At 42.0% G+C, this 144,179-nt stretch overlaps 2 protein-coding genes across 6 annotated transcripts; both read right to left on the reverse strand.

Annotated features, from left to right (window-relative positions):
* Positions 1 to 4,523: 4,523 nt before the first annotated feature.
* Positions 4,524 to 59,064, reverse strand: LOC137623254 (uncharacterized). 5 transcript variants are annotated; one of them, XM_068354001.1, is made up of 9 exons: positions 58,802 to 59,064; positions 54,333 to 54,484; positions 53,788 to 53,934; positions 39,851 to 42,447; positions 38,851 to 39,047; positions 22,297 to 22,412; positions 20,771 to 20,898; positions 12,451 to 12,656; positions 4,524 to 12,335 (listed from the first exon to the last, which is right to left on the reverse strand). In XM_068354001.1, exons 3-9 carry the CDS (start codon positions 53,924 to 53,926, stop codon positions 8,744 to 8,746), a joined length of 6,975 nt encoding a protein of 2,324 aa, XP_068210102.1. In that variant the 5' UTR covers positions 53,927 to 53,934; positions 54,333 to 54,484; positions 58,802 to 59,064; the 3' UTR covers positions 4,524 to 8,743. The 5 variants fall into 5 exon arrangements, with proteins under 5 accessions (XP_068210102.1, XP_068210103.1, XP_068210105.1 ...); XM_068354002.1 differs by having other exon boundaries at positions 58,772 to 59,064; XM_068354004.1 differs by lacking the exon at positions 58,802 to 59,064 and adding an exon at positions 58,234 to 58,404.
* A 5,900-nt stretch (positions 59,065 to 64,964) lies between these two features.
* LOC137623255 (uncharacterized) lies at positions 64,965 to 92,229 on the reverse strand. Its single transcript, XM_068354007.1, has 2 exons — positions 92,026 to 92,229; positions 64,965 to 66,685 (listed from the first exon to the last, which is right to left on the reverse strand). The coding sequence occupies exon 2, from the start codon at positions 66,662 to 66,664 to the stop codon at positions 66,230 to 66,232; it is 435 nt and encodes a 144-aa protein (XP_068210108.1). The 5' UTR covers positions 66,665 to 66,685; positions 92,026 to 92,229; the 3' UTR covers positions 64,965 to 66,229.
* Positions 92,230 to 144,179: the final 51,950 nt, after the last annotated feature.

The following is a 144,179-nucleotide window of genomic DNA, read 5'->3' on the forward strand; positions in this document are numbered from 1 at the left end:
TGACAGACCCAGTGCTAAGAGCACAGCTGAAAGATGCATCAGGAGTCTGGAGAAGATACGCATCAAACGCTCGAAGAGATCTAAAATGACCGATATCGGTCTAACTTTGATCGCTTCTCAACCCATGGTCGAAGGCCAAAAGCCTAATGAGGACTGTGCCCTTGCAACTACCTCGACTATCGAAGATCATCCGCATGGATGCCTCGACGGAAGAATGGGGAGTTCACTCCCTTCAGAGGAAAGCCCAAGGGACTTGGTCCTCTCTACTCAAGGCCCTTCTCATCTACTTTTTGGAAGCCATGGCAGTCCCGTTGATGTTGGGGAAACTCTCTCCACGCAGATCAGCCCTCCTCAGGCGGATCTGGGACAGCGAAGTGATAGTGAGATGTCTGAACTGACAAGTCTCGAGATCGTCCCATATAATCTAGGTGATGTTAGCCATCCCTTACCTAAAGAGATGGCATCTATCAGCAGTTCACGTACAAAAGATCCGCAATGTGACAGCGGATGTCTTACTCAAGCTCAAGCCGATAGGGTCAGAATGGTCCACAGACGCAGACCCATTCTCTTCCAGATTGGAACAAGTCCCGGAACTGCAGATTGACCTCTTTGTGATGAGCGTCATCAAGAAACTACCTCGATATGTAGCCCCATACGAGGGCCTTTTAGAGGAGATAACGGACGCCATGTCTCTAAGTGTGGAACGGATGGACCCGGAAATTCCTGTTCCTTCCATCCCATCTCCTGCGGAAGGTCCTCAACACGCTGAGATCCTTCCAAGGAAAGGCAGCTCTGGTGGCTCCCAAATAGTCAAGAGCAACTGGTTCCCTCTAGTGAGGGAACTGAGGCTGAGGCTGGCCCTTGTACTGAACCCAGCACTATCTCAGAGGGTTCAGAAGTTAATTGTCTTCGATTCAACACAGAAAACCCAAAGCCTTCATCTCATGATTTGCTCTCCTTGGCAGTTAAGAAAAGATTTGGGATCTCAGAAGGCAATATAGACTTCCTCTTGGCAGTTAAGAAAAGATTTGGGATCTCAGAAGGCAATATAGACTTCCTAGAAGAATACAAGTCTAAGTCAACGAGAAGACATTATGAATCGTCTTGGAAAAAGTGGGTTGCTTTTGTTAAAGCAAAAGGACCAAAAGAAATTTCAATGAACTTCTTTCAGTCCTTCTTTATCCACCTTCATAATCAAGGTCTGGCAGCTAACACGATAACTACGTGCAAGTCAGCCTTGAATAGACCTCTTCTATATGCCTTTCAAGTGGATCTGACAAATGAAATCTTTAATAAGATTCCAAAGGCATGCGCTAGGCTTAGGCCTGCAGCTCCTCCGAAGCCCATCTCATGGTCTTTGGACAAGGTCCTACATTATGCCTCATCTATGAACAATGAAGATTGTTCTCTCAAGGATCTAACCCAGAAGGTTATTTTCCTGTTCGCTATAGCCTCAGGGGCTAGAGTAAGTGAAATGGTAGTCCTATCAAGAAATGAGGGCCACATTCAGTTCACAGAAGTGGGAGAACTGAATCTCTTTCCTGATCCAACCTTTCTCGCCAAGAACAAGCTACCCACTAAAAGATGGGGTCCCTGGAGAATCTGCCCTCTGAAGGAAGATGTCTCTCTATGTCCAGTAGTGTCTAAAGGTCTATCTTCGTAGAACTTCAGACTTCAGGGGAGGACAGCTCTTTAAAGGAGAAACCTCAGGATCAAACGTCCCTAAAACAACTGAGGGCGAAGCTCACCTACTTTATTCGCAGAGCAGATCATGACAGTACACCCGCAGGTCATGATCCGAGGAAAATTGCTTCATCACTTAACTTTTTTCAGTATATGGACTTTGAGCGTCTTCGCTCATATACTGGATGGAAATCATCCAGTGTTCTACAAACACTACGCTAAGCAAGTCCATGACCTGAAGCATTATGTGGTGGCGGCAGGTAGTGTATTAAAACCTGCCGTCTAGTACTGCGATGAACAGTTAATTGATTGGAACTATCAATTAGGGTGAAAAGGTATTGACACTTCCAGTGTGATACCTTTTAAGTGAGTGTCACTATGGTGACACTAAGTCTGTTAAAAATCTCAGGTGTGGAATTATACAGATAACACTTGTGCCGTGTTACGTAGTACAGTGTTGATAGTATACAACATTTACAGAATTTTATTTGTAAAAATTTATCAAAATTTTTCCGTTTTAGAGTGGCACTTATCAATTCTTCCCTTTCAGGGAGGGAAAGATATTTTCTGTATACGTTGCACATATAATTCCTTTAACATGTTACATTCGTTTCACTCATTATTCCATTTAGTCATTTATTCGAAATGAATGTCTATTAGAATGTAACTGCGTCCTTTCTCACCCTGCAATTTGCACATTAAAGATGCCAGAGTTCTCTTACTTAATTATTTAAGTAAACCTTGTATCATTGTAGGCTTATTAGCAATGGATATAGTTGACACTGATAGTTCCGACAATATATACAAACCGTGAGACCGTTTGTATATCTGGTGGATACTTATGTTTGTTTATACAATATATGCTAACCTTGAGGACCCTTTTTTACTGTCTAGTATGACTCTTCCCTGTAGAGGGCAGGAAGCACTAACATTGTCTATGATTAGTGGTAATGACGGATAACAGTAACGTCATTTGTCTCAATGGTCCAGATGACCATGGAAAAATTGTCCCAAGGTTAAGGCACCGATGAAAATCCACAGATACAGTACTTTCTAGTAATTCTCTGGTGAACTTCCATCAGGATGACATGGCTTGAGCCCAAAAAACGGATTTTGAGCGAAGCGAAAAATCTAATCTTGGGTGAGATAGCCATGTCGTCCTGATGGACCCACTCTCCTTTTCTATAGAAAAGGCCTTATCCCTCTCGAAACTACTATATCTGTAGCACCATGCTCAATGCTACAAGGAATGACTGCCATCTTGATACTCAATAGTAGTATGGGAAATAGGGCAACCTTGATAACGGCTCCCCTTCCAAAATTGCCACTCTTCCCCCTCGAAGGGAAAACGCTATTCGGGGTGAAGAACGCTATGTGTCGTATCAAGATATACGTCCCAGATTTATGCGATATCTTTAAGAGAAATTTTAAGGCTATTCGCGCCAGGAGTTAGAATTCTGGAGACCTAAAGGTAAATTCTCTGGGAATATCACTGTAGTTCATATATCCCTTGGAAGCTACTATTAGGAACCTTCCATCAGGACGACATGGCTATCTCGCCCAAAAATAGATTTTTCGCTTCGCTCAAAATCCGTTTTATAAACCAAATATTTCTGAGACAGATTTTCTTTTAGTTAATTTTTTCTAATTTTTTTTTTATTTAGATGCAAAATAAGGAAAATAAAAATTCTGTCCCCAAAATCATGGGATTTCAATTCCTCTTTTCAATTATATCTCTATTCTAAACAAAAAATTAGTGAGAAAAATGTACCAAATTGTGAAAGTGTTTCCAAGTTATGAGCTCCCAAAGATTTGCTATAATTTTTTCCTTTCATAGAAAAAACAAAACATTATGATAACATTACTTTGTGCTTTTATCATTTATTCCTACATGAAGGCTCCCTAAACGAGGTATTAAACAATAAGTTTAATAATACACTTGGTGTGAGGGTGTTAAAGAGTTGCTAGCAGCCTCTCGTTGTTGCCAAAGTTTTCGTTAAAAATGTTCCAGCTTTGTACTCTTCATGTTTCCCTCTCTTCTCGGTTCTTTTGTTGTTACTCTGTGCTCACTTTTCGTTCTTTCTTTGACTCTAGGTAACATTGGCCTTGCTATAAAGTTCACGAGGACGACGTGTAAACACAATGTACATATGAACTGCAAGTAAACAAACACATGCAGCATAACTTTAATAAGTTTTTTGAAACTCAGATGGGTCTTCTCATAGACTGTAGTTTGCGTTCATCTACCCTCTACCAAAGCCTTCTATCTCTGCCAGGTGTAAGAGATTTCAAAACATAAGTGAAAAAATTGCTAAATATATATGCAAAAATAAACACGCAAAAACGATTCTGTCAAACTCAGCCATGCAGACGACGCAATAAGGATGACTTCTTCATTTAAAGACTGCTTCATCTTCAATATTTGTAAAAATAATTGTCTGAACCTTCTAGAGCATGTAGGACATGTTTCTGCATACATAGAAACTATAAATTAAAGTTATGTCAAACACTATAGCAGACAGTCCCCTTCATCCAAATTCCAAAATTTAGTAAACTGAAAAAGAATATCTCAAATCAAAAATATTTGAAGGGATTAAATAAAAACTTTAACTGGATTATTTTTGTATAGCTTGAATAAAAAACTTTCAACATATCAACAATATAGCTAGGATTTCTGTAGAATATTGCACCTAAAATTTTTTAATAAAATCTTTTAATATAATCTACAAATTACACAGTTGTAAAAAAATATTGTAGAATATGTATGGAAAGATATTTAGCTCAGGCAACTTGCTCTAGTAGAAATTTTTGCACCTTAAATAAACAGCCACTTCAGGATGTTTTGTTTGTAAAATGTCAAACAATGTAGAAAACATCCTGAACATGAAGCTACAGTAGGTTAGCAAATCCAAACAGCTGATATAATGCTTACAAGAAAGCAAGCCCAACTCCATGCAAATAATTTCCATCTTGTCAGAAAAGCATCAGAGATCATTTTTGGTAGGAATGTAGACATAAAAATGTGGGGGGATTAAAAAATGCATATCGAGTCATTCACCTTCAGAACAGAGTAAACAAGCAATTTCTAAAACTAAAATGACAAAATGCATAGTAATTCCTAAAAGAATAAATATCCAGGTTATCAAAAATTTCTCTTGCCCAAAAAGGGAAACTTCTAAATACAATGTACATACAAAACCTCAACAGATTATTTTTTTAAAAATAGCACAAGAGCACATTATACATCTCTTGAGTCTCACAAAAAACTGTTAACATGAGAGTGTGACATTTGTTTGAAATTATTACATTACAAAAAACCATATATAGTCGTTATAATCTTGGTTGTGAATATGAATTTGATCATTACTAATTCTGTGCCCATGTATATGATACGATTTCCTGAATTTAAATCTAAAATATTTTACATGCTGCATATAAACAAATGGTTGGACTCCCTAAAAATACTCAAAATCTTTTAGGAGATCAGACAGTATCACAAAAACCTAAATGAACGCTTCAAGAATTTACAATTGGGTGCATTTCAATACTTTCCATAAGGCAGGCCTAGAACATTTTATACTTAAAGAGAAATAAAATGATAACAGTTGGAAAATAATTAAAACTAGGTGGTACAAAAAAGGTAACACAAATAAAGATTGAAAGGAATGTAACTTGGAGCCAAGGGATACTTCTGCAAAGGAAACCCCCGACACTTTTACCAATGTGCTGCACACACACAAAATGTTATAAAAACTATGCAAGGTATGAAATTTGTTGGGTACTACTATTTTGTACATTATATATCTTTACAAGTGAAAATAACAACTGCAGTGTGGCAGACATTTTCTCTGAGGTGAAGGCTTTAAAAAATCTAAGTTTCTAATAATATTAAACAAGCATTCCAAGGTTATGCAGCACAAATTATTTATAACTATTTGAGGAGGAAATCTAGCTTTTCAGCACCTTGAAACTAGTGACATATGTTTTGGGCCTGGGGTGTGAATGGGATATCAAGCAAATTGTATTTTTTTCAGCTCAAAGTTTATATAGTCCAAATCCATTGGAATCGGACAGATCATATCTTGACATGAAACCTTATCTCAAACAAGTGCCAAAACAACACTGTAAAATCTTGAAATCACCACATGGCCAGAACATATACTTTTTTCAATCGGAGATCATTCACACTCGGTCACTACACAGTCACTACACATTTGGATAAACCTCTAATACCATACTGTACAGCATAGGCTAAATATGATACAAAAAGGTTTACAATGAGTTAATTCAAAAGGATTAAAAAATATTTATAATTTTACACAAAAAAATTTAGAAAATTGGCTACACTTGCTCTAACTAAGCCATTAATTAAGTTTTAGGCAACTATCCTAATGTCAATAAGCCGATAGCAAATTTTGCTAATTTAAAATTTGATAATCCATTGTTTTTAAATAAATTTATTGATGAATAAAACTTTTGCCAATATACAGAACAAGCAAACTATTTATTCCAACTCAATGGAAGTAAAGAATTTCATCTGTTGTCTTGTTGAATGATGCTTGATAAAAAAAAGAGAAAGTAGTTAAGTGGATTTAGCATGGTAAGGGTTGATATGATTAATCAAAATTGTCCTATGACCTACAGTTGGAGCCAGGGAGGCATTCAGCACAGAGGTGCAACAGGGGAGAGAATTGCAGTTGCACTATGCAAAACTTAGGAGGATGGACAACATAATGGAAGGAAGGGGGGGGGGGGGGACATAACACCAACCTAGAAATGGGATTTACGGGCTAAAATAAGAATTATTAATCATACTTGCAGTTTGGTAAAAGGTAAAAAAATTAAGAGCTGATGGGTTTAGATGCAACTTCTAGTTTTTCCTCCACCAAAAATATAGTTACTGGCTAGACCTATGATAATTATTTTAATTCAGGGGTCTGGATAAGCTACCTACCAATAAAAATAAGGTCTTGGTAGAGATGCTTACTGCCTAATATAAGCAATAACTGGTAATACTTTGCAATTACCGTATTTCCCGTGTCATAAGACACACCTTTTTTTTCAGAAAAATGCCCCCTAAAATCACCCTGCGTCTTAACACTTAAGAAAAAGTTGTATAGGGGCATTTGACACCCTTCAAACACCCATCTATTGACATACAAGCACCCAAACTCACGAGAGATAGAATATAAACCTACAATTATCATTCCTATGTAATAAATTCATTTATTTTTATATTGCACCTAATTTAATGAAGTACAGTAGCATTTTTTTTCTAATCAGCTGATGACTCACTAACCCCCTTCTACAAGATAACATGCCACCTAATGGTCCCATAGCAGACGACACTATGACATATTAGTTGTTTATGCAGTATATATCTATTTTCTCATTTGTGTTGATGTTTTGTAATAAAACAATATATTGATAATGACTTTGTTGCCTGAGTTACAAAATAATACAAACAGATGTTTGCTGAATATGACCTTGGAAAAAAACTTGATTGCAGTATTGCCAATTTTCAGAAAAGTAATGACCTAGAATCACATGAACAGTAGCAAAATTATTCCACCTAAAAGAATGTCTAGATTTCTTTAATCAATAATTACATTTTGTGTGAAAATTTATGGGCTATATGAGGGATTTTGGAAATAGTACTAGAATTTTACCTCTTTAACAAAATTTCATGCACCTTTGGCAACGCTGCTTTCATGTAAACTTCACTTGAAACACCAAACATTCTGACTAAAAGTGTAGTTGTGGTGGAAATTAAGACTGATTTAGTGGTCTCTTAAATGAATATGTAATAATATTGGGATCATCAGCATATAGCCAATTAATATTAACTTAAACATTTCATAATTCAGCCGAAATAAGAAAAGTTACTATGCAAGACAATAATAACGCTCGAGTCGGTGACTAGGGATTTGTGCTAATAAGTTTTTAAAATCCTCATTTTTTTTTTTTTTTTTCTAAAACTGCCTTGCTATTTTAAGGGTGCTTCTTACCACTTGCAGTGTCTTATGACATGGGAAATACGGTATATATGACACTACTTCACCAAAAATTATTTTAAGAAGTTATCTAAACTGATGGCCACACGACAATTCTTATGAGCAAATAGTTTTATCCTAATTAGGATGGTAAAATGTCAAGAGAAGAAATATATGATCAAGTCTTGGAAACTGCTAAAAATCTGTAATAAAAGGAAATTTTCCCTATATTACAGTAAATTAGGATTTAATTTCACTCCAGACAAAATAGGAATAACAAAGTGGGTCAGTATTGTAGATCTGAAATGCCTATGACTATGAAATGATTACATACAAGACAACCGACTTCAAAACGTGCAGATAAAGCAATCGAAGCTGTACCCACTGGACTACAGTATACAACTCTTCTTTTAAAAGAAATAGTTGATGCAAATGCATGAGATAAAATATTTTCTTCAATATTAGGTAAATAACTTAAATAAAATGGCCAAGAAATAATGCATGTACATTATTAACAGCCTTTTTTTATCAAACACAAGGCATAAAAAAACAAGAGAAATCTGAAAAAATAAAATGTGTTAATAAACTTTAAATCCTTAAAAATATTTAGATGCCTGAAAAGGTTATTGCAATGGGAAATTATATCAGTACTATGCATTAGGTACCGTGTACACTTTTTGCTTAGTGGATGGTTATCAAGATCTTAAGGTTCTATATGGAGGGTTAAGATGATCTGTTTGGGTTTTAATGGATGGTTAATAAGAGCTTTACAGGTCAACCTACAATGTTATGAATTAGAATAAATGGCTATAAAAGTACAGAAACTGAACTAGTGCTTACCCACTGCATAGAAAAAAAACCTATACATAAAAGTACTGTATCTGTATTCAAAAATTTTATTCAGAAAAACAAATAAATAAAAAATTTAAATATTCTTTCAACACCATTGTATAGAATATTTTGCAGGTCTATAAATTTAACATTAATATATTTTATACACATAAAAAGTTTTTCATAGAATTATGAAGAGCTAAGAAATTTAAAATAAAAATCCTAATATTTATATTCTAATTATCTACAGGCTTTTCCATTCCTAAGGGGCGAGCTTTACGACCAAGCTTTAAAAAAGCCATACCATGTGTTCTTAAATGACTATATAACTCCACAGGATTTGTAAATCTTTCTTTGCAAACTACACACCGGTCATCAAATACAACCTCTCCCATTTCCTCACCAGCCTTTGCAAGGCCAAATTCCTTTCCAATTTTCCTCTTTGCAGATACTTTCAATGTTTTTCTTTTCAAGTCTTTCACTTTACGTTTTGTACTGGTATCTTTAACAAGTTTTTTTGCCCCTCCTTTCAAGCTATTTTTCTTTACCGAACCATCCACTAACCGCCTTTTGTTTGCTTCCTTCGCCATCTCTTTGGCTCCTCTTTTCTTAGAATTATCTTTTTCCACTTTAACCTTTGCTACTTCTTTTTCCACTTTAAACACTTCTTTCTTTGCTTTTTTCTGGGTAGTTATTCTAGCAGCTTTTCTCTTTGCTATGGTATCTTTCACCTCTCCCTCATTCACTATTCTGCTCACTTTTTCATCTTTAATGCCACTATCCCCATTTTCAATTTCATGCTTCACAATGGGAAGTTCACTTTCCTCTCTCTCTTCTTTAACCTTAACTTCTTCCTTAACGTCAAGAATTTCATCCACAGGAGAAACTTTCCTCTTTTTAGAATCACTTCCAATCTTATTGGAATCAGGTTTAATCCCATATTTCCCTTCTTTTTTACGCTTACTGTCTAGTTTAGGTTTCACAATATTTGCATTCACTTCTACCTGATTTAATGTATCACTTAGTTTATCTGAGCTATTTTCTGGCTGTTCCTTTTTGATAGCTTTATTAGTTGCTGGTGAGACTCCACTATCAATAATACTAGGAGCTTTCATAGAAATTACATCTTTATTGGGACTGGCATTAATGGCTGGAATGTTTCCATCTATAGGATTGACTACAACTTTGTTTTCATCCACACTTGTTACAGGTAGTTTAACCTTGTGTGCAAAGAACATGTGACGGGCGAGAGAAGGCTCTACCACAAAGGAAGCCCCACACTCTGTACATACATATCCATCAGGTTCAACCTCTTTAAGAGCTTCACTGTGTTTTAATATATGATTGTCATGTTTTTCTTTGCTGTTGGTACCAAAACCACAAGTACTACATTTATATACTTTTAGTTTCTTTTTGCTCTTAATCTTTTTTATCTGTCTCCTTTCATCAAAGGGAAGTTTTCTTTTCTTGCATCTTGACTGATTGTCTAGGATAGAATCGGGCAATCTTTTTATCAACACTTTAGTCTTATCTTTCAACTTTACATCATCTTTCTTTCTTATCTTATTACCAGGACTAGAAGGAACACCTCCAGATACTTTGATAGGGGAGGCTTGCAATGATTTGCTTTGTTGAGATTTGCCTTGTGGATGAGAGGCAGTTTCTGACAGGACAGCAGACTTGCTCGGAGATACTTTTGACTTCTCTTTTTGAGGTTTAGTCACCCTTAAATCTCCATCTGTCTTGTTTGGTGAAACAGAGCCCGGAATTTCCTTACTCCCAAGGGGCTTTGTTGGTATAAACTGAGACGTTGGCATGGTACCCTGACCACGTGTCCTAATCATGACTTTTTCATCAACCTGTTCCCGGTCAAGTAAATGCACAGTACGGAAATGATTCATCAAGGTCTCTTTCTTTACATGGTCATATGCACGACAGATCCAGCAAATGTAACGCCGCTTTGCATATAAACAAATTTTATGAACAATGTCTGTGTGACGTTGCAGTTGATATGTGAAATTATAATGCATGTCACAATCTGCACAGAGTAAGTTACCAAAACCATGTTCTTCTTTCAAGTGTGTCAAAGCAGATGTTTTGTCATTCATTGCAAAGTTACACATGGGACATAAGCTAGGATATGCCAAAGCAGCAGCATGTTCTTCCAAGTGGTGTAAAAGAGCCATGCTAGACGGAAGTGTTCGTCCATCACAAAGACTGCACACAAGAAGTCCTTCCTCAAGGTGAGAGACCATGTGACGACCAAACATTTCTGATGTGAGACCTTTGGTGCAAACCTGACACTGACGACAACCTGTAGCTGATGGAGTGGGAGTGGCTGTGCCGAGAGTGCAGCGACCTAGATGGACACTCAATCCCCTTTCTCCATGGAAGCGTCTTCCACATCTGTTGCACTCAAATTCTGAGGAGTCAAACTGTACAAAGTAAGGATCATGCTCTTCGTGGAGATGTATCAAAGCTGTGGAAACATCAGGTAAAGCACAACAACAGAATGAACAGACAGTAGGGTACAAAAACTGCTCATGAACATGGAGCTCAAAGTGTTGTTCTAAGTCAGAATTATTACTAAACTGTGTACCATTACAGTAAATACAAATGATTGAGTTTTCCTGAATATGACCACGACAGTGACGAGCAAAATCTTCACCTATACCAGTAAACCCACAAACCTGACACCGACGCTCATTATTCTCCCCATCACAAGCTTTTTTATGGCGTCTAAAATCCTTGCTATCATTTAACATGAACCCACATTGATAACATACATTTGGTCTTAATTTATCTAATTGGTCAATATCTTTTTTAATTGTACTGTCTTTCAGAGACAATTCTCTTAATTCAACCTCTTTACCAGAAGCTTTTCCAGATTTAACTTTACCATGTTTTTCCATTTTACCAAATTTGACATTTTCAAGTGATGGTACATCAGGGAATAGGGTCTTATCAATCACACTACTAACAGTCGGTACATCTCTTATACGTGCTTCATGTAACTCTTCTGCACTCAAAGCTACTGGTAATGTAACGAAGGCATTTCGTGGCTCCTGACCATTAAAATACTGATGTTGGTATCCTAACACTTCGTGATGCAATGTACAAGTTTTGGTACGGTAATGATTATCTCGACGGTGTTCTCGGTCATGGTGAGCTCGTAACTCGTCTTTTGAGCGGAATGCATTAGTGCAAAATTTTGATTTATATACATAATGAACTCTAGTTATAATGGACGGGTGGCAATCAGCCAGGTGGGATTGAATTTTGACATTGGCATCACTTTCCTCTTGTGCGTGTAACTGTACAGACTGGGAACAGAGTGGGCAGGTCAGGAGACATCGGAATGTTGCTAAGACCTGTTGCCCGGGAGACTGGCAATTGTGAAACACAAGGCTTTCAAAGGTATTTTGACAAACCACACATTCATATGACTTCCCACAATGCTCTAATATCCAATGAGTTAGAAAATCATCTTGCGATTTGAAGAAACAAACTTGACAGACTGTGCACACAATACCTGAGCGACGAAACTGATGTCCACATGTATTTAAATGATGCACAAAATCTCTTGGCCCATCACACCTGCTACCGCATTCAGGACACACTGAAACATTAGATGTGTTGGCTGGTGGATGGGTGAGAATATGAGCCTTTGCAGCACAAACACTGGGTAGAACTAGCTGACACTTTCTGCATTCTACACGCTGATCAGAATAGGGCTGGTCTGTCCGCATGTGAGCCATCAGCTCCCGAACACTGTGAAACATCCTCTCACATAAGTAGCATCTAACAGTTCGCCTTCTTGGTGACAACCTGTGGAAGGACATTGGTGGTAGCCACAGTTAATAAGAATGCATAGTAATGGAATTCAATGAGGGTTAAGTTAAATTTCTTACCAAAAGAAAACTCAAATGATTGATTTACTTGCCTCTTCATTCCCACAGGTATCTTCTCAGGAGAAGAAATCATTTCATCATCATCAAAATATTCATCACTAGCATATTTGTCTTCAAAGGACCCATTAGGCAATTTTTCATTTAGAAGTCTTGTTGCACTTTTCCCAATAGGCTTCAACGTTGGTAATTTTGTCACACACCCATGACTTTTGGATGAGGTGCATCGTGTGTTCGCAACCTGTAAACAAATGGTAATTACTGTACATATTTTTAATTCAGAATTTGAAGCATAAAATGCTCTCTAAGCTCATATTTATCAAATAACACATGCTTTACCATTCCTTCCTATATTTTATACTACAGTAAACATGATAAAAGCTGGATGAAAATAATTTTAATGATAAAATTTATTTTTATACTCTACTGATGTTCATATTGCTATTACTCAAAGCTGTTGACATCTCAACGATAAAAATTTCCCATTCTCTCTACTTACAAAAAAAATGTCTCCCCCTCTCAGAAACACCCCACCTTCTGGCAGATGATAGCTACTAACTAGTCGATGATATGACATATCTCCTACTCTTCATGACTCCAAGTTGAAAACACAGTCATTAAGCTCATGACATCACTTATCAGTGAGAAGAACGGGGGCACATATGTGATCATCAGAAGAGTTTAAAAATGATAAATTTTACAGTTAAAATTGTTTAACACGAAACTCTCCTGTTTTTCATATTGCGGATTCACATCCTCTGATGGAGGTGGGATAAGATGGGAAAGTAACAATCTAGATTAATAAATTTATCAACCAGTTGAAACTAGTTCAAAAGGTAACCAATCCTAACCCCAAGTAAACTCCTAATCACTCCAGTTTCCTATTTGGGATTTAATCCTATACTCGGCATTCACCTTTCAATATTGGAGTCTTATATAGTACAGTATTATAAATAAAACCTTGAATTTTCTCATAAGAAAAATAAAGGTACACTTAACTTAAAATAAGTTTAAATAAATGAAAAGTAAGTTCTTACACCATAACACTCCCAGTTAACACAACACTTACATGCCCCGTAAATCTATAATACAAAAAATGTTCTATAAATCCTTGCAAAACCAGACTATGTAAACCACTGAGTCTGTCAACACCTTTCCAAACAAAATGAGCAGCTGAAATGACAAATTGGGAGGTAATTTGTATTTTTCCTAATGATACAAACCTTAGCTATTTATAGGGGTATTAAAGAAGCCTAGCTACACCCCTCATCGCATACCTGTGACTGCGCTTCACTTTGCCTTCAGGACTCCGACAAGGGACAGGGTTGGCAGGCAAGTATGTATAAATAGCTAAGGTTAATATCGTTAGGAAAAATACCAATTACCTCTGGATTTGTCATTTGTTCTGTAACTGGAATACAAACCAACGCTATTTACAGGGGTGACTCACCCATTAGGAGGGTGGATGTCCCTGCCAATCTGGCTTTTTGGCCTCACCCGGAACACTCCCTATTGTGCAGAGTTTCGTGCAAAAATAAGAAGACCCTAACACCTCGCTAAACCTGATAAGCATGGTCTGCGGCCTACACAAGCTGTGTGTGGTGAAATACTAGCAATGTGACTGTCAAGGTAAAGGTTATTCAGTCTTGTAGGAAATAACTGAAGAGACCGAGACATTCCTAATACCACCTTGCCAGGGTATGGGGACACAACAGTATTGGAACAATACTAGGTTACACAAGGGAGCAATGGCTTTCCTGCCGAGGTTTGAGGTCAGCTTGTGCAGAGGATCCAGGATGCTGATTTCCCAAGAGATGGGAGGATGAAGAAAGGAAAAGAGCCAGACATTCCTTTTCATTCACTCAAACTAAAACCCAGGTAATCAATGCCCTAAACCTTCTGCTACTTGTCCAAAAAGGAGTTTGAGGTAATAAACCAGCCGTTTTGCATCCACCACAGAATCAATAGAAAACGTATTAAGGTTCCTGTGTTACGTCTTGCAGGAAGTGGGCAGTGGATGTAGTTTGCCGTTTCCAAACGCGCACTTGCAATACCTGCGTCACAGAGTAGTTTTTTTGAAGGTCAAAGATGTAGCTACGCCCTTGACATCGTGGGCTCTGGGACGACGTGCTGGAGGGGGATCGGGATTCACGGCAAGGTCAATGACTCTGCGAATCCATGCAGAGATTGTGTTCTTTGTGATCCTCCTCTTGTTTTTACCCGTGCTGATGAACAGCGAGGGCACTCGGGGCTGAGCTGCTGCTGTTCTCTTGAGGTAGCACCTCAAACATCTTACTAGGTATAGTAACAGATGATTTGGATCGTCAGTTACAGAGCGGAGACTCATTATCCGGAAGGAGTCGAACCTAGGATCCGAAACCCCCGGATTCTGAGTCTTGGCAACAAACTCAGGGACGAAGCTGAAGCTTACCTTTCCCCATCCCCTTGAATGAAAGACATCATATGACAGACCATGAAGTTCACAGACTCGTTTGGCTGAGGCCAAAACGAGCAGGAACACCTTCTTCGAAGTTAGGTGGCAACCTGTTGCCTGTCGTAATGGTTCGTACGGGGATCCTTTTGGGGACTGAAGAACTCAAACCACATTCCATGAGGGAGATTTCACTTCTAACTGAGAATAATTGAGGAGTTCGGTCGACTAGTGCTGTTTTTTAATGACAGGATTTTGACACTCATACCAGTTAATAAGGTGACTTAGGACATCTCCCAACTGCATAGGATTTTTGCCTCTGACCTCCGGTTTTGAGATGCCAGGGTGATTTATCCTGAAAATTAGTGCTTTTCTAAATTATACCTCCTCCCTTGATAATTATTACTAAGATCTGGGATTACTACCCTATATAGACCTGATATCGACCTCCAATAATGTGAAGTTTTTTTCTAAAAGTAATTTTTCTGCCAGATATGAATTTTTTCATTATGGTAAAAATAAACCCTAATAATCAGGGAAAATTTTTTTTTAAAAATTGAAAAAAAAATTGGAAGAAAGGGCTTCATTTCATTGTTTTATATTGTATTCCTAAGTTATATACCAAATTTCAATGCTAGATCTTTAATACCCTGTACTAAGGGAGACTATTGAATCTGAAGGTTAATAAGTATAGTTTTGAAATGCGGGCGTTCAAAGTTTTTCTTTGTATTCTTACAGACAATATCAATAAATCATGATTATCATAGGTACTAATAAAAGAAAACAAAGTTATTTATCATAATTTAATCCCAAATAAAGATCCTTTTGCTCAATTTCTTGCTTCTTTTTTCTCCTGTGAGGCAAGGCAGCCGCTCCTCTATTCACAATCACAACTCTCTCTCTGCACTAACGATATTACCTTCTGAACTCTTAATAGAGAGAATTTTCTTCTTCCTCAAGTTAGCATGATGTTGAAATTGTCTTTTCCCCTTTGAAATGATAAAATTCTTGCCGAAAACGAGAAAAACAAACGTAAAATTGAGTAAATGTCAAGAGGGCTTTCAAGGTTTTTCTTTGAATTTTTACAAAGACAATATTACTAAATCCTAATTATTATGAATTTTATGTTCTTTTTAGGATATTGATAAATGAAAAAGTTATTTATCATAACTTACACAAAGATATCGCTCTCTCTCTCTCTCTCTCTCTCTCTCTCTCTCTCTCTCTCTCTTTTAATAGAGTAAATTTTCTTCTTCATTATGTTAGCAAGATGTTGAAATTGTCTTTTCTTCTTTAAAATGATAAAATTCTTGCCGAAAACAAGAAAAACAAAAGTAAAAATGAGTAAATGTCAGAGGGAGTTCAAAGTTCTTTTTTGAATTTTCACAAAGGCAATATTACTAAATCCTAATTATTATGAATTTTATGTTCTTTTTTGAATATTGGTAAGTTCATGATCATAATACATACACACACACACACACACACACACACACACTCTCTCTCTCTCTCTCTCTCTCTCTCTCTCTCTCTCTCGTGTTTCCTTATGTTAGCAAGATATTGGAATTGTCTTTTCCTCTTTGAAATGGTAAAATTCTTCCCGAAAACCAGAAAAAACAAAGTAAAAATGAGTGAATGTCTGAGGTACAACTCAAACCTGTACTCTATGATGTTTGTGACTCATGGATGCTATACAGATGCCATTGTTGTCAATTTCTTTTACATAAAAATGTATATTAAAATGAAATAATTATAAAAAAAAATTTCTTGTAGGGAACAATGTTTATGGTTTAAGTTACTTTCACTAATTACCCTGTAATATGAAAGTAAGACGAATTTCGAGAAAATACTTTGTATACGCATTCTCCATTGCCATATTAAGCTCTGTAAATGTTTTCAGGATTTTGTGTTTTACTTCCTATACCCCCATATTTTGGCATTCTAGCCTACCCCCTTAATATCATAACTTTATACATACATACATATACCAAAGGCACTTCCCCCAATTTTGGGGGGTAGCCGACATCAACAAAGAAACCAAACAAAAAGGGGACCTCTACTCTCTACGTTCCTTCAGCCTAACCAGGGACTCAACCGAGTTCAGCTGGTACTGCTAGGACGCCACAGCCCAACCTCCCACATTATCCACCACAGATGAAGCTTCATAATGCTGAATCCCCTACTGCTGCTACCTTCGCGGTCATCTAAGCACTGGAGGAAGCAGCAGGGCCTACCGGAACTGCGTCACAATCGCTCGCCATTCATTCCTATTTCTAGCACGCTCTCTTGCCTCTCTCACATCTATCCTCCTATCACCCAGAGCTTTCTTCACACCATCCGTCCACCCAAACCTTGGCCTTCCTCTTGTACTTCTCCCATCAACTCTTGCATTCATCACCTTCTTTAGCAGACAACCATTTTCCATTCTCTCAACATGGCCAAACCACCTCAACACATTCATATCCACTCTAGCCGCTAACTCATTTCTTACACCCGTTCTCTCCCTCACCACTTCGTTCCTAACCCTATCTACTCGAGATACACCAGCCATACTCCTTAGACACTTCATCTCAAACACATTCAATTTCTGTCTCTCCATCACTTTCATTCCCCACAACTCCAATCCATACATCACAGTTGGTACAATCACTTTCTCATATAGAACTCTCTTTACATTCATGCCCAACCCTCTATTTTTTACTACTCCCTTAACTGCCCCCAACACTTTGCAACCTTCATTGACTCTTTGACGTACATCTGCTTCCACTCCACCATTTGCTGCAACAACAGACCCCAAGTACTTAAACTGATCCACCTCCTCAAGTAACTCTCCATTCAACATAACATTCAACCTTGCACCACCTTCCCTTCTCGTACATCTCATAACCTTACTCTTACCCACATTAACTCTCAACTTCCTTCTCTCACACACCCTTCCAAATTCTGTCACTAGTCGGTCAAGCTTCTCTTCTGTGTCTGCTACCAGTACAGTATCATCCGCAAACAACAACTGATTTACCTCCCATTCATGGTCATTCTCGCCTACCAGTTTTAATCCTCGTCCAAGCACTCGAGCATTCACCTCTCTCACCACTCCATCAACATACAAGTTAAACAACCACGGCGACATCACACATCCCTGTCTCAGCCCCACTCTCACCGGAAACCAATCACTCACTTCATTTCCTATTCTAACACATGCTTTACTACCTTTGTAGAAACTTTTCACTGCTTGCAACAACCTTCCACCAACTCCATATAACCTCATCACATTTCACATTGCTTCCCTATCAACTCTATCATAACTTTATATGAGGAGGAAAGTCCTCTCTTCCTCTTCAGGGGGGAGGAATCAGACGTGGTCCTAAGTCCCGCAGCTGTTGGACTCGCTGAGGCTTCCGATGTACGTGAAGAGAGCATGGGGTCAATAGCTTGAGATACCACCCTAAATAAGGCATTGAACAACGGCTACTTACTCATCGATGCACTCTCTGATAGATCCCCTGAAGGGGTCTCCGCAACCGACACTGAGGAATTAGGGGCCATACACGCTGATTCCCTTCTAAATGCTGGGAGTTTAGGGATCCTGAAATCCTGAAAATTGCCCTCTCCCTCCTTCCTCGACAGTTGTGACGTTAAGCGTTTGCAGGGAGGGGAGTGGGGTGACGGAACGATTATTAATCACCCTACCTTTGCAGGCCACAACCACTGCTTTTGGTGGTTGCAGTTGGTAGAGTACTGATTAACAGGATTAAGGATAAAACAGAGAATGCAATCTTAGAAGTACAGGGTGGTTTTAGAAGAGGTAAGGATTGTATAAATCAGATCTATACAGTTAGGCAGATATGCGAGAAATATTTAGCAAAAGGTAAGGAGGTGTATGTTGCGTTTATGGATCTAGAGAAAGCGTATGATAGAGTTGATAGGGAAGCAATGTGGAATGCGATGAGGTTATATGGAGTTGGTGAAAGGTTGTTGCAAGCAGTGTAAAGTTTATACAAAGGTAGTAAAGCATGTGTTAGGATAGGAAATGAAGTGAGCGTTTGGTTTCCGGTGAGAGTGGGGCTGAGACAGGGATATGTGATGTCACTGTGGTTGCTTACTTGTATGTTGATGGAGTGGTGAGAGAGGTGAATGCTCGAGTGCTTGGACGAGGATTAAAACTGGTAGACGAGAATGACCATGAATGGGAGGTAAATTGGTTTTTGTTTGCGGATGATACTGTACTGATTGCAGACGCGGAAGAGAAGGTAGGCCGATTAGTGACAGAATTTGGAAGGGTGTGTGAGAGAAGGAAGTTGAGAGTTAATGTGGGTAAGAGTAAGGTTATGAGATGTACGAGAAGGGAAGGTGGTGCAAGGTTGAATGTCATGTTGAATGGAGAGTTACTTGAGGAGGTGGATTAGTTTAAGTACTTGGGGTCTGTTGTTGCAGAAAATGGTGGAGTGGAAGCAGATGTAAGTCAGAGAGTAAATGAAGGATGCAAAGAGTTGGGGGCAGTTAAGGGAGTAGTAAAAAATAGAGGGTTGGGCATGAATGTAAAGAGAGTTCTGTATGAGAAAGTGATTGTACCAAATGTGATGTATGGATCGGAATTGTGAGGAGTGAAAGTGACGGAGAGCCAGAAATTGAATGTGCTTAAGATGAAGGGCCTACGGATAATGGCTGATGTATCTCGAGGAGATAGGGTTAGGCACGAAGCAGTGAGGGTGAGAACGGGTGTAAGAAATGAGTTAGCAGCTAGAGTGGATATGAATGTGTTGAGGTGGTTTGGTCATGTTGACAGAATGGAAAATGCCTGTCTGCTAAAGAATGTGATGAATGCAAGAATGGATGGGAGAAGTACAAGAGGAAGGCCAAGGTTTGGGTGGATGGATGGAGTCAAGGAAGCTCTGGGTGAAAGGAGGATAGAAGTGAGAGAGGCAAGAGAGCGTGCTAGAAATAGGAATGAATTGCGAGCGATTGTGACACAGTCTGGTAGGCCCTGCTGCTTCCTCCGATGCCTTAGATGACCGCGGAGGTAGCAACAGTAGGGGATTCAGCATTATGAAGCTTCATCTGTGGTGGATAACGGGGAAGGGTGGGCTGTGGTACCCTAACAGTACCAGCCGAACTCGGTTGAGTCCCTTGTCAGGCTGGGAGGAACGTAAAGAGGAGAGGTCCCCTTTTTTGTTTCATTTGTTTGATGTCGGCTACCTCCTAAAATTGAGGGAAGTGGCTTGGTATATGTATGTATGTATATAGGAAATATTTATTTTAATGTTACTTCTCTTGAAATATTTTATTTTTTGTTTCCTTTCCTCAATGGGCTGTTTTCCCTTTTGGGATCCCTTGGCTTATAGTACCCTGCTTTTTCAACTAGGTTGTAGCTTAGTAAGTAGTAGTAGTAGTAGTAGTAGTAGTAGTAGTAGTAGTAAATGAAAATAATACAATGCATACAGTATAATACTGTACATATACAAAATACAAAGTACCATTTTATGTACTGTACTACTATAGTTACCCCCTAATATAGAGATATACATTTTCTATTGTGCATAAAAAAAAAGGTTTTCTTCATATTTTTAATGGCTAATTATTTTATTCTTGGCCTGGCTGGCAAATCTCTTTTCTAATCATGAAACATTTTTCATAATGCAAGTCATAAAAATATTTACATGTTGTTCCACAGCGTGAAAATTTCACAAGCAGATTCTATTGTGAAGAGAGGTATGACTATCTTGTAACCAAAAATTAATAAATGTATGCAAAGTACCTACATAATTCAATAACTCTGGGACATAAATAGTGTATGCTATACAAGACAGTGATTCTTATCTTTGTTCAACAGAAGGATACCATTGCTCTATGCAGACTCATGCCAATTTTTTTTTCTTGTACGATTGTCTTATATAATAGTAAAGAAAAAGTTTTAGTTTACTTACCCTTAAGGACTGTGGAACTGGAACCAAAATAGGCTGCAGAAGACGGGTTAACTGAAGAGGAAGAGACCTCACATCAACAGTTTCCTCGTCCACTTCTTCACCATGTAAAAGATGCATTCGAAGATGATCTGTTGAGCGAAAGGAATAATCCAAATATTAGTTTATTCAGTTTATACGTATCCAGTTACAGTACTCTAAACATAATTCGACTCCATCTTTCAATCATAAATAAAACAAATTCTTTAAATGAATTGGGAGGGAAGGATTTGAACCTAACCCCCGTAATAGCCAAGGGACTACTATAATGAAAAAGCAATCACCAACTTATTGGCAATCTACACTTGAACTAAACACTTCAGAGGTATTGCACATGGAATTTAACCAGCCAATTTCTATGGGCAGGGCCAGAATTGATGTCTGGAAAGATAGTCTCACATGTTCCACAACCTGAAAACTGCAGTCGCGATACTTTACCTATTTACAGCTTGACCATCCAGGAGATTGGTCATGACATTATAAAATCATTGGGTGATGGCCATTCACTGTACACCAGTCACTTCACCTTATGATATTACTTTACCCACCTGTGCTGCCACACTTAAGACAAATACACCTTTACTTTAAGATTTGCTTTTAAATGTCTTTTTCAGTATTAAAAAAAAAACCACGCTCAACTTATGAAATAGCTTTTTAAAACAAGTTTTCGACTGTAATTATATATCTACAATTCCTCATGAACCAGGGTATGCATCTAAAATTAGACCTAGTTTAATGCTCTTGTCTCTGGTCAATTTGCTTCTTTAACAAGGGGTACCAATTGCAGTGTCTTGCACAGCAGTTTAGGAGTGAGAAATACCATTCTCTAAGCTTCAATGATACCTACCCTAAGTTAATAACTATACTGCATTTATAAATCCCGTAAACAGTAAAATTAAAAACATATTCTGTAATGCTTGCTAACATATTGCATCTTTCTTGGCCATATTTTACCCTAATAGAAAAAAAGCAGTACATTAAAACTAGATGTTCAGTGATTGTATAAATTACAAACAAAAGACAAATTAATGTTAATTTTGAAATGACTGAATAACAGTAAGAAACAAAAGTGGATAACATTAATAATGGTTGGATTTAATAAAATGAAAAGAATTAAAATTCCTTAATTCTGTAATGAAATAGGTTATTTGGAGGAGGGAAATTTACCTCATTCGAGTAATGAAAGAACTCGTACCAAAAAACCTAATTTAATTTTAAAGTTCACTTCTTTAGTTCTACCTCTATAATCTGAAAAACACCCTAAATTTACCAAGACCTACTTGATCTTGTCACATATCTCAGTAAGTAAGCACATTGCAGTGAATTTAACAGCTTTATCACTATTATGCATATTTGCCCAATGTGTACTAAACAGTCTCTCTTATACTGTATAATCTAAATTACCATATAATCAATATTTAGCAAATCGACATACTCATTTGGCAATAAAAACACATGAAAAATTAACAGAACAGATAACTGAAGATTACCTTTCAGGGCACAACGATTGTAGAAAGTCAATTTTGCATCACAGGGTCCACATTCCAGGTTGATCCACACGCTACGGCGTTCTCGATGTTGCACTAGGGAACTTTCTATGAAGAATCTAAAATATAATTACCAAAAGTTAATAAGACATCTCAGAATAATGAAATCTCCTGGAACCACTCATTTTGTAACAATATATTACAACTATTTCCCAAAACAGTGTCACCCAAGACTCATCAGTAATTTGCTTCTCTCTCATCTGTAGATACATTTTTCCAAAACTTGTGGCCATAACAAAAAACCTACCTATTCACGGTATCAACCTCTATAACACCCTCATTCTATACATGTACATTTTCTCCTTCGTAACTTATACCGAACTCGACCACCTTTTCATATCTTTAAGTTTCCTCTTGCTATCCTATCAAACTAAGTTGTAGCTTAGTCTTGCGAGACTCATATGAGTTTAAAACTAAATTCTGACTTATTATTTAAAGCCTCAATGATTTTACTACTTAATGATGCTTGAAAAACAGAACCTTATTAATAAAATTTATTTCTATAATCAGCCAATGTTCATCTTCCTTAGCTTGGGAAAGCTTGGATTTATAAACATTTACCCCTAAAATTTAGAAATTTTCCAATTTTATGCCTCGTAAAATAATGCAACATTTAGCAGTACTGTAAATGGCAAGAAACAAATTTGTAGTGTGCTAGTTTTTTTTTTTTTTTTTTCTAGTTTGGTAATCTAAAATAAACCTGAAATACCTGAGGCTGATAAGGACATTGGTGTGCTCATAAATGAATTCAGTGTGTTCAAGATCAAAGCTATTATTAAAAAACTCAAGAGATGAAAAGCCCCTGGATATGATGGAATAACTACCGAGATGCTATTGACCAAAAATTTTGTAGAATGTGGCATAAAGAGGCAAAACCTGAAGAATTAGACTTAGGAGTGTTGGTAAAAAAAGGACACCTGACTGATTGCAATAGTTACAGAGGCATAACACTTACATTAGTTATGAAACTAATGTATATAGTATGCTTATTCTAAAGAGACTGGAAAGAAAGATTGATTAAAAGCTGAGAGATGGACAAGCAGGATTTAGAGAAAGTAGAAGTTGACTGACTAAATTTTCATTCTAAGACATGTTGTACAGCAATGCGCAAAATATAGAAATCCACTTTTGATTGTATTTTGGGGACTATGAAAAAGCAGTATCTCAAACTCATCACTGGGCATAGTAACAACTGATCTGCTTAAAAGGTTGAACTTAATCCTTTCATTTTCTATGTTGTGGAAAGGTACATCAGCATCCTGGAAAGTAAGAACAATCATTAATGTTCCAGGTACTTTATGTACTTTCCACACTGATAGTGGACACATAGCCAATATCTCCTCTTCTGTAAATTCATATAGATCCCTATTGAAAACCACTCCCCTTCCATAGCTAAAGTTTAGATGGCGTTTGTCGTCCAGTTTTATATCATCATTTACTGTCTTCAAATTGGACAATATAACAGACTGTGTATAATTTGGCCTTTATCAAGTAACTTTTCTTACCAAATCGAGATATATCTCCAGGTGCGATCGTTCCTACCTTCCTCTGAAGAAATTTGCAGATCTTGAAATAATTTCCCATACCTCCTGTAGATTAAGCAAGAAGCCACATTGGTGGTCTTGGCTTTCTTTGGGATGGCATATCTACCTTTATATCTTTATCAATCAAGTCTGCTGGTCTGTAGACATCCAGATCTTTAGGTGCCCCATCACACAGAGCACCCTTAATACTCATATTACCTACTTTAATATTAACAATGTTACGGCTTGCATGAAATGCTTATTCATGACAATTAAATGATAACCAAGAATCCCAATTATCATCTTGAAGTATCATTGTAATTTTTCTTATTAATCCATAGCACTCAAATATTGTATGTAGCACATCATAATTAGCTTCTAATGAGCTTTGGGTAATGTGCAGGACTTTCAATTTTCCTGTGTTGCCCAAATTACCCTTTTTTTCGAATGTTCAAAGAATAGTCCTTTTCGAGTTCCTAAGTCGTCAACAGAATTTTCTTTGAACGAATTGCCAGAGGTCGTCAACAGTGCCGGGGGCGAGTCAGCATATCCAGGGGAGGGGGGTGGTCGTTGTCACAAAAATCCATTAGAAAAAAGAAAAGTGTGATATTTTAAATAGTTTGATTCACCTGCTTGAGAACATTAAGGCATCACATGTTGGGAAGGAAATTTGCACTCTCCACTACCGGCACAATGAGAATATACTTCCCAGATGGTCCACTCAATACCTTACCCAAAGGATAGCACCAAGAGTTCTTGGACATATTCTTCCAGAACGGGGGTGGAGTGTTAGAAGAATTGGGGGAAGGCTGGTGGTGGTGTACTCCAGCTCCAGCCTAGTCCGTTCTTGACGATACTGTGAGCCCAGGGATCGAAGGTCCAACGATCCTGGAAGAGGCGGAGTCTTCCTCCCACCGGAAGCATCTCATTGCTTCTAGTTTCCAGAGGGTTTACCTCCTCGACCGCTTGCTCCCCTGCCTCCTCTCCCTCTGGAGGGACGTCTAGAGGAGTCTCTACCGGTGCCTCTACCTTTGGGACGGAAGGTATTAGTCTGCCTCTCGTAGGCAGGCGCGAAGGCTGGTGACTGAGTCACCACTGGCTGGGGTACCAGTTGGAAAGTTTGTTGGGGCTGTGCCACCAACTGGGGAGTAGCGGTCGCAGGAAGCTGATGTTTAGCCTGACGAGGCTGTGCCCTTGGTCTCTTGGACTTCTTTGGTTGGGGGCCTTCATCCGGAGAAGATTTCCGTTTCGACGACATGCCCCACTTTTGGAGAAGGTTCCTGTTCTCCATGGCGGCCTTGTCGACGATCTCCTTGACCAAGTCATTGGGGAAGAGATCTTTTCCCCAAATGTTGAAGGAAATCAGCTTCCTCGGTTCGTGTTTGACTGCGGCTGACGCAAACATGAACTCTCTGCAAGCCCTCCGTGCTCTGACAAAGCTAAAGAAGTCTTTCATCAGGGTCACTAGGTGGGTCTTGGCTAAGACCATGAAGACGCCTGGGGTCCTGTGTTCCCCAGCCATCGTCTCCATTATCACTTGGGTGAGAGAGGCATCCAGCCTCTCTTTCGTATCCTGCTCCCAACGAAGGAGATACTCCGAGAGCTTGGGAAGGTTCTCACTGAACTGACGTCCAGCGATGTCGGCCTCCAACTTTCCCACAGAGAAAGTTAACTGAATGTCCTTCCAGTTCTTGCCGTCGGGGGGTAGGGCGAGGGAGAGGAGCCAACGTTCTTCCAATGTAGGGCAAGGTTTCCCTTCCTCCACTGCCTTAAGCACTGCCAGGAGAGACTTCTCCACGAAGGGGAAGACCATGGTGCTTGGAGCAAGAAAGGACGGGTGTTTCTTGCTAAGGGTCGGCACCTTAGAGTTGGTGTAGGCCTTGTACTTCAAGCAACCGGCTAGCAGAGATTGAGCCTTTGCATGGTCAAATACGATGACCTCCTTCCGCTCGGTTTCTTCCTTAGAAACGGGTTCTGATTTGAGGCATATAAAGCAGTCTGCATATGCCTCAAAGCTAAGCCAGAATTCCACCTCTTCTAGGGGGACGGCGCCTAGCTTGTCATTAATCACGATCCTACCGCTGGTGAAGGGCATGTACTCAGCATGCATCCACGGGTTGGTCACAGAGCAGGTAGGAAGGTCCTTGACGTAGAAGTCACGGCGCCGAATGCTGCAGAAGGCGCTCTTACACCGGATGTACTCCTCCTGTAAAGAAAGGAAAGGTACATGAGTATGCGGGAGTCTATTATATTAGACTTAGAAGAATTTTAGATTAGCCTTAATGTAATCTTAATTATAATGTAAGATTCCTTTCCAAGTGTAAGCTTAGGATAGGTAAGCTGGAAATGAAATAGGAAAGACACATACTTGTGAATTCCGCCCAGCCAATTGCCGCGACCCTTCTCCACTACTAATTCAAGGGCTACTATCAAGGTAGGCCCGAAGGAGGAATCTAGCCCGAAGGAGGAATCTAGCCCGAGGGTTAGAGTAGCATAAGTAGGACTTCCTCCAGGGATCAGTCGTGGGGAAAGGGAGAGCTGATGATCAATCAGCATAAAGAAATGGGGGAATATTAATCCCCAATTCAAGCGGGTCCCGACAAGGGATTGTGCATGGATGTACAGAGTATGCTAGAAAAAATATCTATTGCATAACCACACACCATAGTTTTCTGTCTAGAGTATGTACTATACCGCAGATGTACTGGCTACTGTATACAGCCATACAACAGACACTGCCGGCAGGGTTAGTGCAAGAGGACGGTTCACTATCACAATACTGTAATATAGGTGGCGCTGGCGGGCCGCCGGCGCTTCGGCTGCCCAACGGACTGCCGGAGGCACACCAGCCACCGGCGGAGGGTAACCCACCCCAACCATCATTCTATGTGGCAGGGAAAGGGAGACAACCCCAAGCATTGTCGGTAGGTTGCCGGCATGCCGGGGACCGCCGGCAGACGGTGAAGGTACACCTACCCTGTCATAGTTCCATGTGACTAGGAGGAGACCTAGGTTATATTGCCGGCAGAGTCGTTGTGACAGTGGGCTGGCACTAGATCGGAGAGAAAGAGAAAGCAGTGAAGGAAGGGGAGGGAAGGGCGGATGCTCACTACCCTAACCTCGCCTTCCTCGAGAAGGAGCGTTCAAATGGAAGGAGGAGCATATGATCAGGCTTCCATCCAGCCGCAGCTCTGCCGTCGGTCGGCTAGGGCTGCGGGTGGCGATCCAAGGGAGGACCGAGGAACGCTCTGAGACAGCAGGGAAGTCTCCCGCCGGCAGATAGACCTGCCGCTATGCTATCCCATAGCAGTATTATGCAAGGGAAGCTGAACGGCTTGGCCCAGCGGGCGAAAGACCGGGCCGACCCCACAACCCACTGGTACTCGATGAATTGTAGGACAATGGACAGGGGTGTGATGGCTAGGCCATCACCAAAGGACAGAGGGGGGGAGGGGAAAGGGTCCTGTGTAGGGGTGTAGGGGTTGGTGTAAGCCTTCCCAAGCAGCACCCTAAAAGGGGACTCTGTTTCGGTACCAGCACCACCCAGGTATAGGGAGAGTTCATTCTCCAGCCTAGTGTGGGTTAGAAGGGTATTGTCAGGCTGTCCCAAACTATAAAGAAACAGAATCCTTAAGCCTGCCTAACCTAGGCTAGGGAATGCATATCTCCTAGCCCAGAATAGGCAAACACAGGACAAGTCACTAGGCCTCAGGGAGGAGGGGTCTAGTAACCCTTCCAGGTGTGGTTTAGGGTTGGGAGCGGAGCCCTCCCCCCTCTTTGCCATCCAGCAAGGACCAACAGGAGAGTTCATTCACCTATTGGAGTAGCTGGGGGCAAACGACGTGTACTCTGAGGTTCTGACCCAAACTCAAAGCTCATGTACTTTGGCTCTGGGGAGGGAAAGAAAATCCTAGCCTAACCTTACCAGAATCACAATTCAAGGCAAGGAGGGCTAGGATGTAGCCTAGGCTACCTCAGAGGGAGGAGAGATTACCTTATATGTAAAGGTAACTGGGGAGGTGCAAAAAGTCTATAAAAGCCCCTAGGCCACTAGGTTAGGGGCAGGGGAATCGATTACCTTATTCATCAAAACCCCTTATATACTCTCAAGGAGGAGGAAAAACCCATGTGCAATCACTGAATCTTATATGTATAATTGCTTCATATCTTCATTTAATTAAATAACACCAGGAACACACATATCATGCATGAAAGTAAACTAAAGCGCCTAGGCTAGCATTTCTAGCAGCATAAAATCGGCTACCTACACTGGCCGAAATTAAAGAATACTATCGGCATAATATAACTAATTCCTAGCAATGAAGAGTAAATAACTAATACTGGTAATTAGTTAAGAAACCGGGACAGTCTTTCTGGCTAACTAAATAAAGCACGAGATGCAAAGCTATTAGGCAATAGCTCCGCCACAAAACACAGTATATTTCGATAGAAAAGCATTACTTTACGGCCAGAACTAATTTATACAGTATAAGAATTAAATACTCCACCTTTCAAAGGCAGAAGCTGAAGATTGTGACATGGCTGCAGTAAAAAGCGAAACAACTGGGAAAAGCACTTGGTCAAACACGCTATTACAAAAGGAATGGAGTTAGCGGGCGGTGATGACGTCAGCCAAGATGGCGTCGCATATGAAGTCATCTGAGTACCCATAACAGTAATGGAGGAGGAGAACTTTGTAATGGCTCCTCCCATATCTTGCCACCAACTCCCCCATCGAAGCGTAAACACTATGTGGGGTGCAGATAGTGATGTGGCGTGTCAAGAATGCGTCCCCTGTTAATATGTGATATCCTAAAGGACAACCTTAAGGGTACTCGCGCCAGAAGTTAGAATTCTGGAAACCTTTAGTTTAATTCTCTGGGAATATCCACTGTAGTCATATATACCCTTAGGAAGCTACTGAAGGAACATATAGATATATATTGACAACTTCATCTTGCCTATATTCTTATTCTTCTACTTCTACTTGTCTCCCTACTGGGTGTAGGGTCCTGCTGTCAGTACCTGTTAAAAGAAATAATAACTGATTAAGGCACTTCTTTGGGGGGACACTTGAGGGATATAAAAAAAATGTAAAAATTAATGTTTTTTCAAACAATCCTAACCAAAAAGCTTTCTTTGACACAAACCATCATTCATTGCAACGGGAGCGTCTAGCTCTCATTCCAGAATGGCGTGAGCGTCGAGAATGCCTAGCTAGCGAATGTGAGCGTCGGCCTCGCGAACGGAGCCCTCGCGATCGTGAGCGCTACCCTCGTAAAGGGGAGCGTCCTCCTCGCGAGTAGGAGCACTATCTTCGTTATCTAGATCGTCGAGATCTAGAACACAAGCGTCTGGCCCTGGGTCTAGACTGGGATGCTCGTGATTGTACAGAGCTCAATTGCAAGACTTCTGATGAATATGAACGCCTCCGAAGAGAGCATTGAGACCAAATGTCACGTGAGCGTGAAGCTCTAAAGCCAGAACACCTTCTAGAAGAAGAGCATTCAGATTGTGATGACCTACAATCCAGATGTCTTCCAATCTTCTCGAACGATGATGAGAAGTGTGTCCCAAAGGACAAGAAGATGGTGAGGCTTGTTCTTTGGCGCTGCTGGTGGAGGGAGCGCTGGACTCAGGAAGATCATCACCTGCAACCGGTGGGTTCCTGAGGGATGAAACAGAAGGTTAGAGGTTACAGGACGATGAGGTCCCAGGATGGCGAGCAGGAGGTCGTTGGAGGGGCGAACGCGAGCAATTGCCTCGCCCCCGGGTGGAAGGTCTAGGAGAGGTGGCAGATAGACTTCGCACAGCTCTAAAGCATGAGATGTTGAAAGCTCTGGAGAAAGGTCCTTCCCGGCACTGCGCTGAAGGAGATGCAGAAGTTCTTCCTTCGAAGGAGCTCCAGAAACCCCTAAGGTTGGCCACACATCTGAAAGGGAGAAAGGCTCCCCGGCGGCTGGATGTGATGTTGCTCCTCTAGGGGAAGCAACTACCCATTTTCGCAGTACCCTGGGGTTGCGTAAGGAGTTGGTCGGTCTGCGCTACTGCTCGATTTGGGGGTACAGTACTATAAGAGGAAGAAGAACGCGCTTTCCTCGCCCCTAAGGAAGAAAGATCCTATTTGGCCTTCTTTCAGCACCGCTCAAATTTCTCCATTTGGGAGGCAGGCCACTCCCTACACTCTGCGTATGGCGAACCCTGCTCGCAACAATGCCCTCTACATGAAGGACACAGAGAGTGCGGATCGGTATCCAACGATGACATGAAGGTACCGCACGCAGCACCCTCGCGCCATGGACAGGTTCGCATGAAGGCAATCCAAAGAAATCATGCACACCTGAAAAGATGTCCAATGACAGCCTCGGGGGAGTGAGAGGAGAAAAAGTGACGTACCTCACAGGTGTGAGAGTACATATAAAGGTGGCTTGGTACCCCAGAGCCACCCCCAGCTTACCCACTCAAACGGTTAGGCAATGTTGCCACCTCGCACTTCAAGTCTAATGGCTACCTTCCAGCTTCGCCGAAAGATAATCCAAATAAAAAACAGAAGGTTTGTTAGTAAGGGAACAAATTATATCATACACAACTAACTTATTCAAGCTTTTACATTTGATTGTTTAAAGCTAGCCTATGTATTGTGGTGGCCTGGCCATGATCAATGTTGACCAGTTCAAGACAGAAATTCAATAATAATAAATTGAAGTTGATGAACACTTAGCTTCAAAAAGTATTTTAAAAATGTTTATTAAAAAAAATTCAGATTTTAGCTGGGAAACAACTTTTTCTTCTGCTTTCCTTCTCATCACGTGATTCTGTGGAGTGGTGAAGGCAAGATCAATGAAGCCTTTACCCATTTCCAGGTCATAAATCCTGGCCCTCCTTGTATCATATTATTCTTACTGGCTTTGCCTCTTTCTCCTTTTGTATAAAATCATAGTGTATTTGTTAATTATGTGAATAAACCATTATAAGTAACTTCTTTTCTTTATCCATCCTTATTATGCTATCTTTAAAAAATAGGACAAATTCGTAGATAATTTGTATTTTTCCTAACTATACAAACCTTAGCTATTTAATAGGGGTATTACTGTACTTTCGGCGTAGCTGAAATGACGAGCCATTAACTTTTAACGAGGGTTTACTACCCACACCACTAGTTAGCGGGGGTAGGGGAGGGTAGCTTGCTAACCCCCCCCCTCTCACACACCTGTGCTTGAGCTCACTTTGCTTGGAGGTAGGACTTCAAGGGGAATAGGGCTGGCAAGTTTGGTTAAATAGCTAAGGTTTGTATACTTACGAAAAATACAAATTATCTACGAATGTCATTTGTTCCGTAACTGACATTCAAACCATGCTATTTATTAGGGGTGACTCACCCATTAGGAAGGGTGGACATCCCAGCCAGTCTTTTGGCTTTTGGCTTTGCCTGGGGGCTCGTTATTTGAGTGTGTAAGCACCCAAGAAATAAAGAGTCCCTGCACCTCGCTAGAACCTTGCTACGCAAGGACTGCGCCCTACGCAAGCTGTGTTTGAAGGTATGAAGAAATGTGACTCGTCCTAGGAAGTTGTTCTGAAGTTCTTTTGATGGAAACTTGTAGACATGGACTCCCCCAATACCACATCGTCAGGGTATAGGGACATAACAGTATTAATCTTGATGCTAGGAACACAAGGGAGCATGGTTTACCTGCAGTGGTTTGAGGTCAGCTATGCAGAGAACCCAGGATGCTGCTTTCCCCAAGAGAGGGAATGATGAAGAAAAGAATAAGGGCCAGTCAAACCTTTTCATTCATGCAGACTGAAACCGGGTAACAATGCCCTCAACCTTCTGCTACTTGTCCAATAAGGAGCTTCAGGTTTTAAACCAGCTGTTGTGCAACCACCACAGGGCCGATAGCAAATGTATCAAGTCTCCTGTGGGTCACATCTTGCAGGTAGTGGGATGTGAATGTTGTTTGACGTTTCCACACCCCAGCTTGAAGAACCTGCGTCACTGAGAAATTTCTTTTGAAGGCCAGGGACGTAGCTATGCCCCTGACATCATGTGCTCTAGGGCGACATGATGGAAGAGGGTCTGGATTCAAGGCCAGGTCAATGACCCTAAGAATCCATGCAGAGATGGTGTTCTTGGTGACCCTCCTCTTAGTCCTTCCAGTTCTGACGAATAGACCTGGTACATGAGGACGGGCTGCAGCTGTTCTTTTGAGGTACAGCCTCAAGCTCCTTACTGGGCATATTAAGAGATGGTCTGGGTCATCCGTTACAGTACAGAGACTAGAAATCTGGAAAGAGTCGAATCGAGGATCCGCCACTCCAGGATTCTGAGTCTTAGCAATAAACTCAAGGACCAAGATGAACGTTACCTCTCCCTATCCCCTTGAATGGGCGATGTCATACGAAGGACCATGAAGTTCGCTGACTCGCTTGGCCGAGGCCAAAGCTAGCAGGAATATCATCTTCCAAGTTAGGTGGCGATCTGATGCCTGGCGTAATGGTTCATATTGAGGTCTCTAAAGAGACCTGAGAACTCGAACCATGTTCCATGGGGGAGGTCTCACTTCCGACAGAGGGCAGGTAAGTTCATAACTACGTATGAGTAGGGAAAGTTCTAGCGATGAAGAAATGTCCATTCCTTTTAGCCTGAAGGCTAGACTTAAAGCTGAGCGATAGCCTTTCACTACCGAGACTGAAAGGTGCATTTCTTCCACGACACCCACAAAAGACTTTCCACTTTGCCTGGTAGACTGCTGCCGAAGACTTTCTTAGGTGTCCAGACATCCTGACAGCAACTTGTTGCGAAATTCCTCTCTCAGAGAGTAGATGCTGGATAGTCTCCAGGCGTGAAATCGTAGTGAACCTACGGCTTTGTGGAAGATGTTGGCATGTGGTTGTTGATTAGATTGTGTCGTGGAGGGAGTTCTCTTGGTAGCTCCGTTAGGAGTTGCAGAAGGTCCGGGAACCATTCCGCGTGATGCCATAGCGGAGCTATAAGGGTCATTGAAAGATTGACCGATGTTCTGGTCTTGTTGAGTACCCTCCTCATCAGACAGAACAGGGGAAAGGCGTAAACATCGATGTTGTCCCACCATTGTTGGAAAGCATCTTGCCAGAGCCTTGGGGTCTGGGACTGGGAAACTGTACAGCGGAAGCCTGAAGTTCAGGGCCGGTTCGAAAAGATCCACAGTTGGAGAACCCCACAAAGTCAGGGCTTTGTTGGCTACTAGATGATCCAAAGACCACTCACTACTCACTATCTGAGAAGCTCTGCTCAGGTTGTCGGCGAGCAAGTTCCTTTTGCCCAGAATGAAGCGTGCCGATAATGGTATCGAGTGGATTTCGGCCCATCTCAGTATCTCTACTGCTAGATGGGATAGTTGCTGCGAAAAAGTACCTCCTTGTTTGTTGATGTAGGCCACTACTGTGGTGTTGTCGCTCATCACCACCACAGAGTGACTTGCCAGGTACTGTTGGAACTGTTGAAGGGCCAGAAAGATGGCCTTTATCTCTAGGAGATTTAAATGGAGGTACTTTTCTGACACTGACCAGAGGCCTGAGGCCGTGTGGTGCAGCACGTGGGGCCCCCACCCTGTTTTTGAAGCATCTGAAAACAGCATCAAATCCGGGGGAGGACGAGGAGATCCACTCCTTTTCGTAGGTTCTCGTCTGCCACCCATCACTGAAGATCCGTCAGTTCCGCAGGTTCCATGGGGATCTGGATGTCCGGGGAATCGTACCCTTGATTCCAGCAGGACTTGAGTCGCCACTGGAGGTATCTCATCCTGAGGCGACCGTTGGGAACTAGACGGGCCAGCAATGAAAGATGACCGAGGAGATGTAACCACAATTGGGCTGGAAGTTTTTCTCGTCTGAGAAAAGGTCTTGCAACCTTCCTCAGCCTTGCTTTCCTGTCGTCTGATGGGAAGGCTTTGTGGAGATTGGTGTCTATAATCATGCCTAGGTATACCAGTCTTTGAGTAGGAAGCAGTGAGGACTTCTCGACATTTACCATGATCCCCAGATCTTGGGAAATTCTCAGAAGTTTGTCTCTGTGTTGAAGAATAGATGACACCGAGTCTGCTAGGATTAACCAGTCGTCCAGATAACGGAGGAGACGGATGCCAATCCTGTGTGCCCAAGATGATATTAGGGTGAACACTGGTGAAAACTTGTGGTGCTGTGAAGAGAACGAAGCACAGCACCTCGAACTGGTACTTTCTGTTGTCTAGGCTGAATCTTAAGTACTTCCTTGAAGACGGATGGATTGGGATCTGGAAGTACGCGTCCTTTAGGTCCAGTGTGCACATGAAGTCTTGCGGTCTTACTGCTAGTCTGACCGTGTCCGCCGTCTCCATGCTCAACGGAGTTTGTTTGACAAACTTGTTCAGAGCTGAGAGGTCGATGACTGGTCTCCAGCCTCCTGACGCCTTCTTTACAAGAAAGAGTCGACTGAAGAAGCCTGGAGATTCGTCGAGGACCTCTTGGAGAGTACCGTTCTTTAACAGGGTCTGGACTTCTGCTCAAAGGGCTTGCCCCCTTGCCGATCCCATGGCAAGGGAGTTCAATGACACTGGATTCGTCGTCAGGGGAGGTAGAGATGTTATGAACGGGACGCGATATCCTAGACTGATCACGGAAATTGTCCAGGAATCGGCCCCGAGTTGCTTCCACTTGTATGAGCAACTTTGTAGGCATCCCCCCACTGGTGGACATGCAGGGGGACAGCCTATCCTAGCGTTTGCAGCCTCGGCTGCTCCCTCTAGGATTCTTGCCTCCCCTGAAGGACTTTTTGTCTTTTCTTCCTTTGACAGGAAAGGGCTTAGACACCATGGTCTTCGCTGCTGTCGTCGTTTTAGCGGTCTTGACTGGACGGGACTGCTGTAGTGCTGTTAAAGCCCTATGAAGGAGGGAGTCTTGATGAGACTTCCTCCAACTCTCAGCGGCATGTTCCACATCCTTAGGCTCAAACAAGATGGATTTTTCTAGAGAAGAATGTCTGAGCCTATTGATCTCGGTGCTAGGTACCTTCTGATGGAATCTCTCAGCTACTGCATCCCAACGTTTCAGAATGGTATTTGCCCACAAGTTCGAGACTTGGTGGGCCAGAAACTTGATCGTGCGAGTACCTGAGAGAAGAAAAGTCTCCATAGCTTTCCTGGTACGTTCTTTGGGAAGATCCTCAGAACGTATCATGATACCTAAGGTCCCCAAGCAGATGTCGAGCCACGAAGTGGCTTGCATAGCACACTTCACAACTTTCTCCTGGTTAAGGATCTCGGTTGCCGAGAATGAGACCTGCCGGTTACTCTCTCTCTCAAGAGATACTCCACGGGTAAGCTCTTCCAGCGAGTGGTGAAGAGAAAGAGCTAAACAAGGATCCTTAAGTACCTCCTCTGCTGTACGCGAGGAGGTGGAAGGAGCTTGTTGGTAGCACTGGAACGGTTGGAGGAGGACATCTCAGAGAGCTGTAGAGATCTTGTCCCTGGTACTCTCAACCCCTGAAACCAGGGCAGTGCTGCACTGGTCTTGGAGAGTTTCTGAGTACCAAATACATGGTCTAAGACAGTGTCCTTGCCCTCTCGAGGAGGGATCTCTGGGTCGGAAAACCCTTTGAGAGCCCTCATTAGAGTCAGAACTTGCCAAAACGCATGTTCTGACTCTTGCTGGTCTCCTCCTGATGTAGGACTTGCAGAGAAGTTTCCTGTCCCAAAGGCTCTTCTTGGGGAGAGTCGCGGACGTTCTCCGAGTGGCTAGCTGGCTCTATCTTAGACCTAGTAGAGGACTTCGGTAATGTTTTAGAGTCCTTAGATTCCTTCCTGGGAAGGATGTAGGACTCCAACATTGACGGGGATGGCATGTTCCTTTCAGTCCCCACCTGAGAAGACATCTCGGCGCGAGGAGAGGTTTCCCTCATTGGTGAGATGGGGGAAAGTCTCTCCTCCCGTGATTCCCGAGGACGGGAAATCTTCGTCCGAAGGGGAAGGAGAAACGGTCTGGGGGAAAGAAGGAACCTGCCTCGAAGGCTTGCGTGGAGTCAGTTTTACCCTTGGAGAAGTTACCGCGTCCGGAACTCCTCTTTTTCTCTTCAAAGGGGTAGACGCAGCCAAGGATCTGTGCCCAATTCAGAGAAGAAAGGCTTTAATGCCTGCGTTACGGCTCTGATTAGTGCACCGAACCAGGGCTGTTGGCTGACAGACGCGCTGTTAGACATACCCCTTAAAAGGACAGGAATTGAAGGATCCCTAGGAGGAGTTCTCATCATTGGTGGGTTCGCCTGAAAAGGCTTTAGGATCCTAGACCCCTCTAGATGTTTCCCTTCTCACACAATGCACGCTGGTATGCACTTGCAGGGAGGGGAATGAGATGGTGGCGACCTTGCAGTTCGTAGTTCAGCAGTCTCGCGCGGGGGAGGATATTGACGCTCGCGCGAGGGAGAATACCGGGAGTCGCGCGCGGGAGACTGCGGGCGTGCGCGTAGGAGACTGCGGGGGTGCGCGGGAGACTGATGGCGCACAGGAGTGCGTGCGGGAGACTGTGGGCACACAGGAGTGCGTGCGGGAGACTGTGGGCACACAGGAGTGCGTGCGGGAGACTGTTGGCGCGCAGGATCAAGGAGTTGAGTGCGTGGGCGAGAGTTTGCGCGTGCCTGTACCAGTCGTAGGGTGCACGCGCGCAGGAGAAAGACCCTTAGCGGGTGGGTGCGCAGTTGAAGTCTGTGCTGCTCGTGGGCGCGAATCCGTAAGAGAGGATGGGCGAGTGCGCGCGCATATCCTCACGGGTGCATGAGGGCCTTAGAGAGCACTGGCGCGATGGTGAGAGCTGAAACGTGGGAGAAGTCAATCTAGTTGAATTCCCAGTAGCGCCCAGATCAGTAGATCGTGGGTGCGCAGGAGAAACAACTGCTGGGCGAGAGCGCTGGCGTGCAGGATATCGCTGGCAAGTAGGAGAGCGCTGGCACTCAGGAGGTTAACAGCGCACAGGTGAGGGTTGGCGCGCAGATAGGCGTGGACGCGTATGCTTAGGCTTAGGCAAGGCCTGGCACGCTGGAGAACATGGGCGTGTATGTGCAAAAGTGTGTGCGCAGTGCATAGAAGAGCTGGGCTCCTGTTGGGATGGATGCGCGTGTTGGCACATACGCCCTTGATTCCCTGTGTTAGGGTTTGTTGACGGGGCCTGACGAGCTACTATAGCGCGCTCGTCAGGTTTTGTTGGCGCATAGCGCGAATCAGATAGCCGCGCCTTAGCACGTTCAGATGAAACCTTACTAAGCTTATATAAGAACGGTGATGGCAGGTCGGCCGGCAGGGATGTCGGGTGGAAGGTAGGCGTGTCCTTTAAAAGGACGACCTTCCACCGAAGGAGATCGCGAACAATCTGCAGAAAGGTCCTGGACCAATGCAGTAACAATGATCGGTGATCGATGTCAAGGCTCCTCTGCGGGGGACTGCAACGAAGGTGTTGAACCGAAGAGGCGCCTCCTCACTGCAGGTGAAGGAAGGCCTCTTTGGCGAAGAGGAAGGCGAGCCTTACAACGAATGCGCCCTCTGGGGGCTGTAGGGTCAGCGAGCTGACCTTCTGCAGTCCTCCAAAGAGGAGTCTCTGTAAGTGAACTCCCCCGAGGGGAAGAAACACTAGCAGGAGAGACTGTTGGGCTTAGTTTCTCCCTCGCTGGTTAAACAGGAACAGGAGAAACTAAGCCGTCAGCTACCGTAGGGTTTGAAGAGGCAGAGGTGATGGGTGATACTGCATTGGATACCTCTGACACCACAACGTCGACAAGAGAGAGTATCAACCTCTGTTGGTGACGGCGATTGCTTGACAGCGGCACCCAATCGGATGTAGTCGAGTAAAACCTCCTTGGAGGGCGAACCCTCAAGCCCCAAGGAGGAACAAAGCTGAGAAAGGGGGAATAGTGACATATCCTCCCCTGGGGGGGAGGATAGGAGGGAGAGGTGGAGCTGCTTCACTAGGGTGAGCAACATCATCTCTCAAGCCCCGAGTTTGGTAAACAGTAAATCGGTCTACGCTACCATTCGACGGTCTCTCGAAAGAGACCGATCGAGTGGGAGCTTCGTACGAGGTTTGGGCAATGGAAGAAGAGACCTTGGGTTTTTCTCCTTTCAAAGAAACCTTCGAAGGAGAAATATCCCGTTTGGACTTCTTCTTCCGTCGTCGCGAAAACCTCTCCCACTGGGAGGTAAACCACTCCCTACACTCACTACTCCTGTTATTGCTGTCACACCGTTGGCCCCTACAGGAAGGGAAAAGGGCGTGAGGACCGGTCTCGACCGCTGACATGAATGTTCCATAGGGGCGGTCAGGAAACCCAGGGCAGGTGCGCATATTCGCAAAGGCCAACTTCACACACAAAACTAGAAAAGAAAAAGCAAAAAAGCATTAAATGGCTGCCAAATGACGGCGAGGATGAGAGCGGACACGTCCGACTACCATGTCGAGAGCAAAGTGAGCTCAAGCACAAGTGTGTGAGAGGGGGGGGTAGCAAGCTACCCTCCCCTACCCCCGCTAACTAGCGGTGTGGGTAGTAAACCCTCGTTAAAAATTAATGGCTCGTCATTTCACGCTATTAAATAGCGTGGTATGTAATACAGTTATGGAACAACTAAGTGTTTAACTAATTATCTGTTGTAGTTCCTCGTGCTTAGGCTTGACAAACACACACACACACTAAAATGTTATGATGGCCTAAATAAAACGCTCTATATAGCATAATCACTGATGTAACTAACCTAGAAAAATAAACTATGTAAGTAATGCTAAAGATATGCAACTTACATTAGAATAATAAATCAATGTACTGTACTAAAACTCATACTACCAAACATCAAGATGCAAGATTTGCATTTTAGGCAGCAGCAATGCATACAACCCTTTACTCGATACATAAAATCACAAAAACTTTAATGAAATAGGATAACAACAGAGCAAAAAGTGCTACTTCATCCTAGGCACTTACGTATCGCCACACGAATGACACCGATAACCTTCAGCTGGTATAGTCAGGCGTAGCCAAGAAGGAGGAGCCACATTTGGAGTAAACGGAGGCAAATGAACACCATCGAGTTGCCACTGGGTAAGATCAGTCCCTTCTGCTGGGAGTTCATTATTTGGTGGGGGATATTCTACAACCTCCCCTTCACCTCCTCCATTGACCTATCAATAGAGAAAACAATTACCAGAACAGTAATTATACTCTTGGATAACCAAATCTACATTCCTAAGTTACCTGAGCCAAGGTAAAGTATAACATAATTCCCAATACAATTTTTTTTAAATAAAATAAAAAATAAAAATATTATAAATCCAATTTATTCAATTAAACTTAGCTAATATATATATATAAATATATATATATATATATATATATATATATATATATATATATAGATAGATAGATAGATAGATATATATATATATATATATATATATATATATATATATATATATATATATATATATATATATATATATATATATATATATATATATATATATATATATATATATATATATATATATATATATAATACATACATACATACATACATACATACACACACACACACACAAACACACACACACACACACATATATATATATATATATATATATATATATAAAAGGATGTAGAAAATAAATTACAAACTGACACCTACAGCAAACTTTATAAGCAGACTGATAGTGACAACTTATATTCATCACTACAGCCAAGAAACTAGCAAATGGAAATAAAAGAAAATATGGTATTTAAAAAACCTTTAGTTGGAATAAATTCCAATAAAAATAAATCTGATGAAAATAAAAAAACTAATCACCCTTTTAATCAGAATGACATGATGGCTAACTATAAATCTGTTTGTACTGTATATGGAATTCTCACCTACCAAATCTTACTGAAGTTATTTTTGAATGCTAATGAAACAATTATATGCATTATTAAACAAAACTCTACTTACGAAGCTCTGCAGGTAAGCCACAAGCTCACTATTTTCTTTGTCGGACTGATGCAACAACTCGCAGCTTTTGAACCAATGGCTGCCGTCCTGTTCGGATATGGCTTTATCATAGTCACCATATTCAAGGCCACTTTCACTTCCTTCAGACATAACCACTTCAGCCTGGATAGGCATAGGAAACATGTCATCTATATCACCTTCAAATTTGTCTTCTTCTCTTTCACAGCTACTGTCTAGGATCTCAGAAACTACGTCCTTCCCAACTGTCCCGTTAACATTGTTTCCAGGAACATGAAAACTAGAGCTATCTTTAGAGGCTTGTTTTTCACTAGAGATGCTTTTCACCACAAAATCTTTTTCCAGGTGATTTTCTTTCTGAACATTGTCCTTCGGTGATTCAACAGTAGCAGAATTAAGTTTCTTTGTCTGAGGAGACAACGCTTGAACCATATGTTTACCAACTTGTTCTGCTGCATCATCGCTTCCTTCTTTGGATTTTGCCGTCATTCTGCTTTTCTTTGGAATTTTTAACTTTACACCGGTGCTTTTAGGAAGTTCTTCCTTCAAATTATTGGTTTTTGGGGACAACTTATTTTCTTTTGAGCTTATTGCATTTGGCGACTTCTCACTGGACTGATTTGAACCCTTCACAACCTCAGAATGCCCCTTCTGAATAGTTTTCTTTCCGCTGTCACTTTCCTTTTTGTTAGCACATGATTTCTCCCCCTCTTTCTTTTGGAATAAATTTCTTCCAGTTTCCACAGTTTTACTTTTTTCTTGCGGTGAAACAGCCTTTAAAGAGGCAACTTTACTCTTGTCACTATTCTTTTCTCTAGACATTTGCTTAATGTTAAAACTTTCTGAACCATTAACTTTTTCTTCTCCCTTTTTCAAATGTTTTTTCTCACTTTCTGAGACCCTTACAAATTTTGAAGACTTTTCAGAAACTAAACCATTTCCTTCTTTCTTTGTTTTCTCATTTTCATTATCTTTCAATTGTTTACCACTACCACTGGCTGATACATTCTCTTTAACATTAGGGCATATCTTCGACCTTTTACCGGTTGTATTTGACGTTTCTTCATTTTGTTCTTTGGACTTTGCAATGTCAATCACTTTTTTTTCCTGATTACTACACTTCTCCAATTGCTTTCCATCATCCATTCCTTTTGAAGACATACCCCTGCTTACAGATTTGGATTGAGAGCTAGTCACTTTCAACTGAGAACTAGAGCTGTTGACACTTTTCAATTGTGAACTCCCACTCGTCACTTTCAACAGAGTACTGGTACTTGCAGTACTTGTCTGAACACTACTACTAACACCTTTCAATGGAACACTAACACTGGGACTTTTAGCCAGAGAACCTCGACTGACTGCCTTCAACTGAGCACTGGCACTTGTAGTTGCAGTTTTGGCCTGAGCAGACACTAATTTTGGAGTACTTTTGATCACAACACTTCCACTGACTGGTTTAGATGTAATACTGCTGATACTTGTCACTTTTGGCTGGGAACTCGCACTCGTAACTTTCACTGGAGTGACGACATTTGTATTCTTAGTTTGAGGATTTACACTGACAGTTTTAGAAGATGCCCTGACAACTGCACCTTTGACCTGCGTACTCTCAGTAACTGATTTTATTGGAACACTGACACTTTTACTTTTGGCCTGAGAACTGGAACCACTCGCTTGTATAAGTGCACTAGGTTCATCATTTTTCGACACAGAGGGAGAAGTACCTCTCGTATTATCTGTGTCCTCATCCTTTGAATCGTCACTGTCAGAATCGCTGTCGCTGTCTGATCCATCTGATTCGGATGATGAAGAATCACTGCTGTCTGAATCAGAATCCCTGTCAGAATCACTATCCGAGTTAGTGTCACTGTCTTCGAGGGTCGACATACGCTTACCCTCTATTAAAGGTCTATATTTTTCGGGCGATACTTGGTCTCTGGGCAAAAGAATATTCGTATCCAGGCTGCTCCTCCCCGGCAGGCTTTGGACAGTTTTTAAATGCGCAACATCCCTATCGGAATACAAACCCACTCCAAACGTAATATCTTTGGAACGCTGCACACTTTGTTCACGTTTACTTTCCATGTCCTCTTTCTTTGCCAAGCTTGAAATAATGTGCAATTCTTTCTGAATGCTTTTGTTTTCTACGCTAGCTTTGAGTTCAGGAACAACAGTTAAAGTTTCACGAGTTTGTACCAAATGTTGCCCTTCTTCACTGTCCTTTTGCAATGACTCTCGAGTACAAGAAAGGTTTTCGTTCTTCTTTTGAGGAGGCTGACTATCGTGTGAGAGGCATCCCCCATCATTCTTGTCATTTTTTCCCTCTGTCACCTGGACAAAAGCCCTTAACTGGGCCAATCCCTCATCGGTTTCTTGGCCTTCTGCTGATTCATATGACTCTATCATATCCTCTTTCAACTCGGATGCTGGCAAATCAGACAACTCATTGGCCTGGACCATCTCTGCTCTAGATGGATCATCATCATCTTCCTCATCATAATCGGCAACAAACTTGTTGGTCATGTCCTTGTTCATGTAGTCAGTTTCACTTGAATCCATTAGGTAATTATCTTCATACTCTGCAAAAAAAGGATCAAATTATATGAAGGATCAAATTATATTAACTAAAAATACTTCAAAAGATGCAAAACAACAACAGCAATGTGCTTCATCCTGCACCTTCTTCAGTAAAACATTATCTGGTAAAAATCTAAATAGCTTTAATTATGTTCCATAGGCTTATTAAAAAATCCTTGCTGCTTTTTTTTTTCTCTTCTTAAGGCTAAACCTAGCAGTATTTACAAAAGTGCAAAGTATTTGTATCACTAGGCATGCGAGTTCTCCTATAATAAATATATTGCATACTATGCTCTCACAAGTACATAAACCGGAAGAAAAGAAGGGTTTTATAATATATCTATGAATGTTCATTAAAAGCTAATATACAGTACTGACTAGTTACAAACAGAATACATGTATCACCTTTGATGATAGATGAACAGAGCTAAAAGAGGAAATAAAAAGAATCTGGACTAGAAACGGCTTCAGTAACACAAAAGGTCAAATGCCATATTTGGGTAACAGAGAAACTGGAAAATAATGGAAAAGAAAATCAATATCAGCAAGGTGCTAGAAGTACCTGTAATAGTATTATTTGTGAAAGATAGTTGGACTAATATAGCATTTGATGGCCAGAAATGAAAGCAGGCAAATAGAAAAGTATGCACCAGTGAAAAAATAAATAAATTTAAAGACTTTGGCAACAGCTGACTTCATGTTATTGAAACGTGAGAAGGGTGACGAGGCATCATGAAAGTGGGGGGAGAATTGCCTATTCCACCATTTTTTCTTTGACTATAAGACCAAATAAAGGACTGAGTAGGCTTAAAGTTAAGGGTGCGACTCACCACCATTAAAATACAGGTAATATTATTCAATAGTTACAGAACTTCACTCCCACTACTGTTTTGTTTCGTTATTTTTTTTTTATTTAAAAAATATTTTAAAGATAATTTTATGCTCTAAAAGATCTTAACTAATACATTTTCTCAGCATTTCTATTTCTTTATATATACTACTTTATCAATGTATAGACCCTCAAAGGTGACTATTTTTCATAGGAATTTTTTTTTCCAGAGTGAATGCATTGATTGTAGGGCTTAAAATTCCTCCTCTTTTCATGTTTGAATAATAAAAATTGATCAATAACAGAAAATGTAGTAGTAAATTTTCTCCGAAAATTAACCGCTTTGAGAAATCGAACTTCAAAGTTTTATTTCGTTGAGATTGGTTAGATATACTTTAATATGCATAAGCATGGATTTTTAGCAGTAATTTTCCTCACCACTGTGGATCATAAAGATTTAATCATCACATTTCAGAGATGTTTACTAAGCATTGGTGAGCCTCTTCCCTCAAATCCAGAAATATATACAATGCATGTACCAAGTACCCAAACAAGCAAGAGGTTGCTAGCCTAATATATTCTTGTCTGCGTATTTTAGGGGGTAAATGTTACAATTTAGGCATGTTTGTTTATTATCTCTTGACACTTTATGCATATTTCAGCATAAGCATAACATAAAATTGGTAAATATATAAGTAAGCAGACAAAGAAATATGTTAAATTTAACTTGGAGAGAAGTGCAGTAAAAGTTCATTTACACTACCATCAAGAAAATGAGAAAATTGATACAATATCAATTATGGAACACTAAAATAAATATCTTTCCCTAGAGTTCTTAACGAAAAAGTAAATAAATAGGTACCCTGGTCAGAAAAGGGTTGTGTAAGGGACCTGACTCGCTTTCATAAATATAAGAAAAGGATGTTTTAGCAATAAAACATTATGTTTTCAATAAAAAAAAACTATTTGAAATACAAAATATAGAGGTTTCCCAAGCCAAAACTGCAATAACCTGAATTTCCAAAAATTCCAAGAAGAGGTCGTGAGTCTGTTGTACTTGGGTCTGATATAGAGGAATAACTTTATTAGCTTTAAAAATTGCAGTGCTCCTGTGAAGGGTACAAAACTCCATCGAATCAAGGCAATGCACTCAAACTGGGGGAGGTTGGTCTGGTGTTATTCTGAAAGTATCAGTAACGAAGGTGAAGAACCTTGGCCTTGTCTCAAAGCTTATGACTTCCACATCTCATGCAATGAAAATCTAGCTCATAGGGAACCACTGTTACCATTGTAAGGATGTGCAATATCGTTCCAGGCCTCATAACTTCCCATGATTTCAGAGGGTGGAAAGAATGCATCATCAGACAGTGTTTTTGGCAGTTGCTCAATATTGTCACTCACTTGCACCAAGTCCAACCAACATAAACTACTACAAATTCTAGATAATTTGTATTTTTCCTAGCTCTACAGACCCTCGTCATTTATATAGGTTTACTCCCAAGTCCTTTAGTTAAGACCAAAGGTAAAGAATTTGTGGGATTCTGGTAACATTGTATGCTTACCAGCTATCCCACCCATGGTAGGAAGGAGCAGCCGAGTCAGCGAGACACCTCCACTTATCTCATGGTCAAGACTTGTGAGGTGGATAAAACAGGACATTAAAATGAATGACTTTGATTTGTATAGCTGGAAAAACACAAATTATCTTTAAAATTTGTAGTTTATTCCAACGCAAATAAAAACCCTCGTCATTTTTAGGGAGGTCTTTCTTAAGTGGGACAAAGTCATCTTTACCTGTCTAACCCTTAACCCTGATTAAAGGACGACATTCTAAGATGGGCTGGTAAAAGGGGTAAGGTCTAGAAGTCAGTGACAGTCACTACCCTCACAAGAATTATATGACCAGAGCAAAATGTTATTTTTATAATAAAATAAATTTTTGAATATACTTACCCGGTGATTATATAAGCTGCAACTCTGTTGCTCGACAGAAAACTCTACGTTAAAAATCCGCCAGCGATCGCAATGCAGGTAGGGGGTGTACTTCAACAGCGCCATCTGTCGTGCAGGTACTCAGTACTCAATGTAAACACAGAACTCAATTTTCTCCTCGGTCCACTGGGTCTCTATTGGGGAGGAAGGGAGGGTCCTTTAATATATAATCACCAGGTAAGTATATTCAAAAATTTATTTTATTATAAAAATAACATTTTTCAATATTAAACTTAGCCGGTGATTATATAAGCTGATTCACACCCAGGGGGGTGGGTAGAGACCAGCAATAATTGTTTACATTATTATGAGCTAAGGATTTTTTATTTAATTTTAGCAGTTATTCAAAATAACAAACATAAAATAAATAAGTACCTGGTAAGGAAGTCGACTTGAACAATTACTCTGCCTTTTTAAGTACGTCTTCCTTACGGAGCCTCGCGATCCTCTTAGGATGCTGAGCGACCCCTAGGATCTGAAGTATCAAGGGTTGCAACCCATACAACAGGACCTCATCAAAACCTCTAATCTAGGCGCTTCTCAAGAAATGACTTTGACCACCCGCCAAATCAAGTAGGATGCGAAAGGCTTCTTAGCCTTCCGGACAACCCAAAAACAATAATAAAACATTTCAAGAGAAAGATTAAAAAGGTTATGGAATTAGGGAATTGTAGTGGTTGAGCCCTCACCCACTACTGCACTCGTTGCTACGAATGGTCCCAGAGTGTAGCAGTTCTCGTAAAGAGACTGGACATTCTTAAGATAAAAAGACGCGAACACTGACTTGTTTTTCCAATAGGTTGCGTCGATTATACTTTGCAGAGATCTATTTTGTTTAAAGGCCACGGAAGTTGCGACAGCTCTAACTTCGTGTGTCCTTACCTTCAGCAAAACTTGGTCTTCCTCATTCAGATGGGAATGAGCTTCTCGTATTAACAGTCTGATAAAATAGGATAAAGCATTCTTTGACATAGGCAAAGATGGTTTCTTAACTGAACACCATAAAGCTTCAGAAGGGCCTCGTAAAGGTTTAGTTCGTTTTAAATAGAACTTAAGAGCTCTTACAGGACATAAGACTCTTTCTAGTTCATTTCCAACCATACGATAAGTTTGGAATATCGAACGATATTGGCCAAGGCCGAGAAGGCAGCTCGTTTTTGGCTAGAAAACCAAGTTGTAGAACATGTAGCCGTTTCGGATGAGAATCCGATGTTCTTGCTGAAGGCATGAATCTCACTGACTCTTTTAGCTGTGGCTAAGCATACCAGGAAAAGAGTCTTTAAGGTGAGATCTTTCAGGGAGGCTGATTGTAGCGGTTCGAACCTGTCTGACATAAGGAATCTTAGTACCACGTCTAAATTCCAACCAGGTGTAACCAAACGACGCTCCTTCGTGGTCTCAAAAGACTTAAGGAGGTCCTGTAGATCTTTATTGTTGGAAAGATCTAAGCCTCTGTGACGGAAGACTGATGCCAACATGCTTCTGTAACCCTTGATAGTGGGAGCTGAAAGAGATCGTTCTTTCCTCAGATATAAGAGTTAGTCAGCTATTTGAGTTACAGAGGTACTGGTCGAGGATACGGATACTGACTTGCACCAGTTTTGGAAGATTTCCCACTTCGATTGGTAGACTCTAAGGGTGGATGTTCTCCTTGCTCTAGCTTCCATAATCCCGAGCATTCCCGACCGTCTAATGTCGCACCCCAGCCTACGTCCGATGCGTCCGAGAAGAGAACGTGGTTGGGAGTCTGAACAGTCAGGGGAAGACCCTCTCTAAGGTTGATATAGTCCTTTCACCAAGTCAGACAAGACTTTATCTTTCCGGAAACCGGGATCGAGACCGCTTCTAGCGTCTTGTCCTTTTTCCAGTGAAAAGCTAGATGGTATAGAAGAGGACGGAGGTGTAGTCTTCCTAGTGACACAAATTGATCCACGGATGACAGTGTCCCTACCAGACTCATCCACAGCCTGACTGAGCAGCGTTCCTTCTTCAGCATCTTCTGGATGGATAGTAGGGCTGGGGGCTGATCGTCTTGTTCAGCAACGTCCTCATCAGAGGGTTCCTCATCCGAAACTGATGAGGAAACGGCAACGGAGTGGGCAACGTCTGACTCGCTGAATCCGGTCGCACTGGTGGATGCGTGACGGAGCCGGACGCAATATCATGGAACTGCTGCACAGTCTGTGAACTGTCAACAACCATGGGTGCGCGAGGAAGTACAGCGTCAACCCGAAACTGTCTAGACCGTCTGGGTTGTGCAGTCAACACCCTACCGGGTTGCTGAGGTTGACGCACTGTGTCACAACAAGTCACCTCTGCTGGTTGTTGAACGTCCTGAACGTCAACAACCACCTCCGAGCGTCGCTTTAACGTCAACGTGCGACTGGCAACCCACACTGGGTCGCATCGGTGGAGGAACCACCTCAACTGGCAGACGCGAGTAGGTTACCTCAGCGTCAACAGGGCGCACAACCGACCGGTTGGAAGGTTGTTGGCCAGAAGGAGGAACCACCTCAACTGGCAGACGCGAGTAGGTTACCTCAGCGTCAACAGGGCGCACAACCGACCGGTTGGAAGGTTGTTGGCCAGAAGGAGGAACCACCTCAACTGGCAGACGCGAGTAGGTTACCTCAGCGTCAACAGGGCCCACAACCGACCGGTTGGAAGGTTGTTGGCCAGAAGGTTCTTCTCCGCATTTAAGTCCTCTATCAAGGACGCAAGCTTGGACTGCATGGCTTGCAGCAAAGCCCATTTAGGGTCTACGGGAGCAGGTGTGGCAACAGACGGGGTTAGCGACTGAGGCGGAACCGTTTACCATCCCTGAAAGCCTTGTTATGTGTGACATAATAGTACAGCAAAACTTCAAAGGCTTGACAAAAGCTGAGAAGTTGACCTGTAAACAACTTGGAGCGTCTCCTGGCTAGGCGCCAGGGCGAGTCTACCAGAATTGAGAAGTCTATCTGGGCAGAGGCATGAACTCCCAAGCCGAGAACTTCTCTCGTGTCATATCAGACTCTCGCTCTATAAACCAGTTTAAAAGAAGGGAAATCAAAGGCTGTATCCCTAAAAACTCCTCCTGGTGCAAAAACCAGTCGCCTAGCCAACGTAACGCTCTCTAGGAGAGTGAGAGAGCACTAGCTTAAAAACAACGGCTTCGAAGTAGCTAGGCCTAGTGTAAGTTCTGACGTTTAGGCGAACGAGGAGCAGCAGTTACAAGATCCGGACGAAGATACTTAAAAAAAATCATCATGATTTAATTAAAGTCCATAGGAGGCTAAGCAGCTTAAGGCTCCTCTCCATCTGACAGAGTCCTCAAGGGAAAATCAGTCGGAGGGAGAACAGCAACTTCCTCATCTACAGGAACCTTGTCCGATAAAAGCTAGGTTACCTCAGCGAGTCTCTTACTGGAGCATTAGTAGCAGACCAGAAGGCAACGTCATGTAACTGCTTGACAGTCTGTGAACTGTCAACAACTGAACTGTCAACCACAACAGGTGCGTGAGGACGTACAGTGTCCACTCGAGACTGCTTTGACTGTCTAGACTGAGCAGTCAAAACAACTCTAGAATGCGGAGGTTGACGCACCGCGTCAAAACAAAACAACTTAGACTGTTGTTGTAACTCGCGAACGTCAACGGAAGGTTCCGTGCGTCGCTGAACGTCAACATGCGGCTGGCAGGGTACACTGGAACGCATGGGTGGCGGGACTCTCTCAGCTGGAGTGCGGCAGAAGGTCGCCTCAGCGTCCAGAGGACGCACAACCGTGGTTGGTTGTAGGCTAGAGGTTGGTGTCAACCTTCTCCGCACGAAAGTCCTGCATCAATGACGTTAACTGAGACTGCATGGTCTGCAGCAAAGACCACTTAGGGTCTACAAGAGCAGGTGCGGAAACAGACGGTGTGACTGCCTGATGCGGTACCGCTTTGCCTCTCTTAGGAGGTGAGCAGTCGTCGGAAGACTGCAGCGAGTCCGAATTGACCCAGTGGCTACAACTGGGCCGTTGGACTTGCGCGGAAGGGACCGACTTGCGCTTAATAAGCCGCGAGACCTTGGTCCATGGTTTCTTACGAGAAACCTCTTCCGCAGACGAGAAATAAATGGGCTCTCTCGTCTTTGTGTGGGTGGGGCGATCTTGGGTAGATACGCCCGAAACCACGGAGGGAAAAAACGTCTGTTCATTGATCAAGGCCTCTCGAACCCATAAGTCGTTCGACATTACTTCTCCCCTGGGCTTGGGAGCTTGCAAGAGGTCCCGGACTAGGTGAACGACAGGCACGAACAGACGAACCCTCGGACGCAACACTGTAACACTTTGCGCATATCACTTTATCGATTTTCTGTTTTGCACTTATTTCACTGAAATCGAAACTTTTACTGATTTCTACCTGAAACACGCAATTCTACCCTTCATTAAAAGGTAGTAATTGCGAAATCAGTCGTATAATGCAGCTCATTAATACTAGCAAAAAACAGAAAACATATATAAAGATAAAAAATTCAGTGGCTGGGAAAGAGACTAAACACTAGTTCAAATAAACTACGTTTACAATCTCTCACCGCACATAGCCTGGGGACAAGAATAAAACCCTAGAAACGTTTTACCTTCCTCCCCGTACAGAGACTAGGGACGAGAGTAACACGAGAACAACGTTACCCGCTTGAACGGAACGTTTTCTCTCCTCTCTCTCCCTCCGTCTCTATCTCTCTCTCTCTTTCTCTCTTGATTTCGCACCTAAGAGAAGAGCCCAATTATATATCGTCAAAAAAACATATTATTTGACTAAAGGAAAAAACTGAAAGGTTTTCCAAATAAAAAGTTCCTTTAATTTAGAATTTAAAACATTTAAGCTAAGAAAGAATGAACAAAACGTCAGAATCGATTTACTCTTACTGCAAAGTGAAACCGTGATACACTCTCTCTCTATCGTAACGATAGAGCGCATGTTGAACGTCCTGAACGTCAACAACTACGTAGTCTAAAAAACTAAACGTTAGATCATCTTTGAAAACAGTACGAAGACTATCAAAGAAATTCTTTCATAAAACATTAAATTTAAAAAGTTTTAAATTCTTTAAAGGCTAAATACGATATAACGGGCTCAACGTTGATTAACTTCAGTTCCAAGTTAGGACCGCCTACTATCAGGAAAGGTCGCATATAAACAAAACATAAAAATTTATTTTTATATGTTTATAATAAATGGAAAGTTAATCGAAGAGGCCTAATAAAGGCGGAGAGATATAAAATATAAAGATCTATAACGTATTAAGCAAAATTACTAAAAAACTAAACACACTTCCGTCTAAGGGAAGGGTCGGCCATTTAAAAGTGAAAGAGAGTCCATACTCTCTTTGTCACCATAATTAAATCTATCCAAAACGAGTTCAAGTTTTGAGATGAAGATAAAACACCTGCATAGCGAAAGCTCAAAACTAGAATACTGTAGTGTACTTCACCAAATAGTTGTGAAAACAAATCCAGTTAGTAACAGCGAATTAGTAGGTCTTGCCGGTAGCCCGACAGAGAGAAAATTGAGTTCTGTGTTTACATTGAGTACTGAGTACCTGCACGACAGATGGCGCTGTTGAAGTACACCCCCTACCTGCATTGCGATCGCTGGCGGATTTTTAACGTAGAGTTTTCTGTCGAGCAACAGAGTTGCAGCTTATATAATCACCGGCTAAGTTTAATATTGAAAAATTATAATTTCATTTTATTGTTTCAAAATTATTTCAAAATTATGTTACATAAAAAATCTCTTACCTGCATAAGAGTTTCTTCAATGTAGATACTCACAAGTGACTGATGTCCATAAGGAAATGAAAATAAGAACTCATTCATTCTACTGTCATACTCACTTACGATCAACATAACCAATTATGTGACCAAAGGTTAATCATCCAAAAAAAGTAAAATTTTAAATGATCTGTTGATTAGCAACTACTGGACCTAAAGAGAAAGTGTCAAGTGATCTGTGGTTACAATCTTTAAGGTTATGTACAATAAAGGTGGACTCTCTCTTTCAGACCCCATCACTAAGGACTTGCGCTGCCGAGTGGTTTTTGTGGAACGCCAGGATTGCAGCAACACTACGGATGTCATGAGCTCTTGGAGGGACCCATCGTCTCTTCTCCCGAGGACTTACAGGTTTCAAATATGACTTCACGGATCCATGAGATAAAGAGATGGTATTGTTATTCTTATTTTGTTGTGAAGTGTACTCAATAATAAGTTAGCGATAAAAAAAAAAAAAAGCCGTTCTTTTAAGGTATCATCAGACTGCTCTCACAGGGCAAAATAACACTGTCTGGATCATCAGTTACTTCTCTGATACCTAAGAGGAGAAGGAATCAAATCTGTTGTTAACAATGGATGAATTCTGGTTTTTTACCAAGAACTCTGGAACTAAAGGAAAAAAAAAGACATATCTTTCTACTCCTTGGATTGTGAAACAAGATATGATAGGCTGTACAGCTCACTAAAACACTTAGATGAGGCTAAAGCCAAAAGGATGACCATTTTTAAGGTCTCGATCTGAGACTTTATAAAGAGATTCATATGGTGCCAATTTTTGGAACTTTAGAGCCTTAATCACACTCAAAGAAAGCGGTTTTAGTTCTCAAGGTGGGAAATACCGCTCAGAGCTCTTGATCAGGGATGATGAAAGTTCCCACGAGGAAGAGAGATTTATTCCCTTCAGTTTAATCTTTCACCGTTGACTATGAAAAACGTCTCCTTCTGTAGGAACACCAACAAGTCAAGAATTAGTGGAATAATGGCTTTGAGTGGAGCAATATCCCTTCCACAACACCAATCACAGAAAATAAACCCCTTTGCTTGATAGACCACTGAGGAGGACTTGCAAAAGTATCCTGACAACTGCTTCGCAGTCGGTCTCAAAAAGCTTCTCTTTCAGAGGAGATGCTAAATAACTTCCAACCATGAAGAGATAGGCAGTACATTGTGTTGTGAAACTTTCTGACATGAGGTTGATGCAGAAGATTTGGCCACTCTCACTTCAAGAGTTCTCTTGGAACTTCTATGAGAAAATCCAGAAGGTCCAGGTACCACTCCACATGGGGCCACCTTGAAGCTATTAGTGTTATGCTGAGATTCTTTAGTTCCCTGATCTTGTTCAATATTTGATGAATCGGGCAGAATGGGGTAAACGCATAAATGTCCATTCCGTCCAAATGGTGCGCACCCTCCATTATCGCAGCTGGGTCTGGGAACGGAGAACAATACATGGGGAGTTTGTTATTTAAGTACAGTATGTGACGAACATGTCCAATATCGGGGAACCCCACAAAGTCAAAAGGTTATTCACCACTTGAAAATACAAAGACCATTCTGAACCAACTGTCGTCCCCAGTCGGCTCAGTTTGTCCACTATTACACTCTCCTTTCCTGAGATGAGGCATGTCAATCAAGACCAGGACAGGTTCTCATCCTACCTTGAATAGCACAAAATCTCTCTCATACCAAAGTGAAAAGGAAAGGCTCAAAGAACTGCAGAGCACAGCGTGGAAGTAGTCGTTGTTGACTTTTGTAGCTGGAAATTATAAGCATGGTTAGGCTTACCCTAGGGCCAAATTCAACTTAAAAACAGTTTCTTGGAACCTATTAAGTTTATTGTAAGTTGAGGACCTTCTGTAACAGTAAAAGCAGTACAGTATACCTTTTTTTCCTAGGGACACAAAGCTAAAAGAGAAAATGTTATACAACATCATAGTTGACTAGTGCTAAGGACAAGGAGGTTGGCCTTCTAATAAAGTACCAACAAAAGTATTACTACATTAAGCGTGAGAGTGTTGCACTAAAAGTAATTCTTCATTGCCCTCAGGCTGGTCCCAAAAAAATAAAACCCTATGTTTAAATCACCACTAAAAATGAACAAGATTTGCTAAACTAAAAGCTATGGAAAATGTCTATTGGCCCCATGATTAGCTAAAACAACAGAAGTCAGTTAGGAGAGAGGTCACCTGACACCTCATCAAGGATTTCTGGCTTTAAAATAGATTCTGGAGAAAAATCATCTCACCCAAGATGATCACTCCACGGAGGGGAATGACTACCTAAGATTGCTTGTGCTATACGTTACTGTAACGAAGTGCCATTTAATATCAGAAAACCTTAATTATACTCCATGGTTTTGTGTTGTCAAAAGACTAAAGACTGTCCAGAGAATCATCAGACTCAACAGGGATCTTCATAGCCCACGAAAAAAACACAGGAAACTAACTACAGGGACAGGAGGCTATTGATGTATTGTATATCTAAATCCAGTCCAACCTGCTGCTAAAGGACAGCAAAGAGAGATGGTCTTCACTATTCATTATTCACCAAGCCCCAACAGACTATCTGGTAAAAGGGCAGTATGAAAAGCAGTCTCAATCGGTAAAGTCAAAAGAGGCACCTCTTTACGACCAAAAAACAAACAAAACACACACACACAACAACAACGTGTAAGAGAGAGAATTTTTTCCCTCTCCCTTAAGAGGACCAAAACAGTTGTATTACCTGAGTAGGAGTAGTCTGTTGTTGGCAGAGTGAGTGCCAACAGTGCTGCAACTGCCGTGCGCGCTTCCATGTCTCCCTCTTCTTCATCTTCAGCAGCCTCCTCTCCATCCCCTGGTTGCTGATGATCTTGAGACATCATTCTAAAATCTTAAGGGAAAAAATATGGCCAAGATTAAATTTAAGTACTGTACTAACATGTCAACTCTACATTACTATCATTCAACAGAGATGCTATAATAAAAATGTCTACCATCTACCAGACTTCTGATGACTATTGCAAAGTAAAACTTAATTGAAACAATACATCAAGTTCAACTTTTTACACACCATGCATAAAAGGATGCAAGGGTACTATTACTCTAAGGTCTGAATTAGTGTTAGTTTGCTATAACGTATGACATTAAAAAACATAATACAACTCCTAGTAAATTATATAAGCAGACATGAATTTTTCTTTATCTTTTATGTCCTGCTAAAAAGTATACTATACTGTATAAAACCCAATCCTTTACAGCAATGTGAATAATTTTGCCTATGTACTATACCTTTTTCATCGTTGTATCAAATAAATCATTCTTAAATTGAAAAGGTTAAAAGCTGGCGAAGGATTACTTGTCACTGCCTGCTGAGAATAGACTCATGTTACAATACTGTATAGCATTTCTTTTACCATAACTGTCCTCCAGAAAACAACTGCCTGAAAAGAAAGAAAATGATCCACCTATTACAACTGTATTCTTATGTTACCGGACATTCAACTATAAAAATTCTAAAACACTTGCCATTTAAAGATTGTATTTTGTGCTTTTCCTAAGAACATGTACATTACCTAAATAATGAATTAAAACCATTTCTTACAGTCTTCATCAGCTTAGTAAACATTATTTTAAAAAAAAACCTACCGTATAGTAATGAGTGACGAAGCATCACTAAACGTCTGCTCTTAACATGTATAGATAGTTGAATCTAAATTCAAAACTTCCTACAGTAAAAAACAAGGACTGTACAGCACATAACTCATAAACAGAGTAGGATATGAACAAGATGATACTGAAAACTAAGATTTTATTTTTTTCCCTGTAAAGGCTATTAATGATAGGTAAAACCAACCTTGTCTAACCCAGACTTTAAAGGAAAAAGGGATAACAAGAAATTTACTTCACTTAGCCTCTGCCTTCCCCAATATGTATATATTACCTTGATAAATATCCAATTTAAAAAGGGTATATGCCACAAAATATGATGAATACCATAAGGACATACCTCTACAGTACTGTATTGTATTCTCATGCCATGTATTTATTCAGTCTGCAACCAGAGATAGGGGGTATACAAATGCTGCATCATAAATCAAAATAGTTTGACCTAATACAGTAAAGGTAAATGGAATAGGAGTAATCAAGAGGGAAAGCGATAAGTATACAAGTAACAAGACAATTGTCAGCAAGTTACAAAAATTCAAGAAAATAGGTATAAATGGATATAGGGAATTTTGGCCATAGCCACACACCGACGTCGGAGAGGTTATTCAGAAATATTCAACTGGGGGTAAAACCCTTGCAGTTGTACTATGAAGATAAATTTGAATGATGTTGGATTACAAGATGAAAAGAAGGAAGCAGGAATCCAGATGGATCACAATACAGGCTCGATGGGAATTCAAGTAATGCATGCAGAACAGAAATTAGCAAAAAGATCACCTGCTTGGCTTCATAAAGGAAAAAAAATAGTTATAAAACATTTTTGATACAATAATACATCACCACTAAGCAGCACACCCTATGATTCTTAACGTACACCTGGACCATAAACATACATATGAATTTTACACCCAAACCATAAACATACATATGAATTTTACACCTAAACCATAAACATACATATGAATTTTACACCTAAACCATAAACATACATATGAATTTTACACCTAAACCATAAACATACATATGAATTTTACACCTAAACCATAAACATACATATGAATTTTACACCTAAACCATAAACATACATATGAATTTTACACCTAAACCATAAACATACATAAGAATTACATACCCGGACCATAAACATATAGAAATTATACTTCTGGACCATAAACATACATAGAAATCATACACCTGGACCATAAACATACATAGGAATTATACACCTGGGCCATAAACATACACAAGAATTATACACCTGGGCTATAAAAAAACATATAATTTATAAACCTGGGTTCTAAACATACAGGGCCACATATATACATAAAGTATGAATTAGTGCAGTACTGTACAGTCATCATTCATATCTTATCGCACCAGCGTTCTACACATTGTGTACGTTTGCTGTTCCTAGATTCATGTCTGAACAGGTGGGCCCTAGTGGGCAGCTACGCAAGATGCGATTCATTGTTTGCATCAGCACTATCTGTAGAGATTATCCCCTGTCAAACCAACCTTTGTTCTTACTTTGTTCAGGGTCACCCTTTTCCTTCTTGTTGAATTTATGGTGTAGGTACTTTACACTATTTGAGTACTATACAGTAGCTGGAAGGGTTATCTTCCATTCTTCCTTTACAACAACAAAATTCACAAATGGAAAACCCTTCTTATTTTCAATACTGTACTAGGTAAGCTACAACCCTGTTCGGAAACGAAGGACGCTATAAGCCCAAGGGTCCAATAGGGAAATTTAGCCCAGTGAGGAAAGGAAATAAGGAAGCAAATACACTACAAGAGAAGTGATGAGCAATTAAACTAGAATATCATAAGAAAAGTAACAACATTAAATTAAATCTTTCATATGTAAACTATAAAAACTTTAAAAAAAAAAAAACAGAATAAGAGAAATAAGATAGAATTGTGTGCCATCAAGCAAGAGAGCTCTAACCCAAGACAGTGGAAGACCATGGCATGGAGGCCTTGTACCATTTAACTATAGGTGCACTAAACACAGATGAAAGGAGCCAATTCTTCAATCTGTTCCCAAACCCATTAATATATGATGGGCCTCTTTCAATGTTAAATTACCTAAGAAAATTGCAAAACCAGTCGTCTTCCGAGCTTCACATAATCAAAGGTACGTCAAATTAACATTTCAGAAAGGAAAAAATATAACTATAAAAACTTTAAAAAAACAGGAGGACGAGAAATTAGATAGAATAGTGCGGCAGAGTGTAGTCTCAAGCAATAAGAGCTGCTTACCATAGCTAAAGTCTCTTCTACCCTTACCAAGAGAACTAAACAATTAAAGTGAAGTAGTTAACCCTTTGGGTGAAGAAGAATTCTTTGGTAATCTCGGTGTTGTCAGGTGAATGAGAACAGAGGAGAATCTGTAAATAGGCCAGACTATTCGGTGTATGTGTAGGCAGAGGGAAAGTGAACCGTAACCAGAGAGAAGGATCCAATGTAGTACTGTCTGGCCAGTCAAAGGACCCATTAACTCTCTAACCTTAGTATCTCAATGGGTAGCTGGTGCCCTGACCAACTTACTACCAATGGCTTAGCTTCATTGGCCTAGGCAATTAAATGCTTCATAAATTGACTATAATGGGAAAACTATATATAAGTTGATGATGAAATTTAAAGGTAAATCATACAGTCATACAACAAATTGAAGACAATTGACCACCTAGTCTGTTTTCTATATTGTGTCCGGCTAATACTGTAATTCTGAATATAACTTAATTTACAAATGATATATTTTTCAAACTTTTCTTTTAATTTCCTGAAACTCATGAATTTTCCAGGGAACCATTAAAAGTCACCTTTTTCAAGTACCTCACGTAATTCTAAATTGAATATAACAGACAAAAAAATTGGGGTTTATATATAAGAGAAATCTAACCATCTTCAGAATATACCACCTCTGCATCATACATTTCAAAGGCATTCCAACCAGTAAAGGGTGCAAGATAAAAAATACCAAGAAAAAGCATAATACAGTACAGCCAATAGACCCTAATTACTAAATTATATAAAGACCAATTAAAAGAAATCTCAAGATACACCACAGGCAACCACGGTAGGCCAGTGGCATACAACTGAGGTTAGGTTACAGGTAGCAATTCAGGTTATGTTAAAACCAACAAGGAGGACAGCTGATATGTAACATTAAAAAATTCAGGGATGTATGTATGATAGCGGCCACCTGTATATATACAATGACAGCTGACTATGAATACGGCAGTGTAAGGGGGGAGTTTATGTTAGTGAAATTTTTTTACGCACGAGGGAAGGAACTGGCCACTAATATACAAAGGCCCCTAAAATTAGGCTTAGGCCTTCCTTCATTAAACCTTGGACCACCTAAGCAAAACAGGACTGGGCTTCTTGCTAGCAAGCAGGTTAGGCTAAAGTAACCATGATGGCCTACCTTTACTGGTTTCATGTAAACACAATTTGTTCTCTTGAAGAACCCAGATATAAGTAATTAAAAAATCCAAAAAAATATGGAGGTAATTACAATCAACGTCAAGCAAGGCATCTTAATCGCCTGATCAGACTGACAAGTCCACGCCTACTTCCTTTAGATCTTGGGAGAGCAATACCAGGAAGGTCCAGTGTTAGACATTGGGCGATTCTGTTCCTATGTCATAAATGTGTAAATATTGACAGCTTGTCATATACAGGAAACCTACTAGGAAACCTACTAAGTCTAGAGAGAGAAGGAAATGAGATATCATCGTAAACAAGTCAGCCAAAGTCCACTCGAAGATGTCTTCCTTTCCCTTCCATTCAAACAGAATGATTAAAGATAAAGTGAAAGATTTGTTGCCCAATTGCATAGAGTTAAAATCACAAGAAGTTATCCTATGACACCAACACACTGCTTGGAAATCCTAAGGAGAGAGAGTGTAAGGTCATCTCTTGTCAACGTTGCTTGATAACCCAAAGCAGCGTCTTCGTCTTCAACCTTTCGTTGTCGTAGTTGATGTAGCCAATATCGGGATACTTTTCCCTTTCCTTAAGACTTTTGAACAACTATTTGAAACGGAACTCACACGAATAAGGACAAAAGATCTCCATCTCACCTCTAATGCAGGGCCTCGGACATGACAAACGTCGGGTTCTTTTCACGAAATCTTCGTCTGGCAATTTCTCCTGCTGGAGGAGGAGGTGGAGAGAGGAACCCACCGATGATCACGTGACCCTGAAACCCTGGTTGCCGCTGTGCTGATGTGCCACGTCTTTATCTGTTATAGTTTCCATTGATAAGAGGAACGTGTTCTCCAAGGGCGTGATTTTTTGCATTCACGCCCTTTAGTGACTCGAGGGTGTATGGCAGTCACAGCCTTTTACTCTCCGTCGATCATTCTTATGGACAATATGTTTCAGTTCCTCTGACTGCATCACTTGAATTTCATTGCAAGGCTTCGTTTTTTTATTTTTTTTTAGATTTTTATATGAACAGGGAGCAGGAACCTGATACTACAACAGGGTTCTATTTCGTCATCGGCATATGCACAAAAAAAATAAATAAATAAAATCATCTTAACATGATACGCCCACAAATTATACATTTAATCGGTGGCGATTTCAGTCACCCCAGTCACCCCATTCAGGTCACAGGCGTTCACAAATTTATACTCTGTGGTCTACACAATGTTCCTTGGCTAAATATTGGCCCGTTAAAGATAACTTTATTGTTTTAAATCTTCTCCCATTAATCTCCCTTTAACGTTTTGTGTCATTGCAATTGTTAACAGAAAATATACATTGGTTTTCCCAACTTTAAGCCCACCCAGGTACTTTGGGATATAAACATGCAATGGGGACATGAACATTTGTAGTAGTTTGCATTATCTTTATTTATCATTTTTAAATTAATTGAATTTATGGTTTCTGATAGAACAGAGGGGGAAAGGAAGCAGCTAATGTCTGGAGGGGCGCTTTAAAAAATACTGTGAACCACGAGAAGTCCTCTGATGGTACTTTCCTAAATTCCTCTTTTACTGGAGACATATATGAACGGTTTGTTCTGAAGAAAATACAAATGAATGTTAGCTGTTATATACTTTACCTATAAAGAAGTCTCGCCAGCAGTGCCTCTCGCCCATGCTTCTTGCTGGCTCCTGGTTCTCAGCTATCAAAGGCCCTTCAACAACACCAAAAAATAAGGTGCTTTCTCTCCCTAAACAAATATGCTATCATTAACATATACTGTAATAAGTTTTTGTTCCGTTTTTGCAATACTGGGTATGCTGCTATCATTTTGTAATTCTTAGCAAGTAGTACAATTAAAAAGTCCATGCCCTGGGCTTTAGGTATGTTGTACTACCTAAGACTGCAGTGGCAGTGCAGCAATAATGGTTTTATATCACTTGCTCTTCCTGGCAAGCTACACAAGTGAAAAATTTTATTGCCTGTCTTTGGGAGGTAAGGCTTAATTGCCACCTGGGAGTCATTTTCTCCTACCAAAGGGCCCATAATCCTTTTTTTATGCACACTTCTCCTACGAAGTGTATTGTATATAAAATATAAAATTTTAAAAACATATTAAGTATTTTCAGGTACAGAGGACCCTGTTCTCTTGGGCGAAAAATTTAAGAAACATTTAAGCCAAATATAGGCCATGTTAGACAACTAAAGATGCAATTATCTAAATGAAAAATTTGTGCAGGAATTCTAGCTATTTCTTTTTTTATTATTTTATATTACCAGAAGTTAATAAATAAACTTTTTAAAATCAAAATATACAAAGTGTCAAGTTTAAAAGATATTACACATTCAATATAGAATTTTACATCAAGACCCATATAAATAAGTTAACTTCATAATACTGATTTATGGCATGCTACTTCAAATTTATAACGTTAATCATTGTGTGTGGAATATCAGTCCAAACTGATAGGTTCTGGAGATCACTTTAACTTCAAAATACAGTACTGTACATGATAGTTATTGGCTAGCTGTGCTTGTCTTCTAGTACAGCTTATTTCAATAGTTTACACAATACTGCATTTAAGATCATCTACAAACTGTGCACGGCATACAGCAGCCACAAGTCCTGGTTGCTATAACCTGCAGTTCTTAATTGGTTCAGCTTGATATATTTCCATAGACTTTGTGCTACAAAAGATCTGGATAGTTCACCATAAACTTGTCTCCTAATTTGGCATTGGTGATATTCACAAGTCTATAAAGACAATTGACAGAGCTCAGTAACAATGACTGAAGTTGAACTACTGTTCTGTACTCGCAGTGAAGAAGTATTTTCATGTTGAATATGTTTTCCTTGTGACCATTTTGCTTGAAGCCCTTTCCAGTATTTAAAACAACATATTTCAAGAATATGTATTATTTTGATGATTACAAAGGCTAATTTAATTAAGACGTGCTTTCACAGGATATAGTAACAAAGATAAGTTTAATTAAGAAAAAAAAATCAATGAACTCCCATCCAGAGATTTCACTCCAATTCTGACTTTTTTTTTCTCTTTCAATCATCTTTAGGCAATCTAATATTATTACAGTAGTATTAAATTATTACTAAGAATATTTTTGTTCTGCTCATGTAAATCAATCTTAGGAAGAATTTTTGCCAAGAATACACTTCTCTCCATCATTTCTAAAGGTATTTGTATAACCTACTATTCATAGAATGATTAGAGTACAGTTCTAATTACAGCTGTCAAACATAAGAAAAGGAAGTTAACAAATGTAGCCTACTCTTAAAAACATTTACTTCTCTGCATAAGTTTGAGATTTGTCTGAGGTGAATGTACATTACTAATATTTATTCACACCTAGCAGTTACATCTCAGTGACTTCAGCTGCTTGATTCAATATGGCCACCTATAGATATATCATATTCCACATAAATCATTACTGCACATGGTATCCATTTTTCATGGACTTTTAAGTAGCCACCTCAGGGGTAGAAAGTTGCCTGGACCCTCCAGACAATCAATATCTTTATACCATAATACTTTTTTTCCTACATCCTGATCATAATCATACTTTGACTTTTTAAACAGATTGCACTAAAATATTATTCTTTTGAATGGAGTTTGTTGCCAAACTTTTAGTTACCAATAGGGCACTTCAAATGTCCACAAAGTTCTGGTTCCCTGAAAGAAATATGATACTGTACACAATTGTCTAAGTTGAAGTTCCATGAAAAAAGATGGATTATTGACTTCGGTACTGTATTTGAGTGTATGACTTATTTACTGATAAGAATTTGGTGGGCATACTGAGATAACTGTGTGCATCTGTGAAGGTTTGCCAAATGTACATGAAGAAAATTATAGAAACCCAAGTTGTAGCTGGCCTAGAGTTTATGGATATTCTTATTCAGGACTTCATTAGTGCTCTAGTTTTCACCACATTATTTGGCTGTACGAAACCCTAATACCAAACAAAGGCAACTCAAAATAATTCAAGAAAAAAAAGAAAAGTCTTGGATTGTCCACAAATGTTTCCAATTTTTTTGTCCATATACAGAACTCATTTAACTAGTCTCTAATGTATACCATACTGAATTTCTCTTTAAATTAATAGGACTATTATTTAAGACTGAATAATTCATACAGTACTTCGTTTTAAATATACATTACAGGTACCATATACAGTACACAATTAAGTTTCAGTAATGTGAATTTCTCTTCAAAAATGGTCACCAAACCCCAGCCCTAAATAAAAATAGCAATGCTGTACTTGACAATGGCAAAACTTATAAATGAAGTTTGAAAATGTTTAAAAAATGTAACTGTGAAATGGAGGAGAGGACCGAGAATTAACATACAGAAACTGAACTTTCTGGTAACATATTAAGTTAGTAAAGAGAAAAGTACATTTCAAGAAACAGGGCATATTGGTGTTGTGAGGAAAGTTGTAGGGGAGAATTTATTACTGGATTACAATATGTACTGGATTAAGGGATTTTTTAAAAAGCCAATAAACTATTTCCTTACAGTAAACGTTTTTTCTCTAGGAAACTTACGATTTCTCCATGCAGAACACCCTAGGATTGGATTTATGAGTTTGGGTTAAAATGGCCTTCATTTATTTTTTAGCATGGAGAGTATCTCTAAAACTAGGATGGTGCTTCAAAGCTGTTTTGTAGATATTTCCCAGAATCTAATCCATGATATGTTTAGAATTTGTGGGACATCTAATTCTACTACTAATCCTGTAAGAACAAAATTACCTAAACGATTCTTGATCCAGCAGCTTGCTAATTGATCAACACTGGTAATAATCCAACCCCTTAGATTAATCTCATCATCCAATTGATGAGAGTTCAATTTTTTCTTTACTTTGGATTACGTACATTTCCTTTTCATCATGTAATTCCTTCAAATAATTCCATATAATTGTGATTAAATGTAATTTAGAGCAAGTAAGGGCTTTGGAGGAGATTGGAGGTTTCTATTATGATTAGCACTAGTATTTTTGAGTAGCTAGGAATATATCCCTATTCATCTCACACTATACCGGTAATTATTTTTCTATACAACCAACCATAACTTGATTTATTTTCAAAGAATCTGGCCCAATCATGTCCAAGATGATTTCTTAAGGAAAGCTTTTTTCTCAATCTTGATTAATCCAGTGGTTATTGAGCCTTAATGCATGGCTCAGGCAAAGTTTTTGCAACCAAAAGTGTAGAGATTTAACATAATGAAGAGTGGGGAAATTAAAATACTGTATTCTTAGGCTTTCACTGCAATTCTTTCATAATTTGCAGGTCAACACAATAACTCAGACAAATAAACAAAATAAACTCTTAAACACACCAGGAAGTAATTCAACTGCAATCAAATATTGCAAAGAACCTTCAATAACACCAATAAGCCTGTTAACAAATGTTTATTGATGGCACAGTAAAACAATTTTACTCATAATTTGGTATATCAGTTACTTAATTTCCTTACAAAAAAACCTAGGCTTCTATCTATAAAAAAATATAAAGCCTATACTCTCTAACTTGATGATTCACTAGAGACGTTTAGTTAACGAGCTCCTGTTGATCTTTGGTTATCTTTTATTCCTAAAGAAGACTACTTGTCATGGGAGAGATTGGATTCATCTTTTGTTCCTAAGGAAGTCCCTTCCACTTTATGCTGCCTGTCAAGTTGCCATCTTACAGAAGAGGTGGGAGAATCTTTTTTTTTTTTTTTTTTTCTTTCTGGTAGACTGCCTCTGTCTACCTTTCCAATTCCTTTTGCAAGCTGTAGAACTAGAACTCCTGTTTATGAATATGATGGCGAATCCTGATGAATAAATCTCCTTCAACTGAAATATTCCAAACGACAATGGTATTCTAAGACTGGATCCTAGACTGCACATTAGCAATAATGTTGGCATCAAAACTAAATCGGCAAAGAATTCTAGACTTGAGGAATCCTGGAGTAGAGTTTATGCCATTACTAGCACAGGGAATGAGGAATGATGTCAGCTGATATTCATGCTCACAAACTTAAAGTGTCTATTAGTCCAAAACCCAATAAATGCAAGGCACCTAGATTAATGGAGACAGACAATAAGAAATTTCCAAAGTACCATATACCATACAGAAACAGCAGACCATCTTGAAATGAAGTACTGTAAATGAAGATGAAATTCAACAGTAATTTGTTGCTGATGTGATGGGAGTTTTCTGTATAAAATCTAAAAGGAGCAGCAATGAAAGGAGTCTCAATTCATAAGAACAATACATCATACACTAATAATAAAAGTTGAAGATGTGCTTCAAAATTAATTACAAAAGAATTATGCTAGATTCTCTTTTCACACGAGAAGAGAGAACCCTAATGTGATGGGACACATTTTAAGAGATACTGTAGATAGATTACGGAAGGACATTATAGAAGGTAAATTTGAAGGACGAACTCAGAGGAAGGAAAAGGAAGTACAGTAAATGATAAGTGACCAGAAGAGAGACAAAAGGTACAAAGAGCTAAAAGAGTTGCTCAGGAATAGAGATATATGGAGAGTGACTAATCCATGAAACGACCTGTCTTAGGACAGAACACTATAGTAGTATGGCATGAGGTCATTTTTCTATGTGCTACACTAATATCCTTAATGGCTGAATTAAACAAAATCCTTCTTCAACAATTATTGTAATCTTGGCCTATAGAAAAATTAACAAATTTCAAGAATTCAATGACATCCTTCAAGTTAAATTTCAATAAATAAGTTAATAATAAATGTTCCCTGCACATTGTGATTTTAAAACCAATCTCATACTTGGAAAATTCTTATTTTACTTTTTCTGATACAATGTAATTTTTCATTTAACAAATAAGCTTAACACAATTATTTATAATGAGAACAAAACTTAAAATGTTCATAAGAGTAAATCTTCAAATACAGATTGATAATTCTCTCAAATACATTAATTTTCAAGGGCACAGTTTTTATGATACTGCTCTTACCAATCTTCCTCATTTCTTATCTAATCAACTTATGTGATATACTCTCTGCCTCCAGTACAAATAATTGTACTTTCCTTCAACAATAATGTGAAACCCTCCCCAAACATAACTTGCCAATCTTTCATCAGCTCTGTCAGCATGACTGAAGTCTTAAAACTACTCATAAAATGAAATTAATGTACTTATGTACAGTACAAGTAAGTTCACTACTATGTGGTAGTGTATGTATCTACTGTATTATTGAAAGTTAGCTCAGTGCTAACAAATGGCATTTGGGAAGTACTGTATAGTAAAATCTGTGCACACTAGACTGGAGGATAATGAAGTAGTCTGTCTAGCTAGTACTTCTTTTGCTAATCTTTGACTTCCAGCTGATGTTGGGACCCAATTGCAGCTGGATTGACTGGTTTTGATTGAAAATTTATGGTTATCAAGCTCAGACCAATAGTACTGTATTTAAGATCAAAAGTTCTTGTCTGGTGTAATCTTAGTCCATTTTTCTACACTACCCATAGAAATAACTGACTGGGTAGACAGACATGAAACAGTAGTACAGTATGGTTATAATTTAAACATGTGAAACTTGTAGCTAAATGTACAGTATATACAAATGATACTTTATATACATAACCATTTTATATACTATTGTACAATTAACAGATGCAACAATTATAAATTTCCCACAGGATAAAGTAAGAGAAATAAAGATGGATGTAATGAAAAAAGGGTATTAAAATTTATCACTTGTATTGCATAAAAAAGTGATGTTTTCCAGTACCATACATAAAAATATACAGCATACAATACTATAATCATCATTGTACAGACATTACACATCTAGTATCGTTAACACGCTCAGAAGGTTACAAGTAAAGAAAGACGTGGGATTTCTCATTATCACAAAAGTCAAAGATATTTAAAAATAGAGGAAAATACAACTGCTTTTTCTCTTATATGGTTAAAGAAAGGTCCATGGGAAGCCATGCAACTATCACAGACTCAATGGAGTGAAAAAGATTCAGGATAGATGAATGACAAATAACGCAAGCTATGAGATTCACTTTTCTATAATTCCTAAAGTGGTATTTTTCCTAATCTTTTTAACCTCTCAATATGAAGATCATGTAATACTTTGTTAAAACCAAAATAAGCGTCATTTGGAGTGGGGTTTATATTAGGGTATAGAATATTTAATGATTCGGGCATTTCTCTCCTCGCTATGAGTTCACTAGCAATCCTTTCTATCCCATTGTGTCCATGAGCCACACCATTTAGCAGTCCATTTGACACACCATTCAGGACACCCGGCACTGATACTCCAGCTGCTTCCGCCGCACTCCGTAATCTTTCCTGTAAGCAATTCATGTTGTTCTCTAGGAGTGGATTGTTCATTGGGAGATTGTGAGAAGCAACAGACGACAAATTGACCGATGATCCATCTAAATGGAGATTGTTTATCCTTTTGGAAAGAGGTTCCTCTTCAGGTGTCTGCTCTCTCAGACGCTTCATTATACTACTGGATTCCAGTTCCTGTAAAAAGTCATCATTTCAAAACAATTCCTTAGCAATACTTGATAAGAGAGTGACACCAGTCAAAATCACATCTGTATACTGTATGATAAAAAATTAACAAGATCCTTACACCACTGAAGTCAACAAATAACTAAATTTTCTTTTACAAAATAAATGACACAACAAAGCTCTAAATCTGTTACTTAAACAAAACCATTCTTAACCTAATAAAGTATAGTACAGTACAAAATTATGAATTTAACAAAATGTAAAGCAGAAGTTAAAAGAGTATCATAAGAGAGTAGATACACCACAGATGTAGTGGAGAGATAGGTAGAATACTGTACTGGTAAAAATAATATCTTACTGTTGGATAAAACAAAGGTTCTTAATGCCTGTACTACCAAATACAACAGAAACATAAACACTAACAAGGAAAAAAGAGATTTTGAAACAGTGTGACTACAGAATATAAAGATTCAAGGCTAGATTAAAGATGGGAAGATTGTCTCATGAATAAGGAGTCAGCAAAGGGATTTAGTGTCCAGAAGCTGGAAAAAAGACAAGAGGTCAAAGGTTAATGGTTTGGACTTGGGATGAGAAAGGAGGAGAGACAGTTGGTGAGAAAATCACTAGATATGGAAGTAAGTGGACAAAGTCCTTAAGGAAGACTTAGACAATCCTAGGAAAATGAAACAGACCTATAACCAATGAGAATTCAGACATAATGGGTATACGACAGAAGAGAGAGGAGAGAGATCATTATAAGTATAGACCCATTTAAAGAAAAAATAGACATAAAAAATGTTGATGATGATTACAATGAAGGTTATACCACAGGGGCAAGTCATACTATTATCACATTCAAAGGATTGGAGCATTCAAAAAAAAGGGAAGCTAGTGTAATATCTGAAGGGAATAGGCAATACAAGATATGATGAAGGAAAAAAAAATAGATTATTTAATGTTCAGTTGCATGGTACTAGAGAGTTGCATACAAAAAGATGGAAATAGTAGTCAAGAAAAATGAAAGACAAAAGATAACCAGTTATAAGAACAAAAGTCTGAAGTTGAAAAATCCTTTTAAGAAGAATACAAATTGGTTTTACAAGGAAATACTTGCAAAGAAAAAGGTTAATGAACAAATAGATCTCAAAATAAACAATGCAAGAGCAGAGATGCTATTGGATGTAATGCAGTCCTGGATTGTTGGAGCGACCATTTTGAAAATTTATTGAGCGAACAGAATAGAAGAGAGACTGAACTAAGTGAAGCAAGACTTGGAAGGGATAGTGTAAAACTTGTGGAAATAATTGTTGATGATGTAAGAAAGACACCTAAAGTTGATGGAATTAAAATAAAGATACAGAATTATTGCGATAAGTGTAATTGAGCGACTGCCCAGGGTTTGCAAGGTACGTCTGGAGGATGGCGAGATCCTAAAGAAATGTATGAGATGAATAATTGCTCCTTAGTATAAAGCTAAAATTGATAAAGGGGTCTAAAAGAATTATATTGACATAACATTACTTAGTATACAATACCAGGGAGAGTGTATGGTAGGATTTTGATTGAAAAAAAATAAGGCAGGTGGCAAGGGCTGACAAGGGGGAAAAACTGTAGGTTTAGGAAAGGATGAGGGTGTGAGGATCACATGTTTTCTATGAAAATGTTGTGAGAGAAGACTGAAGGAAAAGGGAAAAGCTGTATATCGCTTACATGGATGAGAAATTGGTGGAAAGGCACTGCTGATGGTGTTGAAAATGCATTGTAAAGATGCCAAGTTGATGAGAGCTATTTAAAGTTTTTTATAATGGAAGTGAAACTTGTGTTATTGTGTGCAGTTTTGATGTGAAAGTGCATCCGAGAAAAGGCTATGTCATGTCTCTATGGCACTTCATGGATGGAGTGACATGTTAGGCCTAAAAAAGTTGTGTATGGTATACAGTACTAATGGTTAAATTTCGAAGAAGATACAGAGCTAATTATTATTATTATTATTATTATAATTATTATTATTACTAGCTTTGACATCAACCACAGTCATTTAAAGCAGGATACTACAGGTCAATGGCTCCAAAAGGGAAGGCTGCACAGAGAGGAAAAGAAATAAAGAAATAAATCAACTATACGAGAAGTAAGGAATAAAAAATAAAAAATATTTTAAGATCACTAATAATGTTAAAATAGATCTTTCATATATGATCTATGAAAAGAGACTTATGTCAACCTGTTCAAAAGAAAAGCATTTGTAACAAGTTTTAACTTCTGACGATCCACTAATTCAACAGCCAGATTAGGAAGATAATTCCACACTTTGGCCACAGCTGGAACAAAACTAATTGAATATTGTGTAAAAGGCTAGACTTAAAATTAACTGCATACCTAGTACAACGTACAGAATGGGGCTGTCTGGGAAGATCCAAATGCATTTGGTCAGAAATCATAAATTTAAAAGTAATTTGTATTTTTCCTAACTATACAAAACCAAGTCTAATAGGAGATTGATTCAAGTGCAGCTGGAACTCAGCAGTTACAACTTGAAACAAGGTATGGGCAATAATCGGTGATTATCGGCTGGTGACAGGTAAGCCAAGCCCCTCTTGCCGATACAGTGGAACATCGTTAATCGAAAAACTCACAACTCCAGCAAATCTGCCAAAAAATTTGAGTTCAAAATGTCTCCAAATTCAAAAACATTTTTGGAACTCAACCAGCCAAACCAGTGCGAACAGCATCCCCGCCAACTTCACAGCGTCAGTTTGAGCCAGCCTGCCATCAAATGAACACTCACGCGTTCCCTTATGTTTTAAATTGTGCTAATCTGAATTTTTGTGCTTTTTTTCATTAACTCTGAGCATTCATAATTGGTCCAAAGAAAGCCAGAGTGAACAGAAAGAGAAGAGGAAGACAGTGAGAACAACAACTGAACTAAAAAAGGAAATAATTGCTAAATTTGAAAATGGCATTCGTGTTTCGGATCTCGCTGCGCAGTAAGACATTCCAAAATCAAAGATTTCAACTTTCCTCAAGAACAAAGAAGTGATAAAGGCAGCTAATGTTGCAAAAGGTGTGACTCTAACAACAAAGCAAAGGTCGCAGGTAATAGAGGAAATGGAAAAGCTGCTAATAAAATTCATCAGGAAAAAGGAGTTAGCCGGTGATAGAATTAGTGAAGCTTTTATTTGCAAAAGCCTTACAAATTTACAGTGACCTGGAAAAGAAAATGCCTAGTACAAGTGCCAAAAGTGAAACATTTATGTTCAAAGCCAGAAGAGGTTTGTTCGAAAAATTAAAAAACAGAAATGGTATACATCGTGTAACAAGACATGGCAAGGCAACAAGTTCGAACAAAGCTGCAGCTGAAAGCTTTGTTAGGAGAATTTAATGCTTATATAAAGGAAGAACAGTTTCTTCCTCAACAGGCTTTAAATTGTGATGAAACCGGGTTATTCTGGAAAAAAATGCCGGCCAGTACGTTATAGTGAATGTTGGAGTGTGTTCTGTACTCGGACACCAGGCAGTCTGTGTGCTACATCTGGCCACAGGCTGCAAACCACAGTTATCCCGCTGGCCCGCATTAACAGACTTTGCTTGCTACTCGACATGCTACTCCCAAGTTACTTACTGGACTGGCCTTGTATAAGGAGGTTCGTGGGGGTCCAGATTCTGTCATAAAATCTGTGGAGCTAGTCATGAAAAATTGATGTACTGTAGTGGTTTGCGGACAGTAGCCAGATGTACCACGTGACTGCCTAGTGTCCGAATGCCAACCACGCTCCATTTCACTACACAAAAAGAAACGGTGGAATACCCAACTCTGAGTAAAAGGTAAACAATCAAGGATAAAATGGGCACTGGGCACCACCCCTTGATTTTACACTGGGCAAGAGGACCCATCTAGAACCTTACTTCTCTATTATTTTTTCTTGAGTATACTGTAAAATCTCTCTCTACCGTATTCTGAGCAGGATTCTAAATAAATAAAGCAGTATGATTTCCAGGTATGATTTTTTTCGAGTTTAGGTAAACCTTAAGAACATTAGGAGAAAAAAATTACTTTCTCAATGTATTTATATGCTGGAAACAGGATGTGGTGTGAGAAAAAAATATTGAAAGAGGCTTAAAAAAAGGGAAACTGATATGAAAATACAGGTCTACATAACCAGGAGAAACATAAATATCTCCCTACAGAACCTCTTAGGAATCAATCCTCTACATGTCTAGTCTACACACACACAGTATATATATATATATATATATATATATATATATATATATATATATATATATATATATATATATACATATATATATATATATACAGTGATACCTCGGTAGTCGAACGACTCTATACTCGAACAATTCGGAGTTCGACCAAAATTTTCGAGAAATTTTTGCTGCGGTGCTCGACCAAAAATTCGGTACTCGACCAGCCGAACACGTGACGACCGCATGGGCTTTGTGATGATCGCGCCATCTCGGCCACTCTCGCTTGTTCGGGAAGCATCAGTTCTCTCGAGAGCGTCACTCAGACAACGCGCGATCAGCATTCGTTGTGATTTAGTGATTTTCAGTGCTTTTAATTGCTTTTTTAGCTTTCATAATGAGTCCCAAGAAAGTAATGAGTGTTAAGGGGAAGGAGAAGAGGAAAACAGTGCGAACAACGATCGAGTTGAAGAAGGAAATTATAGCGAAATATGAGAATGGTGTACGAGTGTCCGATTTAGCGGTAGAATACGGAATGGCGAAGTCGACCATTTCTACGTTTTTAAAGCATAAAGAAATGATTAAGAAGGCGAATGTTGCAACGGGAGTTACGGCGGTAACTAAGCAAAGGCCACAAGTGATTGAGGAGATGGAAAAGTTGCTTTTAATATTTATTAAAGAAAAACAGTTGGCCGGGGAAAGTGTTAGTGAAGCGTTCATTTGTGAAAAAGCGTTGCATATCTATGAAGAATTAGTGAAGAAAAGTCCGAGTACCAGTGAAAGTGATTCATTTACATTTAAAGCGAGCAGGGGTTGGTTTGAAAAGTTTCGTAATAGAACAGGTATTCATCGTGTTACTAGGCATGGGGAGGCAGCTAGTTCGGATCAAATTGCAGCCGATAAATACGTGGGGGAATTCGATCGGTACATAAATGAACAAAATTTGATCGCACAACAAGTCTTTAATTGTGATGAGACTGGGTTATTTTGGAAGAAAATGCCAGCCAATACGTACATTACCAAGGACGAGACGAAGATGCCAGGTCACAAGCCAATGAAAGATAGGCTAACATTGTTGCTGTGTGCAAATGCAAGTGGCGATTGCAAGATCAAACCCTTGTTAGTGTACCACTCGGACAACCCCCGGGTGTTCAAACGAAATAATATTTGTAAAAGTGCACTACCAGTTATGTGGCGCTCGAACACTAAATCTTGGGTCACAAGACAATTCTTTACTGAGTGGATAAACGAAGTGTTTGCCCCCCAGGTTAAGGCTTACCTCATTGAAAAGAGCTTGCCAATGAAATGTCTTCTGGTTATGGACAATGCTCCTGCACATCCTCCAGGTCTCGAGGATGACTTGAAAGAAGAATACAGCTTTATCAAAATCAAATTCTTGCCCCCCAATACTACTCCCATACTCCAGCCCATGGACCAACAGGTCATTTCAAACTTCAAAAAACTCTATACCAAGGCCCTTTTCAGAAAGTGTTTTGAAGTGACCAGTGACACGAAGTTGACCCTAAAGGAATTCTGGAAGGAACACTTCAGCATCCTCAACTCTGTTAACATGATTGACCAAGCTTGGCGAGGTGTGACCTATAGGACATTGAACTCTGCCTGGCGTAAGCTGTGGCCATCATGTGTCACAGAGAGGGAGTTTGAAGGTTTCCAACCAGAGGCGGGTCCAAGCACTGCTACCCCTGTAATTTCTGATGACACTGATGTCGTTGAGGAAATTGTTGTCATGGGCAGGAGTTTGGGGCTTGAGGTCGACAAGGATGATATTGATGAGCTTGTAGAAAGCCATTCTACCGAGTTGACTGTGGAGGAATTGTTGCACCTGCAACAACAACAGCAGCAGGATCTGATTGTGGAGCAGGAATCTTCAGAAGAGGATGAGGTAAGGGAGGATGTTCCAAGTTCTCTCATCAATGAAATTTGTTCCAAGTGGGCAGATGTGCAGGCTTTTGCTGAAAAATACCACCCAGAAATTGCAGTAGCAAACCGGGCAGTGCATATGTTTAATGATAGTGTCATGTATCATTTTCGAAGAATACTGCAGAGGAGGAAGAAACAATTAACAATAGACCAGTTTTTCACAAAAGAAAAGAAAGCTGCTACATCAAAGCCTGTTTCTCCTCCAAAGAAGAGACAAAGAAGAGAAGAAACCCCTGAAATAGATCTGCCCACCCTTTCATTGGAGAGAGAAACAACTCCTGAAGGAGAACTACCCCGCCACATCATGGAAGGGGACTCTCCTTCCAAGCAGTAACCTCCCCCTTCCATCCTCTCCACATCCATCCCTGTATGCCATCGAACCGCTGCTCAAAGGTATGTTCACTACAGTACAGAAAATGGTTTAAAATTGTTTTATTTTAGTACAGTAAATGGTTTAAAATTGTTTTATAGGATTTTCTGACCAATTTCATACACATTTAGATAATTATTGTTGTTTAGGTACACGTTTTATTAATATTTTGGGCCTGTTCGAGTGCTTGGGAACGGAATAGAATATATACCATTATTTCTTATGGGGAAAAAAAATTCGGTACTCGAACAAATCGGAGGTCGAACACGGATCTCGAACGGATTATGGTCGAGTACCGAGGTATCACTGTATATATATATATATATATATATATATATATATATATATATATATATATATATATATATATATATATATATATATATATATATATATATACACTGTGTGTGTATATATATATATATATATATATATATATATATATATATATATATATATATATATATATATATATATATATATATATATATATATATATATATGTATATATATACTGTATATATATACTGTATATATATACAGTGGAACCTCTACATTCGAACGTATCTACATCCGAATTTTCCAACATCCGAAGTAAAATTCGAGCAAATTTTTTACTCTACACCCGAATTTTATTTCGACACACGAAGCAAGCAATTTTCGTCGTACCGGTTGTACAGTATCCGAATTTTTCGACACGCGAAGTACAATTCGAACACGTTCCGACTCTACACCCAAATGTTTTTTTCGACACCCGAAGTAAACAATACTCGTACGCGTAGTCAGTGCTCATAGCGCCTGAAGTGTTTTTTATTTCCGCCGATAGAAGGCAGCACATCGACCTCGGAGGGACGCTCAATTAGCGCGGCTTGGGTCAGTCCTCTGTTCTCGTCGGCTTCTTGCGGTTGTGCTCTTTGCGTTCTGATATTAACTGTGAATTAATCGTGATTTTTTACGTGCATCCATTAACGATAATTTACGTAAATCATGGGTCCAAAAAGGCTTAGTTTTGGCAGTGGTAGTGGTAGTGGTGAGAAAAGGGAGAAGAAAATGCTTTCTATAGAAATTAAGCAGGAAATTATTGAAAAACATGAGCGTGGCATCCGCGTGAGTGAACTTGCTAAACAGTATGGCCGTAATATGTCGACGATCTCGACAATCCTTAAACAGAAGAAAGCTATTAAAGCAGTGAAACCTTCTAAGGTGATCACTATAATTTCCAAACGCCGTACCCCTATCATAGAAGAGATGGAACGACTTCTACTAGTGTGGATTAAGGATAGAGAGATCGTTGGCGACACCATCACCGAAACCGTTATCTGCGAGAAGGCGCACGCCATCTTTACGGACTTGAAGGAGGAGAGCTCTGGGGGTGATGCTGGGGAGAGTTCAACCGAGCCTTCCTCAGATGATTTCAAGGCATCTCGTGGCTGGTTCGAGAAATTTAAGAAACGGTCCGGGATTCATTCAGTTGTTCGCCACGGAGAGGCTGCTAGTGGGGACACAAAGGCTGCAACTGACTTTGTTAAGAACTTCGAAAAGATCGTGCAGGAAGAAGGCTACGTAGAGCACCAGGTGTTCAATTGTGATGAAACCGGGCTGTTTTGGAAGAAGATGCCGAGTCGAACCTACATCACTGCCGAAGAGAAGAAATTGCCTGGGCATAAGCCAATGAAGGATCTGTTGACTCTTGCTCTATGTGCCAACGCTAGCAGGGACTTTAAAGTCAAGCCCTTGCTTGTTTACCATTCTGAGAACCCTAGGGCCTTTAAAGCACACAACGTCGATAAGGATCAGATTCATGTTTTCTGGCGATCCAACTCGAAGGCCTGGGTCACTAGGCAATTCTTTGTGCAATGGGTAAACCAAGTTTTTGGCCCTTCTGTGAAGAAGTATCTTCATGAACAGAAATTGCCTTTAAAGTGCCTGCTATGCCTTGACAATGCACCCACTCACCCCCCCGGACTTGAAGATGATATCTTCGATGAATTCAAGTTCATAAAGGTGCTGTATCTTCCACCAAATACCACCTCTATCCTCCAGCCCATGGACCAGCAAGTCATCTCTAATTTTAAGAAGCTGTACACCAAGCACTTATTCAAGCAGTGCTTTAATGTCACGCAAAGCACCAACTTAACTTTGCGTGAATTTTGGAGGGGCCACTTCAACATCGTGCACTGCTTGAAGATCATAGATCAGGCTTGGGTGGGATTAACTCGACGGACCCTCAATTCTGCATGGAAGAAGCTGTGGCCTGATGCAGTTTCTCCCCGAGATTTCGAGGGTTTTGACCCCGAACCTGATCCCGTGGTCGGTGCAGCGGAAGCCGAAGAGGAAATAGTCTCCCTTGGCAAGTCCATGCGTCTGGAAGTAGACGCAGATGACGTTACGGAACTCGTCGCCGAGCATCACGACGAACTGACGACGGATGAGCTCAAGGAACTCCATGCTATGTCGGAGCACATGAGTGATGACGAGGAAGAGAGCGAGGAGGTAGAACATGTGTTAGGTTCAGCGCAAATAAAAGAGGTGTTAGGAAAATATCAAGACGTGGTCGACTTCATCGACAAATACCATCCAAAGAAATTGCAGGTTTGTCGTGTAGTTTTTCAATTCGATGATATTTGCCTAACTCACTTTCGAAACATTCTGAAAAGCCGTACCAAGCAATTATCTATCGATGCTTTCTTTAAAAAAACTGCGAAGCGAACTCGCGATGAAGAGGATGTAAGTGAACCGAAGAAAACGGCAAAGAGTGAAGCGGAAGAAAGTGAAACACAGAAAACGGAAAAGAGTGAAGCAAAAGAAATTCAGTCAATTTTAAATGTAAGTGATAGTGATTAAAATTACGTAATCATCAAAGAGAAAAAAAGAAAATGTACAAAAAAATTATAAAATATAAAAATAAAAAAAAATAAGCTAAGTTATGTTAAAGTTCACTTAGTGTAAGTTAGAATAAGTTACGGTAGTGTTACGTTTATTGTAGTTAACCTCTCTACCTCCTCGCCGTCCGTCCGTCTCCTCTCTCCTCTCTGCGTAGCAAAGACGAACAACACCTGCGCTGGAGTTTCTAAGGTAAAGTGACGCTAAAAACCTGTTTCTTATTTATCATTTTTTTGCTAATTCTTCTTATTTACATGTCTATTCTTCTTATTTACATGTCTATTATCTAATTTAATGTTCATTATTCTCATGGGAAAATTATGTGTAGTAGTTTATTAAGAAGTTATCATAGGTTTTTGGGTTCAACCACGGATTAATCCTATTTCAATGTACTGTACAGTATTCTTATGGGAAAATTCGTTTCGACATCCGAACAATTTCTACATCCGAAGTTGGTTCTGGAACGGATTAAATTCGCATGTAGAGGTTCCACTATATATATATATATATATATATATATATATATATATATATATATATATATATATATATATATATATATATATATATATATATATATATATATATATATATATATATATATATATATATATCACCTTTATATCAGAGAAACAAAAAAAAAATGTAATATTTTAAGAAAAGGCTAATCCTCCCTAGTGCTACACTCAAAAGGGATGGCTAAATAGCCTATCATATACAGTATTGTAACTTCCTAAAGCCATGTTACAAATATCTACAAATTATAGTAAATTATTAAATGCCACAGTGTGTACATTGCTATTGCCTGGGTGGTCCAATGATCTCACCAAACAACACCACCACTACAATAAATATCCGGACACAAAAGTTATCATCAGCAACCAACCTTGGTAGCTATAATCAAGACAAAGTTCCAAGCTGGTGGCATAAGAAAACTTCAATCTTAATGGAAACACTAAAGTATTTTTTTTTTTCACTTAAGTGTCCACAGCACTAATATTCTAACAGTCCTCTACAGTAAATCATTGCTTCCCCTCACCCAGCACCTTAAAAAGCAGAAGGAAGTCCAAATAACTAACGCCACCTATCTTTAATAGGCTTCAATACAGGATTCTTTAATTCAAATAAAGTATCCAAGTGGCACATTGTATAGCAATCTTCATTTTATGATAAATTTCTGGGTGCTGGTACTTGTCTGTGCCAGGATTCCTTGGAGCATCCAGGGGAGCGTCGGGTGATAGCGTACGACTCCATGACCTTCCTTGACTGCGAGACCCATTACTCTACCATTGAGCGTGAGTTGGCTGCTCTGTGATGGCGAGTGAAAACCTTCAGGGCTTTCCTCTATAACCAGTCTGCTGCGGCATTCTGATCACCTGGACAGTAGTTAACAATACAAGTTAAATTCGGACAGGTCCTCAAGTGTTTGGGCTTGACAACTGTCCACCATCTTCATCATGTCATGAAGATACATCAGGGCCTTCCTCAATGGTCAGTTCTTTGTGATTCATTCTGATTACCATCCCCTGATGTATCTTCATGACATGATGAAGATGGTGGACAGTTGTCAAGCCCAAACACTTGAGGACCTGTCCGAATTTAACTTGTATTGTTAACTACTGTCCAGGTGAACAGAATGCCGCAGCAGACTGGTTATAGAGGAAAGCCCTGAAGGTTTTCACTCGCTATCACAGAGCAGCCAACTCACGCTCAATGGTAGAGTAATGGGTCTCGCAGTCAAGGAAGGTCATGGAGTCGTACGCTATCACCCAACGCTCCCCTGGATGCTCCAAGGAATCCTGGCACAGACAAGTACCAGCAATCTCACCCGAAGCATCAACTAACAACTCCAAGGGTTTAGCATCAGCGGAGTAGTCAGGGTACGACAACATTATGTCCTCCTTGATCAGTTCCTTCAAGCGCACAGAGGCACAGTCCATTTCGGTTTTCTGGTCCCTTGGGATTTACGTTCTCCAGTCTTTACAGATAATGGTTTGGCTATCTGTGAGCACATGGGGATAAACTTCCGTTGGAAGTTTACCAGTCCCAGGAATCCCCGTAGCTCACGTACAGTGGTAGGTTTAAGGAAGTATTCACTTTCGCGATGTATTCTGGCAGCTTACGCATACCAGAACGTCCAACCAGATGATCAAGATCCTTAAGGGTACAAGACTTTAGCTATGGTAAGCAGCTCTTCTAGAAGGACACTTCAAAATCAAACTATTGTTCTCTAGTCTTGGGTAGTGCCACAGCCTCTTTACCATGGTCTTCCACTATCGGTTAAAGTTCTCTTGCTTGAGGGTACACTCAGACATTCTATTCAATGTTTCCTTATTTCTTTTCCTCACTGGGCTATTTTTCCTTTTTGGAGCCCTCGGGCTTAAACCATCTGCCTTTTCCGACTACGGTTGAAGCTTAGCTAGTGGTAATGATAATACAATAATAGTGTGGGAGTGCTGGGCAAAGACAAGGTCTGGTGAGGCAGGGTTTTCCGATTTAGTCAGAGAAGAAAGAGTGGACAAAGCAACAAGTTTATAGGTAAAAGGTAAATCGGAATAAAAACCCCCTTACATGCTCAAAGAGGATGCACACTGTTAAGAAGATATGAGAGAGCTCTCATCAAGTGTAAAAGAACTACAGTATTTCTTCCATGAAAGTGAACTTGTTCCTCCCAATACAATATCGTCTTCTTTGTAGAACTCGTAGAGGGTTGGTTAATCTGGGAAGTCTGTTCCAAAGTCAGCAGCTTGGGTTCAGGCTCAATGTCAAGGTCATGAGGTACTGAAGCATTATTCCCCTTCAAAGGATTAAGCACTTAGGCTACCTTCTCTCCGGATGGAGCAACATGTAACCTCAGGGAAGTCCAAAGGCGTAGCACAGCATCATCAAAAGGAACAAGATATGAAACTTTAGATAACTCATCTCAAGGAAAAGGCTATTCTGTGTCCTTAGAGGAAACCAGCAAGTCTCCTGAAAACTTGTCCAAGAGCTAATTTGTCCCCACTCTTCCTAGTCTTTATCTCCCAAAGAGACCGAAAGGGAAGCGTTAGAGGGCAGAGTACCAGGGGTTGAAGGAAGAGGTCTAGCCAATTTCTTCGACCTTGAGGGTGAGCCAGAGTTAAGAATTGTGCTTCGCCTGCTCCCGCCTCCTGCCATACACCTCTCACTGGCAGGGTGACCACTCCCTATGGTCCTCACAGGAGGAATCCAAGTGGCACACATAACCCCTGCATGAATGGCACATGGTACAGTATGAGGATCTACCTCCCTGCCACTCATAAAAGTACTGCATTTTCCCGACATTCCCGAGGTCTACATATTTACCTTTGGCATGGGCAAGTATACATACACACACTCTAAACAGAAGAAGAAGAGACGTTAGAGAGCCAAATTGCAAGAGAAGCCAATATCATGTTACAGTTAGTTGGCAGCATGAATCAAAGCGACTGTTCAGTGTACTGGCAAGAGCTGCAGGACTTCCATGCTACTAGCTGGTAATTAGGCTACCAGCTGCTGCTGAATCCTCATTATAAGTTTTAACTGCCAAGTTGCAGCTGCATAAGCATCAAACTCCTATCAAAGAACGAAGGTTGTATTCATGTGGGAATAATTATGAAAAATCTTGGGCAACCTGCAAAAAGAACTAAACGACAACGAAATTTAATAGAATACAAATTTCTGGCCAAAAAAATTTGGATGACTCAGCAGCTGAAGACCATACAGGAGAAAAATACAGTACTCTAAACAAGGTAGAATGAAAGAATTAAATCATTCTCAGGATAGATTGATCACCAAAATTCTTAAAATACTTTGCCAATAAGATAATGTTAGGTGCAATTTATGAAGAAACAGACTGAGTTTTAAATAAGTTGTATATAGTTGAAGGATGGATGTTGAGGAGCCACTGTCCTCGACCTACCTTCAATCATACTCGAGTTCTGTTAGAATTCAACCTTATCCCATGTAACTTGTACCATTCACTAATTTTAGCTAGATCTCTATTAATGGATTCAGCAATCATAGGTCTATGAGCTTGTTTTCCAGGCCAAACCACATACTGTATCATGTGTAAGTACACTATATACTGTACAGTAGTATGAAAAGTAATGGTGCAAGAATGCTTGAGGAACACCAGATATTACATTCCTATAGTCAATATGGTGCCCATCAACAACAACTCTGCAATCTATTACTAAAAAAACTCAATAATGATAATAGGAAAAGACCCACCAACTCCATATCTACTCAAGTTACAAAAAAAAGGTTTAATTATAAACACAGTTAAAGGCAGCACCAAAAATCATGCCCAATCACATGAAATTCCTGTCCATAATCAAGGGATTTCTGTGTGCCATTGGAAATTGTAAGCAAAGCACCACATGCTCCAAGACCTTGGAAAGCCAAACAGAAAACTAGGGAACGAAAGACTACTTTTAGCATAATCACTTAATTAGATATTAGTTTCAGCATACTTATCTAAATGTTATGCCAAGACATTAAAAAGCTTAGTTATGGGACCTGAGGAAATTTGGCAGTAACCAGCAGAGCTAGACATACCTCAAGCACATTTAACTAATTTCTCAAAGCTCAAAATGAACCTCTTCTTGCTAACTTACAAAAAGTAACAGATAATGTAGGAGCTAAGAAATTAATAAAAAACAAAGAAAAACTGCCATCTGGGTTTACACTTGCATGAGAAACAAGGTCCAGTAAGTGAGTTTTAATTTCACGGGATCAAAAAGCTACCCTAAGTTAGCTTCAGGAAAACAGGATATGTTGTTTGAATGTACAGGTATGGTCATTATAAGAAATGTGTTTGCATACATTACTTCCCAGTCTGTAAAAAGTTACTCGGTCGTGAAGCTTACCTGCATCTAGCATCCAGTCCAGCACACAATGGAACAACTGCTGCACCCTAAAGGAGGGAAAAAGAGAAGAGGAGAGACGCCAGACATTCTCACCTTTCCTTCTAAGCTTACATCGCAACCATTCTGTTGGGGAGATAGGTTTACAACATAACATGTTGAGTAGCTAATGCAAGACCAAGGATATGGTTATCCAGAAACCTGCGGGTAAACTCCAGTAGATAGTGGGCAGCGAAGGTTGTCTACTGTACTAAACCCCTGCCTTCGGATTAGTGCCACTCACAGGTTCTTCCTAAAGATTACGGTATATCTGATATCACTTACTTCAAGTGCTCCAACTAAGGATGGTTCTTCCATCCTCTCGTTAGATCAACAAATATGATGGTGCACGAGTCAAAATAAGCAATGTTCTTGAATATCATCTTCATCCTTGTGGCGCAGGAAAGTCTGGTGCTCTGCAAGGAGACTTGAGTTCTCTAGGTAGCATTGTTGTGGACTCTCAAGCTAGAGGAACATGTCATCTTGAAACCTGCTAGAAAAGAAGAGATCAAGAAACCCTGAATTTAGTGTATGCACAGTTAAATTCAGAATCTTGGACACATACTCTAGATACAAGGAGAGGAAAGCCTTCTACTTTTTAAGAATGACTCATTACATACAAAATGTCAAGCAGTAAATCTATTCGTAACGCCCAGGTTCGTGAGTAGCCAAGGGCTCAGATCTTATGTTGCCCAATTAAGGGCTCTTGTAGAGTCCGCTTAAGAGACCTAAGGACTTGGAAGATATTCCAAAATGGATCAAGTTCCTGGAGAGGGAAGACTATTCAGAGCTATTCCTGAGCCTAGACTGATCCTTTGAAGGGGAAGGGTCTGAACTCTTCAGTCTAAGATTTGGTTAAAGGCTGAGTGATAAACTTTTACTGCAGAGACTAAGAGGAGCTCCCACGATAAAGGAAGATGAAGAGAACTGCAATCCATTGCAGAAAGGCTTCAACCAATAAAGCATTCTTTCTATGATGCCACTAACAGAAGATGGTTAGTTTTATTGATGACTCAAAGAGGAACATCAGAACATCCAAATATCAACCAGTGTGAGGCACTAGGGAGCCAACAGGGTTTTCCTGAGAAAAATATTATTAACAGACTCTTGAATAATCAGTAAATCAGGTAACAGGTAAACATGCAGAAAGGGTAAGGTATCCAGAAGAACCAATGTGTTGGAAGGTGTCCAGAATGCTGCTAACGTTCCTGGCACTGGAGAGTAGTCTACTGGAAGATGTTCTGGTACTACATACCAATAAAAATTACAAATTCGTAGATAATTTGCATTTTTCTTAACGATACAAACCTTAGCTATTTATTTAGGAGTATTACTTTCTGCGAAGCTGAAATGACTAGCCATTTAAATTTAGCGAGGGTTAACTACCAACACTGTTAGTTAGCGGGGGTATGGGGGGGGGGGGGGGTGCTTGCTACCACTCCGACTCACACACCGGTGATTTAGCTCACTTCGCTTGGAGGTAGGACTTCAAGGGGGACAGGGCTGGAGGGAAAGTTTGTATAAATAGCTAACCTTTGTATAGTTAGGAAAATACAAATTATCTACAAATTTGTCATTTATTCCATAACTGGAATACATACCTACGCTATTTGTTTAGGAGTAACTCACCCATTAGGAAGGGTGGACATCCCTGCCAATCTGGCTTTTGGCTTTACCCGAGGGCTCCTTATCTCAGCATGTTAGTACTCAAAATAACGGGTCCCTTCACCTCGCTAAAACCCTTGTCCGCGTCCTACGCAAGCTGTGTGTTGAGATATTTAGAAATGTGACTGTCTAGGTAAAGTTATTCAGAGTCTTTTTGTAAGAAAAACTGTTGTAACCAAGACTTTCCCAATACCACCTCGCCAGGGTATGGGGACGCAACAGTATTATGTAGCTTAATACCAGATACACAAGGGAGCATGGTTTACCTGCAGTGGTTTGAGGTCAGCTTATGCAGAGAACCCAGGATGCTGCTTTCCCCCAAGAGAGGGGAGGATGAAGAAAAGAGTAGGAGCGAGTCAAATCTTTTCATTCACGCAGACTAAAACCGGGTAACAGTGCCCCCAACCTTCTGCTACTTGTCCAATAAGGAGCTTGAGGTATACAACCAGCTGTTGTGCAGCCACCACAGGACTGATAGAGATCATATCGAGTTCCTGTGGGTCACGTCTTGCAGGAGAAAGGTTGTGAAAGTCACCTGGAGCATTCACACATATGCTTGTAAAACCTGCATCACAGAGTAATCTGCTTAGAAGGGCCAGGGGCATAGCTATGCCCCTGACACCGTGAGTCGACATGTTGGATGAGGATCTGGATTCAGGGCATAATTGATGACTGTCTCTCCCAGTGCTGATGACAAGAGAAGGGACCCGGGTGGGTTGTTGCCGTTTTTGAGGTAGAGCCTCATACCTTACCCCAGGTACAGTAGCAGATGATTTGGATCGTCAGTTATCGAGTGGAGACTTGTGTGGGATCCGTCACCTCTGGAGACTTTGCCTGGCAACATACTCGGGGACGAAACTGAACGTTGCCTTTCACCCTTTTCATTAATGGGTGATGTCGAAAGAGACCCCATGAAGTTCCTAGACTCATTTGGCCGGTGCCAAAGTGTGTAAAGACACTCTTCTAAACCAGGTGAAAATTTGTTGCCTGGTGAAGTGGAACATAAGGAGGTCTCCTTAGAGACAGGAGAACTTGAACCATGTTCCGAGAGGGAGGTCTCAATTCCGACAGGGAAAAGGCAAGTTGTAAGTCCGCATGAGTTAAGAAAGATCTAGCGATGAGGGGATGTCCCTTCCTTTCAATTTGAAGGTGAGGCTCAAGGTTGAGTGATCATCTTTACCTGTTGAAACTGAAAAGGGGGAACTTTTCCTCTTGCATATACTGGAGGATTCCGCTATTGCTGGAATAGAGGTATCGAGTGGAGAGATACGCTTTCCTACGACACCAACCACAGAAGACGTTATACTTTGCCTGGGATACTGATACCGAGGAATTCCTCAGATATCTAGACAACCTCCTCGCAACTTCTTGAGAAAAGCCTATGTGAGAGAGGAGGTACTGGGTAGTCTTCAGACGTACAATCATAGCAAAGCTATAGCTTGTGGTAGATGTCGAAGTGTGGTTGTCAATGACGTGGAGAGGGTTATCTTGGAGGCTCTATCAGGAGCTGCAGAAGGTTTGGAAACCGTTCTGCGTAATGCCATTGCGAAGCTATGAGAGCCCTTGAGAGGCTGACCAATGTTCTAGCCGTCTTGAGTACGCTTCTCCAGACAAAACAGGGACGAGACGTAAACATCGTTGTTGTACCCACTGTTGTTGGCATGCTTCTTGACAGAGAGCCTTGGGGTCTAGGACTGGGAAGCAGTGGAAGCCTGAGGTTCAGGGGCGTTGCGAACAGATCCCTAGTTGGAGGACCCCGTAAAGTTGGGACTTTGTCGGCTACAAGGTGACCATTCAGTACACCTTATCCGAGATGCTGTGCACAGATTGTCGCCAAGCAAATTCCTCTAGTCTGGAATGAAGCAGGTTGATAGTGATACCGAATGGACTTGAGCCCATGTTAGTATTTATACTGTTAGATGGGAAGAGGCTGCGAGAAAGTTCCTTCTTGCTTGTTGATGTGAGCCTCTATGTGGTGTGTGGTGTTGTCGCTCATCACCTCACTGAGTGGCCCGTTAGGAACTGATGAGGCTGCTGAAGGACCGGAAAGTTGGCCTTCATCTCTCATGAGATTTAAGTGAAGGTACTTTCGGACTCAGTCCAGAGGCCTGAGGTCGTGTGGTGCAGCACTATGGCCTCTCCTCCTTTCTTTTGATGTGTCTAAGCACAGCATCAAGTCCGAGGGGTGGGGAAGGATGAGAAGGTTATACTACTCCGTAGATTCTCGACCCATCCCTTGAGATTCGTCCAAACTTTTGGTCCCACGGGGGTTAGAATGTCTGAGGAATCGAAGACCTGATTCCAATCGGACTCAAGCCACCCCTGGAGAAAATAGATATTGAGGCAGCAGTTGGAGGATAGACAGGCCAGAGATGATAGGTGTCCGAGGAAAAAAAATAGTCACTCTGGGGTGGGAGTTCTTCTCATTTTGAGAAAGGGTCTTGAGATTTTTCTATGCCTGTCTTTGATGAGAAGGTTTTGTGGAGATTGGTGTCTAGAATCATTCCCAGATACACCAGTCTTCTGAGAGGGAAGTAGGGAAGGCTTCCACACGTTTACTTTGATCATCCGATCTTGGTAAAAAGACTTCAGAAGTTCCGGTGCTAATGCAAAGTTGCCACGAAGTCTGCTAAGGTCAGTCAGTCGTCCAGAAACGGAGGAGACAGAGGCCGATCCTGTGAAACCAGGATGGGTGCTGTGGAAAGACCAAAGCACAGTGCCCTGAACTGGTGTTTCTTTTTTGTCTAGACTGAATCTTCAATCCTTCCTCGAAGATGGATGGTTTGGGCCCTGGAAGTATGCATCCTTTAGGTCCAGTGTGCAAATGAAGACCTGTGGTCTTAGCCCTTGTCCAAACTTCAACATGGTGTGGACATCGACCCAAAGGGACAGCTCCTTGCAAATCCTTTCGCATCGGAGATTGTTGATGGTGGGTCTTGACTCGTGGCGTAAAGGATGGGCTGCAATACCCTGTGTAAGGATTCTTCCCTGGGAGAGAACTACTTCAACTGATAGAAGTAAGGCAACGCTTAACCCTACCATGCGCCCTGATGGGATTGATGCTATTCCTTAGAGCAGCATCAGTCTGGCGAATGTCAATCAATGGTTAACGGGTGGGTATCATAGTTATGTTGCAGTTGGAGAGTGCTCGTGAGTAGTAACCTGTCGACAAGCCGCTGATGGGGGTTGTCGATTATTTACCGATCACTTTAATGGATTGGTGTGATGGCGAACGGCGAGAGGATTGTCGATCAGTTTAGTGGATTGGTGTTATGGCCAACGGCGAATAGCGAGAAGTGTGTTGTATGCCTTCTGATCTAGGGAACCACGGGCAGAGGTTGACTTGTAAGTCTGAGTCATGAACTGCTGGTGAACGGCGAATTGCCGATGATCGGTAAATCGGAGATCTGTGAGCCGAAGATGGTAACTGACAGGCAGATGTAGGCTGTCTGGTCAGTCAGCCAAGGAAGGTTGGCGATTAATGAATTGGTAATCTGCTTGGAGAGCCCTGAGAGACAGCAGAATGGTTTAACGATAGTCAGTTGGTGATGATGAGCCACTGATGATGATTAGGATCAACTGGGAGGTAAAAGGGTCCTTTGGGGATTCACAAAGAGCAAGAAGCCTTCCTGCCATGCAGGAATATGCGGACCCCACTAGTTCTACTCCATGACCCTTGGTGATTGAATATATGATTGGACATTTTTCTGGTTTGAAATGAACCTTGCTGACAATTCTATAAGATTGTAGGCTCCTCTGGTGCATATCTGCTTGCCTAATTGCAAAGGGTCTTTGAAACAATACCCCTTTGGTTGTTAACATACTGGTAAGTCCCAAAAGTGGAGCTGCCCATCTCCATTAATAATGGGTGTCCTAACAAACCCTGTTGGGAAGTATGCAATGCTACTCCAACAGGTTGCTATGCAGGTTTTTACTTCTTGGAACAATGTCCCCAACCTTTCTTGGATACATCCGTGTTTCCCGATCCAATGAAACCAGAAGGTAGGGAAATTGCTGGCTGCTGACCAGTGACAGCTCCAACAACCCTGGAGTGATCACTGGTGTAGCAACCAGTGTAGAACAGGATCTTCAGTAACGAAAAAAGCCTCAGACGACATTGCCATCGTCAAGCTGGAAGGTCTTGGTCTTATTGGAGCAGCAGCGCTACCTCCATACGTTTGCTGCTATGAACATTCAATGTGTTTTCAAACAGCATACTTCTGTTATCTAGCCTTTGTTAGGCCATGAGACTGGGCTTACTAATTGAACACAATTCTCAGATCGTGGCATTGCTTTCTGAAGGGAGACAGGAAAGGATCATAAAGAAATCCCAGGAGGCAACTTTCATTTGACAAGGCCCAGAATAAGTGAACATGAATGCTCGGGAGCGGTAGAAAGTACAAAGTTCCGGGCTTTGGACTGGTAAAAAATATCATGACGATGAAGAGGAGGTACATATTTCCTGTAGAACCAAAGGATGGACATCTAGATGTATGCATCCTTCAGGGTCACTGAGCACGAGAAGTCTTCTTTCACGGTAGCAGACCGCACGGTACTGGCAGTCTTCATCTTGGAAGGAATCGGTCGGTCCACAGGCCTAGTTGACTTCACTGAAGAATTAATTGTTAAGGCCTAGAGAACTGTCTGGAGGATTTGGAGCATGTTCTTCTCGCCTATGTTTCTTCAGACCCAAAGTCTCACTGGGAAGCTGGCTGCAGAGAAGATAAAGTATGGAAACTTCTTCCGCGTTCCGGGATTGTCAAACTATGGATTGAGACAAAGTATATGACTGCACCCAACCAGTATTTGAAACTGGAAGCTGTTTAGGCTGTTCCTGGAAGTAGCTTTCATGGCAGCAGACTCCAGGACCAAGAACGTGCCTTCATGCCCGAGTCTCCTTCAGGTCCCTGTTGTCAACACCACTATTATTGAATCACTGGACAGTGGAGAAGATCCACCTCCTCTGGCACGCAAAATTTCCGTTTTCAAGAGAGTTAGGGGCAGGATCTACTAGATTGTTTGGTTCATGAGTTCCTCAGATTGGAGAAATAGGATTAGATCCTAGCATAGGCTGGTTGGACCTTTGAGGGGTGCTGAAGTGCTGACAGATGGACTTAATCCTTCTCCTGATACGAGTTGTGGTTGCCCTCAGAGGTAAATGAACTCACGAATGAGTGCAAATATCTCAATAACCTTGGACTGTCTTGAAGGTCTCTGCTTCAGAGGTGCTGGACTAACGTCGGGTACCACAGGATTGATGGTTCTCTACAAGTTCTTTGAAGAATCCTTCCTCTTCTTGGGCATAAGCTGACCAAGCCGTGAACAGAACATGGCAATTCCCTGTAAAGTAAGAATGAATGAACAGGTGTTGACTCGTCTACTTTGATGAATGAACTTCTTCTGGCTCTTATGCACTCCAAGGATAGAGGAGCATTTAATGTCTTAGCTTTTGGAGAGTGAATGGGAAAGCATGGCACATAGTAGTATCTTGGTGCTTGTATTGTACAAGCGCTGAGATCTGACTTGAGAAGTTACCTGTCTAATCCCTGTCATGCAAATGAGTGTGAAGATCCTGGCCTCTGGAAAATCTTGAAGCATCGGATGACCTTGACATAGATCAATAGTCTCTATTGCTTACTATTATAGGGGCTGCTATAGTCTTTATTATCCCATGTGGTGTTTTTTTTTACCCCATTATATGTTCTTTCTCACCTCATGTTCTGCTTATTATAACCAAACAACTACTAGTAGTTTACCTAACAGTGAACAGTTTATGGGCAAGATTTTGCTTGTTTCCTATGAAGTGTTACCTATTTGCATAAGCTACCACTGCTTGCACAAGTTTGAATATGTCTTAACAGGTTGCTATAATGTAGAGTACAATAGTAAGGTCACTCCAAAGTGTGAGGTTTAGTATTAACGTAACTGCCACAGAGTCAACAGGTAGAGCCTGAGTCCTTGAAAAATGCCTTGAGACTACAAAAAGAAAATCAAACCCTGGAATGAAGAAACTCTTAAAACTCTTAAAAGAGCATTAGAAGAAATACAGCACAGAGCTTCGGTGTGCTAAACAGCTTTAAAGTACTGTACAGTATTGTATATTAATTTCTATGCTCCAAACCAACATTAACCATCGGAGAAAAACACACCGATAAATGGGTAAGCAACTGTTCAACTTGTCTCGTCTCCTACTAAATAACGTTTTTCTGTACTGTTTTTGGGTGAATTAATTGATTTACAATTCTCTGGCATCCTGACATCGAAGGTTTGTGGGTGGAGTAAATCAAATAATATTTAGAATAAATTGCAACCAGCACCATCTATCATTTACATTTCAATGAACCAAATAAAGATTTTTATTGATTAAATTCATTTAACCGTTTCAGAAAGAAAAAAAAAAAATTTCCACTCAAAAGTATTGCGAGGCACACTATTTTCAGGGGTGAGTTGCAGCTTCATGCTCCAGCCTCTGTTCAAACCAGGACTTGGCTTCCATTTCCCATTATAAGACTGAATATATCAAACACATGTTTCTACCCTAACCTTTCACTATTAACATAATAAATATGAACCATAATCATATTGTTTATTCCAATACTGAAAAGAAATAACAGAGGTTTAGAATAAAAAATTTTGGCCCCTTTGAGCTGTTCGAACAAATAACTTATGCCAGAGGCACCACCCATCTCTTTTACTGAACTACTGGGCCTGTGGCCTGTGCTAAGACGACAAAAGGAGTGAAACATTTTTAATAAAGGCTTCTGCCAGCAGTATATGGTAATCAAAATTATATTTACAGATATCATCAATTATGTAAGTTCCAATGTCCTAACTAATATTGCACCGTTCTCTAATGAAACCGTAAACTTATATGGCTATGCCTTTTAGTCTGGTTTATCTTAAGTATAACCGATTTACCCAAATCCTTTAATAATTGACATAGTTTTTGCTATAGTTATATGGTTGTAATGTCATGTTAATCAATTTTCTCTAAAAGAATGGCATTACATAATTCTGAATTTATTATTTCCTTACTTAGACTAATATAGTTAAAACTTCAAAGTGGTGGGACTGAGTACCCCATGGCAGTGGATCAAGTCATTGAGTATATTATGACGGCCATGCCTCATACCTCCCTTCTCTCAACCCAAATACCAAAAAAACAGCAGTATACGGGGGGGGTCTCCAAGGAGGCATTAGCACCCCATGTTAGGTAAGTAGATAGCAACACGTCTTGTAGGTTAGGTTGGGTAGTAAGGTCCCGTGGTGTTCAATGCACGCAGGAAGTCCTGTCCACCATTATACAAAAGCTTCAGTCATTGATACCACTGAGCATGGAGTTGCCTACTGCAGAAAATTTGACAGCCCGGTATTATTGTACTGTATTACAAGGGTCTGATTCATACAGATTTTTACAGTTAGGCAGATATGCGAGAAATATTTAGCAAAAGGTAAGGAGGTGTATGTTGCGTTTATGGATCTGGAGAAAGCATATGATAGAGTTGATAGGGAAGCAATGTGGGATGTGATGAGGTTATATGGAGTTGGTGGAAGGTTGTTGCAAGCAGTGAAAAGTTTATACAAAGGTAGTAAAGCATGTGTTAGAATAGGAAATGAAGTGAGTGATTGGTTTCCGGTAAGAGTGGGGCTGAGACAGGGATGTGTGATGTCGCCGTGGTTGTTTAACTTGTATGTTGATGGAGTGGTGAGAGAGGTGAATGCTCGAGTGCTTGGACGAGGATTAAAACTGGTAGGCGAGAATGACCATGAATGGGAGGTAAATCAGTTGTTGTTTGCGGATGATACTGTACTGGTAGCAGACACAGAAGAGAAGCTTGACCGACTAGTGACAGAATTTGGAAGGGTGTGTGAGAGAAGGAAGTTGAGAGTTAATGTGGGTAAGAGTAAGGTTATGAGATGTACGAGAAGGGAAGGTGGTGCAAGGTTGAATGTCATGTTGAATGGAGAGTTACTTGAGGAGGTGGATCAGTTTAAGTACTTGGGGTCTGTTGTTGCAGCAAATGGTGGAGTGGAAGCAGATGTACGTCAGAGAGTGAATGAAGGTTGCAAAGTGTTGGGGGCAGTTAAGGGAGTAGTAAAAAATAGAGGGTTGGGCATGAATGTAAAGAGAGTTCTATATGAGAAAGTGATTGTACCAACTGTGATGTATGGATCGGAGTCGTGGGGAATGAAAGTGATGGAGAGACAGAAATTGAATGTGTTTGAGATGAAGTGTCTGAGGAGTATGGCTGGTGTATCTCGAGTAGATAGGGTTAGGAACGAAGTGGTGAGGGAGAGAACGGGTGTAAGAAATGAGTTAGCGGCTAGAGTGGATATGAATGTGTTGAGGTGGTTTGGCCATGTTGAGAGAATGGAAAATGGTTGTCTGCTAAAGAAGGTGATGAATGCAAGAGTTGATGGGAGAAGTACAAGAGGAAGGCCAAGGTTTGGGTGGATGGATGGTGTGAAGAAAGCTCTGGGTGATAGGAGGATAGATGTGAGCGAGGCAAGAGAGCGTGCTAGAAATAGGAATGAATGGCGAGCGATTGTGACGCAGTTCCAGTAGGCCCTGCTGCTTCCTCCGGGGCCTTAGATGACCGCGGAGGTAGCAGCAGTAGGGGAGTCAGCATTATGAAGCTTCATCTGTGGTGGAAATGTGGGAGGTTGGGCTGTGGCACCCTAGCAGTACCAGCTGAACTCGGTTGGGTCCCTGATTAGGCTGAAGGAACATAGAGAGTAGAGGTCCCCTTTTTGTTTTGTTTCGTTGTTGGTGTCGGCTACCCCCCAAAATTGGGGGAAGTGCCTTGGTATATAGATAGAGATTACAAGGGTAATGTAACCTAGGGAAAAGAATACTTTAATCCATAGAAAAACATCAGTTCTCTTCGAAAATGACACTCGTTCCTGTCAGAAATTAATATTTTCAGAAATATATATGCATATCTATATCTACTGTAATAAAGTAAAACTTTACCATCCACCAATAATGGGGGACCCCCAGTGGGAACTCAGGGTTTTGAAGGTCAAATTTGGTTAAATCAAGTTATTTACTACAGGAAAACATATTTTCTGTTCGAAATGGTACCCTGTAATACAGTAAAACTTAACCGACAGCCCTGCTACCGATAAATTAGATACTCATAAACCATAGGTACCCTTGAACAGGTATAGGGTCAGGAGTCAGGGATACCTTATACCACTTCGATTAAACCTTAGGTAGTCGACCAGGTCGTTTCAAATACAATGGTACTCGAGGCAGTAAACTCGCAGGGATTCAAGTTCTGAATACTAAATCTAAGAATAAAGTAATGTTCCTATATCTACATATGAAATCTATGAGGAGAAAATGAGGGTAAAGGCAACTGTAAAGAAAAGCTCAATCATACCCGATTTAAATGGAAGTCAAGGTGTGTCGATTCCTGCGGCCCGTTTGGATTACCAGGTATGTTGCTTGAGGTTATTCCTACAACATCATTTTTTATCTTAATTACACATAACACTAACACGACCAACGATTACATCAGTCAGACCGACACCCATGTATTAAATTGACAATTTGCAAGAACGCGCATTCATTTTAACAACTGTTTTTATTTGACATCGGCGCATATATTGGAACTTGGCGCAGTGATGGTGAACTATTGTTTAACCACAAATCTTCTAAAATAGATAAATAACTAATTGTACTAATGAAATTAATACTAATGATAATTTTGATTTTTTGCTATAAAAAAATGTAAACATTAATGGAAATACCTTACAGATACTTAAAACAATAATTTGTAGATTGCGCAAAGCATATTTTCTTGTCAGTTCCTGTTCACAATGACGTTTGTATATTTTTCTATTTTGAGACGGTTTCATGTTGTGGCTAAAGTTGTAATAATATTAATGAATTATTTGCACTTCCCTTTTTATGTAGACTTATGATAATAACAACAAAAAATTTCCAGAAATCAAATGAAAATAATAAAGGAATATCTCAATTTGCAGGTGCATGGCATGCAACCAAACAAGATTGGTGTTAAAATAAATACTGTACAGTATGTGTGGTGTCAACTATATGGACGAGCTTCTAAAGATTCTTATTTAATATACGTACTTAGGACAGACGGTAACCGTTTCCCCAGGACAAAAAACCAAAATTAATAGAAGGATAATCATAGGATGGAGAGCTTTTTGGTGAACACAATGACCAAATGAGATTATGAAAATCAATGTCACTTCCTCTAAAAAGAAACCATTTAATCAGATGGTCTAACCAGTATTAACTTATGCATAAAAACTTGGAGCCTTAAGCAAGCTAGTTATAACTCAAATAACTATGGAAAGAATGATGATGGGATTAACAGAGACAGAAAAGAGCAACATGGATACGAGAGCAAATTAAAGTACAGGATATTCTAATAAGAATAGCAAGTAAGAAAAAGAAATTGACATGAGCAGGAATATAATGAGAATGACAGATAATATAAATGGACTTTAGAAATAACAGAGATTTCATAAGAAACGGGAAGGAAAAGACGAAAGATTGACGAACTTAGAAAAGTTACTGGTTAAAACTGCTATAGAAATACCATAAACAGGATTGAATGGAGGGACATGTCTCAGGTCTTTGTTCTACAGTGGACTAGCAACGGCAGATGATGGTTCTATATATATGTAATTTATATATATATATATATATATATATATATATATATATATATATATATATATATATATATATATATATATATATATATATATATACACTACCGCTAGAGAGTTATGGGGTCCTTTGACTGGGCAGACAGTACTACATTGTATCCTTCTCTCTAGTTACGGTCCAGTTTCCCTTTGCCTACATATACACCGAATAGGCTAGCCTATTCGTTACTTATTCTCCTCTGTCCTCATACACCTGACAAGACTTAGATTACCAAACAATTCTTCTTCTCTCAAGGAGTTAACTACTGCACTGTAATTGGTCAGTGGCCAATTTCCTCTTGGTAAGGGTAGAAGAGACTTTTTAGCTATGCTAAGCAACTCTTCTAAGGAAGGAAGAGACTATTTAGATATGGCATGCATCTCTTCTAAGAGAAGAGACTCTAGCTATGGTTTAGCAGCTCCTCTAGCAGAAGGACATTCCAAAATCAAACTATTGTTCTCTAGTCTTTGTACTATGGTCTTCCACTGTCTTAGATTAGAGTTATCTTGTTTCAGGGTACACTTGGGCACATTATTCTACCTTATTTCTCTTCCTCTTGTTTTGATTTTATAGTTTATGTAGGAAATATTTATTTCAATGTTGTAACTGTTCTCAGAATATTCTATTTTTCCTTGTTTCCTTTCTTCGCCTGGTTACTTTCCCTGTTGGAGCCCCTTGGCTTATAGCATATCCTGCCTCTCCAACTAGGGTTGTAGCTTAGCAAGTAATGATATATATATATATATATATATATATATATATATATATATATATATATATATATATATATATATATATATATATATATATATTGAAATCAGCACAAGAGATAGGTAGAAAAATTCATAAACAAGATAATATCATAGAAAACTATGAGAAACATCAAAAGCCCAATAGAGAAAAGATTGGAAATGAGGGTAAAATCCAAGAGAGATAAAATACAATTAGCAGAACTACAAAAAAAAAATAAACAAACTAAAAATTCAAGTTATTCATGAACATAATCAGGCTACTAAAGAAAGGAAGAAGCATCAAATTGATGAAAAGAAAATTTGGAACAGGGTGCCAACAGATGTTTGCTTTAAAGGATGAAATTGGGAATATCATCAACAAAAGAGATGGAGTGATAAAAATTGCAGAGGTTTTCTATATGATTCTATACAATAATGATATAAGAAATAACTTGGCCAATAGAAATAATAAAACGCCTGAGCCGATACCAAAAGTAACAGTAAGAGAGGTAAAGATAACATTTAAAAGCATGGAAGAGGAAAAGCAACATGAGAAGATGGCTTAACAATTGATTTGATAAATATATGAAGGAGATTTCATAGTATTAAAACGTGCTGACCTTTACACAAAATGTTTGCCCTGGACCATGTACATTATGACAGGTGACTTTCAATTCATTTGAGACATGGTGGTTTTCCAAAAACATATATATTTGTTGAATTTATGAAGGGAAATTTCCCTATCAGTGAAACCACACTGCATTTGTTTTACACAATGGATACTTCAGACCACGCGCATGAACAGAATAATGCTCATGTGGAAGGAAATGTGGGAGACTTCAGCTTATTTGAAGATGCAGGTGCTCTCAAAACGTGGACAGTGGCTGCTCCTGAAATAAGCCGCCTGATTGAAGAGTTTGAGACTAGAAGTGATGCTGATCCAAAATCTGGGACTAAAGATCATGATAAAACTGAATAAAAACTGCAGAAAGGGTTTCTTGAAATGGTTGAGAATCTAGCAAAAGTAATCAAAGAAATGGGTAACCTTTTTGAGGAAGATTTGGTAGACCTGGTTCTGCTAGACAGTCATGAAATTATGGACAGTAAAATTAATGAATCCTTGAGATCTTTAAAGAGACTTGGACAGATACAATTCACAAACGTTATTGGAAGACTCAAGGCACCCAGCAAATTCTACGCCCGTGTTCACAAGAAAAAAATTTAATTGTTCAATTGCAGGATGTCTGTTACAGAGTCCAAGAGAAAAAAAGTCACTGCAAACCATAAAGAATGGCCACAATCTATTTCATGCCTCTTCATTATCATGCCAGAACAGTGTGACTCATATATAATTAACACGAAAATCAAACATGTCCATCATCACAGACAGAATGGGCAGATGAATCAAGACACCAATTGGTGACAGCTGCTGCCTACATTAGAGTAGCAGGCATCCATGACCAAGAGTCTACCGCTGATGTTATCAGAATGGATAGTACAGCTCATGTAAATGCTCTTACACCAACTAAGAGGTCTACATTGGAGTCATGCAAAATATGAATTCTGTACAAGGCATAGAAGCCCTTAAAGAAGTACAAACAATCACACATTATATTTGGCGCGCGTAGGACAGACAGCATGGAAACACAAGACAAACGAGAGGGGCACTCAGTAGAGCGCAGTTCTCCGCCACGGCAGCTTATTTCTCCACCTTGACATGTTTTAATTAGCGTGGATTTTTATACACTCAAATATGAACCAAGTTTGAAGTCACTGTGACAAGGATGTCCAAACTTATGGCTGATTACGTGATAAGAATGTAGTCCTCGTCCGTGACCTTGACCTTTGACTTTCTTATATTTAATCCTTTTCAGCTCTTTACATAACAGTTTAAAATCCTCGTAAGCTTCATTACTTTACGATTAAAATTATGGGCATATGACTGAATTTAATCACTTCCATCTTTTTACACAACCGTTAATCTCTGCAAGTTTCATTACTCTACGTTTAAAATTGTGGCTGGAAGGTGTTCAATAACAAACACAACTTCCTTCCGACTTCGTTGGCGGAGGTAAAAAGATGCAGGGGTTCGCCAGAGTGATTAACATTACAAAAACTCCTAGAAATTGAGTTGGCTTCCTGAAGAATGACCAAAAGAATACTTAGCTTTTATCATGTTTATCAGACAATTGTTTCATCTTAAGCAGATGATATAACATGCATAGTCTAGTAGATATGTCGAATAGAATGGCCAAGATGTTCACTTTCGGAAGAAAGCATGAAAATTTGCATAGAGGGGTTTTTGAGTAGGCTGAATCCATTTCTAACCGGATCCACGCTGGCAAACCAAGGGGTCTTACTCAAAATCGAGAAATCCAAAATGGCCGCCTTGCGTATTGCCAATTTTTATATTTTATCAGAACTTTGGTTCTATTTGACATAGAAGCATGATCTTGGTGTTGATATATAGGTTTTTAGGGTCAAGGAATTCAATGAGTTACACTAAAATACCATAAAATAATATTTCGAGCAAAATCCAAAATGGCTGCTTTCTGCTGGTAATGCAAATATCAATCTAGTTAAACGTTTTTCTTCTGTGTAGCACATAGCATCTTATGACTAAATATAGGTCTTAAGTACAAGAAATTTGGTTACATTTGAGATTTGCCTCAGATGTACAAAGTGTGATAGATGTAGTGAATGACCTAGGTAATCCCTTCACAGAAACGGGTACTGATCTCCTAACACAAGACACAAAGGTCATCATGGCTGATGAAGTCATCAAAAACATCTCAGAAGCAGAGGAAATAGGAAAGAACCCGTACAAAACATTTGTTGATTCCCGACTTGTGAAGATGGAGAAGGCACTCTATGAAACGGTTCCAAAGAACAATCTTAAATTGTTCAAGTCTGGAGAGCGGAAGGTGCCCTCAATGAAGTATAAATTGGCAAACATGAAGAGTGACCTGCAACTATTTTCCAGAATGTACATCTCTTGCCAAGCACGAAATGGAGAATTGGACATCTTCTTCCAGCATGAGAACCACTCTTGGCTACCGTCGCTGGCTGAAAATAACATGATGCGACTTGGAGAAAAAGCTGAATTACTGAAGTGTTTAGAACCACTAGCCCAACGACCACAGAACATATCTGATATGGATGTGAAGATATTTGATGGGGCAGCTATCGTCCACACATTGGATCCCAAGACTGCTAAAACAAATGTGAAAACATTTAAAGACTATGCAGAGTGTGTCTTTGTTCCTTATCTCAAGAGGCAACTTGAACATGTGGCTCGAGTAGATGTTGTGTGGGATGCCTATAAGGACGACAGTCTTAAAGCACACACCAGAGAGCATCGAGGTACTGGAGAAGCTCTTCGGGTTTCCGAGAAAACACGACTTCCTCACAACTGGAAAAGCTTCTTGCGTGTTGACAGCAACAAGGTGGAACTCTTTAGATTTCTAGCCAATGTGATCAAATCTGAATCAACAGTGCTAGGAAAGATGCTGGTCACAACAAAAGGTCAGAATGTTGCCTCCTCCTCAACACTTGATGTTTCTGGGCTTCAACCATACACTCATGAAGAAGCAGACTACCGAATGATGCTTCACTGCTTTCATGCCTACAGCAATAACATTTAAGAGGATTATGGTGCATGCGACTGACACAGATGTCTTAGTTCTAGCCATTGTGACTGCTATCAGCATGAAAGATTATGAACTCTGGCTAGCATTTGGTCATGGTACTCACTTTCGGTATATTGGAGCACATGTCATAGCTAGTGAGCTTGGCAATGATTACTGCAGAGGCCTCCCATTCATGCATGCTATATCAGGATGTGACACGGTGTCTTCATTTAGCTCTGTCGGTAAGAAGACTGCATGGGAAGTATGGAAATCAATTCCAGAAATCACTGAAGTGTTTCAAAGACTGTCTGCTGCTCCACGTGAAGTTACAGAAGCGGACCTGAAGAAACTTGATAGAAATGTGGTTCTGCTGTACTCGCGCACATTGCGACTCACTGATGTAAATAAAGCCAGGAAGCACCTCTTCTCCTACTGTAATCGGAAGCTGGAAAACATCCCACCGTCACATGCAGCACTTCTACAACATGTAAAGCGTGCTGCTTATCAAGCTGGATACATCTGGGGTCAGGCGTTGGAAGGCAGTCCAACACTTCCGAGTCCTTCTGAGTGGGGGTGGACACTTGACAGAGAGAGAATGTGGGTGCCCTTATGGAGTACCCTGCCAGAAGCATCAAAGGGCTGCAGAGAACTCATTAAGTGTGCCTGTAAAAAACGGTGCACAAGAAGATGTCAGTGTGCTAAAGCAAGCCTCCCATGCACACAGCTGTGTTTTTGTGGTGGACAATGTGAAGAGCCCATTGATAGATTAGATTAAGTTTATTTCTTGAAATTTATAAAACATTTCAATATTTTGTTTTCATCTTAATACTGTTTCAGTAAAACCATTTGTCCAATGTACATTTCCAATATAATAAGCAAATGACATGTGTACATCTCTATTCTTTGTGCGTTACGAGAAAGAACATTATTGCTTTCAATGGTTCATCGAAATTTATTTAAACTGTAACTAGATTTTTTTACTGGTGAACATATTATAGGAATCAAAATGCTTTATTGAATTTCTTGTCCCAAAACCTATTGATAACAGTGAAAAGGTGAATAAAGTAGTTATATGCCGAATAGACAAATAGTTTACTGGTTTGCATTATGCATGGAGGGCAGCCATCTTGAATTTTGTTCTAAATTACATTTTATGTTTTTTTAAGGAGTCTTATTGCATTCCTTGACCCTAAAAACCTTTATATCTAAATTAAGATCATGTTTCAAGGTAAAAAATAACCAATGTTCTGATGAAATAGCAAAATCGGCAATACGCAGGGCAGCCATTTTGGATTTCTTAATTTTGAGTAGGACCCCTTGGTTTGCTAGCGTGGATCCGGTTAGAAATGGATTCAGCATACTTAAAAACCCCTGTATACAAATTTTCATGCTTTCTTCCGGAAGTGATCATCTTTTTGACATATCTGCTGGACTTTATTGCCACCAAAAGGGATGCTGTAGGCCTACTATTTAGCTGAGCTAAACAGAACTCTGCTTACCTATAGTGCAGCATTCAAAATGAGGCAGCTACTAGAGTCTTATTGCAACATTTGTAGCAAATTGTAGGATTATGGAATAAAATATATGAAATAGGCCTTTTGAGCAAATTGGCCACCATTTTGAAAAGTGTCAGCCATCATGGAAATAGCCATAAATTGAGGTAGCCTGAGGTTGATTTTGATTTGTTGGCGATAATAAGAGTTCTCATGCCAAATTTGTTGCTTATAACATTTGCACTTTTCTCCCACTATCCTACCCACACCACTATGGGGTACAAGTAGATATTACCAGTTGGAAACTGATCAAAACTAAGTTAAGATATGGTAACATTGTATCTAAACATTTCTTTTGCTCTATGTGTAACTTTATCACGGAAAATAAATCTTTACACTATCTAGCAGAGTGGTAGCATCTTCGCCTAGCAATCGCATGGCATCAGATCAATCCCAGCTTGGGACAGTGAGTTTAATCTATTTACTGAGGGTGGCAAGGCTCTGTTGTGGTTGGGCACCACAGGGGCCGGGTTGAGCTGGCCCGTCTGACGTTCTGGGAGGTAGTAGGTTGGCTAAGGCACCAGCCACCCGTAGAGATACTACCGCTAGAGAGTTATTGGATCTTTTGACTAGTTACGGGTCATTTTTCTTTTGCCGACATGTACACCGAATAGTCTGGCCTATCCTTTAAATATTCTGGTCTTTCCTCACACACACGACAACACTGAAATTACCAAACACTTTTTTTAAGGGGCTAATTACTGTACTGTGATAGTTCAGTGGCTACTTTCCTCTTGGTAAGGGTAAAAGAGACTCTGTAGCTGTGGTAAGCGGCTCTTCTAGGAAAAGGAAACTCCAAAATCAAACCATTGTTCTCTAGTCTTGGGTTGTGCCATAGCCTCTGTACCATGGTCTCACTGTCTTGGGTTAGAGTTCTCTTGTTTGAGGGTACACTCGAGCACCCTATTCTATCTTATTTTTTTCTCTTCCTCTTGTTTTTTTATATGGTGTGTTGGGCAGGGTTAATAGAAGGGCTATGGATGCCTGGTGGTTTATCAAGAGGTTTCTTTCTTCCTTATCTGATTCCATTTCTTCTCAAAACTACCCTTACTGTCCTCCCTTCAGTTGAAGTGGCTATCCTGGAGGGTATTAGACTTTGCATGGTGTATGGGGTCCTCCATGTTGACCATTTTTTTCCGACTCTTTTTCTATAGTCTATGGGTTTGAACAATCACTTTATCTATATTTCCTTAAAACAGATTGTTTTGTTATAAATCTTACTAATCTAAATGTTGAGTATGATGTATCTTTTTTATTATCATTAATTCTTATGCTCTCTGGAGACATTGAGCCAAATCCAGGACTAGTACGTCCTAGATTTTGTCAATGTCATCTACTGTATTGCAATATTTGTTCTTCATGCAAATATTGAAGACATTATAGTTGCATCCAGACAGTTGGATAGTCTTTTGTGCTCAGAAACTTTGGTACTCATTTGAGGTCCTTATAACTGGTTTTAAGAAGTCAATCATGTCGGAACGTGATGCCATCCCTAGGACCATGGGAATGGCGGTGTATATTACGACTGAGTACCCTGCTTCTCATAAGTCCTGCTATGAATGTGGATGACATGAGATTCAAGTAATAAAAGTTTGTGGTAGGCACAACAACTTCTATTTGTTTTGATCTACCGGAATTCAGATATGGAGGATTCTATCTTTGATTGTCTTCTTACCATTATGGCTAAAATACAAGAAAACGATAGAAAGGCCTCTTTTGTCTTTGTTGGTGATTTCAATGCTCATCATAGGGAGTGGATAAGCTACTCACAGGTCTGAAAACTGCTTGGGCCTCGTATACACTGACTCCCCTGGCGTTATAACAAGTAAGGTTGGTTCTCCAGTCGGGGCATCTGATCAGGCCTTGATTTCCTTAGTAGTGAAGACTGAACAGTCTGTCCCTGATGTATTAAACTCTTGTAAAATTTATGTTAAATCTCAAGCATACTGAAATGGGATTTTGCATGATCTTTTGGGTTTGAACTGGTCAAAATTGCAAAGAAGTGTTGATTTTGTTGTCTCTTTGAATGAGAATCTAGTCATCATAATTGATAGGCGTATCCCCTCTCGTGTGCTAAGGTACCGAGTGAAGGACAAACTAAGGTTCAATAATGATTGTAGATGTTCTTAGTTGGAGAAGCAGGAGGCCAATCATCTTTGGAAGGGTAACAAATTAGATTTGATCTGGAATAACTATACTCAGCTTAGAAATTTTGCTCAGGGAGTTTATGCTTCAACTGAAAAAGAATACAATTTAACCATAAAAGAAACCCTTTCTGGTACAACCCAGGAATATAAGTGTTGGACTACCCTTAAATCTGCACTCTTTGGTGTAGATGCAACAGTTCCTCCTTCACTTAAACCAGATGGCTCAGTCACTCACTGTCCAAAGGAAAAGGCAACCCTTTTGGCTGATGTGTTTGATAGTAAGCAGAGTAATGAGAAACTCGAAATTTCTCCTTTCTCTTTTCGTAAGGCTAAACTAACTATGGTCCATTTCTTTTAGCGAGTCATATTTGCATCGACTCGTAGCGGTGCCCTTTTAGCTCAGAAAAGTTTCCTGATCGCTGATTGGTTGGACAAGATAATTCTAACCAATCAGCGACCAGGAAACTTTTCCGAGCTAAAATGTCACCGTTGCGAGTCCGTGCAAAGATGACTCGCTGAAAGAAATGGACTATAGTTTAGCTTTTCGATCTCTTGAAGTTAATGCTCTGTTGATGGACCTTGATGCTTACAGTGGCGTAGATCCAAATGGTATTTTCCTTTGTTTTTTTTATTAAGACAGCATGTTTTTATTTCAGTCATTATCTCATCAATTTTCTTCTTTGTATCTTGTGTTGTTGAAATTGAAAGGTAGAACTGAGTATCATCTGCATATAATTTAAAGCCCACTTTTGTTTTTCTCAAGATGTGTGATAGCTCGATAGTATATATGTTGAACAAGATAGGGCCCAGAACACTACCCTGTGGTACACCTTTCATAAGAATTCTCTCACTGGATCGGTTTCCAGAAACTTCTACGATAGTCTTCCTGTTCGTTAAGTAGCTTCGCAAAAGTTCCAGTACTTCCTCAGTCACTTCAATGGACTTTAAGTCGTCAAGTAAGTATTCTTGCACAACAGTATCGAAAGCAGCACTAAGATCTAACATAATCAAAATTCCACACTTTCTCTCATCAAGAAGACCTATCATATCATTCATTATTGGGCATAAGGTAGTTTCTGTAGAGTGATTAGCTCTATAGGCCGATTGATTTTCCTGGAATACCTTTAACTCATCAATATGCGCCCATAATTGCCCACTTATGATTTTTTTCAATAAGTTTCGACATTTAGGATAAATTTGAAATGAGCCTGTATGAATTTAGTTCGTTTACATCACCTTTTCCTTTGTATATTGGTTTGATCAACGCAGTTTTTCAACAGTTAGGAAAACAGGATTGTGATATACTTAGGTTTATTATATTCAGGTAAATATTATATACAACTTGCTTGTTTGGAGCTTCACTTATTGAACCGTTTGGGAAAGGATCGTTTCCACAATATGTATTCTTCATCTCTCTCATAACCCTTAACAAGTCGCACATATTTATTTCCTTAAATTTTATTAACTTCTTACCCTACTTCACTGGCATAACTGACTGTCCTTTTAAGTGATTTTGGGGGAAACCTCTATAAATTATATAATTTTTTTTTTCATTGAAGAATATAGCAAATTTCTCTGCACAGACATTAGGCCCCTATCAGGCAAGACATATTTTTCCTTTAATCCCATCAAATCATCTAGGTTTTTTTTTTTTTTTTTTTTTTTTTACGTTCACCGTTGTAGAATTTTCTTGTTGTTTTTTCTAACAGGATGTTATGGTCATTTCTGACCTTATTATATAATTTCTGGCTTGTGAGGATTTGGCTCTTTTCCATCTACCTTCCATCTTACGTCTATGTCTTTTTGCCTTTAATAGCTCACTATTATACCATCTAACATTTTCGTGTACAACTATTGGTTTGCTCTTTATAGGACACTTGGTATCACACATTTTCCCAAAATTGTCATTATATATTTTGGTATAACACCCATAACATTCTCTATCTACCATATGTTCACATTGTATGTTCTCACAAGAGCTCTATACTAGCATCAATAAATTTCTTAGCATCGAAATTTTCCCATTCCCTATATTGAATTATAACAGTATTGTCTTTGATCTTCCACAGATGAAATAAATAATCAATTTCTTGATTCAACCATCTGTTTTATTAATCATAGTAATTTTATGTTTGTAATAAAATATATTTACCATTGACAATAATCATTATTTCAAGTGAAGCATGGCAACTTTTCGAGGACTTAAGTACTTAACTATGTTTAATAACAGATGTCAATCATGTCATGTCGTTGATAGTGTTGTTACAGCCAGTGTTGCCAGATGGGTTAGTATAAAAATCCCCAAAACTCATAAAATATCCCCAAAACAACCTAAAAATCTCCATTTCCACAAATATGTTCTCCTCTGTCTTGATCACGCAGGCTTTACTAAAATAGAAATTACTCAATATACTTTATATAAGCGCAAGCAAATTAATTGCAACAATATTAAAGTTTACTCGTCTTTTTTTTCTTCATAGAAATTTGAACAGAATATCCCCATCAGACACCCAAAATCCCAAACTCTAGGGATAAATTCCCATACCTGGCAACACTGGTTACAGCTAGTGTTTGGTGTTACAGCAAGGCAAGTATCGCCTATGGCATAATGTTCAGACTCCATTGTCCATCTGTCCATCAAAATACCAATGGGTGTAAAATGAACCATCCCTACTCCCAAGTTTGATTCTCTTTGTAGGAGTATTGTAATATTTATCAATTTTGTGTATTTGTGTATAATAAGGAGGTAGTGCCTGAAATCATTACTCAAAGGACGCAAGCAAAACCCAGTTTTCCAGGATCTTCGAGACAAGGGTTAGGCCAACTATATAGTCTTCAGGTGAGTTACACTGGTTTTTTGGGCTCAAGCCATGGCGTCCTGATGGAAGGTTCCTGTTTGGTAGCTTCCTTGGGTATAAGACTACTAAGATATTCCCAGAGAATTTAACCACAGGTTATCACAGAATTCTAACTTCTGGAGCGAGTATCTCAAAGGTTTCCCTTTAAGACATCGTAATACAACAGGGGACACGCATGTCTGGTCGTGCCACATAGCTATCTCCACCCCGAACAGAGTTAACGCTTCGGTGTGTAAGGGCTGAGAATAGCTGGGAGCCGTTCCACAGCTAATCTCACTCGTGGCTACTACTGATACTCGAGACGTAAACAAACGGACGCCATTGCTCTAATGACGTCACGCGCGTCTTTATCCTTTGTTTAGTAGCTGCCCTACTGAGACGGATTTTCCCTTGTGTGAACTTTATCGCTTTGCATCTTCGCTATGTCGTTACCTTCAGCCTCGCCTTCTTCTGGAAAGTTGAGTACAAGGTTCCAGTATTGTTTAATTAAGCTCTGGCCGTAAAGTAAATATTATTTCGCGAAATAATTGATGTTTTGTGGCAGAGCTGTGCCTCTACCGGACCCGCCATTTTATGGCGTCGTTGTTGTTTTGCATGTTCTATTTAGTTAGCCACAACAACGCTTCCGGCCTTATATACTAATCGAATACATTAGTTTATTTAGTCTTCATAGCTAGGAACTTTTATATCGTGTTTAGACGCTTTTTATCGGTCATCGATTGACCTCATACCAGTCGGCTACTATAGCCCCCAGGCCAGGAGCCTATATACAAGTGTTCATGCATGATTTATCAGTGATCCTAGACTAAGTTATGAAGATAGTGGCATTATTATTTTACAATACTTTTGACTAGTGATGCAAATGTTTTCGCCTTCAGGGACCATATAGGGGATAGGCTAGTCAGTGATTCTTACTAGCCTAACCTAACCTTAGGACCCCTATATGCTTCCTTCATCCCCTGCCTTGGCACTCCCTCTAATTAGCCTTGATCCCTTTTCTGAGTAAAGGGATTTATTGTCTAATAGAGTATTATATCGCCTCTCAGTCCTCCCTAAAGGAATGAACCCCCTTTAGGATTGCGTCTGAGAGTGAGGTTAGGCTAGCCTACCTCTATGGCTAGGATAGTCTACGACTTTCCTGCGATAGCGATACGTCTTCTTCCTTGCCTAGTTCAGGACTTTTAGCCCTGATCTAGGTCGGGTTAGGAAGGTTTCTCTGTTCCATGCTGAAACTGTACTCTTGCACCGTTTTAGCCGATCAGCCTAATCTTAGGTTAGGGAGTGTCCTCCCTTCCCTTTGTGGCCGCTCTGGTACAGAAACCCTTCCTGGGAAGACCCCTCTCTTCTCCCTCCCCACCTATCTCTTGTATAGCCTAGCCTATGCTTAGGTTAGTTTATACTCATCTGTCCCCTGTCCTACAACTCCTCCTTAGGGTGGAAGAGTAGGGCTACCCGAGCTTCCTTGTGCAGTCCGCTCTGGTACATATACCTTCATAGTGTCCTATAAGGTTAGTTACTAGTGTAGCTCTGCATAGGGGAGTCTCCCCCCCCCCTCTTGGGTGTTCCCTAGTCCTCCCTTGGGCTACCTGCTCCCGGTCCCTAGTGACCCCTGCTTATGGATGATAGAGCCTGTCTCTATCATGGGTACACCCCCTCAGGGAGGGGGAGGGATGTCTGGAACCCTGAAGGTACTTCCTGCATCCTTCCCCCCCTCCCCCTGTCTCTCTATCTATCCGGGTGCCGGTCTCTTGCCGCCTCTTCTGCCGGCAATACCTGCCTCCCTCTTGGTGACTTCCCTACCCTTGCCGCCAGCCCCCCGTGTACCGAGGGACTGCCGGCTGCCGCCGGCTACTACCGGCAGCTCTCCTACTCCTATCTAATCGTCCGCTTGCCGGTCGATCTCCGGAGTGCCGGCATATACTGCCGGCAACCCGATACTACCTGTACCATCCTTACCCCAGTCACCAATCCGGCATCCTCCGGCTGCCGGAGCCGCCGCTCCCTGCCGGCGTGCCGCCGTTGTGCCGGCGGCCGCCATCCTGGTATCTAACTGACTTTGAAAATTGTCTGTTCTAGTGCCAGAATCTATGCTGGAGCGAGCTCCGGCGTGCCGGCGGCTTGCCGGATGCCCCGGAGGCGTCAAGAATACTTGCACCCCCTCTCTGTAGCTATCATAAGACTAAGATAGCCCTACCTTGCAAATAGATAAGCTGCTTTGCTTCTAAGATCAGTACCTAGTACTGCTCTATTAGTGATCATGCTGTCTCTTTGCATTCTTCTATTTCCAGCATGCTATGTGCATCTTAGCACGGCTGGTTGCCAGAAGCAGTTTCCCTTAATGAGACCTTCTGGCTCTTATCTGGGAATCGAATGAATTCGATCCCAACCTTGTCCTTGGCTTTCCATGGAGTTCCAATATAATGGGAATCCTAGGAAACTATATCCAATGATCTCGGTCATTTGGATTATCCCAGGACCAAGCCTATGGTAACCAGCCGGGCGAGATGCATGGAGCGTGTTCTCCTTTACTGTTTCATTCTCTATGCATCACACCTTCTTTAAGTTAAAATTAATGATTAATATTAACTTAATTTAAGAGCCATTCCTATGACTCCCCCATACTCATTTTCTCTTTCTTCCACAGGAGGAGCAGATGAAGTGCGATTTCGCATACTGTGCTGTGAAACGCTCCCAGTTTTACGGACATACGGCGTGCAGGACTCACGCCCCTTGCTCAGACAAGAAAGGGGATTGGAAGTTCTGGAATCCACTGGAATGTACGGTCTGCCAGGCCTACCTAGTTGAGGCCTTCCATAACCCTCCCTCAGCGGAGGTTAGAGACATTGCTCGTGAGAAACTGCGCAAGTGGGTGCGTGGTTTTCAGAGAAATGCTACTGGACCGTACCTGGCCACCGAAGAACTGAGGTCCCTGTTGTTCCCTAAGGCCTCCCCTGACTCAGTGGTTCCAAAGGAAGCAATCCCCACTGTCCAAATTACGGTGGAACCTGATGTGGTCATGGCTCAGTCCATGCACGAGTGTCGTTTAGATTCCGAGGATGATGAACAGATCTCTGACGTCTCGGAAGACACGGAGAAGACGCTTATGGCTCAAGGAGCCGAAGAGGACGAAGACAAGGTGGAATACACCGAGTCGGAGATTGGAGCTACTCCCTCGTCCATCCCTCCGCCTACTCCTACACCGACGGATGTGTCCATCCCGTCTACCTCCTCGACCCCGGATCCTTCCTCTTCTACCCAAGAACTGATCCGACTGATTAGAGCTGTCATGGACGACAGACTGAAGGAGAACCAGGAGTCCATCAGGTCTATGATTGGATCCAGAGAACCGAAGAAGATCTCGGTCAAGGATCTCCCAGCTTGCTCTCATGCCAACCCGTGGAGGTATGCAGAGCATATGGTTATTGCGACCGGCAGGATCTTTGTTAGTGACAAAATCGGCACGGTCCCGTTGGAAGATGTGGAATTCTTCCCAAGCTTCGAGGCCTACCCGGACTGTTACGTCCGGCTTCGTTCCGAACCTGCCTCGAAGGAGGAGACCGAACCTAAAGAAGAGATAGTGTTCGATCTCGCAAAGGCCCAGGCTATGCTAGCCTCCGCATTTAAGAGCAGGGGCTTTACCTGCTCTAAGCTTCCTGCCTTGAGCAAGAAGCATCCTACATATGTCGCACCTGACACTGCGATTCTTCCATTTTTGGAAAAGGCCTTGGCTGCATGCCTTAAAGCGGCGGAAGAAGGAAAACCCTGCCCTGCACTGGAGGAGTGCAGACCCTTCTCCATCGTGACACCCCCTGACACTAGACAATGGAAAGATGTCCAACATACTTTCGTTGTGGGTAGGCTCGATCCTGACGTCGCCGGACGTCAGTTTAATGAAGACCTCCCTAAGCTCAATGATCACCTCCTTCGCCGGGAACAAGACACGAAGGAGAGGCTTGCAGCGTCTCTTTCTCATCAAGTCCAACTTGAAGTTATGGCCTGTGACACAGCAGTACCCGATCACTACATGGTACTGGCCAAATCCCACTTACTCACGGTAATGAAGGACTTGTACCATTTCATAAAGGCTCGTAGAGCCTGTCGTGAATTCGTGTTTGTCGGTGCCACCGTGAAACACGAACCCCGGAGGCTGATTTCCTCCAACATCTGGGGAAAGCCCCTGTTTCCTTCTGACCTTGTCAAGGAAATAACGGACAGAGCCGCCACGGAGAATAGGAACCTTCTCCACAAGTGGGGCATGTCCAGAAAAAGGAAAACCTCTCAGGACGATGGACCTCAGCCTAAGAGGAAACCTCAGAAGCCGAAACCCCAGCAACGTCAACAAAGACGTCAGTTTCCGGGACCCGCTACCTCCCAAGTGGTTGCCCAACCACAACAGACCTTTCAATTGGTCCCCCAACCGGTGTTGTCACAGTCACCGGTCTTCACCCCTGCCTTTGAGCAGCCATCCACTACCTTTCATGCCAGAGGTAGAGGCTCGTCCAGGGGTGCAAGCAGAGACGCCTCTCGTCGTCCCTCCAGAGGTAGAGGAGGAAAGGGAGCTAGCGGCCGAGGCAACAAGTCCTCGGGACACCAGAAGCAATGAAGTGCTTCCGGTGGGAGGAAGACTCCGCCAATTCCAGGATCGTTGGACCTTCGATCCTTGGGCACACAGCATCATCAAGAACGGTCTAGGCTGGAGTTGGGTGCAACCACCCCCAATCTTCCAGCGGTTCTTCCAACAATCGACCCCCATTCTGGAAGAATATGTTCTAGACCTCTTGAACAAGAAGGTGATAAGGAAGGTAAAGTCCACCAGGTTCCAAGGGAGACTGTTTTGCGTTCCCAAGAAGGACTCAGACAAGCTCAGAGTCATTCTGGACTTATCCCCCCTCAACAAGTTCATAGAGAACAACAAATTCAAGATGCTGACGCTTCAACAAATAAGGACCCTTCTGCCTCAAGGTTCCTACACGGTCTCTATAGACCTGGCGGATGCCTATTGGCACATTCCAATGAACCATCACGCTTCCTCCTACCTAGGATTTCGACTCCAAAGGAAAAGCTACGCCTTCCGGGCCATGCCATTCGGCCTCAATGTGGCCCCTCGGATCTTCACAAAGCTGGCGGATGCCATAGTACAACAGCTCCGCCTAAGAAACGTCCAGGTGATGGCCTACCTCGACGACTGGCTAGTCTGGGCTCCATCGCCCGAAGAGTGTACAAAGTCTTGCGACGAAGTTACCCAGTACCTAGAACACCTGGGATTCAAGATCAACGAGAAGAAATCTCGCCTCTCTCCGGCTCAGAAGTTTCAGTGGCTGGGAATCCACTGGAATCTTCAGTCACACCGCCTTTCCATCCCCCAGAAGAAAAGGAAGGAAATAGCAGGGTCTGTCAAGCGACTACTGAAATCCAAACGCATTTCAAGACGACAGCAGGAACGAGTTCTAGGCTCTCTACAATTCGCCTCAGTGACAAACCCAGTGCTTCGTGCACAGCTAAAGGATGCCGCGGGAGTCTGGAGACGATCGGCATCCATCGCTCGAAGAGACCTCAAGAGACGGCTTCCAAACAGACTTCGACGCCTCCTAAAGCCGTGGTCGGAAGCAATGGCCCTGAAAAGGTCCATTCCTCTCCAACACCCTCCTCCATCACTCAACATCCACACGGATGCCTCACTGGAGGGCTGGGGAGGTCACTCCCACCTGAAACAAGCTCAAGGGACCTGGTCTCCACTATTCAAGACGTTCCACATAAACATCTTGGAGGCCATGGCGGTCCTTCTTACTCTGAAGAAGCTATCCCCGCCGCCCTCGATCCACATCCGTCTAACCCTAGACAACTCGGTGGTAGTTCGTTGTCTCAATCGCCAGGGCTCAAGATCGCCCCAGATAAATCAGGTGCTTCTCCCAATCTTCCGTCTGGCGGAGAAGAAGAAGTGGCACCTGTCTGCAGTTCACCTACAAGGATTCCGCAACGTGACAGCGGATGCTCTATCTCGGACAAACCCGATAGAGTCGGAATGGTCTCTAGACGCAAGATCATTCTCCTTCATCTCTCATCAAGTCCCAGAACTTCAGATAGATCTCTTTGCAACGAGCGACAACAATCAACTTCCTCTGTACGTAGCCCCGTACGAGGACCCCAAAGCAGAAGCGGTGGACGCCATGTCACTGGACTGGAACAGATGGTCGAAGATATACCTGTTCCCTCCCACCAACCTTCTGTTGAAAGTCCTCTCCAAACTGAGAACCTTCAAAGGGACAGCGGCCCTAGTGGCTCCCAAGTGGCCCCGGAGCAACTGGTACCCCCTGGTCCTGGAGCTGCAGCCCAAGCTGATCCCTCTCCCGGGCCCAGTTCTCTCTCAACAAGTACAGAAGTCGACTGTCTTCGCTTCATCATCGAAAATCAAGGACCTTCATCTCATGATTTTCTCTCCCTTGCCGCAAAGAAGAGGTTTGGGATCTCGAAGAAAAGTCTAGACTTCCTAGAGGAATACAAGACCGAATCCACGAGACGGCAATATGAATCATCCTGGAGGAAATGGGTCTCCTTTGTTAAAGCAAAAAATCCTAAAGAAATCACCATTGATTTCTGTATGTCCTTCTTCATTCACCTTCATGGACAAGGATTAGCAGCCAATACGATTTCAACCTGCAAATCGGCTTTGACTAGACCAATTCTATATGCTTTCCAAATTGATCTGTCCAACGACATCTTTAACAAACTGCCGAAAGCATGTGCTCGCCTACGCCCAGCACCCCCTCCGAAACCGATCTCCTGGTCACTAGACAAGGTGCTCCATTTCGCCTCCAACTTGGACAATGATTCATGCCCCCTCAAGGATCTGACTCAGAAAGTTATATTTTTATTTGCTCTCGCCTCGGGAGCTCGAGTCAGCGAAATAGTGGCATTATCAAGAGAAGAGGGACACATCCTGTTTGCTGATTCAGGAGAAGTGACCCTCTCCCCTGATCCGACGTTTCTCGCCAAAAATGAATTACCCACCAAAAGATGGGGCCCTTGGAGAATATGCCCCCTGAAGGAGGATGTCTCTCTATGTCCAGTAGAGAGCCTCAAGGTCTATCTTCGCAGAACTTCAAACTTTGGTGGAGGCCAACTCTTCAAAGGAGAAACATCGGGCAGCGACCTGTCACTGAAACAATTAAGAGCGAAAATCACCTACTTCATTCGCAGAGCGGATCCGAACAGTACACCCGCTGGTCATGATCCTAGAAAAGTGGCATCTTCTCTGAACTTCTTTCAGAGCATGGACTTTGAGAGCCTTAAAAACTTTACGGGCTGGAAGTCCTCGCGAGTTTTCTTTAAACATTATGCGAAACAAGTGCACGAAATCAAACATTTTGTGGTAGCCGCAGGTAGTGTTATGAAACCTGCACCTAACTCTGCGTAGAACAGTGAGTTACTTGGGACTCTAACTCTTCGGGTGCCTATGTTGACCCTCGAGTGATTCATAGTGATGTCTAAAAACACTTAGTGCTTTTATAACTGTTCTTATCCCAGGTGAAATGTCATAGTGTTACACAAGTGCCGCATGCCTTGAGCATGATGTGTTATTTAAAGACTTGCGTTCCTCGAGAACGAGTACCTACTAATCCTGAAATTCCCTTTCAGATTCAAGAGCAAGCCTTTATTTCTATGTACATTATTATTACTGTAAATGAACTTTACTTTTGCTGTAAATTATTTAATTTCTGCATTGTGAAATAAAATTTCTATTTTATTACTTATGCGTCTCTTTCAGCTCCTACTTACTATGAAATACATACTGTCATAGTTTTATTTATTCCTCCTTTCTTATGGTCATGAAGAATTTAAGATGTCTATTCCTAAATTATATTCACCTTGCCTCAGTAAGGTTCCTACACGAATACTTACTTCTGATAATCAGGAGATGAACTCTACACACAGTGCCCAACCACCACTGGCCTACTTCAGAATGTTCCTATACAAATATCAAACATTCTGCTTCATCTCTAAGCTCTTAAAAGTTCTTCTGTCAAGATGAATAGCCCTTCAATACCACTTTGACGTCGGCATAGCCCATGGGAACTTCCTACCAATGGGGGGCAGGATATTTCGTTCCTATGGTTCTTACCTAAGATTACTTTGCTGTTTTGTCAATGCCTAGGCACTTAACTCTGGGGGAAAATCTACCACGATACATTGATTCTCTGGTACTCTTCCATCAGGACGCCATGGCTTGAGCCCAAAAAACGGATTTTGAGCGAAGCGAAAAATCTATTTTTGGGTGAGATAGCCATGGCGTCCTGATGGACCCTCCCTACTACTTCGTTCAGTTTGCTCCCACCCTACACAATTGTATCATGGTGATGGGCAGCAACTGGCGCCAGGATAAAGACGCGCGTGACGTCATTAGAGCAATGGCGTCCGTTTGTTTACGTCTCGAGTATCAGTAGTAGCCACGAGTGAGATTAGCTGTGGAACGGCTCCCAGCTATTCTCAGCCCTTACACACCGAAGCGTTAACTCTGTTCGGGGTGGAGATAGCTATGTGGCACGACCAGACATGCGTGTCCCCTGTTGTATTACGATGTCTTAAAGGGAAACCTTTGAGATACTCGCTCCAGAAGTTAGAATTCTGTGATAACCTGTGGTTAAATTCTCTGGGAATATCTTAGTAGTCTTATACCCAAGGAAGCTACCAAACAGGAACCTTCCATCAGGACGCCATGGCTATCTCACCCAAAAATAGATTTTTCGCTTCGCTCAAAATCCGTTTATTAATTTTTCGGTTTTATTTTGCTTTATCCATTTTGTCCCAAATCGGTTTTAAACATCACAGTTCAATTAATCATGAATAGTACACTAGTTTAAGATATTAAATATGAATCGCTCTGATCGTATTATCCGTGATAAATTGATAATAAATGAAACATTAATTAATTGCTTATTGTTGTGTTTCCCCCATGATTGTTGAAGGGCTTCACCATACAATAACCAAGAACATGATATCTCAGGTCAGTTTAGGTTAGGAGGCAGAGGTCCCTGTGCAAGTACAAGGCATTACAGGTTTGGAAAGGTTTAGGCAAATCTTCAGTGTTCTTGTCAATATATGAAACATTAATTTCTAGTGAAACTTTAATTTGCCGTAAGACATTGGGTTGATTTTAGAATTGTATGATGTTAGGCCATTGAATCTCGCATAATTGAATAGGTATTAGCATATACGCCATTTTGAATCCCATATACTACAGGTGGAATTCTTTATTAATGAAGTTGAAGAATTTGATGAAAACTCCTGTATTATTTTATTGTATTACAGGGGAACGTATTTACTACAGGGCATATATTTTCTGTTCGTAATGAGAATCTGTAATACAGTAAAAGTTTACCAAAACTCCTGTTTTGCTCCTTTTATCATCATTGAAATGCCATTGTATCCTCCCAGGGTAGGTTAGTTGGTTGTATTAGGTTCGGTACGAAAAATCACTTTTCTCCTCCTCCCCCCACCAAAAATCCCCGCTTCCCACTGGGGTCCCCCATAATTGTAGTAGTAGGTTTATGCTTACATTTTATGTGTAAGAGTTAAGTCTTAGTTTCTTTTTTATTCATTTCCTCATGTTTCTATGCAATGTGCAACAATAATCTGGTTGTTTTTTGCCGTTTTTCGTCGTTAATACTTGAAAAACGGGTGCGGCCTTCTCCTAGACATTTACCCATATAGGCTATACATATGATTCCCCCTAAGCTAGGATGCGGAAAAGAACAGTTGATGACTTGGCAAGTAGACCGGAAGGCTCCCCCGAAACACCTATCCTTAACTCACAAGGATGGTATGGTTGCAGATACTAAGGATATGTAGTTAAAGTAGGACTCGAACCCTAGTCCTGCGAGTTCCAGGCAGGGGCGCTTCCAATAGGTCACCTCGATTGATATTTTTCACTGGTAAAACAATTGAAATCAAAACAATTCTTCTCGATACATCATCAGGGCAAAGGCATATTAGGAGAGAAAAAAATTAACTTGCAATAAGTAAAGAATTTTTCTATTGTTATTCTTCATACTAGCATAAAGAATAACTCCACCCCATTGCGAACTGTGATAATTTTTGCCCAAATGCATAGCAGCTCCACCCACTAATCTTGGTTTTCCAATGGAAATGCTATATATTCTTTTTTTCTGCTACAGTATTGTTATCTTCTGTCGTTCGTTAGTTTCTATTCTATCCCCTCCAAAACGCGTTTGTTCCGTAACTGGAATACAAACCACGCTATTTAAAGTGGGTAATTACTTTCGCTGTAGCTGAAAGGACGAGTCATTAAAATTTTAACAAGGGTTTACTACCCCACCGCTAGTTAGCGGGGGTTAGGGAGGGTAGTTAGCTACCCTCCCCCTTTACACATCTGTGTTGTAAGCTCACTTTGCTATCGGCTCGGGTGCTAGTCGGACGTGTCCGCGGTCACCCTCGCCTACACGACAGCCATTTAATCTATGCTTTTTGCTTTTTCTTTTCTAGAGTGTTGTGAAGTTGGCCTCTACAATGCGGAAGTGCCCTGGGTTACCTGACTGCCCTTGTGGGACCTTCATGTCTTCAATAGACACGGATCCACACACCTTATGCCCTTATTGTTGGGGTCAACGGTGTGATAGTGGTAACGTATGTATTGAATGTAGGGAGTGGTCTACCTCCCAGTGGGAGAGGTTTTCCCGGCGCCGGAAGAAGAAGTCCAAACGAGATATTTCTCCTTCAAAGGTTTCTTTAAAGAAGGAAAATCCTAAGGGCTCTTCTTCCGTGGCCCAAACCTCCTCTGAAGCTCCCACTCGGTTGGCTTCTCGCGAGAGGCCGTCGAGTGGTAGCGTAGGCCATACTGTTGACCGATCTCCGGGTTTGGGAGAGGGAGTTGCCTCCCATAGCGAGGCAGCTCTTCCTCCTCCCCTGGGGGAGGATTTAATTATTTCTCGTCATGCTGATGTTAATAATGATGATCTTTTGCAGCTTTGGGCTTCCTTGGGGCTTCAGGGTTCGCCCTCCAAGGAAGCCCTGTTTGACATGATCAGGTTGGGAGCAGCTGTCAAACAGTCACTGGCGGTAGCAGAGGTTGACCCTCTCTCTATTGTCGAGGCTGTTGTGGCAGAGGCTTCCAATGAGATTGTTCAAACCCCTGCTCCTGTTGTAGCTGAAGGCTTAGCTCCCCCCTCCGAACATCCTTCGAGGGAGGAACTAAGTCCAACGGTCTCTCCTGCGGGTGATTCTTCCCCCTGGGGGAGTTCACTGACAGAGACTCCTCTTTGGAGGACTGCCGATGGTTTGCATGCTGCTCCCAGAGGACGTATCAGACGTAAGGCTCGCCTTCCTCTTCATCGCCGAGGTCTTCCTTCTCCTCACAAGGGTGTTAGGAGGCGCCTCTTCAGATCTTCATCCTCGCAGTCCCCCGCAGAGGAACCTCGTCCTTCAGCTACCGTTCCTGCTACCTCCTTGGACCTGGACCTCTCCGCAGATCGTTCGGGATCTCCTTCTCCTGCCAGACCTGCTGACCTGCCCTCGGCCTTCCTGGCTGCAGACGCGCTGTGGGCGCCCACCCATCCCGTTTTCCAACGGGCACCGGTCGCTTCGGGGCCAAAGGTGATTTCACACATTGTGTTTAAGTCCCTTAAGCGCCAGGTTTCCCCTGTGTGCCAACGTTCGCCTGCGCGCCAACGTTCACCTGCGCGCCAGCGCACTACTGCGTGCAAGCGCCCTCCTGTTGCAGTCTCATCTCGCCAGCGCTCTCCTGCACGCCCACGATCTCCTGCTCGCCCGGCAGTTCCAGAGACTATATGCCCACGATCTCCTGCTCGCCAACGGACCTCTGCGCGCCCTCAGCTTGATGGACGCCCTCGGTCTCCTGCTCGTCAGCGCTCTCCTGATCGTCAGCGATCGCCTGTGCGCAAGCGCTCTCCTGCTCGCCAGCGCTTGCCTGCTCGCCAGCGCTTACCTGCTTGCCATCGCTCGCCCTTGATCTTCGGATCAGGGCTCCAGAGGGAAGTCTTCATCCTCCCGTTCTCGCCAGCGCTCTCCTCCACTATCGCCGATGCGCCACCGGATCTCGCCTGCTCGCCATCCCTCGCCTATGCGCCATCGCCCGCAGTCTCCATCGCGCGCCTACGCGCCCACTGCCAGAACGTCTGTTCCAGATGAGCGCCCTCCTGCGCACCCACGCACTACGGATATTTCCCCTGCACGCGTGCAGCCAACGGCTTCGCCCTTACGGGCCCTTCAGGATCCTGTGGCTGCATACCATCCAAGGTCTCCGGAATGCGCACCTGCGTGCCAACGCGCACATGCGCGCCAACGTGCACATGCGCGCCAACGCGCACATGCGCGCCAACGCGCACATGCGCGCCAACGCGCACCTGCGCACCAACGCGCCCCTTCACCTACGCGCCTTGTCGCCTGCGTGCCCAAGAGCTCCTTCTCCTGCGCGCCATCGTTCGCCCACGCGCCATCGTTCGCCCACGCGCCATCGTTCGCCCACGCGCCAACGCGCGCCATAGTTCGCCCACGCGCCAACGCGCGCCCTCTCCTACGCGCGCCCTCTCCTACGCGCGCCCTCTCCTACGCGCGCCCTCTCCTACGCGCCCCCTCTCCTACGCGCCAACGCTCGCCCGCGCGCCCTCGCTCGCCCGCGCGCCCTCGCTCGCCCGCGCGCCCTCGCTCGCCCGCGCGCCCTCGCTCGCCCGCGCGCCCTCGCTCGCCCGCGCGCCCTCGCTCGCCCGCGCGCCCTCGCTCGCCCGCGCGCCCTCGCTCGCCCGCGCGCCCTCGCTCGCCCGCGCGCCCGCGCGCCCTCGCTCGCCCGCGCGCCCTCGCTCGCCCGCGCGCCCTCGCTCGCCCGCGCGCCCTCGCTCGCCCGCGCGCCCTCGCTCGCCCGCGCGCCCTCGCTCGCCCGCGCGCCCTCGCTCGCCCGCGCGCCCTCTCTCGCCCGCGCGCCCTCGCTCGCCCGCTCGCCATCGCGCCATCGCTCGCCCGCTCGCCATCGCGCCATCGCTCGCCCGCGCGCCATCGCTCGCCCGCGCGCCATCGCTCGCCCGCACGCCCTCGCCCGAGCAATGGCCCCCCGAGCTAGGCAATGGCCCCCCGAGCTAGGCAATGGCCCCCCGAGCTAGGCAATGGCCCCCCGAGCTAGGCAATGGCCCCCGAGCTAGGCAATGGCCCCCCAAGCTAGGCCTCAGCACGTTCCCACACGAGATCCTGCAGTACGACGCGCAGTCAGGTCATCCTCATCGCGTTCCCCCCCTGTAAGTGCAGGACAGCGCACTCAACGGAGGGAAGGAAATCCCTGGACAGGTCTAGGAACATTTCTTCCACAGCTTCTTCCTTTCAGGCAGACCCTGTTGTAGTTTCCACTCCTAGGGGTCTTACGATCCCCTTCCCTGCAGAGGGTGTCTCTGACAGCGCTGCTGTCAGTCGGCTTCCCTGGTTTGGGCCCTTTAACAGAGCGGTTTCGCAGGCTTTCTAGCCCACTCTCTCTGAACTAGGACTCAAATCAGCGGCTATCTCGGCCCCCTGAAGAGGAAGAGAGGAGTGGACAACTTGGTTACTTCTCCAAGGGCGATACTGGCTCCTCGGAAGTCGTCGAGGAAGGCTCCCTCCCCTCCCCAGACTTTCTCTCCATCCCCCGTGGACGAGGATTTTCCGTCCTCAGGGGATTCATGTGAGGTGAGGCGTTCTCCTATCACACCAATGGGAGAAACCCCACCTCGCGCTGAGAAGTCTTCTCAGGAGGAGGTGAAGAAGAGCCCCCACCATCTTTGTTGGAATCCTGCATCCCTCCCAGGAGGGAGTCGAAGGACTCCAAGACGGTTCCGAAATCATCTTCGAGGATTAGACCAGAGCCAGCTAAGCCCGCGGAGAACATCCACGAGTCCCCCAAGAAGAGCCTTTGGGGACTGGAGACCTTGCTGCTAGTCCATCAGGAGGAGAGCCGCAGGAGTTGGAGCATCTCTTCTGGCAAGTTTTAACTCCGATGAGGAACCTTAACGGATTCTCGGATCCAGAGATTCCTCCTCGAGAGGGCGGCAAGGACACGGTTCTGGACCGAGTCTTTGGAACCCAGAAGCCCCCTAAAACCAGCGCGGCTTTGCCTTGGTCCCAGGGGGTCAAGAGTGCCAGAGATAAGGTCGAGAGCCAGCTCCGAGCTAGCCTCCTCCAGCCATTCCAGCGCCAGAAGCAAACTCCTCCCACCTCCTTTTGTCCACTAGAGGAGGTACTTCGAGATCATGGAGGAGTCCTGTTTAGCTCTTCCCCTCCACCACTCGGTGGAAGAGCTCTCCAGGGGAGTCCCTCTCGAGAGACTCTCCAACCGGCCAGTGTCGTTCTCGGCCTCGGAGATCCTCTGCCAGGAGAAGGTAGCGAAGTGTGCCATGCAGGCCACTTTGTGGCTGGATATCTGGCTGGCATCTCTTGGCATCCTGATACGATCCGAAGACTTGTGTAAGGAGCGTACCAGGAAGGCCTTGGAGACCTTCCTTCCTTCAGGCACTCGTACCATCGACTTTCTGGCCCACCAAGTCTCGAACTTGTGGGCTAACACTCCTGAAACGCTGAGATACGGTTTCTGAAAGATTCAACTCGAAGGTCCCCAACACCGAGGTCAGTAAGCTCAGACATTCCTTCCTTTTGGGGAGTAGTTTGTTTGAGCCAAAAGATGTAGAGCAGGCGGCTGAGAGGTGGAGGAAGTCCAACCAGGACTCCCTCCTCCAGAGGGCTTTAACATCAAAGCCCTATAAGCCTCCAGCACCTCAACAACCTCGTCGTGCAAAGACGACAAAGCCGGCAGTAGCAGCAAAGGCAGCGGTGTCCAAACAGCCCTTTCCCGTCAAGGACAGGAAAGGCAAGAAGTCCTCCAGGGGAGGCAAGAATCCTAGGGGGAGTGGCCGAGGCCGCAAACGCTAGGATTGGCAGTCCCCCCGCACGTCCACCAGTGGGGGGATGCCTTCAAAGTTCCGTGGACAGGTGGCAGTAACTCGGGGCCGATTCCTGGACGATCTCCGTGATCGGCCAATGATATCGCGTCCCGTTCATAACATCTCTCTCCCCCCTGACAGCGAATCCAGTGTCTTTGAACTCTCTTGCCATGGGATCGGCAAGAGGGCAAGCCCTTTGGTCAGAAGTCGAGACCATGTTGAAGAAGGACGCTCTCCAAGAGGTCGTCGACGGGTCCCCAGGCTTCTACAGTCAACTCTTTCTTGTAAAGAAGGCGTCTGGAGGCTGGAGACCAGTCATCGACATCTCTGCTCTAAACAGGTTTGTCAAGAAGACACCGTTCAGCATGGAGATGGCAGACACGGTCAGACTCGCAGGGAGACCGCGAGACTTCATGTGCACACTGGATCTGAAGGACGCATACTTCCAGATCCCAATCCATCCGTCTTCAAGGAAGTACCTAAGATTCAGCCTAAACAACTAGATCTACCAGTTCAAAGTACTGTGTTTCGGTCTCTCAACAGCCTGATATGTGGGCACACAGGATTGGCATCCGTCTCCTCCGTTATCTGGACGACTGGCATCCGTCTCCTCCGTTATCTGGACGACTGGCTGATCCTAGCAGACTTGGAGTCAACCCTTCTTCGACACCGAGACAAACTTCTGGGGATTTGCCAAGATCTAGGGATCATGGTAAATCTCGAGAAGTCTTCTCTGCTTTCTACCCAAAGACTGGTATAGCTAGGCATGATATTGGACATCAATCTCCACAAAGCCTTCCCATCAGACGACAGGATAGCAAGGATGAGGAAGGTCGCAAGTTCTCTCCTCAGACGAGACAAACTCCCAGCCCAATCGTGGTTACGTCTCCTCGGCCATCTCTCATCCTTGGTCCGTCTAGTTCCCAACGGTCGTCTCAGGATGAGATCCCTGCAATGGCGACTCAAGTCCCGGTGGAGTCAAGGACTCGATTCCCCGGACGTCTTGATCCCTATGGGTCTCGCGGAACGGACGGACCTTCAGTGGTGGGTGGCAGACGAGAACCTACGAAGGGGAGTGGATCTTCTCGTCATCCCCCCGAATTTGATGCTGTTTTCGGACGCCTCAAAGAAAGGGTGGGGGGCCCACATTCTGAACCGCAGGACCTGAGGCCTGTGGTCAGAATCAGAAAAGTGCCTCCATATAAATCTGCTAGAAATGAAGGCCGTTTTTCTGGCCCTTCAACAGTTCCAACAGCACCTGGCAGGTCACTCTGTGGTGGTGATGAGCGACAACACCACAGTAGTGGCTTACATCAACAAGCAGGGAGTACCTTTTCAGAACAGCTATCCCATCTTGCAGTAGAGATGCTGAGATGGACCGAAGTCCATTCGATTCCACTTTTGGCTCGCTTCATTTCGGGCAAAAGGAATGTGCTCGCCGACAGTCTGAGCAGAGCGTCTCAGATAGTGAGTACCGAGTGGTCTTTGGATCGTCTAGTAGCCAACAAAGTCCTGACTTTGTGGGGTTCCCCGACTGTGGATCTGTTCGCGACAGCGTTGAACTTCAAACTGCTGCTGTACTGCTCCCCAGTCCCATACCCCAAGGCTCTGGCAAGATGCTTTCCAACAACGGTGGGACAACATCGACGTATACGCCTTTCCCCCGTTCTGTCTGATGAGGAGGGTACTCAACAAGATCAGACTATCGGTCAACCTCTCGATGACTGATAGCTCACCTGTGGCATCACGCGGAATGGTTCCCGGACCTTCTGCAGCTCCTTACGGAGCCTCCAAGAGAACTCCCTCTGCGACACGAGCTACTCAAACAACCACACGCCAACATCTTTCACAAAGCCGTAGCTTCGCTTTGGCTTCACGCCCGGAGACTATCCAGCATCTCCTCTCAGAGAGAGGATTTTCGCAACAAGTTACGGAAAGGATGTCTGGCCACCTGCGCAGGTCATCCGCAGGAGTCTACCAGGTGAAGTGGAGAGTTTTCTGTGGTTGGTGTCAATGAAGGGGTATATCTCCACTCGATGCCACTATTCCAGCAATAGCGGAGTTCTTCGTGTACAGTACTTGCGAGAAGAAATGCGCCTTTCAGTCTCGGCAGTGAAAAGCTATCGCTCAGCCTTAAGTCTAGCCTTCAGGCTCAAAGGAGTGGACATTTCTTCTTCGCTAGAACTTTCCCTACTCATACGTAGTTATGAACTTACCTGCTCTCAGTCGGAAGTAAGACATCCTCCATGGAACGTTGTTCGAGTTCTCAGGTCTCTTAAGAGACCTCCCTACGAACCATTACGCCAGGCTTCAGATTGCCACCTAACTTGGAAGACAGTGTTCCTTCTAGCTTTGGCGTCAGCCAAGCGAGTTAGCGAACTTCATGGTCTCTCGTATGACATCGCCCATTCAAGGGGATGTGGGGAGGTAACGTTCAACTTCGTCCCTGAGTTTATTGCCAAGACTCAGAATCCGGGAGTGCCGGACCCTCGGTTCGACTCCTTCCGGATTTCGAGTCTTCGTTCCGTAACAGATGACCCAGACCATCTCCTACTATGCCCTCTTAATGAGAGAATGCCTTGATGAAGTCATTGAGCTTCAGCACGGCATTTCATTCCCGTGCTGAATCTTGGTGACGGGCAAGAGGGCTCTCGAACTTCGGGAAATTGCTCCCCCAGTTCGAATCTAAATTTCTCTCTTTCATCTTTTTCTTCTGCTTAATATTACTTCGACCTTCTCTTAATTTTATCAACTTTCTTTCATCTTGCTGTCCTATCTCTATGATTATTATTTTTCTTAGTTATATATATATGTAGATGTATGCATATATATATATTTATTTATTGTATTTGTTCATTTATTTATTTATCTATTTTTTTTTTCTATTTTATTTAAATGGCGTGGATATTTCCACATTCGTTATTACTGCCTGCTTAGATGAATGGGAGAAGGGATCACGGTTGGGAGGTATTCGCATTCAAAGCTATATATGAGAGTATTGGATGATCTCAGCCATCCCAAAGATGGTTTGGACCTTTTTGGCGGAACTACTCTCAAGGGTTGGGTCATCGGAATCCAGGGGGATCCAATCCTTGAGGTGGGACTCTTGGCTTTTGGCCGGAAGCCCATCATTACAGATATGGGGAGGATGATTCCATATTACTTTGGTCTCAGTCCTAACAGGCGGGTTTAGCTTACACCTGTGCCTCTATATCTGTTTTGATGCTATCCTTCGGGTAGGGTATGGAGTGGACCATCGGGGAAATATACTCTCATTGTGCCGATAGTGGAGAATGCAAATTTCCTTTCCAACGTATGATACTTTCTTATAATTCTCAAGCAGGTACCCCAACAAAACAACAAAAAACCTGAAAATCCCATCCTTAAATATGGACCCTTCAAATACTGACTCCCCATCCCCTGGATTTGCTGACTCCCCCCCGGCACTGTTGACGACTTCTGCTACTGTAATTAAGGAAAACTCTGTTGACGACCTTCGAACTAAAAAGGACCACTCTACTGATGTTAAAAAATCTAGCAATTTGGGTAACACAGGGAAACTACGATTCCTTCATGTTTCCCAAATCCCATTAGAGACAAATTATGATGATATATATAGAGCATTTGAGTGCTATGGATTGATAAAGGAAATAAGGATGAGACTTGGAGATGAAAAATGGGACTCTTGGATATCTTTTGAAAGTCACGATGAGGCGTTTAATGCCATAAGTAATATTAGTAGTATCAAAATTAACGAATTGAACATCATGGGAGCTCTTTGTGATAAGGTCCCAAAGGAATTGGATGTGTACAAACCTGCTGATTGGTTTGAAAAAGATAGAAATGTACCCATGCCTTCACAGAGAAAACCCAAACCACCAATGTGGCTCTTAGCTGAACCTAAAGGGATAATAGGGAATTATTTTAAGATATGTAAGTTTATCCAAAAAAAAGTAGGAACCATAGCACCTGGAGATAAATCTCGTTTTGGGAAGAACAGTTATCTCATCCATGCCAAATCTTCGACTCAGTCTGCAATACTGTCTAACTTACAGACAGGCAGTGATGAAATTACATTGGAAATGAAACCTCATCTTAATTTTAGTTATGGAAGGGGAGTGGTCTTTAATAAGGACTTATACGAATTTACAGAGGAGGAGATACTTTCTATGTGTCCATTAAATGTATGGAAAGTGCATAAGATTCCTGGAACTTCAATGATTATACTCACTTTCCAGGATGCTGATGTACCTTTCCATATTTTTATTGAAAATGAAAGGATTAAAGTTCGGCCTTTCAAACAAAAGCCCCTGCAATGTTTTAATTGTTTTAAATTTGGACACCCATCCAAAGTTTGTGAAAATGGAAAATTGTGTGGTATTTGCTCCAAAACTTATCATGGAGAATGTACACTTGAGGCCAGGTGTTCAAATTGCAATTTGAATCATAAATCAACTGATAGGAGATGCGAACTGTATAAGTTGGAGGAAGCTGCCCTAAACAAATCAAGTTTAGAACACATAAGTGTGGGACATGCAAAAAGATTGTTGAATAAATCAACCAGCTATGCAAAGGCCTTAAAATCAAAGGTAAATTTACCACAGGAGACAGCAACCCCACCTAGCACTGCCAGTAATCCTAAGAAAAGAAATACAACCTCTGATAATAAAGTACTGCATGACAAGGTAATCATATCGCCTTCTGAGGCTTTGCCACACCGTATTAAAAATGGGTCATTGCCCATTTCTGTACAGCCTTCGTCCCCCATTACCAGCAATAGTACTAACCTCTCCCAGGCCATGTCCTTGCCTGATTTGATGGAGATGCCACCTGACACCAAGTTACCAGGTGCACCTGTATTGGGGAAGGTGCAAAAACCTGGTAGCTCAAAACCTACTAATCGGAAAAGAGAGAGACCTCCATCTCTCTCGCCCCCCTCCATAAGAAATATCAAAATTACGACGTCAAATAAGTATGATGATTTGTCAGTTGATATTTCTGATCTGGAAGTCAATTTAAATAAATCGGAAATTCAAGTGGAGGTCCACCAACCTCCTCAACAATCAGATCAAAAAGACAAAAAGAAAATCATAAATTCTAAACCCAATCTATCAAGACCCTCTTTAATAAAACCACCAAAAAATAGTGTTAGATCAAACACTGCTAATGGGAAGACTCCATCCAAGGGGTCTACCAAATTATAAACCATAGTTTTTTCCTCCATTTTGCAATGGAATTGTCAGGGTTTAAGGGCCAAATATGAAGAACTTAAGCTCCTTATTCATGAGCATTCCCCCATAATTATTTGTCTACAGGAGAGCAAACTTGATCATAATACCCCTTGCCCTCGCGAATACATTAGTTATAGGACACCATATGATCACCAAGTGGGGAGCCATGGCGGAAGTCTCATATACGTTCGTCGAGATGTTCCCCAAGTTTCTCTGCCTATTCGTACACCTCTGCAGGCAGTGGTTGTACAGATCGACATAGGGCGAAAATATACAATTTGTTCTCTGTACTTGCCTCCAAATGATAACATTTTGTATGACAACTTAGTGGAGGTGATTCAACAACTCCCTCAACCTTTCCTTTTACTTGGAGATTTGAATGGTAGACACCCTTTGTGGGGTGATGTTTTAGCAAACACGAGGGGAAATATCATATCATCAATTGTGGAAAATGAAGATGTGGGACTCCTTAATACAGGAGAGCCCACACACTTTCATTTCCAGACAGGTACCTTGTCATGTATTGACCTATCAATCGTAAGCTCTAATTGCCTTCTCGACTTTGATTGGAGAACATTAGATGATTGGCATACTAGTGATCACGCACCAATCATTATAAACACCAACAATGGTCCACCTTTACAGGGATCGCCACGATGGAATCTTGACAAGGCGGACTGGGATAAATTTCGTGAACTAAGCGAAATTGAGGGGGATGCAGGACAAGTTGAAAATATCGATGATGCCATAGACTTACTGAATGGAACTCTCCATACAGCAGGAGTCAATTCAATTCCCAAAACAACAGGGTTATTCAAACGACGACCCGTCCCGTGATGGTCTTCAGAACTAACTGCCCTCCACAGAGCCACAAGAAGATCTCTAACACGATTGCGTAGACGCAGAACTGATGAGAATTTAATTATGTACAAGAAATGTAGAGCACAGTTCCGTCGTGCCATGAAAGAAGCAAGGCGCCAGTCATGGATGTCTTTTGTTTCCTCCATTAACAGTAGGACACCACCATCTGCTGTGTGGAGGAAAGTAAAAAAGATAGCTGGCAAATTCACCCCCAACCCACCACCAGTGTTGAAGGTGAATGGCCAGTATGTAACCGAAGCAAATGATGTTAGCAATGCCCTGGCTAATCATTTTTCAAATGTATCCAGCAAGTGTGAAGGAGCCCCTGGTCACCAGTATAGGAGCACTGAAGAAAAGAAAATTTTAAATTTTGCAACAAGAAGGGAAGAGTCGTATAATTCTCCTTTCACTGAAAGAGAATTTGATTCCGCACTTGCTCATTGCAATGATACAGCCCCTGGACCCGATGGAATTCCATATGCAATGATTAAACATGTACATTTTAATACAAAGCTATTTATTTTAAGTATTATTAATAGAATATGGCATGATCATAGTTACCCAAGTGTTTGGGAACTAGCCATTATTTTAGCCTTTTTAAAACCCGGTAAAGACAAGTTTTTAGCAGCAAACTATCGTCCAATTGCATTGACATCTTGTTTATGTAAAATCATGGAGAAGATGGTCAATGCAAGGCTGGTGTGGTACCTTGAAAAGAAAGGTATTTTATCACCGATTCAATGTGGATTCCGAAAAATGCACTCAACGACTGATGTGTTGATACGACTAGAGTCTTCTATTTGTGAAGCCTTTGCTTCCAAACAGCACCATGTTACAGTATTTTTTGACCTTGAAAAGGCATATGATACCACATGGAGATATGGTATTCTTAAAACCATTCATGAATTGGGATTGAGAGGAGAGCTGCCACTATTTATTCAGGCATTTCTTTCACGTAGAGTTTTTCAAGTGAGAGTGGGGGAAACTCTATCAGAGAGTAAGTGCCAGGAAGAAGGAGTTCCTCAGGGTAGTGTGCTGAGTGTAACCCTTTTTGCACTAGCAATTAATGGGATATCCTCAGCCATTCCCCAGGATGTTCTCTCAACATTATTTGTGGATGATCTCTCAATATCATTTGCTGGCACTAAAATGGCAATGGTTGAGAGAAAAATCCAACTCTCTATTGATAAAATTATCCAGTGGGCTGACATGAATGGATTTAAGTTCTCGACAAGTAAAACTACCATTGTCCATTTTTGTCGTATCCGGGGAGTACATCCAGACCCGGATATATACATTAAAGGTCAACGGATACCATGTGCAAGAGAAGCTAAATTTTTAGGTTTGATATTTGATTGTAGGCTTACATGGGTTTCTCACTTAAAAGCATTAAAAGCTAAATGTGTTGAAGCTCTGAATATCTTAAAAGTATTATCCCATACATCATGGGGGGCAGACCGCAGTACTATTTTAAAATTATACAAGGCCTTGATTTTTTCCAAAATTAGTTATGGTTGTGAGGTATATTCTTCAGCCACCTCAAGCCGGTTAAAAATATTAGACTCGATACATCATGCAGGTATTAGATTGTCTACTGGAGCTTTTAAAACCTCGCCTATCCCAAGTCTCCTTGTTGATGCTAGAGAGTTTCCTCTAGACCTTTACCGAATGTCTTCCGTTCTTCGGTATTGGTTTAGATTGCAAAGACTCCCTAACTCTCTAGCCTTTCAGAATGCAAGCCTTGTAAGACACGCATCATACTTTGAGTTGCACCCAAAATCTCCTCAACCCTATGGCTTTCGGGTGAAACGATTATTAAATAGTCTGGATATAATTAGAAATAAGGTACTTCCATTCAAGGTATCATCAACGCCTCCATGGAAGTTACCAGAGATATCTTTTTGTAAATATTTTATTGGAGATAAGAAGAATATGTCAGACCTAGAAGCCAGGTCTCTTTTTAATGAACATGTTAAAGAACATAGAGGATCAACTTTTATCTATACTGATGGCTCCAAATCTGATGCTGGCGTTGGATTTGGAGTACATAGTAATGGTTTTAATTGTAGAGGTGCACTTCCTCTGACCGCTTCCATATTTACTGCCGAACTGTATGGCATATTAACCGCTATTGAGAAAATAGCATTGGAGAAGGAGGGTAATTTTACAATTTTTAGTGATGCAAGGAGTGTCCTTCAAGCTATGGAAGTTTTTAATTCTAATAACCCTCTAGTTTTAAAGATTTTAGAATGGCTTCTCATTATTGGACGGAGAGGTATAACAGTTCAATTTCGTTGGGTTCCAGCACATGTAGGTGTGTCTGGGAATGAGAAGGCAGATTCACTGGCTAAGGAGGCTGCATCCGAGTTGCTGCCAAGAAGGTATCCCATTGCCTGTAATGATTTCTTACCTGTCATCAAGAACTTGGTTTGCAATAAATGGCAACAGCAATGGGATAGTCAAGATGGCAATAAAATGCGAGAGATAACAAATGACATATCTCCTTGGAGGTATAATATGATGCCCCGAAAATGGGAGACGTCTCTTTGTCGTCTCCGTATTGGTCACACTCGGTTGACACACGAGTTTCTGCTGAAGGGCCAACACCAACCGTATTGTGATGACTGCTTAGTACCTCTAACAGTAAGGCATTTGTTGACCGAATGCCCCAATTATAACAACTTGTGGAATAGATATTTGTTTGAGGCTCGAGGTGAGGGTGGCAGGTTCATCCTTGCCAAGATTCTTGGAAATGATGTGTCCTACCATGCAAGTGGCATTTTTAGATTTATTTCAGAAGCAGGTCTTCTGAAAAATATTTAACTTTTATGACATTCAATTTTTATTATTTTTATTGAATACTATTTAATTTTTATTTTATTTTATTTTTTATTTTTGTATACATAAATTAGATGTTACCGGCGTCAATGACCTTAGATGTCAGGATGCCTGAAAACTTTTAAATCATTCATTCATTCTCCTACTATGCCCAGTAAGGAGTCTGAGGCTATACCTGAAGAGAACAGCTGCAGTTCGTCCCCAAGTGCCGCCATTGTTTGTTAGCACTGGGAGATCGAAGAGGAGGGTTACCAAAAACACCATCTCAACATTGATTCGAAAGGCAATCCATCTGTCCCTGAATCCTGACCTTCCTCCATCACGTCATCCTAGAGCTCATGATGTCAGGGGAGTAGTTACGTCCCTGGCCTTCAAGAAGAACTTCTCAGTGACGCAGGTTCTACAAGCAGGGGTGTGGAAGCGTCAAACGACCTTCACAGCCCACTACCTGCAAGACGTGACCCACAGGAGGCTCGATACGTTCTCTATCGGCCCTTTGGTGGCTGCACAACAGCTGGTTTAAACCTCAGGCTCCTTAATGGACAAGTAGCAGAGGGTTGAGGGCATTGTTACCCGGTTTTAGTCTTCATGAAAGAAAAGGTTTGTCTGGCCCTTATTCTTTTCTTCATCCTCCCCCCTTTCTTGGGGGAAGTAGCATCCTGGGTTCTCTGCACAGCTGACCTCGAACCACTGCAGGTAAACCAGTCCTAGCCTAAAGTTTCCATCTAAAGAACTTCAGGTCAACTTCCTAGGACGAGTCACACTTTTTTCCTTCACACACAGCTTACGTAGGCCGCAGCCCTTGCATAGCAAGGTGCGAGCGAGGTGCAGGGACTCTTTATTGTTGAGTGCTGACACACTCAGATAATGAGTCCCCGGGCAAAGTCAAAAGCCAGTATGGCTGGGACTTATTCCACCCTTCCTAAGGGTTAAGTCACCCACTTTAAATAGCATGGTTTGTATTCCAGTTACGGAACAAATGACAAATTCGGAGATAATTTGTATTTTTCCTAACTATACAAACCTTAGCTACCTGTATTTAATCAAACTTGCCCGCCAGCCCTGTCCCCCATGAAGTCCTACCTCTAAGCAAAGTGAGCTTACAACACATATGTGTGAGGGGGGAGGGTAGCTAACTACCCTCCCTAACCCCCGCTAACTAGCGGTGGGGTAGTAAACCCTCGTTAAAATTTTAATAGCTCGTTCTTTCAGCTACGCCGAAAGTAATTACCCACTTTAAATAGCTAAGGTTTGTATAGTTATGAAAAATACAAATTCTCTCCGAATTTGTCATGTTCCCAACTTTAGTAGGCCTACTATTAGATGGTGGTAGGCCTAATCTGAAAACTATACTTTTGTGGAAGGTAATAGCATCAGAACACAATAAAATAAGAAAACTAATTATTATTATTACTAGCCAAGCTACAACCCTAGTTGGAAAAGCAAGATGCTATAAGCCCAAGGGCTCCAATAGTGAGAAATAGCCCAGTGAGGAAAGGAAATAAGGAAATAAATAAATGATGAGAACAAGTTAACAATAAATCATTCTAAAACAGTAACAGCGTCAAAACAGATATGTCCTATGTAAACTATTAACGTCAAAAACAGATATGTCGTATATAAACTATAAAAAAAACCCATGTCAGCCTGGTCAACATAAAAACATTTGCTCCAACTTTGAACTTTTGAAGTTCTACTGATTCAACTACCCGATTAGGAAGATCATTCCACAACTTGGTAACAGCTGGAATAAAACTTCTAGAATACTGTGTAGTATTGAGCCTCATGATGGAGAAGGCCTGGCTATTAGAATTAACTGCCTGCCTAGTATTACGAGCAGGATAGAATTGTCGAGGGAGATCTGAATGTAAAGGATGGTCAGAGTTATGAAAAATCTTATGCAACATGCATAATGAACAAATTGAACGACGGTGCCAAAGATTGATATCTAGATCAGGAATAAGAAATTTAATAGACCGTAAGTTTCTGTCCAACAAATTAAGATGAGAATCAGCAGCTGAACACCAGACAGGAGAACAATACTCAAAACAAGGTAGAATGAAAAATTAGAACACTTCTTCAGAATAGATTGATCACCGAAAATCTTAAAAGACTTTCTCATTAAGTCAATTTTTTGTGCAATTGAAGAAGACACAGACCTAATGTGTTTCTTAAAAGTAAATTTGCTGTTGAGAATCACACCTAAAATTTTAAAAGTCATACAAATTTAAAGAAACATCATCAATACTGAGATCCGGATGTTGAGGAGCCACCGTCCTAGACCTACTTACAATCATACTTGAGTTTTGTTAGGATTCAACTTCATACCCCATAATTTGCACCATGCACTACTTTTAGCTAAATCTCTATTAAGGGATTCACCAACCCCAGATCTACATTCAGGGGATGGAATTGATGCAAAGAGAGTAGTATCATCTGCATATGCAACAAGCTTGTTTTCTAGACCAAACCACATGTCATGTGTATATAGTATGAAAAGTAATGGGCCAAGAACACTACCCTGTGGAACACCGGTCACATTCCTATACTCACTATGGTGCCCATCAACAACAACTTTGTGATCGTTTACTCAAAAAATCAATAATAATACTAAGAAACGACCCACCCACTCCCAACTGTTTGAGTTTGAAAATAAAGGCCTCATGATCAACACGGTCAAAGGCAGCACTAAAATCAAGTCCAATCAAATGAACTTCCTGACCACAATCAAGGGATTTCTGTACAGCATTGGAGATTATAAGGACATCACATGCTCCAAGGCCTTTACGAAAACCAAATTTCAAACTAGGGAATAGATGATTACTTTCAGCAAACATATTAAGATGTTTTGCCAGAGGATGCTCAAAAGCTTCAGATAATATGTGAGTTTTGGAAATTGGGCGGTAATCAGTGGGACTTGAGCTATCACAAACACATTTACATAGAGGAGTAACATTACCAATTCTCAAACAAGTGGTAAAAGCTCCTCTTCTTGCTAACTTGTGCAAAATAACGGATAACTTTGGAGCCAAGAAATCTGCTGTCTTTATAAAAAACAATGGAAAAATACCATTTGGGTCTACACCTCCATAAGCATCAAGGCCCATCAACAGAGCTTTAATTTCACGAGATTGAAAAGCTAAACTAGTTAGTTTAGCCTCAGGAAAACATGAATGAGGAAGTTCAAGTTTTTCATTACTCTGTTTATTGTAAAAAACATCAGCCAAAAGGGTTGCCTTTTCCTTTGGACAGTGTGTGACTAAGCCATCTGGTTTAAGTAAAGGAGGAACTGTTGCATCTACACCAAAGAGTGCAGATTTAAGGGTAGACCACCATTTTATGTTCCTGAGTTGTACCAGAAAAGGTTTCTTTTATGGTTAAATTGTACTCCTTTTCAGTTGAGGCATAAACTCTCTGAGCAAAAGCTCGAAGCTGAGTATAGTTATTCCAGATCAAATGTGATCTGTTACCCTTCCAAAGATGATAGGCCTCCTGCTTGTCCAAATAAGCACGTCTACAATCATCATTGAACCACGGTTTGTCCTTCACTCGGTACCTTAGGACACAAGAAGGGATACACCTATCAATTATGTTGACTATATTCTCATTCAAAGGGACAACAGGATCTACACTACTATATAATTGTGACCAATTCAAGAACAAAAGATCATGCAAAATCCCATTCCAGTCTGCTTGGGATTTCATTTAAATGGATAAAATGTTTTCTCATGCAAATATGGCTGGGTGGAAATCGAAGGAAATTTTATTTTCTAAACCTCTTGATTATTTGTTTTCAATATTGGAATATGCAATGTAATTACAGCTCTTATTTTATTTATGTTAACCCTTTTACCCCCAAAGGACGTACTGGTACGTTTCACAAAAGTCATCCCTTTACCCCCATGGACGTACTGGTACGTCCTTGCAAAAAAATGCTATAAAAATTTATTTTTCATATTTTTTTATATTTTTTTTGAGAAAATTCAGGCATTTTCCAAGAGAATGAGACCAACCTGACCTCTCTATGACCAAAATTAAGGCTGTTAGAGCAATTTAAAAAAAATATACTGCAAAATGTGCTGGGGAAAAAAATAACTCCCTGGGGGTTAAGGGTTGGAAATTTCCAAATACCCCGGGGGTAAAAGGGTTAATAGTGAAAGATTAGGGTAGAAATATGTTTTATATAAGCTACTGTATTTGATCTAATAATGGGGAATGGAAGCCAAGTCCATGTTTGTATAATTGAATTAAGAGATACTGTAATTAGATAACTGGAATAACACCAAATATAGCCTGCAGGGTTAACGCGTGTAGTGATTCTATCTTCATTTCCAATCTTTTATTTTATTAGGCTTTTGGTTTTTTCTGATAGTTTTCCTTGATCTTATTTTGGAACTTTTCCACCCATCTCTTGTGCTAATTCCAATACATATTTGTTCCGTAACTGAAATACAAACCACGCTATTTACATGGAGTAATTGCTTCGGCATAGCTGAACCACGAGCCATAAAAGTTTTAACGAGGGTTTCCTACCCCTCCGCTAGCTAGCGGGGGGGGGGGGGGGGGGGTTAGGAGGGGTAGCTAGCTACCCCCCCCTCACACACACCGGAGAATACGCCACTTTACTTTTGGCTCGGATAGCGATCGGAAGTCTCCGCTCCTATCCTCACTTGACGGCCATTATTGTTTTGTCTTTTAACTTACCTTTTCTTATACTTAATATATTTAAACATTATTGATGTTTATGTATATTTTTGTGTATAGAAAATTGTAATTGTTCCGTAACCGAAATACAAACCACGCTATTTACATTGGGTTTACCTTTCGGCGTAGCTGAAATTGACGAGCCAATAGATTTTAACGAGGGTTAACTACCCCCGTGCTAGTTAGCGGGGGTAGGGGAAGGGGTAGCTTGCTACCCCTCCCCCCCACACAACGGTGATTTGCTTCACTTCACTTTTGGCTCGGACAATGAACAGATGTCTCTGTCTATTGTCCTCGTTTTTTGACAGCCTTAATCTCTTTTTGCTTTTCCTCAGACTTTGTGTGTTTGAAGTTGGCCTCGCCCTTTGCTGTTCATCATGCGCAAGTGCCCTGGAATTGCCGGCCGCCCTTGCGGTACCTTCATGTCTGCGGTGGATACTGATCCTCACACCCTTTGCCCGCAGTGTCGAGGTCGACGGTGTGATAGTGAAAATACATGTAGTGTGTGTAGGGAGTGGTCTGCCTCCCAGTGGGAGAGGTTTGCCCGCCGGCGTAAGAAGAAGTCCAAGAGAGACCGTTCTCCTTCGAGGGTTGCCTTGAAGGAAGAAGGCTCTCGGGACTCTTCTTCCGCCGCCCAAACCTCCTCCGAAGCTCCCCCTCGTCCGGCTCCTGTTGAGAGGCCGCCGAGTGGGAGCGCAGGTCATAGTTCTGTTTCCCGACCTCGGGGTGCGGGAGAAGGCGTCGCCTCCCATAGTGGGGCGGTTCCCCCTCCTCCTCCGGGGGAGGATTTTGATAATGTTAACTCCATGTATAATGATGATCTTTTTCAGCTTTGGGGTTCCTTGGGGCTTAAGGGCCTGCCCTCCAAGGAAGGCCTGTTTGACCTTATTCAGTTGGGGGCCGCTGTCAAGCAGTCGCCGGTGATAGCAGAGGTAGATCCTCTGTCTATCGTCGATGTCGTGGTGGCAGAGGCTTCCGACGAGTCTGGTCAAACCTCTGCGGTGCTTGATGGTGATGACGTTGCTGAAGGCTCTCCTCCCCCTTCTGTACATCCTTCGGAGGGGAAGGGGGTCCTACGGGCTCTCCTGCGGTTAAGTCTCCCCCTCGGGGGAGCACTCTGACTGAGACTCCTCTTCGGAGGACTGATGATTCTGACGACCTCCCTCGTGGCCGCCTTCGCCGTAAGGCTCATCGTCCGCTTCGCCGCAAGGGCCTCCCGTCTCCCTATAAGGGTGTCAAGAGGCGCCTTTTCGAGTCTTCTCCTCCGTCCTCCGATGTGGACTCTCCTCACCAGAAGCAGTCTGTAGCAGCGGCGTCCTTAGACCTCTCCGGGGATCGTTCTCGTTCTTCTACGCCTTTCAGACCTTCGACTTCCTGTGCAGACGGCCAGCAGCCTGATCTCGTCGGCCGACGGGCACCAGTCCCTTCGGGGCAAAGGGATGTCGCCCACGGTGTGGACACTACCCTTGCTTGCGCGTCAGGGTTCCCCTGCGCGCCCTTCTGCGCGTTCACGCATAGTTGCACAACAACGCCCTCCTGCTCATCAGTGCTCTCCTGCTCGTCAGCGCTCTCCTGCTCGTCAGCGCTCTCCTGATCGCCAGCGCTCTCCTGCTCGCCAGTGCTCTCCTGCTCGCCAGTGCTCTTTTGATGATCAACGCCCTACTGCTCGCCAGCGCTCTCCTAAGGATAAAGAACATCCTCCTGTTCCTGCTGCGCGCCCAGCGCTCCAACGGTCTCCTGAGCGCACTAGATCTCCTGCTCGTCAACGTGCACCTGCGCTTCCAGCTCCTGACACGCACCCTGTGCGCCCACGCTCGCCCACGTGCCCTAGAACTCCAGTTCAGGAATTGGGCAAGGACTTAACTTCTCCTCGCCCTCGCGATCCTGCTCGTCAGCGCGATCCTGCTCGTCAGCTTTCTCCTGCGCAGCAACGCGCGCGGTCTCCTACGCGTACATCTAGAGTTCCTGCACGCCCACGCGCCCCCTCTTCCTGAGCCCACTCGCGAGCGTTTGCCTTTGCGCGTCGCGCTAACAGTTCCTGCGCAGCCTTCTACGTGCCGTCTCCCTGCTCGCTAGCGTTCTCCCGCGCGACAGCGATCTCCGACGCGTCAACGTTCTCGTTCTCGTCAGCGATCTCCTGCGCGTCAACGATCTCCAGCGCGTCAGCGTTCTCCTAAGCGCTGGCGATCTCCAGATTCTCCGCGTGATCCATCGCCTGCGCGCAAGCGCCCAGCAGATCCGGAGAAACATAGGTCCCCTGCGATCATCTCCCCCACGCGCGGTCGCTCCCCTGCGCGTTCTACGTGTTATCGCTCGCCAACGCGCCATCGCTTGCCTGCGCGCCATCGCTCGCCTGCGCGCCAGCTTTTGCCAACGCGCCATCGATCGCCGACTCGCCGTCGCTCGCCCACGCGTCACAGGTCTCCAAGACACTCGGTCCCCTGGCCTTCAGCGGTCTCCTGAGCGCTCTCTTTCGCCCACGCGCCAACGCGTTCACTCGCCCATGCGCCAACGCGCTCACTCGCCCGCTCGCCTGAGCGCTCTCGTTCGCCCACGCGCCCGGGTGCTCACTCGCCTACACGCCCGCGTGCTCACTCGCCTACGCGCCCGATTGCGCACCCGCGCTCCAACAGCCCCAAGCACGCTACTCTTTCGTGTCGCCTTCGCGCGAGCGTCAGCACGACCCCCGTTCGCGTCGGGTTCCACAGCTCGCGGCAGCAGCAGGGACGCGTGTCGCCAGGTCGCAGTTAGGATCGCCTCCTCCTAAGCGCAGGCCTCTTTTGCAGGATAGGGAAGGACCTTCGGAGAGGTCAAGGCAACTTTCTTCCCCTTCTTTTTTTACAGGCAGGTCCAGTGGTGTCCACTTCGAAGGATCGCCCGATCCCCTTCCAGCTGGAATTTCGGACTCTGTGTCCGTGTCTCGGCAGTCCTGGTTTGGTCCTTTGATGCGGGCGTTAGTGAAAGCTATGAAGCCGGCACTCGCTGATCCAGGACACAAGCCAGCGACGGCTTCGCCCCAGCTGAAGAGAAGGAGAGGAGTGGTTCCTAAGAGGTCCGTCAGGAAGGCCCCGTCCCCTTCGCAGTCGTTTTCTCCTTCTCCCGTAGACGAGGATTTTCCGTCCTCCGGAGAGTCCAGTGAGGCGGCGGTCTCCCCCTCGGCACCAAGGGGGGAGTCACCTCCTCGTGGAGGAGAATCGTCTCGCGCGGAAGGTGCCTACCAGACCGCCTTGCTGGAGTCTTTTATCCCGCCCAGGAGGGAACCCAAGGACTCCAAGACGTTGCCGAAGTCTTCTGCACGTATTCGTCAGGAACCAGCTAGATCCCGGGAGAACGTCCACGTGTCTCCCCATTAAGAGCTTCCGGGTACAGGAGACTTAGCTGCCAGTCCGCAGGGAGGGGAGCAGCAAGAGTCTGAGCATGCCTTCTGGCAGGTCCTGGGCCTGATGAGACAGCTCAACGGGTTCATGGACCCTGTGATCGCCCCCCGTGAAGGCAAGGACACGGTCCTGGATCAGGTTTATGGGACTCAGAAGCCCCCAAAGGCCAGCGCGGCTCTGCCCTGGTCCTAGGGGCTGAAGAGTGCCAGAGCAAGGGCTAATGCTCAGCTCGCAGTACTCGCTACCTCCAGTCGTTCCTCTGCTGGGAACAAACTCCTCCCACCTCCTCGTCTCCAGCAGAGGAGGTATTTTGAGATCATGGGGGAGTCTAGCCTCGCTCTTCCCCTCCACCATTCGGTAGAAGAGCTTACTTGGGGAGTTCCTCTTGTGAAGCTCTCCGCCCGGCAGGGGACGTTCTCGGCGTCGGAGATTCTAAGCCATGAGAAGGTCGCGAAGTGCGCCATGCAGGCCACTTCGTGGCTGGATATCTGGCTAGGGTCTCTGGGCATCCTATTGCGCTCTGACGATCTGTCTAAGGAGAGCAATAGGAAGGCCCTGGAGACCTTCCTCCTCTCGGGCACTCGCTCCATCGAGTTCCTGGCACATCAGGTTACCAACCTGTGGGCCAGTTCGGTGCTCGAGCGTCATGATGCGGTGACTGAGACGATCCATCTGAAGGTCCCCGCCGTGGACGTCAACAGGCTCAGACACGCCTCCCTCCTCGGGGGGAATTTGTTTGAGCCCTAGGACATGGACCGTACAGCTGATAGGTGGAGGAAGTCGAGTCAGGACTCCCTCCTCCAAAGGGCCCTTGCATCTCGGCCCTACAAGCCTCCAGCTCCACAGCAACATCAGCAGCAGCCTCGCAAGACACCGAAGCAGGCGCCAGCAGCTAAGAAAGTGGTGTCTAAGCCCTAGCCCTTTCCTGCCAAGGACAAGAGGGGCGGTAAGTCCTCCAGGGGAGGCAAGACTCCTAGAGGGAGCGGCCGCGGCCGCAAGCGCTAGGAGTGGCAGTCCCCCCGCGTGTCCACCTGTGGGGTGATGCCTTCAAAGTTGCGTGCACAGGTGGCAGCAACATGGGGCCGATGCTTGGACGGTCTCCGTGATCGGCCAAGGATATCGCGTCCCATTCACGACATCTCACCCCCCAGATGCTGAAGCCTTGACGAGGATGGGGGCCTTAGGGATTAGCAGCTGGGCTCTAATGAACAGTGGGAACTACTTCCCATTGGACCTCGGTGCCCAGCTGTCGATTCAACTAAATCAGTCAGCACTTTCTCTCTTACTTTTGATTATTTTTTTTTTTCTCCCATCTCTTCCTTTTGGGCTCGATATTGTTGACGACTTTGGCATGTTCGATTTTACTTTGGATGCTGCTTTGTATTTGGCAGAGTGTGGGATGGACTGCATTCCATCTCAACCTGTGCCAATTTAGACGCCATCACCCTCTGGCAGACCCCATTGGGTGCAGACCAAGTCTGTTAAGAGTCGGGCTCCAGTGATCCGGTCTTAAGTCACCCATATTTGCGGGTAATGGGTGACGCCAGGCATTGGAGTCGACGGTGGGAGGGGCTAACTACCCCCACTGACCAGTGTACGCCCACCTTAAGAGAGGCAGCCCCTCTCTAATAGAGGACTGGTCCCCGCTGAAGCCTCTTCTCGTGTTGGGCCACATGGGATAGGAGGACTGACATCCTCCGATAAGAGGTGGATAACCCGGCTTGCTTTTTCAAAAAAACCCAACACCTCTGTTGACGACCTGGAAAATACAAACATGGACCTCGGTACAGACAGCTCCAACTCGGGTTCTAACATTGTAACGTTAGAACCTTATTCACGTCATGTGAATAATAAAACGCTAGAGAAGAAGAGAGAGAGAGAGAGTGAAAAATGATGACAGTACAGAAAGATATAGAAAAGTAGAAGTATTACCTGGTCACTATGAAGTAGTGAATTATGAAAAATTTTTTATCTTGGAATTTGAAAACGGAAGAAATGAGCGTATAAATGTTTTTAAAGCTAATAGAGAAATAGTTACTTTATGTGGAGGGCAGCCAAAAATTTTACCCCAGGGAAATGGTTGTCTCTTGATAGAGACACTGTCCCCATTACAAGGTGAAAGGTTAAAAACACTTACAACATTGAATGGTCATAGCGTAAAATGCGTTTCACACCCTACTTTCAACCAGAGTAGAGGTGTGATATATGCTCCAGAATTGTTGGATATAGAGGAGAAAGAAATAGAGGATGAACTGAGAAGTCAAGGAGTAGTTAAAGTAGTCAGAATGAGAAAGAGAGTTGGAGAACAACGTATCCCTCTTGTTACTCTGATTATAACATTTGATCAATGCCGATTACCAAATGTTATAAAAGCTGGATGGCTATCTTTGAAGGTAAAACCATATATCCCGTCACCATTGCGATGTTATCATTGCCAAATGTATGGCCATTTAAGCCAGAAATGTAAAGAAAAACTAAACAATAAGCCAGCTGTTTGTGCCAACTGTGGAAAAAGTAGTCATGGAGTATGCATAGAAAACCCTAATTGCATACATTGTGGGGAAGCACACCCAGCTACATCTAAAAGCTGTGTAAAGTTTATTTTTGAAAAAGAAATCCAGGCCATTAGGACCATGGAAAGGGTTACTTTTAAAGAAGCTCGTAAAAGAGCTCTTGAAAAGCAAATAAGACCAGGGCAACCTTTTTCAATGGTTCTGAAGAAAAACTTGTCAAACCACACAGACGAAAATTATATCTCTACTTCTAAGATAAAGAAACAAATGAAAGTAGTTGAAGAGGTTGAAAGTCCCATCGAAAATCTATATTCAGAAATTGTGGAAAAATCAAAACGGACACTTAAAGATCTGAAAATTATTCAAAAGCCAACTACTCCGATTTTAAACAATAGTACAAACCTCTCACAGGCCGTTTCCTTGCCTGATCTGATGGAGGTTGCACTCGAAACCAATTTACCTGGTGAACCCGTAGTGGGGAAGTCGCAAAAACCTGACAGATCACAACCTTTTAATCGAAAAAGAGAGAGACCTCCCTCCCTCTCTCCTCCTACCATAAGAAACATTAAAGTCATGACTTCCAATAAATATGATATCTTGTCTGCTGATGTTTCTGAACAACTAGAAGGTAAATTGAACCAATCAGAAATTCAAGTTGAGGTCCACCATCCTCCTTAACAATTAGATCAAAAGGACACAAAGAAAAAGAGAAACACAAAACCCACTATATCAAGATCCTCTCTAGAGTTACCTCCGGGAAACATTGTTAGATCAAATATTGCCAATGGGAAGACTTCATCTAAGGTGTCTTCCAAAAAATAAAACATAGTTTTTTCCTCCATTCTGCAATGGAATTGCCAGGGTTTAAGGGAGAAATATGAACAACTTAAGCTCCTCATACGTGAGCACTCCCCTATAACAGTATGTCTACAAGAAAGCAAGCTCGATTCTAATACTCCTTGTCCTCGAGAGTATGTTAGCTATAGGACACCATATGATCAACGAGCAGGGAGCCATGGGGGAAGTCTTATATACGTTCGTCGAGATGTTCCCCAAATATCTTTGTCTATCTGTACCCCTCTGCAGGCAGTGGCTGTACAGATTGATATAGGGAGAAAATACACAATCTGTTCTCTTTACTTGCCTCCAAATAATAACATCTCATATGATAATATAGTAGAGGTGATTAAACAACTCCCACAACCCTTTCTCTTACTAGGAGACCTTAATAGTAGACATCCTTTATGGGGTGATGTTTTAGCAAATGCAAGGGGTAATATTATATCGTCAATTTTGGAGAATGAAGATGTCGGACTCCTCAATACAGGAGAGCCCACACATTTTCATGTACAGACAGGTACCTTGTCCTGCATTGACCTATCAGTTGCAAGCTCTAACTGTCTTCTCGATTTTAATTGGAGAACATTAGATGATTGGCATACTACTGATCATGCACCAATCATTATAAACACCAACAATGGTCCACCTTTACAAAGACCACCTCGATGGAATCTTGATAAGGCGGACTGGAATAGATTTCGGGAGTTAAGTGAAATTGAAGGAAATGCAGAACAGTTTGAAAGTGTTGATGATGCCATAGACTTACTTAATGGAACTCTTCACACAGCAGGAGTGAATTCCATTCCCAAAACAAGTGGGATATTCAGACGACGACCAGTCCCCTGGTGGTCGTCAGAACTAACTGCCCTGCACAGAGCCACAAGAAAGTCTTTAACTCGATTGCGCATGCACCATAATGAGGAGAATTTAGTCATATACAAGAAATGTAGAGCACAGTTCCGCCGTGCCATGAAAGAAGCTAGGCGCCAGTCTTGGATGTCCTTTGTTTCCTCCATTAACAGTAGAACACCAACATCATCTGTGTGGAGGAAAGTAAAAAAGATAGCAGGAAAATTCACCCCAAACCCACCACCAGTGTTGAAGATAAATGGCCAGTATATGACTGGAGCAACCGAAGTTAGCAATGCCCTGGCTGACCATTTCTCAAATGTATCGTGCAAGTGTCAAGCAGCTCCTGGTCACCAGTATAGGAGCAATGAAGAAAAGAAAGTTTTAAACTTCGCAACAAGAAAGCAAGAGTCATACAATTCTCCTTTTACTGAAAGAGAATTTGATTCTGCTCTTGCTACTTGTAACGATACAGCCCCTGAACCCGATGGAATTCCATATGCAATGATTAAACATGTACCTTTTAATACAAAGTTATTTATTTTAAGCATTTTTAATAGAATATGGCATGATCATAGTTATCCAAGTGTTTGGGAACTAGCCATTATTTTAGCCTTTTTAAAACCCGGTAAGGACAAGTTTTTAGCAGCAAACTACCGACCTATTGCATTGACATCTTGTTTATGTAAAATCATGGAGAAGATGGTCAATGCAAGACTGATTTGGTACCTTGAAAAGAAGAATATTTTATCACCCATTCAATGTGGATTCAGGAAAATGCACTCAACGACTGATGTGCTGATACAACTTGAGTCCTCCATTTGTGAAGCCTTTGCTTCCAAACAGCACCATGTGACAGTTTTTTTTTATCTTGAAAAGGCATATGATACCACATGGAGATACGGTATACTTAAAAGAATCCATGAGTGCGGATTGAGAGGTGAGCTACCACTATTCATCCAGTCATTTCTTTCACATAGAGTTTTCCAAGTGAGAGTTGGGAAAGCTCTATCACAGAGTAAATGCCAGGAAGAAGGAGTTCCTCAGGGGAGTGTGCTGAGTGTAACCCTTTTTGCACTAGCAATTAATGGGATATCCTCAGTCATTCCCCGGGATGTTCTCTCAACATTATTTGTGGATGATCTCTCCATATCATTTGCTGGAGCCAGAATGGCAATGGTTGAGAGAAAAATCCAACTCTCTATTGATAAAATTATCCATTGGGCCGATATGAATGGATTTAAGTTCTCAACAAGTAAAACTACAATTGTCCATTTCTGTCGTATACGGGGAGTACATCCAGACCCGGATATATACATCAAAGGTCAACGGATCCCATGTGCAAGTGAAGCAAAATTTTTAGGGTTGATATTTGATTGTAGGCTTACATGGGTTTCTCACTTAAAAACATTAAAAGCTAAATGTGTTGAAGCTATGAATCTTTTAAAAGTCTTGTCCCATACATCATTGGGGGCAGACCGCAATACAATTTTAAAATTATACAAGGCCTTGATATTTTCCAAAATTAGTTATGGATGCGAAATATACTCCTCAGCAACCCCAAGCCGGTTAAAATGACTAGATTCAATACATCATGCTAGCATTAGATTGTCCACAGGAGCCTTTAGAACCTCCCCTATCACAAGTCTCCTTGTTGATGCTGGGGAGTTGCCTCTGGACCTTTACCGAGTGTCCTCTATTATTCGGTATTGGTTTAGATTGCAAAGACTCCCCAATTCTTCAGCCTTTCAAACTGCAAGCCTTGTAAGGCACTCAACCTACTTTGAGTTGCACCCAAAATCTCCTCAACCTTTTGGGTTTCGGGTTAACCAATTATTAAACAATCTGGATATAATTAGAAATAAGGTGCTTCCATTCAAGGTATCATCAACGCCTCCATGGAAATTACCTGACATATCTTTTTGTAGATACTTTATTGGAGTTAAGAAGAATTTGACTGACTTAGAATCCAGGTCTCTTTTTATGGAACATGTTGAAGAACATAGAGGATCGACTTTTATATATACTGATGGCTCCAAACCTGATGCTGGCGTTGGATTTGGAGTACATAGTAATGATTTTAATTGTAGAGGTGCACTTCCTCTAACAGCTTCCATATTTACTGCCGAACTGTATGGCATATTAACTGCTATTGAGAAAATAGCTTTGGAAAAGGAGGGTAATTTTACAATTTTTAGTGATGCAAGGAGTGTTCTTCAAGCTTTAGAAGTTTTTAATTCTAGTAACCCTCTAGTTTTAAAGATTTTAGAATGGCTTTTTATTATTGGACGGAAAGGTATAACTGTTCGATTTTGTTGGGTTCCAGCACATGTACTATGCATATCAGACCCTATGACATACTGTTTTTCGCAAATATCTTTGAAACGAAGACTCGCTCGGATCAACATGATGCTTTAGCACAGTGTGTTTCACACACTCCGCTAATTTTTAACACTATTGTACACTGTCAAATGCGGCTAATTATGGCGTTTACTCTTGACTGTGAAGTCAAAAACCTGCGTGAGCTACTACACATTCGAACAGGTGAGGCGTGATGTATTTCCTCCCCTCTTACCCCCCTCCTTATCCCCTTACCGCTTTCTCTTCCATACCTCCCTTACCCCTTCCTCACCCCCCCCTTCTCTCTCTCTCTCTCTCTCTCTCTCTCTCTCTCTCTCTCTCATAAGTGAATGGCTGTAACAGTGATGCGGAAGATGACCTGTTTGTCGAGAGTGATGAATATTAAAAGTAAAATATGTGGTCAGTTATTTATAGTATTAATCCAGCCATCATATACTCGCTGTCTATTTATGTCTGCAATGACTTCTTAACATATGGCAGCCTTTTCCTAATATTAAAATAAATTATTCATATATTTATCACTTCAATATCGTTTTAAGTTTTTACTCTGCATCGGATTCCCACTTCAGTTCCACCCTTTTCCTTTCCATCTCTTACACAATTTCTTATAAATGACCAAGCGTCAGCTACAACCTTCATCCCATCATACGTTCAACATATCCTATGGGTATTAGGGTCGCATACTCGTATAACTTTCAATGGTTGTATAATTGTCAAACAAACCTCATACAATAATTAAGCAACAACAAGTTGCGCTGGAACAGGAATCAGGGTCATACATAAAACACCTTACCATACTTAACATATATACATTTGAGTTATCCGCCATTATAAATAAGTCATATTGCATAGCTTCATTTCTTCGTGTGCAGAGAGAGAGAGAGAGAGAGAGAGAGAGAGAGAGAGAGAGAGAGAGAGAGAGAGAGAGAATAGGGAGTAGGAGTAGGGTAGGAGGGAGGGAAAGGGAGGGATGGTGGTAGTAGGGGAAGGCAGGGGCGGAGTTAGTGGATGAATGGACGTCACTACTACGTCACGCTTCACCTGTTCGAATGTGTAAATGGCTCACGCAGGTTTTTGACTTCACAGTTAAGAGTAAACGCCATAATTAGCCGCATTTGACAATGCACAGTAGTGTCAAAAATTAGCGGAGTGTGTGAAACAATCTTTGCCAAAGCACCATGCTGATCCGAGTTTTCGTTTCAAAGATATTTGCGAAAAACAGTATGTCATAGGGTCTGATATGCATAGTAGGTGTGTCTGGGAATGAGAAGGCAGATTTACTGGCGAAGAATGCGGCATCCGAGTTGCTACCAAGGAGGTATCCCATTCCATGTAACGATATCCTACCTTACATCAAGAAATTGGTATGTGATAAATGGCAACAGCACTGGGATAGTCAAGATGGCAATAAAATGAGGGAAGTAACAAATA

The sequence above is a fragment of the Palaemon carinicauda genome, chromosome 30 (genome assembly GCF_036898095.1).
Source record: "Palaemon carinicauda isolate YSFRI2023 chromosome 30, ASM3689809v2, whole genome shotgun sequence".
Lineage (NCBI taxonomy): Eukaryota > Metazoa > Arthropoda > Malacostraca > Decapoda > Palaemonidae > Palaemon > Palaemon carinicauda.

What these genes read in the sequence shown, in the direction of transcription:
- LOC137623255 (XM_068354007.1), bottom strand. Translation starts at nt 66,664, where the DNA reads ATGAAGCGTCTGAGAGAGCAGACACCTGAAGAGGAACCTCTTTCCAAA.
- LOC137623254 (XM_068354001.1), bottom strand. Translation starts at nt 53,926, where the DNA reads ATGATGTCTCAAGATCATCAGCAACCAGGGGATGGAGAGGAGGCTGCT. An exon ending in TGGCTTACCTGCAGAGCTTC is followed by an intron (nt 39,048 to 39,850) that starts GTAAGTAGAGTT and finishes CTCTATTGATAG; the next exon opens with GTCAATGGAGGAGGTGAAGG. An exon ending in ATACCTGTGGGAATGAAGAG is followed by an intron (nt 12,336 to 12,450) that starts GCAAGTAAATCA and finishes GTCCTTCCACAG; the next exon opens with GTTGTCACCAAGAAGGCGAA.